The sequence below is a fragment of the Hippopotamus amphibius genome, chromosome X, assembly GCF_030028045.1.
Source record: "Hippopotamus amphibius kiboko isolate mHipAmp2 chromosome X, mHipAmp2.hap2, whole genome shotgun sequence".
Taxonomy (NCBI): domain Eukaryota; kingdom Metazoa; phylum Chordata; class Mammalia; order Artiodactyla; family Hippopotamidae; genus Hippopotamus; species Hippopotamus amphibius.
In genome coordinates this window covers 72,689,637-72,833,815 of record NC_080203.1, presented here as the reverse complement: position 1 = coordinate 72,833,815, position 144,179 = coordinate 72,689,637, and the positions used below count along the sequence as shown (strand labels likewise).

Sequence of the window (144,179 nt, the reverse complement as noted above, 5' to 3'; positions counted from 1 at the left end):
TCAACCAGAGTCTGGATCACAGTCAAAGGTTTACAGCAACCATGCAAAAACCTAATCAAGAAAAGCCATCTTCAAAACGTTAGGAAATTTTTGTGGTGTTTTACTCACCCTTGCCCCATGCCCTCTCTACTGAGGTAGTGGTGTTAGTTTTAAAGAGGAAGCAGCCTGGTTCTCAGTTCATTGCAGGTAGCAGAGCACACTTTATTTAAAAAATGTTGTGTACATCTTTTGTATCCTTTCCGGGGGATAGCTGAAGGACTGATGTAAGGTGCTTATTTCTGTTTCCCCTAACTTGGAGCTGAGTAGTGAAAAATGGCAGACACTGTTCCAAGGCAACTCCAGAACCACAGATGCCTGGGGCAATAGATTATGGGTAGAGACATACAATAGACTAAAGCCTGAAAGAGAAGTTGAAATTATACCATTTGGGAAATTAAGAAATACAAAAGCAGCTATACGTATGTAGGAATTTAGAAAGCAATATGTAAGGCACATGCTAAGAAAAGACCTTAGAAGACCTTAAGCTTTTGCTTGGGCTGACCTCTAGGCTGTGAGCAAGCCCAGCTAAGTCTTGAAGGAGTGCTTAAGCACAGAGCCAATCTGCAAAGGCTTGGTGAACACTTGGAATTAAAAAAAAAAATCTCCTTGGTGACGCAGTGGTTAAGAATCTGTCTGCCAATGCAGGGGACATGTGTTCAATCCCTGCTCTGGGAAGATCCCACATGCAGTGGAGCAACTAAGCTCTAGCACCACAACTACTGAGCCTCAGCTCTAGGACCCACAAGCCACAACTATTGTGTCCTCATGCTGCAACTACTGAAGCCAGCGCACCTAGAGGTGGTGATCCACAACAAGAGAAGCCACTGCAATGAGAAGCCTGCACACTGCAACTAAGAGTAGCCCCCGCTTACCACAACTAGAGAAAGCCCTCTCGCAGCAACAAAGACCCAACACAGCCAATAAATAAATAAATAATTTTTTAAAGTTACCAATTTGTAAAAAACAAAAACAAACAAAAAAAAACATTAGTTGAACATGAGCTACTGGAACAAAGACTTCAGTGGTCATATATGATTTGAATAGTCTTTGGGAAAATAGTATGAATGTCTTGAAACAGACAACTACAGCTTTAAACAGTAATATTGATAATAATTAAAACCCTAAGGAAGAGGGAGAATTTGACTTCTAAATGCCCAACTTTCAAGTAAAAAAAATCACAGAGTACACAGAGAAACAGGAAAACATGGCCTATTCAAAGGAACAAAATGAATTGACAGAAACCATCCCTGAAGAAACCCAGATATGACATACTAGACAGACTTTTTTTCCCAACTTTGTTGAGATATAACTGACATATAACACTGTAAAAGATTAAGGTGTACAGGTGATGATTTGATACTATATATTTTACAAAATGATTGCGATAAGGTTGGTTAACATCCATCTCCTCACATAAGTACAGTATTTTTTTTTTTTTGTGGTGAGCGTATTTAAGATCTTGTCTCTTCACAACTTTCAAGTATATAACACAGTATTGTTATAGTCATCACACTGAATATTAGATTCCCAAAACTTATTCATCTAAACTGAAAATTTGTAGTCTTTATTCGACATTTCTCCACTTTCCCCAATTTCCAGGCTCTAGCAACCATCATTCATTCTACTCTCTGTTTCTATGAGTTTTTACTTTTTTTAATTCCACATACAAGTGACAGCAAACAGTATTTGTCTTCCTCTCTGACTTACTTCACTTAGCATAATGCCCTCAAGGTCCATCCATGTTGTCACAAATGGTAGGATTTCCTTCCTTTTTTTGTAACTTAATGTTCCATTGTATATATACCAGGTTTTTAAAATCAATTCCATCTGTCTACAGACACAAATTATTTCCATGTCTTGGCTATTATGAATAAAGCTGTAATCAATGTGGGGGTGCAGATACTTCTTTGAAATACTGATTTCATTTCCTTCAGATATATACCCAAGAGTGGGATTGCTGTATCATATGGTAGTTCTATTTTTAATTTTTTGAGGAAACTTCACAGCTTTCCGTAGTGGTTCTTCCAATTTACATTCCCACCAATAGGGCACTAAGGTTCCCTTTTCTCCACATTTTCACCAATATTCATTATCTCTTGATTTTTTTTGTAATAACCATCTCAACAGATGTAGGTTGATGTCTCATTATGGCTTTGATTTGCGTTTTCCTAATGGTTAGTTATGTTAAGCATCATTTCATGTATCTTTTTTCAAGGGTATATCCCAGAATTCAAGGCAGCAGAAATGTGCCCACCTCTATTTTTTTTTAACACAATGGGTGAAAGAAGAGAGATTGATTAATTTTTGTGACACTCTGCTGCCACCTATAGAAAACTATTTTAAAACAACTAAGTTATTTCTGTGACCTAAAATCCACTGCAGAAGACATACCCCAAATAAATAAGAAGCAAAAAACTTGATATTCCTCTTGAAATTTTGGCTTGTCTATAGCTACAGAAATAAAATGGAAACAGAGAAGTGGGAAGTCTTAGACCTACTTCACCTATGCTCAATGATCAAATTAATACAGGGAGGGGATTGAAATGAATAGGAACAGATGCATTGAAGCATATGGAATATAGACCACTTCTTAGGCTGTAAAACAAACCACAATATTTTTAAAAGAATTGAAATTATACAGAGTAGATAGTCTGACGATAATGTAATAAAACTAGAAAACAACAGAGACAATAGCAAAATCTTTAAATACCTGGGAAATAGACAACACATTTACAAATAATCAATGAGCCAAATTGGAAATTTGAAAGGAAATAAAAATAAGTAGAACTGAATGAAAATATCAATGCAACATAACAGAATATGTGGAATGCAGCTAAAGCTGTGCTGAGAGGGAAATTTATAGCACTAAGTGCTTGCCTTAGAAAAGAAGAAAGGTCATAAATCCATAATCTACATTTCTACTTTAAGAAACTGGAAAAAGAAGAGCAAAATGAAAACAAAGCAAGCAGAAGGAAGGAAATAAAGAGTAAAAGTCAATAAAATTGAAAACAGAAAAATAATAGAGAAAATATATTTTTAAAAACTTGTTCTTAGAAATGATAATTAAAATTTATAAACCTCTAGTAAGATTGACAAAAATCGAGAAGACATAATTTGCCATTATAAGGCATAAAATAAGGAAAATCATTACAGATACTGTAACCATTAAACATAAAATAAAGATAATAGTACTGACTCTTCTGAATCCTCTCTTCAACTAGGCCTTGACCTTGGGACTTCTATATTCATCTTTGCATTGTCCAATTGTAGCAAGAATATGATTAGTCAGTTTAACAAAAATCCCCAATCTAGATATCTGATCACTCTCAATATCTAATTAAATTCTTCATCCCTCACCATCCCTCAGGTGATATCTGATCCCTCTAGGCTACCTTCAGCAAAAATCCTGTGAGGTCAGTTCAGCCAGAATCACTCCTTATCCCTGATATTTCCTTTTAGTAATTTTCCACGCATCAACCCCTCCACCCTGCTCCTTAGCTATAAATCTCCACTTTTCCTTGTTGTATTCAGAATTGAGTCCAGTTCTATACTGAGGTCTCTTTTCCATAATTGCAATAGTCCTGATTAAAATCTGCTTTTACTACTTTACTACTATTAACCTCTGGTTTTCTTGGACAGTATGGATAATTTTACACTCAAAATTCAACAATTTAGAAGAAATGGACTAATTCCTCAAAAACCACAAACTATCAAAACTCAATCAGGATGAGAGAAATAATTGGAATAGTTCAAAGAACTAAAGAAAAATTATGTGTAAAGAAATAAAGAAAAGTATGAGGACCATGTTTCACTAAGTGGAGACTACCAATCAATAGAGATAGAAATTATCAAAAAGAATCAAAAGTTAATTCTGCAATTTAAAAGTGTAGTAACAGGGAGGGAGGGAATATGGGGATATGTGTATAAAAACAGATGATTGAACCTGGTGTACCCCCCAAAAAATAATAAATAAATAAATAAATAAACAGAAATTAAAAAAAAAAAAGTGTAACTAAAATGAAAAAATTTAGTAGAGGAGCCCAACAGCAGATTTGAGCTCTGTAATATGGGTAAATCTTGAAACGCTTAATTAAGTGAAAGAAACCATACATAAAAGATCACACACATATTATATGACTCCATTTACATGAAATATCCAGTATTGACAAATCCACAGACACAAGAAAGCAGACTAGTGATTGTCAGGGGCTGGGGAACAGAGAATGGCCGCTAATGGGTACTAGAGTTTTCTTTTTGTGGTGATGAAAATGTCCTGAAATTAGACAGTGGTAATGGATACATGACCTTGTGAATGTACTAAAAACTACTGAATTAGGCTTAGTTAAATTGAAAATAGTATGAAAACGTAGTCATAGCATGGAATATTTTGTGGCTATTAAAAAGAGTAAGCACTCTCTCTTTGAGGAATTGCCAAGATTCCTCTAACTTGAAGGAATCACCAAGAGAGAAGAGCAAGATACAACTGGAGTTATATATAACAATGGTTACCTGGGATTTCTTGGAGACAGGAACAGCAGTAGCAAAACATTTTTAAAGTAACCTCTTGTCTCATAGAGCAAATGAGAAACTTTAAGTGTAGGAAAGGCCTGGTTTGCACAGGTTAGTTTAACAGCACATGCTCATATTGCTACTTTCCTAAAAAATGATCTTCACCCCCAGGTAATTATAAGGCATAATTGAGCATATTTAGAAGACGTGCAACTCTGCTGGTGTTCTTCCTGTGGCAGACCTGGGGAAATCCGCTATGTGACCCAGGGCTAGATACTTAAGCTTTCTTTGTCTCAGTTTTCTCACATGCAAAATGGGGATAACAGCAGTGCCTACTTATATAGTGTTGTTCAGTGGATTAAATACATTAATATGTGTAATGTGCTTAGAATTGTGCCTGGTACAAAAGTCCTAAATATATGTTGACACCTGTTACTATGATTATTATTACTATTATTATCATTATCATTACTTTAATCCAGGCTATTAAAACCTTCTTTTTACTCAATCGTCTTTCAAGTCTCTCCTTCCTTCAGTCCACTATCATACCTCATAGAGTCTGTGTAATGAGGATAGGATCATCCAAGGAAAAGAGAGCAGCACACTCCAGGGAACATCCTGGAACCCTAGGATAAAGCCCTCCTTAGTTACTCCTTTTTGTCTGATTGTCCATTTAACTGATGCCCTTTCCTTTCTATTTCCTACTTTGAAGTCTGTTTTATGGGGTATACAATGTGTGCTGGTAATAGGAGAAAGAAGGAGCTCTGACAGTGAAGCATTCATGGATCTAGCTCCAATTCAAGAAGCATATAGACTAATGAGAAGAAAGATAACACAAACTGTCTATAACATGAACTCTTGCAACAGAGAGGGAATTGGAGGCTTAGGAAAGCCCAAGAGAATTGTAGTCTGCAACCTTAAAACTTTCCCCCATGCTCCTAATCTCCTAGGCAATCATAACACCCACTCTCTGGGATATATTATGGGATTAGCTGATGGTTTCAAGGATAGAACTAGGGAAAGTGCCTATGTTGCATCCCTGACTCTTCCTGGGTAGTCTAGGTAAGCAGGTTTGCTCTCTGAATGTGTACCAGGACTAACATTTCCCCTGTTCCCTTAATCATCTTGGCTTTGCCTCTTAGCAATGCCTTAAGGGCAAGGGACACAGTATGACAGACAAGAAACCAGTTTCCTAGCCTCTAAAATATAAAAAATTTGTTTTCTACAGATTAATGAAATTCTCCAGGAGGGAAGTCCCTGTTCTTCATCCTGGTGAGTGTTGAGTAGTGCCTTTGTTAAAATGTTTATAATTTAATAAATAATAAAGTATCCTATTGCTGTTTAATTGTCTTTTTAAAAATTACATCTGAGGTTTAACATTTTCTCCCACTGTTTATTACCTATTTGGGATGTCTGTGTCCTTTATTCATTTTTCTACTGGGGTTTTATATTCTAAATAACTTTGTTAATACATCCTCCTCATCAAACTAATATGTTGTCATATTTGAGAACTTGAACATTTCACAAATGCAGAAGCAAGGGTAAGAATCACTCATGACCACTCACTATTATTATTTTGGTGGATGTTTAATGATTTTTTCCAATGTTCATTGTCTCTATTATTTACAGGTAGTGTAGATACTTATATGTATATGAATTCACACACATAATGAACACATAATGAAATGGTGATAATACTTTGTGGATTTCTGTGCAATGTTTTGAATTCATGAATACTTTTTCATGGTCATGAAAAATTCTTTAAGAATAATATTTCTAATGTTTGTCAAATAATACACCTAGTAAAGATCCATATACTATTATTTATTTACTCACTCTCCTATTACACTTTTAGCTCATTGCAATTCACTATTATTGAAAAATAGCAATGACTGTCTTTGTAAATAATTTGGAGGGATGTACTTTAATTTGTAAAATTAGCTATACAGTAAGAATATTAACTATTTATCATGTATAATGCAAATATTTTTTCAACTTTATCATTGTCTTTTAAAAATAAAATGTACTGAAAAGGTTATGTATTACATATATCAAAATAGAAAACAATTTCTACAGAGGAATGGATAAAGAAGATGTGGTACATATATACAATGGAATATTATTCAGCCATTAAAAAGAATGACATAGTGCCATTTATAGCAACATGGATGGACCTTAAGATTGTCATATTGAGTGAAATTAGTCAAACAGAGAAAGATCGTATGATATTGCTTACATGCAGAATCTAAAAAAAAATGATACAAATGAACTTATTTTCAAAATAGAAACAGACTCACAGACTTATGAGAGAATGAATTTATGGTTGCCAGGGGGAAGGGGGTGGAGGGATAGATTGGGAGTTTGGGATTGACATGTACACAATGCTGTATTTAAAATGGATAACCAACAAGGACCTACTGTATAGCACAGGGAACTCTGTTCAATGCTGTATTATGTAACAATCTAAATGGGGAAAGAATTTGAAAAAGAATAGATACATGTATATGTATAACCGAATCACTTTGCTGTACACTTGAAACTAACACAGCATTGTTAATCAACTATACTCTAATATAAAATAAAAATTTAAAAAACTCAGAAAAAATTTTAAAGCACATAGTGAAAAATGTACTTCCCAACTTAATCTCCCATCTACCTAGTTTCCACCCCCCATGCAGTTAATCACTGTTGTTTGTTTCTTCTGTAAGCTTCAAGTACGTGTATATTCAAGTAAGAAGATAACCTTCCACCCATTTTTCCATTATTTTTGCATGAAAGATAGTATAAAATATAAACTTTTCTGAACATTTAAAAATCACTTAATATATCTTGTTGTTTGCTTGCCAGTGTATAGAACACTTCCTCATTCTTTTTTATAACATCATTTTATGATTGTATCATATTTAGTGAGTGCTCTAATGACAGACATTTGGACTTTACTAATACAAACAATGCCGCAGTGAATAACCTGGCACATATGTTGTTTCAAACATGTATAAATACTGACATGTTTGAAGGATAAATTTCCAGAAAAGGAATTTCTGGGTTAAAGGCTTTATGAATTCATTATATGATAGACTTCCTAAATTGCCTTCAACAAGTGTACCAAATTATACTCCCACCAACAAAGCAAGACATTTTCCCATAGCCTCGCTAAAAGAGTATTTTCATCACATTCTTGAGGGTTTTTTTTTTTTTGTCACTACTATTGATAAAAGTATGTCTTCTATTTTTATTTATGGGTTTCCAGGTTAAAATGGCCTTTGATGAGTGGTCCTTGATGCTGGCTCTCCCAGCTTCTGACTAAAATAACCCAGAAGAGGGCAAAGGTTTGCAACAACCCGAAAAAGTGTGACTAACAAGGAATTCATTGCCAGAATGTTTAAAACATTGCCACAAAGCTCTAAAATGGGTCTGAGCAGTGACGTTCGGTGGTGGTCGCTGCCTCGGCAGTTGGTGTTCACAAGCGCTCGGCGGCCACTGACAGTGCCTTCCAGGAAAACCTAATTTCCGTTTTTACAATTAGGGGTCTTGGAGCGGGTCTAGCTCTGCTGTAGAACTTCACTGTGTGGAATGGCGAAATCCACACACTGGTGACCACTTGGAAGAGGTTGCATTCAATAAAACTCCTATCTTGAGCTTATGCAATGATTGGTAAAAAATTTGGCATTGTAAGAATTAGTAAATGATCGTAGAAATATATGTAAAGTATTCAATTTTCAACCATTTTTCAAATTACTGTTTTAAATTGTTTTGATGAGTTGTAATGCATTTGAGATACAATGTAGTCCTTGTACTGAAAGAATGAAAAAACGACTTTTTCAGCATTTGAGGTAAGTTCTTTAACGTTTCATTAAAAACATTTTTTACAACTAAAAAAAAATTAAGTAATATAGTTTCCAATTATTGAGTATTTACCACGCGTGGGAGAAAATGTATATGTGTGTATGCATTACCCCCCCAAGGATCTTCACAGTGATCCTATCAGTATGGTATTATGAGCCACATTTGGCAAATAAAGAAACTCTATCTCAGAGAGCTAAAGTGACTTATTTGCCTAAGGATATATAACAAGAGGCAGAGGTGAGGTTCAAACACCGGCTTGTAGGACTCCAAACTGGAACCGTTTTCAATACCCTACATGCTTTATCACTCTCTCACTCTTTGATTCTGGGTTCAGGAATGGAACAATTGAACCAATCAGAAAATCTGCCAACTCAAATTTCATGAGCACTTATTTATTTTTTTTCATAGTTGACTTACAATATTATGCTACTTTCAGGTGTACATCATAATGATCAGCATTTTTACAGATTGTACACCATTAAAAGTCATTACAAGATTATGGTTGCAATTGCTTGTGCTATACAATATATCCTTGTCACTTATCTACTTTTTACATTGCAGTTTGTATCTCTTAATCCCATACCCCAAATTTGCCCCCCTCCTTCCCTCTTTCCTTTGGTAACCACAAGTTTGTTTTCTATATCTGTGAGTCTCTTTCTGTTTTGCCTATATACATTTATTTGTATTATTTTTTAGCCTGAGTGCTGATTTCTGAAGTACTAGTACAAAGTGCTTTTTCTTCTTCTATTCCATACCAACTATATCTTCCTTTCTACATCCAAACAGAAATTAGAACCTGGGAACTCAAAACATGTGCGCAAGATGACAGGCTGGATAAAAGGAGATAATAGTTATGCAGCTGGCAGTGAGTGGGCTATTACATCTTGGCAAATGGAGAAAATCACCCAATATAATAATAATAGGTGACATTCATTTACAGTGGGTCAGGGAATTTGCTGTTTTCTAGGAATTAGGATATTTCAAAAGCTTGGCAGGGTAAATAATGTTATTATTCCATTATTGTAGATGAGGAAACAGAAGTGTGAAGAGGTTGAATTATTTCAGCATATCAGTTAAAAATTGATGGAAAGGGGACATTTTGTAAAACAAAACAAAAACAAAAAACAAACAACTCCCTCCAAAAAAACACTTTGCTCTGAGAGTGAGAAGATATCTCTGATGTTACTACCCATTTACTTTGTAATTTTGTGCAAGTAGATTCCCCTCGCCTTATTTCACTGTCGCAACCTGTAACTCATACCATTCTGTGACTTCTGAGACCCTGTCTGAGGTAATTGGGGGTATAATTCGAAATTTGGAGTCAGAGTCAAGCATGGATAAGACAGGAAGAACATAAAAAATTTGTTTACTCAAAACATTGACCTCGGCTACACCTCCATATTCGTTTACCCTGCATCGACGTTTCCCACTTTTTCTCTTGATCATGGCACTTACTTTCCTTCTTTCCACACTTGCAGATATGATTTAAGTTTCATAGAAATTAGAAAACTCAAAAAATGAAGGACAATGCGAAACGGTGCAACTTTTTGGACCACTGCCTAAGCTGTTTTGGGCTACTGCTATCTGTACAAGTTCAAGAGTTGGGGACAGCCATCCAGTAAATGCTAGAGGACAGGTCAGGGAAGAATTTCTCTGGTAAGATGCTAAGTTTACCGTGAAGGTTTCGTTTTCTTCCACTGGTGTCTAACTTCCCCAAGAATCAGTCACCTTGGATCGTGGGCCTGTCATCAGTCATGATTTTGGGGGATCAGAGGGGCTTCGGATGCTGAATACTAGGGAGTTGAGACTTTACCCTAAAAGCAGTGGTAAGCTACTGAAGGCCTTTAAGTAGACCAGCCTCATGATCAAAGTTCAGTTTTAAGAAGGTCACTGAAGCACCGTATGGAAGATAAATTTGAGGAAGGCAAAATTGGAGGCAAAGAGACTAACTTGGAGGCACTGGGTGATTAAAAACCTAAGCCGAGGCATGGACAGTTGAGATGGACACTGAGAATTAATAAGGGAAATAGAATCAATAGGGCCTTTTGACTGATTGGATATGGAGGATAAAGAAGAATTAGGATTCCAGTATGACTCCCAGGTTTCAGAATAGGTTTGGGGAGTAAATGTCATTGAGCTAGAAAACACAGGAGGAGGGATAATGAGTTTAATTAAGGATTTGAGTTTGAAGAGCCTATGGGACATTCAGATAGAGTTGACTAGTCAGAGGGAGATCTGATCAGAGATATAAATCTGATAGTTGATACTTCAGGTTTAATTGAGCTGTCCCAGTGAAACTATGAAGAACTATAAAGACACAAAGAGCAGCAGGCCAAGGACAGAATTACTTAGGGAGAAGAGAGGATAGCAAGAAAGGGGGAGAAAAAGGTTTAAAAAAAAAAGAGTTATCGGTGAGACATCAGCAAAGGACCAAGGGAGAGTCTCACAGAAGCCAACCATAAGAGAATTTCCAGGAAGAAGTGGTGAACAGTGTCCAATACCCTGGGTTGAGTACCCTCAGCCCAGAAATTTTGAGAGGTCCTTGGAAACCTTAGCAAGAGCAGTTTCAGTGGAGTGGTGAGGGCAGAAGTCAGAGGGCAGTGGGTTGAGAAGGGAGTGGGAGTTAAAGAAGAGATGACAATGACCATACAACGTTCTTCCAAAGAGTTGCAATTAGAAAGACACATGAGGTCCAGGGACTTTCTAAAATTGTGGTAAAGAACACAGAACATGGAAATATACCATCTTAACCATTTTTAAGTGTACAGTTCAATAGTGTTAAGTATATCCACATTGCTGTGCAACAGATCTCCAGAACTTTTTCATCTTGCAAAATTGCGACTCTGTACCCATTAAACAACAACTCCCCATTTTCCCCACTCCCTAGCCCCTGGCCACCACCATACCACTTTCTGTTTTTATGGCTTTGACTACTTTAGATACCTCATATAAGTGGAATCATGTAGTATTTGTCTTCTTGTGACTGGCTTATTTCACTTAGTATAATGTCCTCAAGGTTCATCCATGTTGTTACCATGTGACAGCATTTCCCTTCTTTTCAAGGCTGAATAATATTCCATCGTATGTATACAACACGTTTTGTTTATCCATTCATCTGTCAATGAACATGTGGGTTTCCCTCACCTTACGACTATTGCGAATAATGTCGCGGTGAACATGGGTGTCCGAATATCACTTCAAGATCCTGCTTTCAGTTCTTTTGAATTTATACCCAGAAGTGGCATTGCTGGATCATGTGGTAATTATATCCTTAATTTTTTGAGGAACTTCAGGGATTTTTTAAATTATGATGTTGGGTTTAGGGAGACTAAGTGTACTGGGGAGTTGGCCTTACACAAAAGACAGTCCTCGAGGGTGAACTAGGTGTATCTGCAGAGAAACGGAATGAAGAGAGGCAGCATAAGCAGGAAATTGAGGTGTTCCCACCAGATGCTTTTTGTTTTCTCTGTGAAGCACGAGAGGGCAGCTGAGAGCAAGAAGGAATGTGTTAAAGCCTTGTCTTGAGAAGAATGACTTGAGAAGTCCTGCATAGCCGCTCGGAGGAGAGGGAGAAGCAATGGGACAAGGAGATGGGTGGAAGTTTTCAGGGACCAGCTAAAACTAGAGGACATGATTCTGCAAGCATAGCACTCTGTATGTAACCCAGCAGTCTGAATGTAAGATGGGTCATCCACATGGATGCTAAATGTTAGTGAATGTGGAGGCCTGACCAGGAGGTCAATAGACAACAGGAAAATGGAGGGGTATCCCCGAGATGATGGCCAAATCAATGCATAACAAGTGCATGTGGATAGAATACCAAAAAAACACAACTAACCTTTTACCTGAGGAAGCACTTAGGTAATTTGCTTTCTCTAATATTTTGGGCAGATTCATCGCCTCTAAATTAAAAAAAAAAAAAATCTATTTAGATGTATAGTATGTGCATGGTTTGTTTGTTAGGACTTTTTTTTTAAATAAGGGAACTTCTCACTATTCAAGTACTCACAGCTTGAGATACTTGCAGAGACCGGGAATTGGGTCCTCACATGATTGGAAAAGCCAGCTGCCTCTGTACCCCCAAAGAGCAGGAGTTAAAACTGTCACCCAGAGCCTTTCCCACTGCCAGGCAAAGGAACCAGCCCAGGCAGAGGTATCAGAATAAGCACTGGCCTTTGTGCCCATACCTATAGTTTCAGATGGACTCAAAGTAGCTGGGTATTAAGAGAAAGAGGAGTGTGCCAGGAACAAAAGGTAATACATGAAGGGGGAGAGGTGGTGGACTTCAAGGACTATATCGAGGAAAGAAAGACTTTTTGGTGTGGGGTGAGAAAACTGGAGATGGAAGTCCACTAGGATGATTCCCTCTCTTTTCTGGAAGGGCGCCACTGAGTTGACCTTCAGCTTCCTTCTAAGACAGGTGATGCAGACATGCCAGGTGGAGCCGAAGGCATCACCAGTCCTAACTAAGGTGCTGAGGTGTCTGTAATGCCAGGGATAATAAGGGTGTGGAAAAGATGAAAGCTATAATTGCTGGAGCTAGGGTGTCATGGCGTAGAGGAAGGCATCTTACATGCAAGGAAGGCAGCTCACATTATTGGCTATAAGTTTGTCAGTGGCAAGGCAGCTGGGTGAGTGCTGCTATTTGCAGGTGGTGAAGACATGTAGTTACTCCTTAAAAATATGGATCACATGGTCTTGGTGGCTGTCAGACTATATGGGGAAGGCAAACCTGAAGGACCTTGAAAGTGGTCATTAAAACCTGGGAGGGAAAATAAGGCTACGGTCAGAAACCGTGTAAGTTAGTCTACTATGAATATATAAAATCTGGATAATAAGTGTTTGCTGTGACAGGTGTGGTTCATGATACATACAGGGGTTGACTCGTGTCACCTTATGAGGCTGTTTCATGTGAAAACAGGATATTAGAGATGACATCTCAAGTGATCATATCCACAGGGTGTGTTCTATGGTCAGGAGGGAGCGCAACAGTGACCTCAGGATGCCTTCCCAGATTTGAGCTTGTCCCAGAAACCTCAGCGTAACATAGCCTTGAAATACACAAAGCAAAAATTGAAAGAATTGCAAGCAGAAATAGACACATCCATTAAAAGAGTGGTACATTTTAACATGTCTCTCAGCAATTGACAGCTCAAACAGCCGACAGCTTAATAAGAGTTTAGAAGTTTTGAGCAACGTTTGAACAAACTTGACCTAATGGATAAATCCTGAACCCTGAAACCAACAATTATATAATACACGTTATGGTCAAGCATATCTGCAACATGTGTAATAAATATAATATCGGACAAAGTACATCTCAAAAAAATAACAGGGTCCAACTCATGCAGACAGTCTAGAAGCCACAATCGATAGGAAGTAGGGTGTCCTAGGACAATGAGTTCAGCGAGGTATTAAACATGAATTGAGTAGCAATATAGATCATCTTCAGGGGCATGGTTCTTATGAGCTCTTTGGCTATTGGACTACAGACAGGAAAGCAAACACGGTTGGCCTTGAAACTTGTGACCAAAATCTTGGATGAAAAAAACCAGAACTGTGGTCAGAAATCATGTGAGAGAGTATTCTGTGAAAGCAGAAAACCTGATTTACCAAATGTAACAGGGGACAGGTAAAAGAGATGGCCTGTGCCATCTTGCTGAAGCTGTTGCATATGAGAGTGGTGATCATATTTTAGGACTGTTTTGTGGTCAAGAGAAAGTACAACAGTCCCTTAGGATACCGTCCTGGCCAACCTGACACAGCTGTTACAGGAGGAGATACAATGCACTCCGTCCTTTTCAACATTGGGGGGGGGGGCGGCACTCACAAACCCCTGAATCCTGTTCTGTGTTAGGGTACATTGGCCAGCAGGGGTTCATATCATGACACTGACTCCACCAATACCTCGCCCTTATGGAAAGGTACAGCCATTCCCTAGTCTCTATAAGGCTCTCTAAGCTTTGTGTCATGTCCACAATCCCACCTCCTTCCCTTACCATCAAAAGTAGCTTAGGTGTTCCCAGGGGTGCTGACATAAGATAGTGCTGCCAGGCTGGCCACGGACTCCAGCTACTGCTCTTTCGTACCTGATGAACAGAGTTGCTTCTCAGGAATAAAAACTCAAGAAATGCCATTCAGTATCCATAACACCAGCTAGTGATAAAATTAGACCTTGAATTAAAGACTTAATTCCTCTATTTAGTGTTTTTGCCCACGGTCTCATTCTTTTCTTTCTTTCTTTTTTAAATATTAAATGGGAAGAAAAATAACTAAGTTGTAGAGTTATTCTGAGATTAATGATGTAGTGCGGAACATAACCTAACTTAGGAGAGCTGTTCAATTTAGGGAAGCTATGTTTTTGGTTTGTTTGTTTGTTTTTTTATCATTATTAAGTAGCCTTGTAAAGAAATGATGGGCTGATCCCTGCTGCCCCGTGCAGCACAACTGAAAGTCAGAAGCCCTGCGTGATTTCTGAATACCCTGCCAGGGGACCATGAGACAATTCAGGTTCCTCGTCCAGAAGAAAAGAAAGAAAGGAAGGACAGAAGGAAGGAAGAGAAGAAAGAGAGAGAGAGAGAGAAGAAAGAAAGAAAGAAAGAAAGAAAGAAAGAAAGAAAGAAAGAAAGAAAGAAAGAAAGAAAGAAAGAGAAAAAGAAAGAGAAAAAGAAAGAAAGAGAAAGAAAGAAAAAGAAAAAGAGAGAAAGAAAGAAAAAGAAAAAGTGAAAAGTTGAAAGCAGCAATGTCTTATCAAGAATGGAATCTGCTATATATGGGATGGACCCTATCAACAGAATTCACAGATAAAATCTGCTATCTCTAGGGGAACGGGCAGGCAAGGTTGGTTCTTCAACCTTATGCATAGTTAAGAAGCATGTAGGTCTAGAAGTAGCAACGCTTCTCCTGTGTAGCTTTTGGGGACTCAGAAATTCTAATACTTTGAGAAACAAGCAATGCAGTCCAGCGAGTCAGAGAAGAAGGTATCTATTTCTAAAAGAAAGGGCTTTCATATCTATGCCCTTTCCCTTTTCACTTCTGCTGTCCCTGGTGTGCCAAGGAATTGTGTTACATACAGTATGATAGGCAGACTGGACCCCCTAAAGCAGACCTGTGACTGAGAAGAGAGGGCTCCCATTATAGGGCTCGGTGTTATTTTGCCATCCTACTTAAGATGTATCTTTATCTGAGTGTAGAGACCCTGGGTTACTTTGCAAAGGATGTTTTGAGGTGTTACAAGAGCTTCCCTTTTTGGTATCCCACCTTCAATGCAGCACCATCTCTTTACCCTTAGTGGGATTTACATTCCACTAAATTTATATTTTATCTCCTCTTTGTGTTTCTCATTTCTTAGATGCAGTATATACCTCATGAAATTTTTCATTCAGTCTCCAATATTTTTGATAGCCTGCTCAGAGGTGTGCCCGTAAGTGGTTAAGCCCTAGGTATATGATAATGAATAATGCACGGGTAACCTTCTTACAAGCCACTCATCCTAGTGAGAGATATTGTTATGTTAAAACTGCTCATTTTTAACAAAAGACAGTAGTAACTGAAATGACAGGGCTTCCAAGGAATCTCTGTGACTGACATATATTAGAGGAGTTCCATGATTATTTGTTGGATGAATGCGTCGATGACAATACATCCAGGGTATTATGGGAAGACAGAGAAGGGTTCTAAGCTATCCTTGGTGCATGGTGGAATCTGCACAACTCCTGAAGTGAAACACCTCAGGCGAAGGTTGGAGGCTTCTGACGGATTAAGTTCCCAGGAAAATCCTGGGAATTTTGATTTAATATTGTTCACGAGTAAGGGTAGGGAAATAATCATTCTGTTAACTGCTGGGTCTGGATCATACGGGACTTAATCTGTCCCATACCAGTTGGGCTGTGTGTGTGGCGGGGTGGGCCGGGGCGGGGGTAGGGGGGGAGAGCACATGCATGCATGCCTGCCTGTGAGTACATGTTAAAGCGAGATGATGCCTCCCCAGACACACCAGGGGCAGTTCAAGTGATCTGAAATTGGGCCAGATTTAAAATCACCTCCTCCTTGGAAATTATCAACCTTACTCTTCTGTTGTCTGAGGGCCATGATGGTTTATGGTTAAAGTAGGTCATCTTTTATTTCACAGGCACCTGAGTGTTACTATCTGGGTGACCTTAGGCAAGTTTCTGAAGCTCACTGAGCCTTGGTTTCCTTACTTTAAAAGTGGAGGCTATAGCCACACTTGCCTCACCTAGTTGTTTTAATGATGGAATTATGTAATCAGTGAACATATGAGCTCTTAGCACAGGGCCTGGAACCTAGTGAATGCTCAGTAAATTCTAGATTATTCAGACTGCCATGGACTTTGCAGACATAGCTCAGACCGAGGCTCTGAGATTATTTTCTGCAGCGGTTCCTTTGTTCCACGTCTGCTAAGGCAGAGGGAGGCCTGGGACGAGTGAAGGGGAGAAGTAGGCACAAGTTAGCCCTGATACTTGTGGGTCCAGATGCCACTTCCTGGTGCTGTGGTGCGCTAAGGATGTTACATTGGTTGAGTATAGACCCCAGTCATACCTGTCTTGCTGCAGTGTGTCATAACTTTTCCTTCAGGGAAGCTCTGAAAGCTCCATTAAGCAATCACAATACCAGGGTGTTATAGCCAAGAGTTTGGGCTTTAGAGGCAGCAGCCCTGGGTGTCAAGAAGAAAAATGGACTGAGCCCGTGGCAGGTCTCTCTGTATAGTCACTGTTCTCTCCTTCCATTCTTTCCTTCCTTTGTCTTTATTTACTCTCTCGTCACACCCTGGTTGGGGCTGCTGAGTATGTTGATGCAGAACTCACCAGGAGTTCTCTAGCAGCCAGAGAAGAGGCAGGGATGAGACTGGTGATGAGCCTGTCCTGCTGACCTGGTACTTACCCTGTTCTGATGCAGCCACATCTACAGGAGATTTCAGGGTTCTGGACACAAGCATCACCAGCAGATTTCTCCAAGAGCGGCTCCTGTGGTGCTTGGTGACACAGGGGCACCCTTTGTTCTGACCACAGGCCCACGAGCTGCCCTGAGAGGGAGCTGTTTGGGATGTGATGAGCGACTTGCACTGCTTCATCACTCTTATGGAAACAGCTCTTTCAGTGTTTACTCTCAGCCCCTCATTGGATACGTATTTGGTCCCATGGGAGCTGGGCCAGGAGGCAAACCTGAGTAAGGGATAAAGTCCTCTCTTCAGAATCACCACTTGCTGTTAGTGGGCCAAGCTGGGTTTCCTAGCTCTTTCTTCCTTAGGATGCCATTGCCTAGTATCTTTTACAGTCCCTAAATCAAATAGTCCTCTGAACGGAAAGAAATGGTATCTTGCTGTGACCCAAATTTTTTTGCCTGACTAACTCTGAGGTTAAGCATCTTTTCCCGTGAACAGCGGGGCGTGCGGGAGGAGGCCACTTCTACAGGTCACCACACACACTCAGCAATGCCTGGAATGCAGCAAGGGACACACATTAATCTCATGGTACTAGGATACCTGCTACATTATCTTACTTCCCTAGAAAAGAGAATACCGGGAAGTAAATTAATTACTAAGCGTGATTATACATTGGTCGTGGAATTATGGGTGATTTTAAAAATTCATTCCGGTAACTTTCCCCTACTTTCAAAGTTTTCTTCGGTGAGGATGTCAAGTCCCTATGGCGGATTAAATGCAAAAACAAGATCTGGGCAGCTGGGCAGAGAAGACTGACTGAACTGGCTCAGGAAACATTGCCTGAGGCCATTCCCTGTGGTAGAAAGAAGTAAGAGAGAGAAACCTTTTGGGCCTTGACCCTGAACCGTCAGGTAATAATTTACGACCTTCAAACTATTTGTGCCCCCATTGGCTTCCCTGTGCACCTCCAAATCGATAAAATCCCTTACACAGATACCAGGGGCCCGGATTTCCAAGGATTCACTTGTTAGAATGTTTTGACCCGACCAGGGCGTTTTCCAAGTGGTTCTGGGGATTGGCCCTCTAGGCAGGATCCTCCTAGGTGGAGAAGGCTCAGAGATACCACAGTGCTGTTGAAGGTCTGGCCTCTCCTGTATTTCATACTCCACCTCCCCATCCTGGGTTAGCAGTGAAGGCTGTGGGAGCTAATCCAAGTAGGGAGGGGACAGTCATGCTGAATAGGCTGGAGGAGGGAGCCTTGGAAGTTCCATGGATTCACATGGATAGAGGAAACCATAGATGCCTGGATACAAGGATGATGATTGTTGTTATCTCGAAGGGCCCCAGTAAGTCAGCTCACAGCTTCTTTTTCTGGCAGGCAATGTGGATGTGCTAGGATAGAGGTAGTTGTCATCACCAGTCTAACAGTCTCAGTGGTGGCTGGTGACTGTATTTCTTCTCAGAGGGTGAGCTGTCGAACAAGAATTTAGCATTGACCAGACAGATACACCAGCCATGCTGTTGGTAGAAAGTGTAGCCGTATACATAATATTTGTGGGTATGATCGACAGATATGCTTTATTCAAATGTTGGCAGGCACAAGGGGTAAGCAGACTTAGAGAGACATCATCTCTTGCCATCAAAAGCTGGGTTAAAAAAGAATCTGTGGCTGTGGTCACGTATCAGGTGGCTCGATCACCCCGGAAACAGAAGACTTGATGAAAAGTATAAGCTGATTCCTGTTTGACTAGAGGCAGAGAGAGTGAAGTGCAGCGAGAGCGAGGAGACTGTGGGAGCGGAAGGCAGAGAGTTAACCAGGAATTAAATCCTGTAGAGTCTTTACAGGCTAAGAACTGGGCTCTTACTCTGCGTGAGATCAGAAGTCGTTGGAGGGCTTTGAGCTGAGGAATTACACAGCTTACAAAATACATCAACACAAAAGAAAGTCAGAGTTTAAAAAAATACATTGGATGATGAATTCAAGGCCAAATTAAAATGAGGAGGGAGGTCTAATCAGATGACTGATTTGAACACAAAGTGCATGCCATAAGGCTCTATACGTTGACTGTCACTTGGCCACAGATGTGGATCTAAGTTTTCTAGCTGCCCAGATGGAAAGAGGGAAAGCTGATCACTGGCAGGAGTCACAGTATCCCTGAGCTCAAACCTGACTAACTGTGCAGGAGGAGCAACCATGCTTTTCCCTGAGATGAGTTTCTCCCATGAGTCATCCTAGGAAGGTTACTGTGTAAAGAGCGAACTTCCTCTTCAACACTGTCCTAACACCAGACACAACAGGTACATTCATGGAGATAGTTTTTACAACACCCTCAGTGTGAGCACAGTTAAGCAAAAGTAGTTTGTTTCCTTAACCTCACCACCACCACCACCCAACTGTTTTTGAACAATGTTCATTTATTTATGGGTGTCTTCATGTGTTTTGTTTGTTTTGCTGCTTGGTGTGATATTTACTGCCTGCTTTTGTTCCTTAGGGTTTTTACCATTTGCCTGTCATGTGTGTTAGAGATATGTTTCTTTGTCTTGGGATTTTGTCGATGATGGTACAACCATGTGCGGGAAATTGAGAAAAACATAATTTTGTGGGGGACATTAACACCTCCCTCTCATTCTTCACTGGATCCAAAAAAAAAAAATCAAGTAAAGATGGAGGATGTTGGTAATGTATATTTATTCATTCAACAAACATTCGTTGGGCACCTACTACTAGCCAGTCACTATGGGGATAAATTAGTGAACAATCGGACACACATACTAACAACAACAACAACAACAAAAACCCGAGGGTTTGAAGAGCTTGCCTTCTAGTGGCGGAGACCAGCAAATAATAGTAATAAGGAAATAAATCACATAATGTGTTGAAAGAACAAAATGCATTCGAGAAAGAATAAAATAAGAGGGTAAATAGAAAGTGTGTGTGTGTGTGTGTGTGTGTGTGTGTGTGTGTGTGTGTGTGTGTTTGAAATAAGATGTTTAGAGGTAAGCCACATTGAAAGGTGACATTTAATCAAAGACATGAAAGAGATGAGGGAGGTAGCCACACAGGAAAGAATGTAGGGAAAGAATGTTCCAGGCTGCAAACACAGATGGCGCCAAAGCCCTTACTTTAGGAGCAGCAAGGATGTCACTGTAGCCAAAGGGGAATGAGAAAGGAGGAGAGCGAGGAGAGTACTAGGAGATAAGGTAAAAGAGGTAACTAGTGGCCACATTGTTAGCAATTGTAAGGACTCTTAATTTGCCCTGAATGGAATGAAAGCTGTTGGTTCTGAGCAGAGGTATTATATGATCTGATCGTATGTTTTAATAGCATTATTCCGGCTGCTGGATTGATTATCAGTGGGGTGGTTTGGTGGAGTGAGGGGAGGGTGAAGCAGGGAAAGAAGTCAGGAAACAATTCCAATAACCTAAGGGAAAAACTGATGGTGGCCTGGAACAGGATGGTGGCAGTGGAGGTGGTGAGAAGTGGTCAGATTCTGGATATATTCTGTAAAAAGAGCTCATAGGATTTCTGGTTGAAAATGAGGAGTGCATGAAAGAGCAGAGTGAAGGATCACTCTCAAGTCTATGGCATAAAAAACTGGGAGGACAAAGTTGCCATCACCTTGGGATGGGAAATACTGAAGGTGGAGAAGGTTTACAGGGGAAGATGAGGGAGTTCGATTTTGGACTTGTTAATTTAGGTTGACCCTTACGCAATTTCCTCAGTGAAAAATTGAGAATAGGTCATCAGCTACGAGTTGAGGATGGAAGAGGCAGTGCTGGGGTTTGAAGAGAGAAAATAGGTTGTGAAATAGAAGGGTGGGCAGGGATGGGGGCATGAGAGAAATGAGTAGTTTGAGGATTTGGACTAAAAATCTGGTGGAAAGATGTTTTAGTTGAAACAGAGACACTAGAAATTCCAAGATCTGACAACGTTCATTCCCTATGATCCAGGTACCTGAGTCCACAGGTGGGGGGGGGGCAGCCTTCCCTACCAGTTCCCCAATGGGTAGGAGATTATATCTAGGATCACATTACTACTGTTCAGTCTACCGTCTGCCTCAATGTGGTACGCCAGGCAGTCTTCCTTCATTCTACCCCCAGATAGAGATATTCTGCCTCCCTTTTACCTGAGTTCCATTTGCCAGGAAGGCTGGACATTCTACAACAGTTCTAAGCCTCCCCTGAGAGTTCCTAGCATCATACGGAGAATTACATAGATGCTTCTGTCTGTCTGCACTTCTGTGAGCTACAGCGGTGGTCAACCTGAGTTTCCTGTGGTCCCCCTCTTCCTTGAGCTCCATGCAGCACCATGCTTCCTAATCACCATTCCCATCAGCACTTCCCAAAGCAGAGTTCCATGTAGCCGCTGAACCTCAATGAGGATAATTTGAATACCCGGTAATTAGTGGGATGCATCCTGTTGGGGGTGACTACAAGAGCTATCTTTTGGGGGTACTGGTTGCCCCACATATTCCACAGAGGCCTTACAGTGCTGGAACCTACAAAATGAAAGTTTTAGAAACTCTTTGGCCAGGAGGGCTGGGGATTTAAGGAGCAGCATCTCACACTTCTGGACCATCTGGCCCCAAATAAGGATGTGCTGCAGGCATAATACCTCCTCTAGGTGTACATGTTACTCATTGCCTTCTCCATGAAGTTCAGGAAGATAAAAAGGGCCATGGAGGTGCCTGGGCACGCTCTCCATTCAACAAAGCCCCCTACCACCACCCCTACCCCAGTCAAAGGTCAGATATACAGTAATCTGTTTTCTCCTTATCCTCATTTGCCATAAATATAAGGAACACACCCCAAACATCTTACACAGCGAACAGATAGCTTCCTGGCTAAAAGTCCTATATGTCAAAGAAACCAGCAATGTGTGCTCTTTAATAGTAGTTTAGCCATTTAGCACATATGGTATTTTACAAATACAACTTTTTAGGCCACACACACACACACACACACACACACCCCACATTTGGAGAAGCACATTGACATTAACTGGTAGTTTGGTAATATGATCACCCAGGTAAGTCATCCAGAACAAAGCAACCTCCTCCAATATTTCAGAAAATTGTCTTAAGTTATTAAAGGTGATCAGATGCTGCTGCCCTTGGTCATTTAGTACATCTCATTCAGGCAAAGAATACTGTGAAATTGTCCCTTGGCTCTCCTTTCACTCAAGAAAGAGAGCTTCCAAGTTAAATCTGTCAAGACCCAGCATTTCCGGAAAGGTATTCAGGAGGAGGGAATGGAGTCTGACACTTGATTTCTCTCTTCATCACCATTGTGTTCAGGCAAGCATTTGAAAAAGATAAGCAGAGTCAGGGCAAATTAGAATTCCATAGTCTGTCAGCTCTCAGAAATCAGGACTTTAAAGGAGCTAAAACTGCATCTAATCAATAGCTCTGCTCACCTAAGGCACGTGAAAGTGCAGTACAGCATGGAGCCCTAGTACTCAAAGCATGGCCCACGGACCAGCCCACGAATCAAAGTCTGCATGTGATTTGTGAGCTCATTGAAGTTTGAAAAGTTCAACTCTAGTGATTGGTTAAGAGCTAGGGCATCGACTAGAGCAGTGGTTCTCCAACTTGAGTGTACATCAGAGTCACCTGGAAGGTGTTTTAAACCACAGGTGACTGGGCCCTGACGCCAGAGTTTCTGATTCAGTAGGTGAAGGGTAGGGCCTGAGGACTTGCATTCTGAGCAATTCCCAGGTAATGCTGATGCTATTGTTCTGGGGACAACACTTGCAGAAAAAAACTGGACTAGAGGCAAAGCCGGATGGAAACCATGGCTGTATTTGTTTAAGCTCAGGTAAGTCTCTTAAACTAAGCCTTCATTTCCTCCTATGTAAAGTGGACATAGAGTACCAGTGTTCCGTGTTACTGTGAAGATTAAATGAGGGGACATGGACAACGCCCTTGGCACGGGGCCCGCCATATGGTAAACTCGGAACAGATGTAGCCAATTGTTGTTGTTATTCAAAACATACCGTGGCAGACATTTTGTCCTCCTTTTCCCCTGTCTCTACAGAGAATTCTGTCCCCAAAATAATGCAGCTAAATTATATGCAGAGTATGGACAATCCTAAAGCTCAGTGCTCTGAACATAGAGGACAAATCCTGTCATGGCCTGTATTGGGAGAAAAGGCTGGTGCTGATCTTAGAAAGAGGTGAAGACCATAGTCACCTGCAACCTGCCATCCAATACAACATGGCAAAGTCTTGCCGCTACCCTGGCCTAGACTAGCTGGTGTCCTTGATATTCCCACTCAACACAAGTAGGTAGGTGCCCTCTAATAGGACATCAGGGACTCTTTTCGGTATCTATCTTGCACCACAGCAACCAGTCCCACCCTCTCCTTTCCCCTCCCCGCCACTGGGGCCATTCACTTTGCTTTGTCTGTTTACAGTTCTTTTGTCTCAGATTTTTCCCAGGTTGAGACCCTCCGGATATTAGTTTGAACAGTCAAACTGGATCTTATTGTGGCCATTCTTTCTGAAGGCCTATTTTTCCAACTTCGCTTCACTGTGCACCTCTCAGCTACAAAAGGAGAACCATAGCTAGTGATGGGTCTATAGCCTTTTAACTCCCCTTTTTCCTCCAGACCCAGGGTAACTGAGGGGATCCCACTGCTGTCTACCACAGAACATGCATGCATGCATTCATTCATTCTTTCACTCAGTTTGTGATGCTGTTGTCAACATGGTTTCACCTTCATACTGAACTTTAGGAGTCCTTAAAATATCAAAATTGTGGTTACTACGTAGGACCCACTGTGTACTATGGACCCATTCCAAACTCTTAGCCAGATTCAAAATTCCACTGGTGTTCCATTGATAGTACTGTTGCTGGAAGGGGGACCCCTCCCAGGGCCCAAGAGTGGGCTCTTGTCTAACACTCGGAAATGAACTGTCCGAGGAGACACACGTGCTGACAAAGCAAGAGACTTTATTGGGAAGGGGCGCCTGGGCAGAGAGCAGCAGGGTAAGGGAACCCAGGAGGACTGCTCTGCCATGTGGCTCGCAGTCTCGGGTTTTATGGTGATGGGATTAGTTTCTGGGTTGTCTCTGGCCAATCATTCTGACTCAGGGTGCTTTCTGGTGGCGCACACAACCGTTCAGCCAAGGTGGATTCCAGCGAGGAGGGTTCTGGGAGGTTGGTAGGACATGTGGACTGGTGTCCCTTCTCTCCTTTTGACCTTTGCCATATTCTTCTGGTTGGTGGTGGCTTGTTACTTCCGTGTTCCTTACCAGGATCTCCTGTCGTAAAATAACTCATGCAAATTGTTACTGTCTTTGCCTGGTCAGGGCGAGCTGTTTCAGTCAGTGTTTCCCCTAACAGTACTGCAGGTCTGTGACAAACTCCTCCATTACAGAAAAACAAAGCCCCATAGTGACCTAACCTGGAAAGATAAGATCCCAGGACCCATAGAGAAAGGAGACCAGAAGGGAAGGCAGGCCACAAAGAAGAAGGGAACCAGGCTTCCCCACCCTCTGTACTCTCTGGCCTTCAGTGGAAAGAGGCCTTTAAGCTAGGTGCTCGAGGCCCTAACCTAGCAGCTTTTGTCCACACTCTAGTCCCAGCACTTCCTGGTCCTGATCCTTTTAGCCCTTCTATCAGAATTTTCTATTCTGATGCTACTTTTGAGTCTAGCAGCTACTGCAGGGAATGAAGCAGCAAATGTATCTATGCTTTGCGTTAAGCTAAGCCAAGCCTCTGTATTAATAAGGCATGAAACAATGTAAAACCAGGAAGAAGCTTTTATCCTTATCAATGTCATCAAAGCCATACAGGGGCACTGCTAATGTCCTCACCTGTCATTTCTTTGAAAAAGCCAAATCTGACCACCCAGTGAAAAATGGGCCCACATCCACCACATTTCTCTCCATTATATCACCCCGTTTTATTTTCTCACTGTCACTTATCACTATCTGAAATTAACTCGGTAATTTATTTATGTTCTATCTCCACTCACTAGAAGGAATGGTCCCTGAGAACGAGGCTCTTGTGTTCTTCACTGTCTTGGGTCCCCAGGGTCTAAAACTGTGACTGGTACATAACTGGTGCTCAATGAACATTTGCTTTATGAATGACCGGATGTACGGCTGGCTGGGTGAATGATGCCCTTACAAGGGACTCCAGGGCTAGTTGGCTTTCTCTTTCCCTCACTCAAGCACCCAGGCTCCGACCCACAAAGTAAAGGAACAGCAGAAACTTACCACTAAATATCAACAGCGTGAAGGCCTAGACGACACAGCTGGCTTGGGAAGTCCGTACTGCGCCTATGCACATGTCCACGTGGGACTGAACGCGTCCATCTTCGCATTACTCCTCTACATGACTCTTAGAGTGGGTCCGAGGGCTAACGGCATCCCCCTCCTCGCCCTCAATCTTCCCAGTAATGTCCGCCACCACGGGGAACATAAGAAACTATCCACAAAATAAACTCCGGCCATGGGTGCGAAAGAGCGGACCGAATTCCGTAACCCTGGGACAAACGGCCACACCTCCCATCAGCCACTGACGCTGCGGCCCGGAAGGCCGCGCTGGAACTTCCTGATGCTGTTGCTATGGCTTCGGGGGCGGGTCTTCGGAAGATGGCTCTCCTGCTTCTCAATTGCAAATCCGCTTCCGTGGTGCCCCCACCAGCGGCTTTGTGGGCTCCCAGCTCTAGCTACAGTCGCTTTCCCATTCCCGTTTATTTTGCTCAGGTCCCTTAGTGGGTTATGCCGGGTCTAAGAGCAGAGACTGGGCGGCGGAGAGAACGTCCTCCCAGGCCTTCTTCGTCGCTCAGTGAAATTATGGCCGTTTGATGGCAGTATGACTCCATAAGCGCGCGCTACTTCGCTCTTCCCCCGCCCTTCGTGTTTGGAAAAAAGAAGTGCTCCTCAGAGTCAAAACAAAAATTCTTTCTCCACTGAGGCAGGACTGTTTTAGGGCGGCCTTGTTGCTCCCACTTCTTTCCTTAAATCTCTGTGCCAAGTTGATGGACAGAAGAGAAACAGTAAAATATTTTTAACGTGAGTTTCTTTGATTACTAGCCCGCTTGTAAACTTTCTCGCATGCGCCTTTTTTTTTTTTCTGTTTTTTCCAAAGCCATTGTGTTAAGTCTCCTGTAGGGCTTATTTTAACTTTCTTTTGTTGTCCATTAAATGAGTCTCAAGATGCTGAGTGTATAAATGTTGAAAACTCAGAAAATATCAATGAGAAGGTAAACATCACCACCACTCCACTACCCAGAAACGACCACTAGTATTTTTGTGTATTGTCTTTTATAACTGGTAGCATTTTTTTATGTAGTATTTTCCCATTCATTAACGGCTGTTCACAAACAACGTTTGAAAGAGTTTCATCTTATTCCGCATTATCAAGATCATACTGTACCGACCACTTTGTAACCTGATATTTTTTAAGTTTCCAAAAATGTATGCGATAAGCTTTCTCCTCTTTTCTCATTATTTCCTTAGGGGAAAATTCCTGAAAGTGTAACACAACTGTATTTCTTCTTCAGTGTTTGACAGAATTTACCATACCTTTGACAAGATTGAGTATTACTTGAATGTATTCTTGGAATCGTTCTAACCAGGGCCCTTACTTGATGATGATGATGATGATGATAATTTTTTTAAATTGTGGTGCGAATGAGCTATAACAAAGATACATGCACCCCAATATTCATAGCAGCATTATTTATAACTTCCAAGATCTGGGAGCAACCACATAGTATCCATCAACAGATGAATGGCTGAACAAGAAGTGGCAAAAATATACAATGGAATACTACTCAGCCATTAAAAGAAGGAAATTTTGCCATCTGCAACAACATGGATGGATTTGGAGGTTTTTATGCCAAGTGAAATAAATAAGAGTGAGAAACATAAATACTGTATGATATCACTTATATGCTAAATCTAAAAAGTTTAACAAACTAGTGAATGTAAGAGAAAAGAAGCAGACTCACAGATATAGGGAACAATCTGGATGTTACCAGTGGGAAAAGGGAAGTGGAGAGGGGTAATATAGGGACAGCGGATTAAGAGGTACAAACTATTATGCATAAAATAAGCTACAAATTTGTATGACACAAGGAATATAACCAATGTTTTTAAATAACTATAAATGGAGTATAACCTTACAAATTGTGAATCACTACATTGTACACCTGTAACATATAATATTGTATATCACCTATTAATAAAATCAGATTAGTTTCAGGTGCACAACATAATGATTAGTTATTTGTAGATACTGGGAAATGCTATCCCCAATAAATCTATTTATCATCCCTCACCTTACATAGATACAAGATAAATGAAAACTTTTAAGATCTAACTTCTTAGCGTCTTTCAAATATGCAATAAAATAGTATTAACAATAGTCACCATGCTGGACATTACTCTCCCATGACTCATTTAATTTTTAACTGGAAGTTTGTATCTCTCCACCACCTTCACCCTGACCAATTCTTAATACACATTCTAGTTAGAGAAACACTGTCCTAAGGGGCTTGCTTTCTCATTCAAAGCACTGTTATTCTGTAATCTTAGCAAAGAATTAAGATTTCTGGAAAAGAGGTTGTGTTATAATGAGAAGTTCAAAGCTTTATGCACAAGTGTATTCCTTTTATTGTTTAAAAAAATGGAGATATATAGGAAAATTGTAAATGCCAAACATGGTAAAATAGGTCAATACAGTGGTCTATGTCTGTGGACAGAATATCGCAGGATACTATGTGATCATGGGTCATTCTGACAAAGCCTCCCTCCTTCATCAAACTTGAGTCAGGCTCCTCAGCCTCTCCACTAGGCCTCCACCCTGGCCTGCTTTTAGTAAGAATCCTGCTAAGTCTAAGATTTTAGTGAGAGTTTCCCTGCTCTTGGTATCTGATCCAGTTCCTCAAACCCACCCTTGGTGTCTAAATCCTTAGTCCCTCTTAGAAAGAATCCTGTTAGGCCAGTTTAGCAAGAAACTTTCTACCCTCAATACCTCCTCTCAGTAATTTTCCACCAACTGACCCCTTCACTCTACTTGTTTGCTGTAAATCCCCAGCTGTCTTTGTCATATTCAGAGTTGAGCTCAGTCTCTCTTCCCTACTGTAATAGAGTTGACCTCTATTGCAAAAGTCTTGAATAAAATCTTCCTTACCTATTTAACTAGTGTCAAAACGTTTGGTCTTTAACACTATGAAGAAATCAACAACCCACCAAACTGGCATAGTGATTAGTTCATAGTGAAAACATCTGAGCTATGTAAGATTCAGAACTTCCCTTAACTGACTAGAACAGAGTTGGGGGACTTACCTGCCACACTGCTTCCCTCCCTGCAGTGTGGAGAGGACTCTTGTCAGAGAGGCATTGACCTGGGGAACCCCAAGATTCCGAAAATTTGTGTAAACAAGCCTCATAAGAAACTTCCATGCTTTTGATACAGAAAACATTGTTCAATGACACTTGCAAATAATTGCACAGGAAGGAACACTTCATTCAAAGGAGGACTGTGGCTATAGGTATAGGTCAACAAGAATTTTGCAATGGGCAAGAGAGATTGGGCACAACTCTAAATACATGGGAATTTATAACAAAAGAGCAGGGTGGGGGGTTACTGGTTAGAAAATTAGGAAGAGTAAACAACAAGGGTAATGGGAATTCCAGCTAAACCCACCTAACATGATTGTACCAAAGGCAGGACAGGATAGTTAGACATCACCAGGGGGAGAGGGGGGCAGATAACTGACCCAATGAGATATTGAGGGTGATCATGTATCAAGGGTTGGGGATTCAGGTTAAAATGGCTTAACAGGATACTTGCTAAATTGGGCAATGCAGAGATTAACATGAAAATCCTATAGAAAGGCCTAATTGACAAAAAGTTTAGGGGAGCCTGAGTGGAGTCAGGCCTATGAGAGAAACTATGTCTCTTTGAAGCACTAAATACTACCACTTAGTTAAGCCTGTATATTAACCTTTACCTCCAAGCTACTTTCTCTACAGTGCACATCCTGCTGCATAGCAAATTTTTTCTCCCTTGTTAATCTGTCTAAGGTACTTTAACTCATAGTAACTAAAACCATTTAAACTCCAATTTCTTGAGGAGAACTGTTTCCTTCCGATAATTACCCATGTTTATTTTCCTATATTTTTTAAATACACAGAATATTTGCTTTTAATACCTATGAAGGTTCTCCAACTTAAAAGACCCACTCACTACATTAATCTCTTACATGAATATGTATGAAGAATGATCTAGGGACCTTGGTTAGAACGATTCCAAGAATACATTCAAGTAATACTCAATCTTGTCAAAGGTATGGTAAATTCTGTCAAACACTGAAGAAGAAATACAGTTGTGTTACACTTTCAGGAATTTTCCCCTAAGGAAATAATGAGAAAAGAGGAGAAAGCTTATCGCATACATTTTTGGAAACTTAAAAAATATCAGGTTACAAAGTGGTCGGTACAGTATGATCTTGATAATGCGGAATAAGATGAAACTCTTTCAAACGTTGTTTGTGAACAGCCGTTAATGAATGGGAAAATACTACATAAAAAAATGCTACCAGTTATAAAAGACAATACACAAAAATACTAGTGGTCGTTTCTGGGTAGTGGAGTGGTGGTGATGTTTACCTTCTCATTGATATTTTCTGAGTTTTCAACATTTATACACTCAGCATCTTGAGACTCATTTAATGGACAACAAAAGAAAGTTAAAATAAGCCCTACAGGAGACTTAACACAATGGCTTTGGAAAAAACAGAAAAAAAAAAAAGGCGCATGCGAGAAAGTTTACAAGCGGGCTAGTAATCAAAGAAACTCACGTTAAAAATATTTTACTGTTTCTCTTCTGTCCATCAACTTGGCACAGAGATTTAAGGAAAGAAGTGGGAGCAACAAGGCCGCCCTAAAACAGTCCTGCCTCAGTGGAGAAAGAATTTTTGTTTTGACTCTGAGGAGCACTTCTTTTTTCCAAACACGAAGGGCGGGGGAAGAGCGAAGTAGCGCGCGCTTATGGAGTCATACTGCCATCAAACGGCCATAATTTCACTGAGCGACGAAGAAGGCCTGGGAGGACGTTCTCTCCGCCGCCCAGTCTCTGCTCTTAGACCCGGCATAACCCACTAAGGGACCTGAGCAAAATAAACGGGAATGGGAAAGCGACTGTAGCTAGAGCTGGGAGCCCACAAAGCCGCTGGTGGGGGCACCACGGAAGCGGATTTGCAATTGAGAAGCAGGAGAGCCATCTTCCGAAGACCCGCCCCCGAAGCCATAGCAACAGCATCAGGAAGTTCCAGCGCGGCCTTCCGGGCCGCAGCGTCAGTGGCTGATGGGAGGTGTGGCCGTTTGTCCCAGGGTTACGGAATTCGGTCCGCTCTTTCGCACCCATGGCCGGAGTTTATTTTGTGGATAGTTTCTTATGTTCCCCGTGGTGGCGGACATTACTGGGAAGATTGAGGGCGAGGAGGGGGATGCCGTTAGCCCTCGGACCCACTCTAAGAGTCATGTAGAGGAGTAATGCGAAGATGGACGCGTTCAGTCCCACGTGGACATGTGCATAGGCGCAGTACGGACTTCCCAAGCCAGCTGTGTCGTCTAGGCCTTCACGCTGTTGATATTTAGTGGTAAGTTTCTGCTGTTCCTTTACTTTGTGGGTCGGAGCCTGGGTGCTTGAGTGAGGGAAAGAGAAAGCCAACTAGCCCTGGAGTCCCTTGTAAGGGCATCATTCACCCAGCCAGCCGTACATCCGGTCATTCATAAAGCAAATGTTCATTGAGCACCAGTTATGTACCAGTCACAGTTTTAGACCCTGGGGACCCAAGACAGTGAAGAACACAAGAGCCTCGTTCTCAGGGACCATTCCTTCTAGTGAGTGGAGATAGAACATAAATAAATTACCGAGTTAATTTCAGATAGTGATAAGTGACAGTGAGAAAATAAAACGGGGTGATATAATGGAGAGAAATGTGGTGGATGTGGGCCCATTTTTCACTGGGTGGTCAGATTTGGCTTTTTCAAAGAAATGACAGGTGAGGACATTAGCAGTGCCCCTGTATGGCTTTGATGACATTGATAAGGATAAAAGCTTCTTCCTGGTTTTACATTGTTTCATGCCTTATTAATACAGAGGCTTGGCTTAGCTTAACGCAAAGCATAGATACATTTGCTGCTTCATTCCCTGCAGTAGCTGCTAGACTCAAAAGTAGCATCAGAATAGAAAATTCTGATAGAAGGGCTAAAAGGATCAGGACCAGGAAGTGCTGGGACTAGAGTGTGGACAAAAGCTGCTAGGTTAGGGCCTCGAGCACCTAGCTTAAAGGCCTCTTTCCACTGAAGGCCAGAGAGTACAGAGGGTGGGGAAGCCTGGTTCCCTTCTTCTTTGTGGCCTGCCTTCCCTTCTGGTCTCCTTTCTCTATGGGTCCTGGGATCTTATCTTTCCAGGTTAGGTCACTATGGGGCTTTGTTTTTCTGTAATGGAGGAGTTTGTCACAGACCTGCAGTACTGTTAGGGGAAACACTGACTGAAACAGCTCGCCCTGACCAGGCAAAGACAGTAACAATTTGCATGAGTTATTTTACGACAGGAGATCCTGGTAAGGAACACGGAAGTAACAAGCCACCACCAACCAGAAGAATATGGCAAAGGTCAAAAGGAGAGAAGGGACACCAGTCCACATGTCCTACCAACCTCCCAGAACCCTCCTCGCTGGAATCCACCTTGGCTGAACGGTTGTGTGCGCCACCAGAAAGCACCCTGAGTCAGAATGATTGGCCAGAGACAACCCAGAAACTAATCCCATCACCATAAAACCCGAGACTGCGAGCCACATGGCAGAGCAGTCCTCCTGGGTTCCCTTACCCTGCTGCTCTCTGCCCAGGCGCCCCTTCCCAATAAAGTCTCTTGCTTTGTCAGCACGTGTGTCTCCTCGGACAGTTCATTTCCGAGTGTTAGACAAGAGCCCACTCTTGGGCCCTGGGAGGGGTCCCCCTTCCAGCAACAGTACTATCAATGGAACACCAGTGGAATTTTGAATCTGGCTAAGAGTTTGGAATGGGTCCATAGTACACAGTGGGTCCTACGTAGTAACCACAATTTTGATATTTTAAGGACTCCTAAAGTTCAGTATGAAGGTGAAACCATGTTGACAACAGCATCACAAACTGAGTGAAAGAATGAATGAATGCATGCATGCATGTTCTGTGGTAGACAGCAGTGGGATCCCCTCAGTTACCCTGGGTCTGGAGGAAAAAGGGGAGTTAAAAGGCTATAGACCCATCACTAGCTATGGTTCTCCTTTTGTAGCTGAGAGGTGCACAGTGAAGCGAAGTTGGAAAAATAGGCCTTCAGAAAGAATGGCCACAATAAGATCCAGTTTGACTGTTCAAACTAATATCCGGAGGGTCTCAACCTGGGAAAAATCTGAGACAAAAGAACTGTAAACAGACAAAGCAAAGTGAATGGCCCCAGTGGCGGGGAGGGGAAAGGAGAGGGTGGGACTGGTTGCTGTGGTGCAAGATAGATACCGAAAAGAGTCCCTGATGTCCTATTAGAGGGCACCTACCTACTTGTGTTGAGTGGGAATATCAAGGACACCAGCTAGTCTAGGCCAGGGTAGCGGCAAGACTTTGCCATGTTGTATTGGATGGCAGGTTGCAGGTGACTATGGTCTTCACCTCTTTCTAAGATCAGCACCAGCCTTTTCTCCCAATACAGGCCATGACAGGATTTGTCCTCTATGTTCAGAGCACTGAGCTTTAGGATTGTCCATACTCTGCATATAATTTAGCTGCATTATTTTGGGGACAGAATTCTCTGTAGAGACAGGGGAAAAGGAGGACAAAATGTCTGCCACGGTATGTTTTGAATAACAACAACAATTGGCTACATCTGTTCCGAGTTTACCATATGGCGGGCCCCGTGCCAAGGGCGTTGTCCATGTCCCCTCATTTAATCTTCACAGTAACACGGAACACTGGTACTCTATGTCCACTTTACATAGGAGGAAATGAAGGCTTAGTTTAAGAGACTTACCTGAGCTTAAACAAATACAGCCATGGTTTCCATCCGGCTTTGCCTCTAGTCCAGTTTTTTTCTGCAAGTGTTGTCCCCAGAACAATAGCATCAGCATTACCTGGGAATTGCTCAGAATGCAAGTCCTCAGGCCCTACCCTTCACCTACTGAATCAGAAACTCTGGCGTCAGGGCCCAGTCACCTGTGGTTTAAAACACCTTCCAGGTGACTCTGATGTACACTCAAGTTGGAGAACCACTGCTCTAGTCGATGCCCTAGCTCTTAACCAATCACTAGAGTTGAACTTTTCAAACTTCAATGAGCTCACAAATCACATGCAGACTTTGATTCGTGGGCTGGTCCGTGGGCCATGCTTTGAGTACTAGGGCTCCATGCTGTACTGCACTTTCACGTGCCTTAGGTGAGCAGAGCTATTGATTAGATGCAGTTTTAGCTCCTTTAAAGTCCTGATTTCTGAGAGCTGACAGACTATGGAATTCTAATTTGCCCTGACTCTGCTTATCTTTTTCAAATGCTTGCCTGAACACAATGGTGATGAAGAGAGAAATCAAGTGTCAGACTCCATTCCCTCCTCCTGAATACCTTTCCGGAAATGCTGGGTCTTGACAGATTTAACTTGGAAGCTCTCTTTCTTGAGTGAAAGGAGAGCCAAGGGACAATTTCACAGTATTCTTTGCCTGAATGAGATGTACTAAATGACCAAGGGCAGCAGCATCTGATCACCTTTAATAACTTAAGACAATTTTCTGAAATATTGGAGGAGGTTGCTTTGTTCTGGATGACTTACCTGGGTGATCATATTACCAAACTACCAGTTAATGTCAATGTGCTTCTCCAAATGTGGGGTGTGTGTGTGTGTGTGTGTGTGTGTGGCCTAAAAAGTTGTATTTGTAAAATACCATATGTGCTAAATGGCTAAACTACTATTAAAGAGCACACATTGCTGGTTTCTTTGACATATAGGACTTTTAGCCAGGAAGCTATCTGTTCGCTGTGTAAGATGTTTGGGGTGTGTTCCTTATATTTATGGCAAATGAGGATAAGGAGAAAACAGATTACTGTATATCTGACCTTTGACTGGGGTAGGGGTGGTGGTAGGGGGCTTTGTTGAATGGAGAGCGTGCCCAGGCACCTCCATGGCCCTTTTTATCTTCCTGAACTTCATGGAGAAGGCAATGAGTAACATGTACACCTAGAGGAGGTATTATGCCTGCAGCACATCCTTATTTGGGGCCAGATGGTCCAGAAGTGTGAGATGCTGCTCCTTAAATCCCCAGCCCTCCTGGCCAAAGAGTTTCTAAAACTTTCATTTTGTAGGTTCCAGCACTGTAAGGCCTCTGTGGAATATGTGGGGCAACCAGTACCCCCAAAAGATAGCTCTTGTAGTCACCCCCAACAGGATGCATCCCACTAATTACCGGGTATTCAAATTATCCTCATTGAGGTTCAGCGGCTACATGGAACTCTGCTTTGGGAAGTGCTGATGGGAATGGTGATTAGGAAGCATGGTGCTGCATGGAGCTCAAGGAAGAGGGGGACCACAGGAAACTCAGGTTGACCACCGCTGTAGCTCACAGAAGTGCAGACAGACAGAAGCATCTATGTAATTCTCCGTATGATGCTAGGAACTCTCAGGGGAGGCTTAGAACTGTTGTAGAATGTCCAGCCTTCCTGGCAAATGGAACTCAGGTAAAAGGGAGGCAGAATATCTCTATCTGGGGGTAGAATGAAGGAAGACTGCCTGGCGTACCACATTGAGGCAGACGGTAGACTGAACAGTAGTAATGTGATCCTAGATATAATCTCCTACCCATTGGGGAACTGGTAGGGAAGGCTGCCCCCCCCCCACCTGTGGACTCAGGTACCTGGATCATAGGGAATGAACGTTGTCAGATCTTGGAATTTCTAGTGTCTCTGTTTCAACTAAAACATCTTTCCACCAGATTTTTAGTCCAAATCCTCAAACTACTCATTTCTCTCATGCCCCCATCCCTGCCCACCCTTCTATTTCACAACCTATTTTCTCTCTTCAAACCCCAGCACTGCCTCTTCCATCCTCAACTCGTAGCTGATGACCTATTCTCAATTTTTCACTGAGGAAATTGCGTAAGGGTCAACCTAAATTAACAAGTCCAAAATCGAACTCCCTCATCTTCCCCTGTAAACCTTCTCCACCTTCAGTATTTCCCATCCCAAGGTGATGGCAACTTTGTCCTCCCAGTTTTTTATGCCATAGACTTGAGAGTGATCCTTCACTCTGCTCTTTCATGCACTCCTCATTTTCAACCAGAAATCCTATGAGCTCTTTTTACAGAATATATCCAGAATCTGACCACTTCTCACCACCTCCACTGCCACCATCCTGTTCCAGGCCACCATCAGTTTTTCCCTTAGGTTATTGGAATTGTTTCCTGACTTCTTTCCCTGCTTCACCCTCCCCTCACTCCACCAAACCACCCCACTGATAATCAATCCAGCAGCCGGAATAATGCTATTAAAACATACGATCAGATCATATAATACCTCTGCTCAGAACCAACAGCTTTCATTCCATTCAGGGCAAATTAAGAGTCCTTACAATTGCTAACAATGTGGCCACTAGTTACCTCTTTTACCTTATCTCCTAGTACTCTCCTCGCTCTCCTCCTTTCTCATTCCCCTTTGGCTACAGTGACATCCTTGCTGCTCCTAAAGTAAGGGCTTTGGCGCCATCTGTGTTTGCAGCCTGGAACATTCTTTCCCTACATTCTTTCCTGTGTGGCTACCTCCCTCATCTCTTTCATGTCTTTGATTAAATGTCACCTTTCAATGTGGCTTACCTCTAAACATCTTATTTCAAACACACACACACACACACACACACACACACACACACACACACACACACTTTCTATTTACCCTCTTATTTTATTCTTTCTCGAATGCATTTTGTTCTTTCAACACATTATGTGATTTATTTCCTTATTACTATTATTTGCTGGTCTCCGCCACTAGAAGGCAAGCTCTTCAAACCCTCGGGTTTTTGTTGTTGTTGTTGTTGTTAGTATGTGTGTCCGATTGTTCACTAATTTATCCCCATAGTGACTGGCTAGTAGTAGGTGCCCAACGAATGTTTGTTGAATGAATAAATATACATTACCAACATCCTCCATCTTTACTTGATTTTTTTTTTTTGGATCCAGTGAAGAATGAGAGGGAGGTGTTAATGTCCCCCACAAAATTATGTTTTTCTCAATTTCCCGCACATGGTTGTACCATCATCGACAAAATCCCAAGACAAAGAAACATATCTCTAACACACATGACAGGCAAATGGTAAAAACCCTAAGGAACAAAAGCAGGCAGTAAATATCACACCAAGCAGCAAAACAAACAAAACACATGAAGACACCCATAAATAAATGAACATTGTTCAAAAACAGTTGGGTGGTGGTGGTGGTGAGGTTAAGGAAACAAACTACTTTTGCTTAACTGTGCTCACACTGAGGGTGTTGTAAAAACTATCTCCATGAATGTACCTGTTGTGTCTGGTGTTAGGACAGTGTTGAAGAGGAAGTTCGCTCTTTACACAGTAACCTTCCTAGGATGACTCATGGGAGAAACTCATCTCAGGGAAAAGCATGGTTGCTCCTCCTGCACAGTTAGTCAGGTTTGAGCTCAGGGATACTGTGACTCCTGCCAGTGATCAGCTTTCCCTCTTTCCATCTGGGCAGCTAGAAAACTTAGATCCACATCTGTGGCCAAGTGACAGTCAACGTATAGAGCCTTATGGCATGCACTTTGTGTTCAAATCAGTCATCTGATTAGACCTCCCTCCTCATTTTAATTTGGCCTTGAATTCATCATCCAATGTATTTTTTTAAACTCTGACTTTCTTTTGTGTTGATGTATTTTGTAAGCTGTGTAATTCCTCAGCTCAAAGCCCTCCAACGACTTCTGATCTCACGCAGAGTAAGAGCCCAGTTCTTAGCCTGTAAAGACTCTACAGGATTTAATTCCTGGTTAACTCTCTGCCTTCCGCTCCCACAGTCTCCTCGCTCTCGCTGCACTTCACTCTCTCTGCCTCTAGTCAAACAGGAATCAGCTTATACTTTTCATCAAGTCTTCTGTTTCCGGGGTGATCGAGCCACCTGATACGTGACCACAGCCACAGATTCTTTTTTAACCCAGCTTTTGATGGCAAGAGATGATGTCTCTCTAAGTCTGCTTACCCCTTGTGCCTGCCAACATTTGAATAAAGCATATCTGTCGATCATACCCACAAATATTATGTATACGGCTACACTTTCTACCAACAGCATGGCTGGTGTATCTGTCTGGTCAATGCTAAATTCTTGTTCGACAGCTCACCCTCTGAGAAGAAATACAGTCACCAGCCACCACTGAGACTGTTAGACTGGTGATGACAACTACCTCTATCCTAGCACATCCACATTGCCTGCCAGAAAAAGAAGCTGTGAGCTGACTTACTGGGGCCCTTCGAGATAACAACAATCATCATCCTTGTATCCAGGCATCTATGGTTTCCTCTATCCATGTGAATCCATGGAACTTCCAAGGCTCCCTCCTCCAGCCTATTCAGCATGACTGTCCCCTCCCTACTTGGATTAGCTCCCACAGCCTTCACTGCTAACCCAGGATGGGGAGGTGGAGTATGAAATACAGGAGAGGCCAGACCTTCAACAGCACTGTGGTATCTCTGAGCCTTCTCCACCTAGGAGGATCCTGCCTAGAGGGCCAATCCCCAGAACCACTTGGAAAACGCCCTGGTCGGGTCAAAACATTCTAACAAGTGAATCCTTGGAAATCCGGGCCCCTGGTATCTGTGTAAGGGATTTTATCGATTTGGAGGTGCACAGGGAAGCCAATGGGGGCACAAATAGTTTGAAGGTCGTAAATTATTACCTGACGGTTCAGGGTCAAGGCCCAAAAGGTTTCTCTCTCTTACTTCTTTCTACCACAGGGAATGGCCTCAGGCAATGTTTCCTGAGCCAGTTCAGTCAGTCTTCTCTGCCCAGCTGCCCAGATCTTGTTTTTGCATTTAATCCGCCATAGGGACTTGACATCCTCACCGAAGAAAACTTTGAAAGTAGGGGAAAGTTACCGGAATGAATTTTTAAAATCACCCATAATTCCACGACCAATGTATAATCACGCTTAGTAATTAATTTACTTCCCGGTATTCTCTTTTCTAGGGAAGTAAGATAATGTAGCAGGTATCCTAGTACCATGAGATTAATGTGTGTCCCTTGCTGCATTCCAGGCATTGCTGAGTGTGTGTGGTGACCTGTAGAAGTGGCCTCCTCCCGCACGCCCCGCTGTTCACGGGAAAAGATGCTTAACCTCAGAGTTAGTCAGGCAAAAAAATTTGGGTCACAGCAAGATACCATTTCTTTCCGTTCAGAGGACTATTTGATTTAGGGACTGTAAAAGATACTAGGCAATGGCATCCTAAGGAAGAAAGAGCTAGGAAACCCAGCTTGGCCCACTAACAGCAAGTGGTGATTCTGAAGAGAGGACTTTATCCCTTACTCAGGTTTGCCTCCTGGCCCAGCTCCCATGGGACCAAATACGTATCCAATGAGGGGCTGAGAGTAAACACTGAAAGAGCTGTTTCCATAAGAGTGATGAAGCAGTGCAAGTCGCTCATCACATCCCAAACAGCTCCCTCTCAGGGCAGCTCGTGGGCCTGTGGTCAGAACAAAGGGTGCCCCTGTGTCACCAAGCACCACAGGAGCCGCTCTTGGAGAAATCTGCTGGTGATGCTTGTGTCCAGAACCCTGAAATCTCCTGTAGATGTGGCTGCATCAGAACAGGGTAAGTACCAGGTCAGCAGGACAGGCTCATCACCAGTCTCATCCCTGCCTCTTCTCTGGCTGCTAGAGAACTCCTGGTGAGTTCTGCATCAACATACTCAGCAGCCCCAACCAGGGTGTGACGAGAGAGTAAATAAAGACAAAGGAAGGAAAGAATGGAAGGAGAGAACAGTGACTATACAGAGAGACCTGCCACGGGCTCAGTCCATTTTTCTTCTTGACACCCAGGGCTGCTGCCTCTAAAGCCCAAACTCTTGGCTATAACACCCTGGTATTGTGATTGCTTAATGGAGCTTTCAGAGCTTCCCTGAAGGAAAAGTTATGACACACTGCAGCAAGACAGGTATGACTGGGGTCTATACTCAACCAATGTAACATCCTTAGCGCACCACAGCACCAGGAAGTGGCATCTGGACCCACAAGTATCAGGGCTAACTTGTGCCTACTTCTCCCCTTCACTCGTCCCAGGCCTCCCTCTGCCTTAGCAGACGTGGAACAAAGGAACCGCTGCAGAAAATAATCTCAGAGCCTCGGTCTGAGCTATGTCTGCAAAGTCCATGGCAGTCTGAATAATCTAGAATTTACTGAGCATTCACTAGGTTCCAGGCCCTGTGCTAAGAGCTCATATGTTCACTGATTACATAATTCCATCATTAAAACAACTAGGTGAGGCAAGTGTGGCTATAGCCTCCACTTTTGAAGTAAGGAAACCAAGGCTCAGTGAGCTTCAGAAACTTGCCTAAGGTCACCCAGATAGTAACACTCAGGTGCCTGTGAAATAAAAGATGACCTACTTTAACCATAAACCATCATGGCCCTCAGACAACAGAAGAGTAAGGTTGATAATTTCCAAGGAGGAGGTGATTTTAAATCTGGCCCAATTTCAGATCACTTGAACTGCCCCTGGTGTGTCTGGGGAGGCATCATCTCGCTTTAACATGTACTCACAGGCAGGCATGCATGCATGTGCTCTCCCCCCCTACCCCCGCCCCGGCCCACCCCGCCACACACACAGCCCAACTGGTATGGGACAGATTAAGTCCCGTATGATCCAGACCCAGCAGTTAACAGAATGATTATTTCCCTACCCTTACTCGTGAACAATATTAAATCAAAATTCCCAGGATTTTCCTGGGAACTTAATCCGTCAGAAGCCTCCAACCTTCGCCTGAGGTGTTTCACTTCAGGAGTTGTGCAGATTCCACCATGCACCAAGGATAGCTTAGAACCCTTCTCTGTCTTCCCATAATACCCTGGATGTATTGTCATCGACGCATTCATCCAACAAATAATCATGGAACTCCTCTAATATATGTCAGTCACAGAGATTCCTTGGAAGCCCTGTCATTTCAGTTACTACTGTCTTTTGTTAAAAATGAGCAGTTTTAACATAACAATATCTCTCACTAGGATGAGTGGCTTGTAAGAAGGTTACCCGTGCATTATTCATTATCATATACCTAGGGCTTAACCACTTACGGGCACACCTCTGAGCAGGCTATCAAAAATATTGGAGACTGAATGAAAAATTTCATGAGGTATATACTGCATCTAAGAAATGAGAAACACAAAGAGGAGATAAAATATAAATTTAGTGGAATGTAAATCCCACTAAGGGTAAAGAGATGGTGCTGCATTGAAGGTGGGATACCAAAAAGGGAAGCTCTTGTAACACCTCAAAACATCCTTTGCAAAGTAACCCAGGGTCTCTACACTCAGATAAAGATACATCTTAAGTAGGATGGCAAAATAACACCGAGCCCTATAATGGGAGCCCTCTCTTCTCAGTCACAGGTCTGCTTTAGGGGGTCCAGTCTGCCTATCATACTGTATGTAACACAATTCCTTGGCACACCAGGGACAGCAGAAGTGAAAAGGGAAAGGGCATAGATATGAAAGCCCTTTCTTTTAGAAATAGATACCTTCTTCTCTGACTCGCTGGACTGCATTGCTTGTTTCTCAAAGTATTAGAATTTCTGAGTCCCCAAAAGCTACACAGGAGAAGCGTTGCTACTTCTAGACCTACATGCTTCTTAACTATGCATAAGGTTGAAGAACCAACCTTGCCTGCCCGTTCCCCTAGAGATAGCAGATTTTATCTGTGAATTCTGTTGATAGGGTCCATCCCATATATAGCAGATTCCATTCTTGATAAGACATTGCTGCTTTCAACTTTTCACTTTTTCTTTTTCTTTCTTTCTCTCTTTTTCTTTTTCTTTCTTTCTCTTTCTTTCTTTTTCTCTTTCTTTTTCTCTTTCTTTCTTTCTTTCTTTCTTTCTTTCTTTCTTTCTTTCTTTCTTTCTTTCTTTCTTCTCTCTCTCTCTCTCTTTCTTCTCTTCCTTCCTTCTGTCCTTCCTTTCTTTCTTTTCTTCTGGACGAGGAACCTGAATTGTCTCATGGTCCCCTGGCAGGGTATTCAGAAATCACGCAGGGCTTCTGACTTTCAGTTGTGCTGCACGGGGCAGCAGGGATCAGCCCATCATTTCTTTACAAGGCTACTTAATAATGATAAAAAAACAAACAAACAAACCAAAAACATAGCTTCCCTAAATTGAACAGCTCTCCTAAGTTAGGTTATGTTCCGCACTACATCATTAATCTCAGAATAACTCTACAACTTAGTTATTTTTCTTCCCATTTAATATTTAAAAAAGAAAGAAAGAAAAGAATGAGACCGTGGGCAAAAACACTAAATAGAGGAATTAAGTCTTTAATTCAAGGTCTAATTTTATCACTAGCTGGTGTTATGGATACTGAATGGCATTTCTTGAGTTTTTATTCCTGAGAAGCAACTCTGTTCATCAGGTACGAAAGAGCAGTAGCTGGAGTCCGTGGCCAGCCTGGCAGCACTATCTTATGTCAGCACCCCTGGGAACACCTAAGCTACTTTTGATGGTAAGGGAAGGAGGTGGGATTGTGGACATGACACAAAGCTTAGAGAGCCTTATAGAGACTAGGGAATGGCTGTACCTTTCCATAAGGGCGAGGTATTGGTGGAGTCAGTGTCATGATATGAACCCCTGCTGGCCAATGTACCCTAACACAGAACAGGATTCAGGGGTTTGTGAGTGCCGCCCCCCCCCCCCAATGTTGAAAAGGACGGAGTGCATTGTATCTCCTCCTGTAACAGCTGTGTCAGGTTGGCCAGGACGGTATCCTAAGGGACTGTTGTACTTTCTCTTGACCACAAAACAGTCCTAAAATATGATCACCACTCTCATATGCAACAGCTTCAGCAAGATGGCACAGGCCATCTCTTTTACCTGTCCCCTGTTACATTTGGTAAATCAGGTTTTCTGCTTTCACAGAATACTCTCTCACATGATTTCTGACCACAGTTCTGGTTTTTTTCATCCAAGATTTTGGTCACAAGTTTCAAGGCCAACCGTGTTTGCTTTCCTGTCTGTAGTCCAATAGCCAAAGAGCTCATAAGAACCATGCCCCTGAAGATGATCTATATTGCTACTCAATTCATGTTTAATACCTCGCTGAACTCATTGTCCTAGGACACCCTACTTCCTATCGATTGTGGCTTCTAGACTGTCTGCATGAGTTGGACCCTGTTATTTTTTTGAGATGTACTTTGTCCGATATTATATTTATTACACATGTTGCAGATATGCTTGACCATAACGTGTATTATATAATTGTTGGTTTCAGGGTTCAGGATTTATCCATTAGGTCAAGTTTGTTCAAACGTTGCTCAAAACTTCTAAACTCTTATTAAGCTGTCGGCTGTTTGAGCTGTCAATTGCTGAGAGACATGTTAAAATGTACCACTCTTTTAATGGATGTGTCTATTTCTGCTTGCAATTCTTTCAATTTTTGCTTTGTGTATTTCAAGGCTATGTTACGCTGAGGTTTCTGGGACAAGCTCAAATCTGGGAAGGCATCCTGAGGTCACTGTTGCGCTCCCTCCTGACCATAGAACACACCCTGTGGATATGATCACTTGAGATGTCATCTCTAATATCCTGTTTTCACATGAAACAGCCTCATAAGGTGACACGAGTCAACCCCTGTATGTATCATGAACCACACCTGTCACAGCAAACACTTATTATCCAGATTTTATATATTCATAGTAGACTAACTTACACGGTTTCTGACCGTAGCCTTATTTTCCCTCCCAGGTTTTAATGACCACTTTCAAGGTCCTTCAGGTTTGCCTTCCCCATATAGTCTGACAGCCACCAAGACCATGTGATCCATATTTTTAAGGAGTAACTACATGTCTTCACCACCTGCAAATAGCAGCACTCACCCAGCTGCCTTGCCACTGACAAACTTATAGCCAATAATGTGAGCTGCCTTCCTTGCATGTAAGATGCCTTCCTCTACGCCATGACACCCTAGCTCCAGCAATTATAGCTTTCATCTTTTCCACACCCTTATTATCCCTGGCATTACAGACACCTCAGCACCTTAGTTAGGACTGGTGATGCCTTCGGCTCCACCTGGCATGTCTGCATCACCTGTCTTAGAAGGAAGCTGAAGGTCAACTCAGTGGCGCCCTTCCAGAAAAGAGAGGGAATCATCCTAGTGGACTTCCATCTCCAGTTTTCTCACCCCACACCAAAAAGTCTTTCTTTCCTCGATATAGTCCTTGAAGTCCACCACCTCTCCCCCTTCATGTATTACCTTTTGTTCCTGGCACACTCCTCTTTCTCTTAATACCCAGCTACTTTGAGTCCATCTGAAACTATAGGTATGGGCACAAAGGCCAGTGCTTATTCTGATACCTCTGCCTGGGCTGGTTCCTTTGCCTGGCAGTGGGAAAGGCTCTGGGTGACAGTTTTAACTCCTGCTCTTTGGGGGTACAGAGGCAGCTGGCTTTTCCAATCATGTGAGGACCCAATTCCCGGTCTCTGCAAGTATCTCAAGCTGTGAGTACTTGAATAGTGAGAAGTTCCCTTATTTAAAAAAAAAGTCCTAACAAACAAACCATGCACATACTATACATCTAAATAGATTTTTTTTTTTTTTAATTTAGAGGCGATGAATCTGCCCAAAATATTAGAGAAAGCAAATTACCTAAGTGCTTCCTCAGGTAAAAGGTTAGTTGTGTTTTTTTGGTATTCTATCCACATGCACTTGTTATGCATTGATTTGGCCATCATCTCGGGGATACCCCTCCATTTTCCTGTTGTCTATTGACCTCCTGGTCAGGCCTCCACATTCACTAACATTTAGCATCCATGTGGATGACCCATCTTACATTCAGACTGCTGGGTTACATACAGAGTGCTATGCTTGCAGAATCATGTCCTCTAGTTTTAGCTGGTCCCTGAAAACTTCCACCCATCTCCTTGTCCCATTGCTTCTCCCTCTCCTCCGAGCGGCTATGCAGGACTTCTCAAGTCATTCTTCTCAAGACAAGGCTTTAACACATTCCTTCTTGCTCTCAGCTGCCCTCTCGTGCTTCACAGAGAAAACAAAAAGCATCTGGTGGGAACACCTCAATTTCCTGCTTATGCTGCCTCTCTTCATTCCGTTTCTCTGCAGATACACCTAGTTCACCCTCGAGGACTGTCTTTTGTGTAAGGCCAACTCCCCAGTACACTTAGTCTCCCTAAACCCAACATCATAATTTAAAAAATCCCTGAAGTTCCTCAAAAAATTAAGGATATAATTACCACATGATCCAGCAATGCCACTTCTGGGTATAAATTCAAAAGAACTGAAAGCAGGATCTTGAAGTGATATTCGGACACCCATGTTCACCGCGACATTATTCGCAATAGTCGTAAGGTGAGGGAAACCCACATGTTCATTGACAGATGAATGGATAAACAAAACGTGTTGTATACATACGATGGAATATTATTCAGCCTTGAAAAGAAGGGAAATGCTGTCACATGGTAACAACATGGATGAACCTTGAGGACATTATACTAAGTGAAATAAGCCAGTCACAAGAAGACAAATACTACATGATTCCACTTATATGAGGTATCTAAAGTAGTCAAAGCCATAAAAACAGAAAGTGGTATGGTGGTGGCCAGGGGCTAGGGAGTGGGGAAAATGGGGAGTTGTTGTTTAATGGGTACAGAGTCGCAATTTTGCAAGATGAAAAAGTTCTGGAGATCTGTTGCACAGCAATGTGGATATACTTAACACTATTGAACTGTACACTTAAAAATGGTTAAGATGGTATATTTCCATGTTCTGTGTTCTTTACCACAATTTTAGAAAGTCCCTGGACCTCATGTGTCTTTCTAATTGCAACTCTTTGGAAGAACGTTGTATGGTCATTGTCATCTCTTCTTTAACTCCCACTCCCTTCTCAACCCACTGCCCTCTGACTTCTGCCCTCACCACTCCACTGAAACTGCTCTTGCTAAGGTTTCCAAGGACCTCTCAAAATTTCTGGGCTGAGGGTACTCAACCCAGGGTATTGGACACTGTTCACCACTTCTTCCTGGAAATTCTCTTATGGTTGGCTTCTGTGAGACTCTCCCTTGGTCCTTTGCTGATGTCTCACCGATAACTCTTTTTTTTTTAAACCTTTTTCTCCCCCTTTCTTGCTATCCTCTCTTCTCCCTAAGTAATTCTGTCCTTGGCCTGCTGCTCTTTGTGTCTTTATAGTTCTTCATAGTTTCACTGGGACAGCTCAATTAAACCTGAAGTATCAACTATCAGATTTATATCTCTGATCAGATCTCCCTCTGACTAGTCAACTCTATCTGAATGTCCCATAGGCTCTTCAAACTCAAATCCTTAATTAAACTCATTATCCCTCCTCCTGTGTTTTCTAGCTCAATGACATTTACTCCCCAAACCTATTCTGAAACCTGGGAGTCATACTGGAATCCTAATTCTTCTTTATCCTCCATATCCAATCAGTCAAAAGGCCCTATTGATTCTATTTCCCTTATTAATTCTCAGTGTCCATCTCAACTGTCCATGCCTCGGCTTAGGTTTTTAATCACCCAGTGCCTCCAAGTTAGTCTCTTTGCCTCCAATTTTGCCTTCCTCAAATTTATCTTCCATACGGTGCTTCAGTGACCTTCTTAAAACTGAACTTTGATCATGAGGCTGGTCTACTTAAAGGCCTTCAGTAGCTTACCACTGCTTTTAGGGTAAAGTCTCAACTCTCTAGTATTCAGCATCCGAAGCCCCTCTGATCCCCCAAAATCATGACTGATGACAGGCCCACGATCCAAGGTGACTGATTCTTGGGGAAGTTAGACACCAGTGGAAGAAAACGAAACCTTCACGGTAAACTTAGCATCTTACCAGAGAAATTCTTCCCTGACCTGTCCTCTAGCATTTACTGGATGGCTGTCCCCGACTCTTGAACTTGTACAGATAGCAGTAGCCCAAAACAGCTTAGGCAGTGGTCCAAAAAGTTGCACCGTTTCGCATTGTCCTTCATTTTTTGTTTTCTAGTTTCAATTCTTCCTTGAGCCTCTTCCTTCTTCATTGCCTAGCAGCGTGCCTATTTTTAACTTAATCCCTGCTTGATGTATTTGGAAGTGCGTCCCGGCGCGAGTGTGTGTGTGTGTTTGTGTCTGTATGTGTCCCTGTGTGAATGCGCGTGCAAGCAGACGTGGAGCATGTAAGTTCGAATCTCTGCGGGCCACTCAGCACAATGGCAGTGTGAAAGTTCCATTATTTTAACTCAGTCTTTTCTCATGTTCATCACATATCGTTAACTACCTCCTAGCCCTGAAGCAGCCCAGACTATGCAACAAAGCCACACCTTTGAGTCTGCGCAGGGCGGATGAGGAGGGGCCAGGGAGTATGGCCTCCAGGCGAGGGAGGGTGCGCGCAGGCGCATCCGTAGCCGGATGAAAGCCACGCCTACCCTCCCTCTGTTTTCAACGAACTGGGAACTGCGGAACGAGCACGCAAAAGGTCATTTCCGGGGAAGTGCAGCCACGCTTTGTCGGCTGCAATATGGAGGCGAGCAGTGGAATTGATGAGCTGGTGAGATGCTGCTCGGGGGTCGGGTGAGTGGAGAAGCCGAGCTGGGTCGAACCTTCAGCTCTCCTTCCCCGTCTGATTTTCCTTTCCCAGGTTTCCGGGGAACTGGTGTCTGTGGCACACGCTCTTTCTCTCCCAGCCGAGTCTTATGGCAACGATGTGAGTATGACTCACCCACAGCTTCCACTCACCCAGCTATCCTGAGATGTTTGCAGGACCCGCCACCAGAGTGTAACCCCCTACCCAGATATCTTCTGTAGACTCTCTCCACGTCTGCCAGAAACTGCGCCTTTCAATTCTTTTGGTTTTGGTCCACAAACGCAGGACTAACGCCAATGGGGGTAGTTCCCAAATTGTGCTGCACTTTAGGATTACCTGGGAAGCTTTTAAATATCCCGATGTTCAGGTCGCAATCTATCCTAATTAAATCACAATATCAGGGGGTGAGGGGCGAGAGTCAGGAATCAGTATTTTTGAAGGTCCCACGGTGATTCTGTTGTGCAGTAAAGTTGCACTGGCTTATGGTGTATCTGGTTTAGATCCTTAAGGAGAAATCACATGATGTATTTGGAGTTATAAGGCATACGCACTTGAAAATAGTAATAAATTGATTAGTGGATCAGGGCATAATATCCAAAGGAGTTTAGGCAAAGAAGAAACCCCTGAGGACCCAGAGAGTAAAGGAGGACTTCACTGAGGAAGTGGATATGGAACTGGATCCCCGTTGTAGGTGGACAAAGGACATGGATTGGCAGTGAGGAAAAGGGCATGGTCTGAGGCATGGAGGTAAAAATGCAAATTTTTTTCTGGGGTTAGTGATGTAGATCCATCTAGTTGGAGTGGGAGATTCCAATGGAACAGGTGCTTGGTATGGCTTATTATAACCTAGCCTGCTTCATGGTATTGATTCATTTCTAAATGTTGTAGGATAGGGGATTGGCTCTCTGATAAACACAAATGATGATTATTATGATATGCTACACTCAAAAGTTAAGAGTAATTTCATTTCTGTTATCTTTGTCCTCTCAACAGCTCAGTGGTGTATGTGGGTATTTCAGTTTTACAATGATTTAACTAAGTTCTGAGAAGGTGATTTATCTATTGCTTTATGTAGTTTTCTACACTTTCACTAGCTGCTGAGAAAAGGCAGCCAGTGGCTCATTTTGTTTATTAGACTGTATAGGTAGCGTCTTTTGGTTGTCATAAGCACAAAAGAATTATTATATTGTCCAAACTTGTTAGTCCAGTTTTTACCCAATGACATTTAACACCAAGCTTGGTAACCCTCTTGAGCATTAACTAGACATCCACAGACTTCCTTAGTTTGTTCTCTGGTAGCAAGATTGGGTAATTTCTGACCTGACATTATTCACTCCTTTGCAGCCTGATATTGAGATGGCTTGGGCCATGAGAGCAATGCAGCATGCTGAAGTGTACTACAAAGTGAGTTGTCTGTCTTCACTATTAAGCAGAATTAAACATGTAATTTCAGTGTATGGTGCTCTGCTAATCACCATTCTCAGCAAGTTAAACAGTTGTGTTTGGAGATAATTTTTATTACTCTGAGATCTTATCTACAGAGAACAGGGGTGTAGAAGTGAATTTTGCTTTGACAGTGAGGGGTCCTGCTTCTCTGCCCAGTGTTCTGTTACTAACCAGCAACAGGATGCCTGGCCCATAGTAGGCACTAAGTAAATGTTTGTTGACTGAATGAATAATCCACCAAGGGTAATAGCCAAGCATTATTAGGGCCAAAGGGGTTTGAATTGGTGGAAGGGACTGTAGTATATTATGGCCCTTTAAAATTATGTCATGATTTCATCTGGGACCTAGGCTGTCTATATTTTCTAATGAACTCTTCTGCCCCGAGAACCATGAGGATTTTCTGGGGAAGAGGGGACAGAAGTGTAGTAAATTAGAGACTAGCATCTGTATGTTTTCTTATTGTCTGGCAGCTGATTTCATCAGTTGACCCACAGTTCCTGAAACTGACCAAAGTGGATGACCAAATCTACTCTGAGTTTCGGGAAAATTTTAAGAAACTCAGAATAGATGTATTGGACCCAGAAGAGCTCAAATCAGAATCAGCTAAAGAGGTAAGAATTCTCTCTTCTAAATATTGCCTAGCATCTGACCAACAATTATTGATTGTGAATACATTTTTATACGTTTAAACTTTTGGGGGGTTTGTTTTAAGGCAAATATGTAAAACACCAGAGCTTTTATGCAGTTGTAATCCAACTAATGTGTTATTAAATGAGTGTTTTTCTGGTTTATGGATGTTTCATGTTCATTGAATCTATTTTTTTTTTCTTCTTTGACTTGGACCTTTCATCCCTACCCACCTAGCTCTTTCAAAGGAGAAGGAATAAATTTATTTACGTGAGTAGTTTAGCTAGAAGGCTTATAGATAGAGGGTTGGCAAATAGAGTACAGAGAGGTGTTTGGATTCTCTGGATTTAAAATCATATTATCACAGGCTGTGGATAGTTGGAAAACTTATGTTTTGCATTGCTTACTTGATTACTTGATTATCTTATACTTTTACAGAGGACTAAAACTCTTATAGTTAGGAAATTTTTTTTTCCTTGAGAGTAGACTCTTGGCATATGAGGAACATAAACTTTTAACTCTAAGCAGGCTGTTACTGATCTTTGGAAAATTGCCTCTATTGAATGGACTTCTTTCTTAAAATTTAACTTTGTGACTTTGGGCCAAATTCCTGCCTTCTTTGTCTCATTTGTGCTTCAGCGGGGATGAATAACCATTTTGGGCTGAACTAGCCAAGAACTTAAAACAGAGAATATATTTAAGAAATTAAAATTTAATTCTTTAGTCAAGGATTTACGTATTTTATCAGATTAAAATATTGTTTATGTTGAGAAATACCAGCCTAAAGATACAAAAGGTAACACAGAAACTCTCTGCTAGTGAAACTAGCCATCAGCTCAATTCTCGTCTCATTCACTGTGGTTATTTTCCTTACTGGGGAAACAGAAGTCCCTCTCCTGGCCTGACTTCACCAGCCTCCTGCATTTTTTAACTAAGATACCTTTTTTGCCTTTATAGAAGTGGAGGCCATTCTGCTTGAAGTTTGATGGGATTGTAGAAGACTTCAACTATGGTACTTTGCTGCGACTGAATTGTTCTCAGGGCTACACTGAGGAAAACACCATCTTTGGTGAGTTTCTTGACTCTGGAATTGTTTCTGTATAAGGAGAGTGAGGGATCTGGTTTTGCTGATGAATCAATGACATGTATAGTTAGTTTGGGAATCATTTTATTTGTTATATCTTTAAAAATCATGTTACTGTACCTTGAATAACTGTGAGGTAAGATAGGTAAGTATTTTCAGCCTCATTTAGTATAGGATTAGAATTCCACATCTCTGAATCTTGTGACTGTACTTGAATGCTTTGCATGTTCAGCTTTGTGAAAGGATTTCCAATAGGTTTAGAGAAGTAACTGTGACTAGGACAGTAATCAATTCTATTCACCTTTCAGCACCCAGGATACAGTTTTTTGCCATTGAAGTTGCTCGGAACAGGGAAGGTTATAACAAAGCAATTTATACTAGTGCTCAGGACAAAGAGGAAGAGAAAGGAGTCAACAGTGGAAGAGACAAAGGAGCCAGCAGTGGAGGAGAAGAAGAGAAAGGAGCCAACAGAGAAGGAGAAAAAGAGAAAACCAAGAAAGCAGGAGAAAAGGAGAAAGAAGCCTGCAAAGAAATGAACAAAAGTGGGGAAGCAGCTGTGTAAGGTAGACAGGGACTAGCACTCTAGAAGCTGTGATTTAACTAAGACTACAAGTACCATGATGCTCCTTGCACAGGCCCCTATGGTCAAATGTATTTCCTTGTTCACTGGAAGGACATAGAGAAGGACATCTTTCTGGCTAATCATTAGGAGCTGCAGTGGTTGTTCTCTTATATGAACTGGCTTGAAGACTATTTGTGGGGTCTTAGTTGGCTGTTTCTTGCTTCTCATCACCAGTCAAGTAAGAAATTTTGTAAATAAATTTCTTTTGGTTCTTATGACTGTATATCTGTGACTGAATTTGAAAGGTGTTGAAAATTATTTGACACTTGATTTTTTTTAAGTATATAATCTCTTTGTCATGTCTTATATAAAATGATTTATGCCTGTTTCTTAATGCTTCTGTTTCCTGTAGTGAAGTTCTCTCAAACCTGTAAAGTTGCACATGGTTTTGTATTAGCAGTCCTTACATAAGAATTGACTCTTGCCATTTGAGTGACTACAGCTTTCTCATTTTATTTGTATATCTCTCAAAAGATTTGATAAATACTCTATGGGGATAACAGCAGCATCCTGAACCTGTCGTACTAGTGAACGCAGCCCAGTTCATATTAGAGGAGCAGGAAACTGGACCTGCTTCAGTACCTGCTTCTCTCATATCCTAGTTGTTACCTGAAATGTAGCAGAAATTAATAATTAAATATAAAGCCTAGTACAGTGGCTTTCCTTTTATAATGCTGTGGACAATAGCACACATTTATACATTAATACAAAATGAAAATATTTCTAAATGGGACTTTGTCAGACTCCAAAAATAGACCAATTGATTTTATATGGATGGGGGAGGCTCCTTCTCATCTAATGACTTTTAAGAGAGCATGTTTTCAGTTATCTTCACAAATGCATAGATCTGTGAATGTCCCCATAGACATACTGACTTTGCTAAAACTAGTTAGAGGAAGCTGCAATGTTTATAGTGCATACAGTAAATACTCTTAAAAGTCTAACCACAGCATGATCATGCAAGTCAGTATTTACCATAGCAGAAGAGGGGGAATGAGACTTTTTTCTCAGTGGACACAGGAGACAAATAAAAATTAAACTTAATTGATGAGTTGTCCCCTAGGCAAGAGCTGCACTAGAGATGCATACAGCCAGCAGCAACAATTGTGCACAGAGTTGGTTTCTCCATGAATTCTCTTTGGCCAGTTCTTAAAAATGTTTAAAACATCTGTTAAAGTTTTCATTTTTTATGTTTTTTAAAAGGTAGGAGAGTGTTAAATACATTATATTAGGCAGACTTTTTGAGATTAAGAACGTTTTACTGTATTAACTTTCTCTTTGATTGATTTTACAGAGAATACGAAACATACTGTTGATAATCAGACTGCTTTAAAACAAGAGTTCTGTCCAAGAACTAGGTTATAAAAACTGGGAAAAAGAAGGGGAATAAGAACACAGAACACTTTGCACTGACCATTTGATTTTGAGTTGATCAAAAGGGATAATATCCTGGGTGGGTCTGGCCTAATCAGGTGAGTCCCTAAAGGAGACAAGAAGCAGTAGCAGATGTTCTGTTGGCCTTGAAGAAGCAAACAGATATGTGAGGGAAGGGGGAGTATGTGGCAAAGAGCTGAGGGTGGCATTTGGGAGCTGAGAGTGCTCCCAGGCTGAGAGCCAGCAAGAAAATAGGGATTTTACTCCTGCAGTTCAAAGGAACTGAATTTTGTCAACAACTGGTGAGCTTGGGAGAGGAACTCAAGCCTCAGATGAGATTGTAGTCCTGGTTGATAGCATGATTTCAGCCCTGTGAGACTTTTAACTTAAGACTTTAAGTCATACTTGGACTCCTAACCCACAGGACTGTGAGATAATATAGGTATTGTGTTAAGCCACTAACTATGTGGCTGTTTGTTATAGAGCCATAGTAAACTACACAGACTTTGATAATGAAAGTGGACTGCTGCTGTAACGTACCTAAAGTGTGGGAATGGCTTTGGAATCAGGCAGTGGGTGGAGGCTGGAAGAATATTGAGGAGCGTGACAGAGAAAGCCTAAATTGCCTTGTACAGACTGTCAGTGGAAATATGGACTTTAAGGATGCTGCTGTTGAGAGATCAAAAGGAATTACTGTTGTTATTGGAAACTGGAAGAAGGGGGATCCTATTAATAGGTGGTAATATTGCAGTTAGCGGCCAGAAAGTTTGAGATTTGAGTCCTAGCTCTGAATTATTTGGATGATATGAAGCCAGGCTTGACATAGTGTGCAAATATTTGTGATTTATTCAGAATGTGGTACCTCTCCAGTTATTTATCTCCATGACATCTTTTGGAGGTAGGGAAAGAGCACAGACTAATTTTTGCATTTACAGAAGGGAAAACTGCAGCCGTTTAAAAAATTTAAGCCATTAAGTTTGTTACAGCAGCAATATGAAACTAATAAAGAAAGCATACTGAACACTGCTCCAAAAGTGGAGACATTCACTGCACTGTCATTATTTATTTTGAAATTATAGTTTAAACAAGGATATGTTGTACCAGATGATTGGAGACATGAACTGCACCCAAAGTGAGCTTCAATAATTCTAAATCGTTTTGAAGTTACTTTCCAAAGGAACTTCTGTAGCTGAGTCTGTGTGTGTCATGTGTCATGTGCCATTGGTATAACTGGGAATTCTCTAAATTTGCTTCTATGTACAATACAATGCTTATTAATGAATATGTGCTCATTTGGAATATATATATGTGTGTGTGTGTATATATGTGTGCGTGTGTGTGTGTGTGTATATAAACTCAACGGTAACTTCATGAATTGTTTAGACCTTGGACCAAGAAAATGTGTTTCTGGTGAAGTGTGTTTTATCACTGACATTGTTTAAAATTGCCAGAGCATGGTGATAATTAAAGCTGACCAGGTTTTTGTTGTTTTTATTACGGTTTTTAAATTTTCTACAGATAATGCAGCTTTTTTTTTTTTGGCTTGCACTCAGTGTAGATGATTCTCAGTACCCCACATAGGTACTCCACAGTTGCTTTCATATGTTGTTTATTCAGATAAATAGTTAATATCTTAACTGATTATTCAGAATTAAGGCCTGTATGTATGTTATGTTAATGGTCTTTTTTCTATGCCTACATTCTTATCCCTAGAAATATGGAAGCATTATGAATGTCAACATGTTGATCTCCTGAATTGCATGGCTGTCACATGATGACTATATAAATGACTGGCTAGCTTTAAGCTTTCCCTGCTCTACTCAGGGTTTCTCTGAAATCCTCAGTATAAATTTTACTTTCTTGAAGTCAGTATTTATGTTTTCATTTTATAAATTGAAAACCAGATTGAATTATAATTTGCCATCTGTCACATAAGTGATGGTGTTTTTGATTATGGATCTCATTGTTTTTCCAAAATCCAAATTCCCATTCTAGAATAAGCTTCTTGCTAGAATAGACAGATGATTTGGATAAGGAATTGAAGTATTCAACAATCAGAAAGCATTCTGTTGTGGAGTGATGCACTAAAATAGTTAAACTCCTCGAGACATTTTCAATTTCTCTTTGTCTTTTTCCTTCTAAGAGATTCCTTTTTACATATGCAACTGAGACATTTAAAAAGCATTATAGTATAATTACTATATCACTGTAATCTTTCTTCAATTTCAAAATTATATTTTAATTTCTTAACCTTCATTATGAACTGAATTTGGCTAACACATTTTCCTCAAGTGCTTGTAGTTTATTACTTTTTTTTCTCTCTGAGGCTTACTCTATCTTCCTGAAATCTTCCTGAAATAAGCATTTTTGGGTTAAATTGTTGGAAGCTCTAGTATGTATTATTGGTTGGTTTTTACATTGTAAAGAAAATAAAGGAAATTAAAAATTACAGGATAAGCCTTTGCAACTGGAAACTATCTCAGAAACCTAATTCAGAAATCTGATTTTTCTCTGAAAAAATAAAAATAAGACACTAAAGGATGTGCTTTACCCAGTTGAAAATCCTCTATGTATGTATAGATTGTTTATTAACTTCTTGTCCTTCCTGTTAGACTAAGAACACTGCACAAGACATCATTCCACAAGGTTTCCATTGTCCTAGATATATCCCTGCACAAGACACTTTCTTCTAGAAAACAGTTCTAAAGTAATCTCCATGCTTCTCCATGATTTAGGATTCTTATGGTGTCCTTTCTGTTTACACTAAACTCTACCTGGCCAATCTTACACAATTCTGAGACTTTTGGATTTTACTTAAAATCACAATAATTTAAAATTTTACATGTTCTTGACTTTTTAAAAAATTTTTAAATTATTTATTTATGGCTGTGTTAGGTGTTCATTGCTGCACGCAGGCTTTCGCTAGTTGTGGTGAGTGGGGGCTACTCTTTGTTGTGGTGCTCAGGCTTCTCATTGCAGTGGCTTCTCTTGTGGAACACTGGCTCTAGGCGCGCTGGCTTCAGTAGTTGTGGTACTTGGGCTCTAGAGCGCAGGCTCAATAGTTGTGGCACATGGGCTTAGTTGCTCCACAGCATGTGGGATCTTCCCGGACCAGGGCTTGAACCTGTGTCCCCTGCATTGGCAGGGGGGGTTCTTAACCACTGCACCACCAGGGAAGTCCTTGAATTTTTATTAAAGAAAATAAGACTTCTAAAAATTTTGTCAATCTTAAGGTCATTTTTCTCCCCCAGAGTCACTAAGGCTTACGTGCTGTCCTTTGGTTTAGGGACGATGAAGGAATTCTTCCTTCTGCTCCCTGCAATCCCCTGACATTGAAATAAGTGGATTGCCTCTTAATCCTGGATGAGATCATGAACTCTGACACTTGCTTTGGTAAGTTCAAATTCACCTATGGTACATTTATTTTAAATTATTTTTTTGTTATTAAAATTTTAAACATGCACAATAGTAGAAATAATAGTATAATGAACCCCTATATAGCTGTCATCTAGATTATAAAGTTACCAAGATTTTGTCACATTTGCTTCATTTATCCTCCTTTTTGCTTTACTGAAGGATTGGAAAACAAATCTCAAATATTATATCATTTCACCCCTATATATTTCAGTGTTCATTTCTAAAAGTGGACATTTTCTTATATAATCACAATGATAAATAATTATAAGATTTTCAACTTATATTCAATTATAGCAAAAATTTGTGAATACATATTCAAATGATAGGGATCCAGGAAACAATCCTTTAGTGTATGTTTAAGGAATAGTGATTAGTGTAGGTTGACTAAAGTGTAGGATATAAGTATTCACAAAGGAATTAGTAGAAAAGGTTAAAAATATGTATTTGATTCACGCAGTGGGCACTAATAATAAGCCCTAGATACTGAGCTAAATGTCTTACGTACATCTTATTCTTATCATATAGGCGTTATCAACCCTATTTTACAGAGGTTTTGAGTCCCAGGTTAAGGATTTTAGAGTTAGTAGTGGCTAGATACTGGAAGTTTATCTTAAGATACCATTTAACCCAATGGTATCTTAACACACCATGAATGTTAACAATCGAATGGGGAAGACAGAACTTAAATATATATAAGATGTTGATACAGTTTGCTAAGGAAATATATGGTAGAACTCTTAGTGTCTTTTTGTGATTAAAAAACAAACCTGTGCTCCAACTACATTGCCAGCGAAGGGGAAAGCCCATGAAGGACTGTTTCTTGATTTGCATTGGCCTGTCCTAGAACTGATACATATCTTCTATTCATATTCTGTTAAATAGAACTCAGTCCTCTGTCACTGAATTACAGAAGAGGGTGGGACATTTAGTTTAGCTCTGTGCCCAGGAAGATGAGAAAGAAAAAGTTTTATTGACCATCTAGCCAGTCTCTGTCACAGCAGGTAAATGGTTATTGTCTCCCTCACATATTTATTAATTTCAATTTATTCATCTCTCAAACTCTAGGAGATTCCCAACATATGACGCTGGTGCTCAGTGAATTCTTAATTATACAGTTAACTTCTTGAATCCATGTTCCTGGACACTGTGTCAATATGGTCTGAAGTAACAAGCTTCTCCTTTGGACTCATTATTTTAAGTGACTAAAATGCACCAGGTCGGAGTAAAATGTCACTCACTTTTGCGTTTTTCATCTAGACAATATAATCCGTGCATTATTTATTTTCAGTTAAAAAGAAATCCATCTGTTCTGGACACAGGGAGACTGTTCATTTCCTCATAATCTGCAATAGGTTTAGGACATTAAACCTGATAGGCTTAGATGAGCAAATCATAGAAGTGACAGGTTGGTTAGGAAGTGTTATATGGCACACAATAAACATTACAGATTCACACAGAATAGAGTTGGTCCTCAGCTCTGAAACTTAGTATTCTTAAATGTAATCTATTCTAAATTAGTGCAGTACAGTGTAAGAGAGTGTAACTTATTATGTATATGATAAAAGGAATCGTCTTCCTTTCTTGAAGGAAATGTTCTAGCAATGTCATTACCAACAAAGTTATAATTTATTCAAATAAGCTTGAAATATTTCATCTGATCCTAGAGTTCATTTTATCATTTATTCATTACATCATAATGAACACATTTCCATATTGTCTTTACCCATTACTTAAAGGGTAATCATCTTCTTCAAGATCTCTGCCTCCGGGACTTCCTAGGTGGCGCAGTGGGTAAGAATCTGCCTGTCAATGCAGGGGACACGAGTTCGATCCCTGCCCCAGGAAGATACCACATGCCGCGGAGCAACTAAACCTGTAAGCCACAACTATTGAGCCCATGTGCTGCAACTACTGAAGCCCACGCACCTAGAGCCTGTTCTGTGCAACAAGAGAGGCCACTGCAATGAGAAGCCCGCGCACCGCAACTAGAGAAAACCCGTGTGCAGCAACGAAGACCCAACACAGCCAATAAAATAAATAAATAAATTTATTTAAAAAAAAAAAAAGATCCCTGCCACCTTCATCAGTGATTCATACTCTCCTGCTCTCACCTTCAGTCTCAGGTCCTTTACACTTGATATTCCAAAGCTATTCCCACAGATATCCATATAATATTCATTTACTTCTCGAAGATCTCTACTCAAATATCACCATAATAAAGAGGTCTTTCCTGACCTCTTTATTGAAAATAACACCTCTCTTGGCACTCTCTATCCACCTTACCTAGCTGTTTTTTTTTTAAGTGAAAACTTCTATATTTAGAATTAGCCATCTGGACTTAGTTTAGATGATCCCAATTTTGTTGGCAACATCCAAAGCATCATAGTCAGGAGCCAGTCGAACATATGCCTTCTCTGCATCAGTCCTGATCAGGGTGTTCACCTTAGCCACGTCTATGTCATAGATCTTCACAGCCTGTTTAATTTGGTGCTTGTTGGCCTTGACATCCACAGTGAACACCAGTGTGGTGTTGTCTTCTATTTTCTTCATGGCTGACTCAGTGGTGAGGGGAAACCTGATGATGGCATAGTGGTCAAGCTTGTTTCTCCTAGGGGTGCTTTTCCGAGGATATTTTGGTTGCCTCCTGAACGGCAGTGTTTTGGGCCGTGGGAAGGTGGGTGACGTCCGGATCTTCTTTTTTTTGTGGCTGTGGACGCCTTTCAAAACTGCTTTCTTGGCCTTCAAAACCTTGGCTTTGGCTTTGGCTTTGGCTTTAGGAGGGGCAGGGGCTTCCTTCTTCGCCTTCGGCGCCATCTTCGTGAAAAGGCTGTATTTTTAATTATAACTCATCACTGTCCCCTTTACTCCCACCCTGGAGGATGGAACATTGTTTTGCTTGTTGTACACTTAGCACCTAGAACATATAGGAGGATCTTAATAAATATTTTTGAATAGATCAGTGAATGAAGTATGTAGTGTATATCAGGCATAATTCCAATACACTAGGATCACAGTTGAGACACTGAACGATCAGAATGAAGATCTAAAATGTTTCCAAAGTTGTTCTATCCATCCAGAGATATGTTAGAAAAGAAAAATAATGATCCAAATAATTTTGCATTTTGAAGGGTCTTTCTACACTGGGCAATAGGAGTTGAGAAGCCAACTCATGAACAAGATCTACTAGATAAATGCCTACTTTTCTATAGGAAATTGCAGTCATAACACTAGGTATATGAGATCACCTTTATAAAGTGAAATATGACTGTGATTGAGTCCATGTTTTTAAAAAAATGCCTACAGCACAGGAAGCATTTGACTTGTACATGTGCTGTCTCAAACCAATCATATTACTCTTCTCTCTTCCCTAACCTGTGGCTCCTTGTGTATTCACATTTTTGGGGGAGCCATAACTATTTTCCCCCATCATTTGGCTTAAAATCTTGGCAACATCTCTCCTTCCTCTCCTCCTTTTACTTCCTTCTCATTCATATGGCTTCCAAGTCATATCTGTAATGTTCTGTGGCTAAGGCCACTACATTAAGAAACTAACTCCAGGGGATACCGTTCACATTTTGGTGTTTGTTAATGGGAGTCATGCACTGCTTAAGCCAGCACAACCATGCACAGTGGTCTTGTATGTGGCTGGGACTGCTAGTTGCCCAGACAACACCATTCTCCCACATTTTTAATAAAAGAATTTCAAATTTTAGCTGAACAGATCAATGTTTGGATTTAAAGACTATATTTGCTCACCTCTCTTGCAGCTAGGTTTAGCCATATGACTAAGTTGTGGCAAATAGGATATAACCTGAACTTTGTTTTGTGGATCTTTTAGGAAAGTTGCTTAAAAGAAGCTAATTCATTCACTGGGGTCCCTTCTGCTTCTCTTCTACCCTCTGTCTTTTCTCCTTTTTATGGCCTCCAATAAGAACGTGATGACCAAAGCTTCAGCTTGAACTATATCTTAACAAAAAAATGATTTTGAGGATGTAAGCAGTCATTTATTCTGCCCACAGGGTCTTTTGTTCTCTACTTGTATCACCACCTGTTTTACCTCTGCCTTAGCCCAATCAGCATAAGATCATCAGGAGCAATGAGAGAGACTGCACATCAGGGGAATCATGGGGCATCTTTCCAAACAAAGGAAAAGATGGAAATATAGGATTTGTGGAAAACAAGGAGTTTAGGTGAAATATAAAATTAAATTTAAATAAAACTGAGATGGGGCCAAAATGGTGAAGTAGGAAGAAGAACTCAGCTCCTCCCATAGGCACACAAAGATTACAACTATTTACAGAGCAATTATTGGTGAGAAAAAACTGAAAGACTAGCAGAAAAGACCTTCTAAAACTAAAAATATAAAGAAGGAACTACAAAGAAACAGGTAGGAGGGGCAGAGATATGGTATAGTCGTGACACATACCGCTATGTGGGCACCCCGCAAACGGGAGGATAATTACATTGTAGAGGTCCTATTAAAGGAGTGAGTGATCTGAGCCCCACATAGGCTCTCCAGCCTGGGGGTCCTGCACCGAGAAGATAAGCTGCCAGAACATTTGTCTTTGAAGGCCAGTGGGGCCTACTTTTGTGAGATCAGGGGGCTGTGGAAAATAGAGACTCCACTCTTAAAGGGTGCACATGAAATCTCACATGCACTGAGACCTGGGGCAGAAGCAGCAATTTGATAGGAGACTGGATCAGACCCACTTGCTGACCTTGGAGAGCCTCTTGGAGAAGCAGGGGACAACTGGACTCACCCTGGGGACAGAGATGGTGGTGGCCATTTGGAGGAGCTCATTCTATCACGAGGACCCTGCTGCTGGCAAGTGCCATTTTGGAATCCTCTCTCTAGCTTATTAGTGCTGGTACCAGGTCCCGCCCATTAGCCTGCGGGCACCAGTACTGGAACACCTCAGGCCAAGCAACTAGGCAGAGACACAGCCCTTCCCACCAGCAGGGCTGCTGCCTTAGAACCGCTGAGCCCACAGATACCCCAGGACCCAGCCCTGTCCACCAGAGGGCCCAGGACCTGGTCCCACACACCAGTATGCCAGCACTAGCCCTGGGACCTCCCGAGACCCTGCATCCAGAGACCCAGGGTCCTGCCTCCACACACCAGTGCATCAGTGCTAGCCCTGGGAACTCACCAGCTGGCCGAGACACCAACCTCAGACCCTGAGACCCAGCTCTGCCTACCAGTGAGCTGGCACTAGTCCCAGGAACCCCCTGGGCCCCAGCCCTGCCAACACCAGCTTAAGGACCACTGGACCCTGCAACCAGAGACCCCAGTCCCTAGCTCTACCCACCAGTGGGCAGAAACCAGCCCTGGGATCCCCTGGGCCCCAGCTCCAGCCACCAGCAGTGGACACCAGCCCCAGGACCACCATAGCCCTGCAACCTCTAGTACCAAGACCCAGCCCATCCACCAGCAGGCTAGTACCAGCCCTGGGACCCCCAAGGCCCTGCAGCCAGAGTCCTGGGATCCAGCACCACTCACCAGCAGGTCAACACCTGCTTTGGGACACTGCAGATCCTGCAGTCAGCTGTGTCAGGAATGACACTAGATCCCAGACCCCCAAGTCCCACAACCATCCACTCCAGAACCTGGGTCCACCCATCAGTGGGCAAGCACTAGCCCCAGGATCCCCTGGGGCAATACAGCCAGCAGCCTTGTTACCCAGCCCCACCAACGAGTGACTGGAGGCCTCTGCATAAGTCAGGACTTGGCAACCAACTGGAACTAGGGCCATCCATGCCTTCCAGGGCACCCACAGTAGCTAGCCCACCATAACAGAAGGACCTATGCAGTCCACATAGAGGGGCACCCCTAGAACATATAGCTTTGGTGACCAGGGGATGTGCATGGCTGGGATGCATAGGACATCTCCTACAAAAGGCCACTTTTCCAAGGTTGGGAAACATAAACAACCTATCAGATATAGAAATAAAAACAGCAAATTAGGCAAAATAAGTCAACAGAGAAATATGGTTCATACAAAAGAATAAGATAAAACCCCCAAAGAGGAACTAAGTGAAGAAGAGATGGGTAATCTAGTCAATAGAGAGTTCAAGGTAATGATCATAATGGTGCTCAAAGAGCTCTGGAGAAGATTGGATGAACAGAGGGAGATGTTAGAAGTTTTAAACAAAGAAAATATAAAGAACCAAGCAGAACTAAAGAATACAATAACTGAAATGAAAAATACATTAGAAGGAATCAATGGTAGATTTAATGATACAGAGAAATGGATCAGCAAGCTGGAAGACAGAGTGGTGGAAATCACTGAAAAGGAAAAAGAATAAAAAGAAATGAGGACAGATTACAAGACTTCTGGGACATCAAGCGTACTAACATTCACATTATAAGGGTCTCAGAAGGAGAAGAGAGAAAAAGGGGCAGAGAATATATTTGAAGACATAATAGCTGGACACTTCCGTAACCTGGGAAAAGAAACGGACATCAAGGTCCAGGAAGCACAAAGAGTCCCAAACAGAAGGAGGACCACACCAAGACACATTGTAATTAAAATGGCAAAAATTAAAGAGAGAATATTAAAAGCAGCAAGGAAAAAGCAACAAGTTACATAAAAGGGAACTCCCATAAGGCTATCAGCTCACTTTTCAGCAGAAACTCTGCAGGCCAGAAGGGAGTGGCATGATATATTTAAAGTGATGAAAGGGAAAAACCTACAACCAAGAATACTCTACCCAGCACATCTCTCATTCAGATTTGATGGAGAGATCAAATATTTTACAGACAGGCAAAATCTAAAAGAGCTCAACACCACCAAAGCAGCTTTACGAGAAATGTTAAAGGGACTTCTCTAAGTAAAAAAGAAAAGGCCACAACTAGAAACATGAAAATTGCAAAAGGAAAAATCTCATTGGTAAAGGCAAGCATACAATAAGTGTAGTAAATCAGCCATGTATAAAGCTAGAAGGAAGGCTAAAGGACAAAAGTAGTGAAATCATCTTTATCCTAAATAAGTAGTTAAGGGATACACAAAACAAAAAGATGTAAAATATGTCAAAAACAATAAACATGGTAGGGGGTACTAAAAGTGCAGGATTGTTAAAATGTGTTTGAACTTAAGAGATCAGCAGGTTAAGATAATCACTAATATATATATATTTCTATGTACAATGTGGAGAATATAGTAAATAACTAAGTGATATCTTTGTATGGTGACATTGTAACTAAACTTAATGTGGTGATCATTTTGAAATGTATAGACATACCAAATCAGTATGTTGTATAGCAAGAACTAACATAGTGTTGTAGGTCAGTCATACTTCAAAAAAAAAAAAAAACAAACAAACAAACTCATAGAAAGAGATTGGATATGTTGTTACCAGAGGTAGGGGATGAGGGAGGAGGAATTAGATGAAGGCAGTCAAAACGTACAAAGTTTCAGTTATAAGATGAATAAGTACTAGGGATTTAATGTGCAACAGGATAAATATGATTAACACTGCTGTATGTTACATATGAAAGCTGTTAAGAGAGTAAATCCTAAGTGTTCTCATCACAAGGAAAAAATGTTTCTTTAATTTTGTATCTATGAGGTGATGGATGTTCACTACACTTGTGGAAATTATTTCATGATGTATGTAAGTCAAATTATTATACTATATACCTTAAACGTATATAGTGTTGTATGTTGATTGCATGTCCATAAAACTGGATAAAGGAAAAAAAATTAACAATGTTGTTTATTGCTCAGAGGTCCTGGACAAATGTCCACCCTTGGCCCTTAGGTTTTCTTGTTGGTTAAAATGGGAGTGTTACAAAACTAGTACAAGGGTTAAAGAGGGCTTGAAACTTGTAATCTTGTATTTTGGGCTTTATGCCTTGGAGGACTTCTTTATTTGTAGTGCTGGTTAATTCTGAGATAAAGTTTTAGGGGTCTATTTGAATTTTGATGGGAGGTGCATAGTGAATTTTGTCAACATCAGTTGGAGATTTTGTCTGTAAGGAAATTGGTAGCTGATTCCATACAGACATATGATCAGTTTCTAGAATCTGCTCTAGTACCATTACAGACAGAAAAAATAAAATGTCAAAAGGTTAGTTAATTCACCTAGTTAGTTACTTTGATAACTACTATCAAATTTTAGAATTATTTACCCTTTTTGGGAGAAAAAAATTCTGACACGATATTTCTCTAAGTCTTGGCCTAATAAAGTGGGTATGGGTGGAGGAATTAAGGAGAAAAAGAGTTTGTATCTGTCAAAGGGCCTAAAAAGGAAATAAGGTTAAGAGACAGGAACATCTTGAGGTTCATTAGAGATCCCCACTTATTTGAACTGTTTCAGTACTCCAAGGCAGGGACTGTTTTATAATAGTGGGGTTGAACACTGAGAGTGTGGCTTTGGTGTCAATTAGTACTGGAAGAAATTCATTCCCGATTTGGAGAATGGCTTCTGCAACCTGATTAAGAAAGAAGATTGGAAACAGTCCCTGTAGTTTCTCAGAGCCCCATCATTGAGAATTTGGAGGACATTGGAAAGGCTGGTTAGAGGGCTGAAAGTACCTAAACTGCTTACATTTGTAACAGTTTTCTCATTTCCTTGCTCCTTGCAATAATAGAAGAAACTAGGAGGGTTTTGGTTTTCTTTAGGAGCCTTTATTTGCTGGAGTTGAACATTAAGCATTTTAGCAGTTTTTCTTCGAGATGACTCATCTAGAGTGTGAGAGCTGGTTTGCCAGATTAACTAAATCTGGAGTGGACATAGTTTCGCATTCCATCCTGGTCTTTTTTTACTGGATGGGAAATGTTCCTGTTCAGCCCATCAACAAACATAGAGTTAAAAGCTACCCAGATAGAATCAATAACTTAAGGAAGACCAGAATTTTCTTTAAAAATCAATCTGGAGTCAATTGTAATAATTACGAACAGGGTCATCAGATTTTTTAAATTTATTTTATTTATATTTTTTTGGGGGTACATCAAGTTCAATCATCCGTTTTTATACATATATCCCCGTATTCCCTCCCTTCCTTGACTCCCCCCGCCTCGAGTTCCCCCCACCCTCCACGGCCCAGGCCTCTAAGGCATCTTCCATCCTCGAGTTGGACTCCCTTTGTTATACAATAACTTCCCACTGACTATCTATTTTACAGTTGGTAGTATATATATGTCTGTGCTACTCTCTCGCTTCTTCTCAGTTTCCCCTTCAACCCCCGCCCCCTCCCATACCTCGAGTTCTCCAGTCCATTCTCTGTATCTGCATCCTTGTTCTTGTCACTGAGTTCATCAGTACCATTTTTAGATTCTGTATATGTGAGTTAGCATACAATATTTGTCTTTCTCTTTCTGACTTACTTCACTCTGTATGACAGATTGTAGTTCTATCCACCTCATGACATATAGATCCATCTCATCCCTTTTTATAGCTGAGTAATATTCCATTGTGTATATATGCCACATCTTCTTTATCCATTCATTTGTTGATGGGCATTTAGGTTGCTTCCATGTCCTGGCTATTGTAAATAGTGCTGCAATAAACATTATGGTACACATTTCTTTTGGGATTATGGTTTTCTTTGGGTATATGCCCAGGAGTGGGATGACTGGATCATATGGTAGTTCTATTTGTAGTTTTTTAAGGAACCTCCAAATTGTTTTCCATAGTGGCTGTACCAACTTACAGTCCCACCAACAGTGCAGGAGAGTTCCCTTTTCTCCACACCCTCTCCAACATTTGTTGTTTCCAGACTTTGTGATGATGGCCATTCTGATTGGTGTGAGGTGATGCCTCATTGTGACTTTGACTTGCATGTCTCTGATGATGAGTGATGTTGAGCATCTTTTCATGTGTTTGTTGGCCATCTGTATGTCTTCTTTGGAGAAATGTCTATTGAGGTCTTCTGCCCACTTGTGGATTGGGTTATTTGCTTTTTCGGAATTCTGCTGCATGGGCTGCTTGTATATTTTGGAGGTTAATCCTTTGTCCATTGTTTCATAGGCAACTATTTTTTCCCATTCTGAGGGTTGCCTTTTAGTCTTGTTTATGGTTTCTTTCACTGTGCAAAAGCTTTTAAGTTTCATGAGATCCCATTTGTTTATTCTTGATTTTATTTCCCTGATTCTAGGAGGTGGGTCAAAAAGGATGTTGCTTTGATGTATGTCATAGAGTGTTCTGCCTATGTTTTCCTCTAGGAGTTTTATAGTGTCTGGCCTTACATGTAGGTCTTTAATCCATTTGGAGTTTATTTTTGTGTATGGTGTTAGGAAGTGTTCTAATTTCATTCTTTTACATGTTGCTGTCCAATTGTCCCAGCACCACTTATTGAAGAGGCTGTCTTTTTTCCATTGTATACTCGTGCCTCCTTTGTCAAAGATAAGGTGCGCATATGTGTTTGGGCTTACTTCTGAGTTCTCTATTCTATTCCATTGGTCTTCCTTTCTATTTTTGTGCCAGTACCATACTGTCTTGATCACTATGGCCTTGTAGTAGAGTTTGAAGTCAGGAAGCCTGATTCCACCAACTCCATTTTTCCTTCTCAAGATTGCTTTGGCTATTCAGGGTCTTTTGCGTTTCCATACAAATCGTAAGATTTCTTGCTCTAGTTCTGTGAAAAATGCCATTGGTAATTTGATGGGGATTGCATTGAATCTGTAAATTGCTTTGGGTAGTACAGACATTTTCACGATGTTGATTCTTCCAATCCAGGAACATGGTATGTCCCTCCATCTGTTTGTGTCGTCTTTGATTTCTTTCATCAATGTCTTAAAGTTTTCTGCATACAGATCTTTTGCCTCCTTAGGCAGGTTTATTCCTAGGTATTTTATTCTTTTCGTTGCAATGGTGAATGGGAGAGTTTCCTTCATTTCTCTTTCTGCTCTTCCGTTGTTAGTGTATAGGAAAGCAAGAGATTTCTGTGCATTAATTTTGTATCCTGCTACTTGACTAAACTCATCAATTAGTGCTAGCCGTTTTCTGATAGAGTCTTTAGGGTTTCTATATATAATATCATGTCATCTGCAAAGAGTGACAATTTTACTTCTTCTTTTCCAATTTGGATTCCTTTTATTTCATTTTCTCCTCTGATTGCTGTGGCTAAAACTTCCAAAACTATGTTGCATAATAATGGTGAGAGTGGACACCCTTGTCTTGTTCCTGTTCTTAGAGGGAATTCTTCCAGTTTTTCCCCATTGAGAACGATGTTGGCTTTTGGTTTCTCATATATGGCTTTTATTATGTTGAGGTAATTTCCTTCTATGCCCATTTTCTGGAGAGCTTTTATCATAAATGGATGTTGAACTTTGTCAAAAGCTTTTTCTGCATCTATTGAGATGATCATATGGTTTTTATCCTTCAGTTTGTTGATATGATGTATCACATTGATTGATTTGCATATATTGAAGAATCCTTGCATCCCAGGGATAAACCCCACTTGATCATGGTGTATGATTTTTTTAATGTGCTGTTGGATCCTGCTAGCTAGTATTTTGTTGAGGATTTTTGCACCTATATTCATCAGTGATATTGGTCTGTAGTCTTCTTTTTTTGTGACATCTTTGCCTGGTTTTGGTATCAGGGTGATGGTAGCCTCGTAGAATGAGTTTGGGAGTGTTCTGCCTTCTGCAATATTTTGGAAGAGTTTGAGAAGGATTGGTGTTAGCTCTTCTCGAAATGTTTACTAGAATTCACCCGTGAATCCATCTGCTCCTGGGCTTTTGTGTGTTGGGAGATTTTTAATCACAACCTCAATTTCTGTACTTGTGATTGGTCTGTTCATGGTTTCTATTTCTTCCTGGTTCAGTCTTGGAAGATTGTATGTTTCTAAGAATGTATCCATTTCTTCCAGGTTATCCAGTTGATTGGCATATAGTTGCTTGTAGTAGTCTCTCATGATGTTTTGTATTTCTGAGGTGTCCGTTGTTACTTCTCCTTTTTCATTTCTAATTCTGTTGATTTGCATCTTCTCCCTTTCTTTCTTGATGAGTCTGGCTAATGGTTTATCAATTTTTTAATCTTCTCAAAGAACCAGCTTTTAGTTTTATTAATTTTTGCTATGGTTTCCTTCCTTTCTTTTTCATTTATTTCTGCTCTGATCTTTATGATTTCTTTCCTTCTGCTCACTTTGGGGTTTCTTTGTTCTTTCTCTAGTTGTTTTAGGTGTAAGGTTAGGTTGTTTGGTTGATAATTTTCTTGTTTCTTAAGGTAGGACTGTATTGCTATAAACTTCCCTCTTAGAACTGCTTTTGCTGCGTCCCACAGGTTTTGGGTTGTTGTGTTTTCATTGTCATTTGTTTCTAGATATTTTTTGATTTCCTCTTTGATTTCTTTAGTGATTCCTTGGTTGTTTAAGAGTGAATTGTTTAGCCTCCATGTGTTTGTATTTTTTGCAGTTTTTTTCCTGTAATTGATATCTAGTCTCATGGCATTGTGGTCTGAAAAGATGCTTGATATGATTTCAATTTTCTTGAATTTGCCGAGTTTTGATTTGTGACCCGAGATGTGATCTATCCTGGAAAATGTTCCGTGTGCACTTGAGAAGAAAGTGTAGTCCGTCGTTTTTGGATGGAATGTCCTATAAATATCAATTAAGTTGAGATGGTCTAATATGTCATTTAAAGCTTGTGTGTCATTATTTATTTTCTGTTTGGAATATCTGTCCATTGATGTAAGTGGGGTTTTGAAGTCTCCCACTATTATTGTGTTCTTGTCGATGTCCCCTTTTATAGCTGTTAGCATTTGCCTTATGTATTGAGGTGCTCCTATATTGGGGGCATAGAGATTTACCATTGTGATATGTTCTTCTTGAATGGATCCCTTGATCATTATGTAGTGTCCTTCCTTGTTTCTTTTAATAGTCTTTGCTTTCAAGTCTAATTTGTCTTTTATGAGTATTGCTACTCCAGCTTTCTTTTGACTTCCATTTGCATGGAAAATCTTTTTCCATCCCTTTACTTTCAGTCTCTATGTATCCCTTGGTCTGAAGTGAATTTCTTGTAGGCAGCATATAGAAGGGTCTTGTTTTTGTATCCATTCAGCCAGTCTGTGTCTTTTGGTTGGAGCATTTAATCCATTTACATTTAAGGTGATTATTGACATGTGTGTTCCAATTACCATTTTCTTAATTGTTTTGGGTTTGTATTTGTAGGTGTTTTCCTTTTCTTGTGTGTCCTACTTAGAGAAGTTCCTTTAGCACTTGTTGTAAGGCTGGTTTGGTGGTGCTGAATTCTCTTAACTTTTGCTTGTCTGGAAAGCTTTTGATTTCTCCCTCAAATCTGAATGAGATTCTTGCTGGGTAGAGTATTCTTGGCTGTAGGTTTCTCTCTTTCAGGACTTTCAGTATATCCTGCCATTCCCTTCTGGCCTGCAGAGTTTCTGTAGAAAGGTCACCTGTTATCCTGATGGGTTTTCCCTTATATGTTGTTTGTTGCTTTTCTCTTGCTGCTTTTAATATCTTTTCTTTGTGTTTAATTGTCATTAGTTTGATTAATATGTGTCTTGGTGTATTTTTCCTTGGGATTATTCTGTATGGGACTCTCTGTGCTTCTTGAACGTGGTTAATTATTTCCTTTCCCATGTTGGGAAAGTTTTCCAGTATAACCTCTTCAAATATTTTCTCAGACCCTTTCTTGTTTTCTTCTTCTTCTGGGATGCCTATAATTCAAATGTTGGTACGCTTAATGTTATCACTGAGGTCTCTGAGACTGTCTTCTATTCTTTTTATTCTTTTTTCTTTTTCCTGCTCTGTGGCATTTATTTCCCCCATTCTATCTTCCAACTCACTTATTCGTTCTTCTGCCTCAGTCATTCTGCTGGTTATAGCATCTAGAGTATTTTTAATTTCAGTTATTTTGTTATCCATTGCTGTTTGTTTTTCTGAGTTCTTATGAACTGTTTCTTGTACTTTCTCTATTTTGTTGTCGAGATTTTGTATCATTTTTACTATCATTACTCTAAATTCTTTTTCAGGCATTTTTCCTCTTTCCTCCTCATTTGTTTGGTCTTGTGAGTTTTTTTCCTGCTCCTTTGCCTGCATGGTGTTTCTTTGTTTCCTCATGGTTGTCCAAACTTTTGGGGTTGCTTGTCCTGGCGATAGAGGTGTTTATAGAAGACTATCCAAGCCTCAGACTAATGTCCAAGTATTGGATTAAACAAATATTAAGTCTAGGAAACATATACATGTATAAGATACACAATTACTGAATCCATTGGGACATAAGGCTCTAGAAAGACCTGACAGAACCCCAGTGTGCTATCAGATATTCAAAAAGAAACCCAACAGAACTTGACAACTGAAACAGAACAAATCAGAGACAAAAGCAAAAGCAAACAAACAAGCAAATAACACCTTACACATACAAACATTAATCCAGGGAGATTTTGTAAGCTAGGATCAAATATAGAAAAGAGCCAGAGTACCACCAGAGAGAATGGAGATTCTCAGAATGTAATTAGACAACTGTACTAAGAACTAAGATAAAGACAAAAGCCTAATATTAAATACCACGGCAGTGCATCATCTGGAGAATAGAGCAAGGAGTCTGACCAGACCGATAGTGTTGCTTATAAATATGTTAAGATAAAATAAACTTAAAAAGGCTGGAAGAAAGGGGAACATAAGAGCGTAATGTGGTTGGAAATATGGAAATAAAAAGAAAGGAATAGAAATGTGTAAAAGATAGGGATGAAAGGAAAGTATGAGAGATACATTGTCCATACTACCAAAAACTTAGCTAGATATAGAAGTATATAAAAAGGCAAAAAAAAAAAAAAAGAATAAAAAATATCATTAAAAAATTATGTTATAAAACTTGTAGATCCCTTAGGGCTAAGATCGTATTTAATAATGAAAAAAAAAAAAAAAAGAGAGAGAGAGAAAAAGAAAAAAAAAATCCAGAACTGATCCCAGAATGGACCAGTTCAATAGGTATTGATACTACTATTTCTGTTTCCTTAGCGTCTCAGCTGTAAGTGTCTTTCTCCTCACCTTGGGTTTTTTTGCATTATTCTGTGACCAGCAGAGGTTCCTTTATTGTTTGTCTGTAAGCGTTGGTGTGTGGGGAGGGAGAGGGTATAATAGTGGCTCCTTCTCCTGGGAGTGAGTGAGCAGTGGTGCACTGTTGTTTCAGTTGGGCTTGGAGGTGCCTGTTGCAGAGGGACGCTGGTGGCTCAGGTGTAAACAGAAAGTCTTAGAGTTGAGTCTCTCTCGGGTTTTGTTGTTGTTGTTGTTGTTGTTTTTTCTCTGGGCAGCCTCCCTGCTGCAGGCGTTGCAAGGGGTTTTAATCGAGCCCCGCCCGAGTGCCTGAGGGTGCTTGTTATCCCTTAGCGCCTTAGGTGGCCCACAGGGCGTCTCTCCACTGCCTGTTGCAGAGGCGCAGAAAGAGAGAGAGAGGCTTTGCGAGCGGCTCCTCCCCCCCGCCCATGAGCCTGCAGCCTCCAGCCGCCATCATGGCCGGGCAGCTCTCAGGGACGGGCACTCCTCTCCGCGGTCCTCCTCCCTCCTGTCCTCTCAGACTGTCACCCTACCGGCAACAATGTTTCTCTCCCTGAACCAGCTCTCCGGTTCCCACGCTCCCGCTCCCAGACCCTCTGTTCAGCCGCGGATAGACGTCTCGGTCCGGGAACGCTGAGCTGTGCTGCGGACCCTCCGTATGTTTCTCACCTGCTTCCGTCTGCCACAGCTCCGCTGCTTCACCCTCTTTGAGCCTTCATAGATGCCTCCCTAATGGCTATGTCGGGCTCCCTGTGGTCCTTTCTGGTGTCCGAGGCCGTCTGCTGGTGATCACCTGGTTCTCTGTGGGAATTACTGCATCCTTCCGTGCATTCCCAATGCATCTGTGGAGAGGGATGCACTCCATGTCCCTCTACTTCGTCGCCATCTTTTTTCCCCCTGGGTCATCAGATTTTTGTGTGCAATCTTGAATTTTTTTTCCAATCAACAGGATTTGGAAAAGAACTTGGACCTTTTCAATGAAGTTGCCTAGTAACTGCTCAATCCCAATTATATAGTAAGTTAGTGGGTGGTCTTCCCATTGTAATTCTAGAGACATTTCAGGATTTTCCAAATTAGCAGTTTCTTTTCAATGCTGGGCTTAGCCTTTACTGACAAGCATATCATATGGCTAATATGAGTAAGAGAAATCAGGTTCATAAGTTTGAAGGAGCATATTAAATTTCTCTGCACATCTGTGAGGAACTTCAATTACTTTTGGGAAATCTTTGACTATGGCTCATAGTTCAACTTTAGTTCAGGAAGTTAACAAATTAAGGGTTTGGCTCCTGTATCCTTAGAAGTTTTAATTTTAATGGAACAGGTTCTCACATGTTCAAAGCAAAGGGGAATAGGGAGAGTTTCTGAGAAAAGGGGACATTTGGTGACACAACTAGTATGGGGAATTTGGGGATAAAGAAGAGGCATAGACAGCATAGAAAGGAAGGAAGAAAATGATGTCAGAGGCAGATTTTGACCATGAGGAGTCAAGGGAGAGAGACAAGATGGTGGCGGAGGGGAAGCCTGAGACACAGAAGCCAAGGAATAAGAGCCAGAGACTTTGAGAACCGTTTTATCTTTCTTTAGTTGCTTGTTTGCCTCAGTGGATCTTCAAATCTTATTTGGCAGAGGGGTAATCCATGATTATGCTATATCTTTCCATTTATGGAATTTTTATGATATTGCATTTAGATTTTTGATTAATAAAGTTTATTTTTTAGACCAGTTATAAGTTCACAGCAAAATTGTATGAAAGTATGGAGTTCATTTTTAGTCCTTGTCTTCACACATGTACAGCCCCCCAATTTTCAACATCTTGCACCATGGTGGTACATTTGTTGTAATCAATAAATCTACATTGATATGTTATTGTCACCCAAAGTCCATAGTGTACATTAAGGTTTATTTCTGGTGTTGTATATTCTATGGGATTTTTTTTAGAGGGGCGGGGGGCAAATTTATAATGACATGTGTCCATTACTGCCCTAAAAATCTTCTGTGTTCTGCCTATTCATCTCTCCCTTGTCCCTGACTGCTAACAACCACTGATATTTTTACCGTCTTCATAGTTTTGCCTTTCTTTCTCAGAATGTTATGAAGTTGGAATCATATGCACTGGAGCCTTTTCCAACTGGCTTCTTTCACTTAGTAATATGCATTTAAGTTTCCTCTGTGTCTTTTCATGGCTTCTTAGCTCATTTCTATTTGGTTTTAAATAACATTTCATTGTCTGGATGTACCAGAATTTATTTATCTATTCCTCTATGAAAGACATCTTGGTCACTTCCAAATTTGGGCAATTATGAATAAAACTGCTATAAACACCCATGTGCAGGTTTATGTGTGGACATAGGTTTTTGATTCATTTCTATAAACACCAAGGAGCATGATTGTTGGGTCATATGTTAAGAGTAAGTTTAGTTTTGTAAGAAAATGACAAATATTTTCTAAAAGGTTTGTGCCATTTTGCATTTCTACCAGCAATAAATGAGAGTTCTTGTTGCTCCCCATCCTTGCCAGCATTTTATGTCAGTGTTTTGAATTTCAGCTATTGTAATAGGTGTGTAGTGGTATCTTATTGCTGATTTAATTTGTAATTCCCTAATGAGATATGTTGAGCATCATTTCATATGGTTACTTGTCTTCTGTATATCTTCTTTAGTGAGGTACGTGTTCAAATGTTTGCCTATTTTTGGTCAAATTGTTATCTTATTGATAAGTTTTAAGAGTTCTTTGTATGTTTTAGATAATAGTCCTTTAACAGATGTGTTTTTGCAAATATTTTCTCCCAGTCTGTGGCTTGTCTTCTCAAGCTATTGCCAAGATTTTCTGGAGAAGTTTTAATTTAAATTAAGTCCAGCTAATCAATTATATTTTTCATGGACCATAACTTTGTTGTTTTTTTCTTGTATCAATGCCATCCTATATTTTCTTTTTTTTTCTTTAAGAACTTTTATGGAGATACAGTTGACATATAATAAACTGCATATATTTAAAGTATAAAATTTGATTTTTTTTCTTATTAGTAATGTATATATGGCAATCCCAAGCTCCCAATTCATTCCCCCCGGACCCCCTATACCCCACTTTCTCCACTTGGTGTCATGGACCATAACTATGATGTTGTATTTAAAAAGTTACTGCCCTGACAGAATATACCATCTTCACAAGTGCACACGGAATATTTTCCAGGATAGATCACATCTTGGGTCACAAATCAAACCTCAGCAAATTCAAGAAAATTGAAATCATATCAAGCATCTTCTCAGACCACAACGCCATGAGACTAGATATCAATTACAGGAAAAAAAACTGCAAAAAATACAAACACATGGAGGCTAAACAATTCACTCTTAAACAACCAAGGAATCACTAAAGAAATCAAAGAGGAAATCAAAAAATATCTAGAAACAAACGACAATGAAAACACAACAACCCAATACCTATGGGATGCAGCAAAAGCAGTTCTAAGAGGGAAGTTTATAGCAATACAGTCCTACCTTAAGAAACAAGAAAATTATCGAACAAACAACCTAACCTTACACCTAAAACAACTAGAGAAAGAAGAACAAAGAAACCCCAAAGTGAGCAGAAGGAAAGAAATCATAAAGATCAGAGCAGAAATAAATGAAAAAGAAAGGAAGGAAACCATAGCAAAAATTAATAAAACTAAAAGCTGGTTCTTTGAGAAGATTAAAAAATTGATAAACCATTAGCCAGACTCATCAAGAAAGAAAGGGAGAAGATGCAAATCAACAGAATTAGAAATGAAAAAGGAGAAGTAACAACGGACACCTCAGAAATACAAAACATCATGAGAGACTACTACAAGCAACTATATGCCAATCAACTGGATAACCTGGAAGAAATGGATACATTCTTAGAAACATACAATCTTCCAAGACTGAACCAGGAAGAAATAGAAACCATGAACAGACCAATCACAAGTACAGAAATTGAGGTTGTGATTAAAAATCTCCCAACACACAAAAGCCCAGGAGCAGATGGATTCACGGGTGAATTCTAGTAAACATTTCGAGAAGAGCTAACACCAATCCTTCTCAAACTCTTCCAAAATATTGCAGAAGGCAGAACACTCCCAAACTCATTCTACGAGGCTACCATCACCCTGATACCAAAACCAGGCAAAGATGTCACAAAAAAAGAAAAATACAGACCAATATCACTGATAAATATAGGTGCAAAAATCCTCAACAAAATACTAGCTAACAGGATCCAACAGCACATTAAAAAAATCATACACCATGATCAAGTGGGGTTTATCCCTGGGATGCAAGGATTCTTCAATATATGCAAATCAATCAATGTGATACATCATATCAACAAACTGAAGGATAAAAACCATATGATCATCTCAATAGATGCAGAAAAAGCTTTTGACAAAGTTCAACATCCATTTATGATAAAAGCTCTCCAGAAAATGGGCATAGAAGGAAATTACCTCAACATAATAAAAGCCATATATGAGAAACCAAAAGCCAACATCGTTCTCAATGGGGAAAAACTGGAAGAATTCCCTCTAAGAACAGGAACAAGACAAGGGTGTCCACTCTCACCATTATTATGCAACATAGTTTTGGAAGTTTTAGCCACAGCAATCAGAGAAGAAAATGAAATAAAAGGAATCCAAATTGGAAAAGAAGAAGTAAAATTGTCACTCTTTGCAGATGACATGATATTATATATAGAAACCCTAAAGACTCTATCAGAAAACGGCTAGCACTAATTGATGAGTTTAGTCAAGTAGCAGGATACAAAATTAATGCACAGAAATCTCTTGCTTTCCTATACACTAACAACGGAAGAGCAGAAAGAGAAATGAAGGAAACTCTCCCATTCACCATTGCAACGAAAAGAATAAAATACCTAGGAATAAACCTGCCTAAGGAGGCAAAAGATCTGTATGCAGAAAACTTTAAGACATTGATGAAAGAAATCAAAGACGACACAAACAGATGGAGGGACATACCATGTTCCTGGATTGGAAGAATCAACATCGTGAAAATGTCTGTACTACCCAAAGCAATTTACAGATTCAATGCAATCCCCATCAAATTACCAATGGCATTTTTCACAGAACTAGAGCAAGAAATCTTACGATTTGTATGGAAATGCAAAAGACCCCGAGTAGCCAAAGCAATCTTGAGAAGGAAAAATGGAGTTGGTGGAATCAGGCTTCCTGACTTCAAACTCTACTACAAGGCCATAGTGATCAAGACAGTATGGTACTGGCACAAAAATAGAAAGGAAGACCAATGGAATAGAATAGAGAACTCAGAAGTAAGCCCAAACACATATGGGCACCTTATCTTTGACAAAGGAGGCACGAGTATACAATGGAAAAAAGACAGCCTCTTCAATAAGTGGTGCTGGGACAATTGGACAGCAACATGAAAAAGAATGAAATTAGAACACTTCCTAACACCATACACAAAAATAAACTCCAAATGGATTAAAGACCTACATGTAAGGCCAGACACTATAAAACTCCTAGAGGAAAACATAGGCAGAACACTCTATGACATACATCAAAGCAACATCCTTTTTGACCCACCTCCTAGAATCAGGGAAATAAAATCAAGAATAAACAAATGGGACCTCATGAAACTTAAAAGCTTTTGCACAGCAAAAGAAACCATAAACAAGACTAAAAGGCAACCCTCAGAATGGGAAAAAATAATTGCCTATGAAACAACGGACAAAGGATTAACCTCCAAAATATACAAGCAGCTCATGCAGCTTCATACCAAAAAAGCAAATAACCCAATCCACAAATGGGCAGAAGACCTCAATAGACATTTCTCCAAAGAAGACATACAGATGGCCAACAAACACATGAAAAGATGCTCAACATCACTAATCATCAGAGACATGCAAGTCAAAGCCACAATGAGGTATCACCTCACACCGATCAGAATGGCCATCATCACAAAGTCTGGAAACAACAAATGTTGGAGAGGGTGTGGAGAAAAGGGAACTCTCCTGCACTGTTGGTGGGACTGTAAGTTGGTACAGCCACTATGGAAAACAATTTGGAGGTTCCTTAAAAAACTACAAATAGAACTACCATATGATCCAGTCATCCCACTCCTGGGCATATACCCAAAGAAAACCATAATCCCAAAAGAAACGTGTACCATAATGTTTATTGCAGCACTATTCACAATAGCCAGGACATGGAAGCAACCTAAATGCCCATCAACAAATGAATGGATACAGAAGATGTGGCATATATATACAATGGAATATTACTCAGCTATAAAAAGGGATGAGATGGATCTATATGTCATGAGGTGGATAGAACTACAATCTGTCATACAGAGTAAAGTAAGTCAGAAAGAGAAGGACAAATATTGTATGCTAACTCACATATACGGAATCTAAAAGTGGTACTGATGAACTCAGTGACAAGAACAAGGAAGCAGATACAGAGAATGGACTGGAGAACTCGAGGTATGGGAGGGGGCGGGGGTTGAAGGGGAAACTGAGAAGAAGCGAGAGAGTAGCACAGACATATATATACTACCAACTGTAAAATAGATAGTCAGTGGGAAGTTATTGTATAACAAAGGGAGTCCAACTCGAGGATGGAAGATGCCTTAGAGGAGTGGGGCAGGGAGGGTGGGGGGGACTCGAGGGGGGGGGAGTCAAGGAAGGGAGGGAATATGGGGATATGTGTATAAAAACAGTTGATTGAACCTGGTGTACCCCCCCCAAAAAAAAAATAAAAATAAAAAAAAAAAGAAAACCATAATCCCAAAAGAAACATGTACCATAATGTTTATTGCAGCACTATTTACAATAGCCAGGACATGGAAGCAACCTAAATGCCCATCAACAAATGAATGGATAAAGAAGATGTGGCATATATATATATACAATGGAATATTACTCAGCTCTAAAAAGGGATGAGATGGATCTATATGTCATGAGGTGGATAGACCTACAGTCTGTCATACAGAGTGAAGTAAGTCAGAAAGAGAAAGACAAATATTGTATGCTAACTCACATATACGGAATTTATAAATGGTACTGATGAACTCAGTGACAAGAACAAGGACGCAGGTACAGAGAATGGACTGGAGAACTCGAGGTATGGGAGGGGGCGGGGCTGAAGGGGAAACTGAGACTAAACGAGAGAGTAGCACAGATATATATATACTACCAACTGTAAAATAGATAGCCAGTGGGAAGTTGTTGTGTAAAAAAGGGAGTCCAACTCGAGGATGGAGGTTGCCTTAGAGGACTGGAACGGTAAGAGTGGGGCGGACTCGAAGGAGGGTGTGGGGGGAGTTGAGGGAGGGAGGGAATACGGGGATATGTGTATAAAAGCAGATGACTGAACTTGGTGTACCCCCCCAAAAAAAATAATAGAAAAAAATAAATTAAAAAAAAATAAAAAATAAAAAATAAATTAAAAAAAAGAAGAAAAAGTTATTTCCCTACCAAAGACCTCTAGGTGTTCTATATTACCCGCTAGAAATTCTATCAGTTTTTTCCTCATATATTTTGATGGACTATTGTTACACTCACAGACATTAAGGATTGCTATGTCTTGAAGAACTGGCAACTTTATCATCATGTACTGTCCCTCTTCATCCTTAATAACTAGTCTTGTTCTGAAATGAACTGTGTCTGAATTTAATATACTTACACATTTTTAAAGAACTTTTATTGAGATATAATTGACATACAATAAACTGCATATATTTAAAGTGTACAATTTGATTTTTTTCTTATTAGTAATGTATATATGGCAATTCCAATCTCCCAGTTCATCCCATCCCAACCCCCCACATTTTCCCCATTTGGTGTCCATATGTTTCTTCTCTACACCTGTGTCTCTATTTCTGCCTTGCAATCCAGTTGATTTGTACCATTTTTCTATATTCCACATATATGCATTACTATACAATATTTGTTTTTCTATTTCTGACTTATTTCACTCTGTATGACAGTCTCTAGGTCCATCGATGTCGCTACAAATGTCCTAGTTTTGTTCATTTTACGTCTGAGTAATATTCCATCGTATGTATGCACCACATCTTCTTTATCCATTCATCTGTTGATAGACATTCAGGTTGTTTCCATGACCTGGCTATTGTAAACAGTGCTGCAATGAACATTGGGGTGCAGGTGTCTTTTTTAATTATGGTTTTCTCTTGGTATATGCTCAGGAGTGGGATTGCTGGGTCATATGGTAATTCTAGTTTTAGTTTTTCAAGGAACCTCCATACTGTTTTTCATAGTGGCTGTACCAATTTACATTCCCGCCAACAGTGCAGGAAGGTTCCCTTTTCTTTGCACCCTCTCCAGCATTTATTGTTTCTAGATTTTTTGATGATGGCCATTCTGACCAGTGTGAGATCATGCCTCATTGTGGCTTTGACTTGCATTTCTCTAATGATTAGTGATGTTGAGCATCTTTTCATGTGTCTATTAATCATCTGCATGTCTTCTATGGAGAAATGTTTATTAAGCCCATTTTTGGATTGGGTTGTTTACTTTTTTGATATTGAGCTGCACGTGCTGTTTGTATATTTTGAGATTAATTCTTTGTCAGCTACTTCATTGGCAAATATTTTCTCCCTTTCTGAGGGCTGTCATCTTGTCTTCTTTATGGTTTCTTTGGCTGTGCAAAAGCTTTTGTTTCATTAGATGCCAATTGTTTGCATTTTATTTTATTTCAATTATTCTAGGAGATGGGTCACAAAGGATCTTGCTTTGATTTATATCATAGAGTGTTCTGCCTATGTTTTCCTCTAAGAGTTTTATAGTGTCTGGCCATATGTTTAGCTCTTTAAACTGTTGTTTTTAAGCTCCTTATTGGAGTATAACTGCTTTACACTGTTGTGCCAGTTTATGCTGTACAACAAAGTAAATCATGTGTATTTATACATATATATGCATAACCCCACCCTCCCACGACTCCTTCCTACCCTTCCTAACCCACCCCTCTAAGTCATCACCAATCATCAAGTTGATCTCCCTGTGTTATTCAGCAGCTTACCACTAGCTATCTGTTTTATATTTGGTAGTGTATATATGTCAAGGCTACTCTCTCACACTGCACCCCTGCTTCCCCTTCGCCCCCTACCCTTATTTACCTCTGGGCTCTATATCTGTGGGTTTATCTCAAGTCCATTCTCTACATCTGCACCTATATTCTCGCCTTGTCAGTAGGTTCATCAGTATCAATTTTTTAGATTCCATATATATGAGTTTGCATACAGTATTTGGTTTTCACTTTCTGCCTTACTTCACTCTGTATGACAGACTCTGTGTACAACCACCTCACTACAAATAACTCAATTTTATTCCTTTTTATGGCTGACTAATATTCCATTGTATATATGTGACACCTCTTCTTTATCCATTAATTTGTTGATGGGCATTTAGGTTGCTTCCATGCCTTGGTTATTGTAAATAGTGCTGCAATGAATATTGTGGTACATGTTTCTTTTTGGATTATGGTTTTCTCTGGGTATGTGCCCAGTAGTGGGATTTCTGGGTCTTATAATAGTTCTATTTTTAGTTTTTTAAGGAACATTCACACTGTTTTCCATAGTGGCTGTACCAATTTACATTCCCACCAACAGTGCAGGAGGGTTCCCTTTTCTCGGCACCATCTCCGGCATTTATTGTTTCTAGATTTTTTGATGATGGCCATTCTGACTGGTGTGAGATGATACCTCATTGTGGCTTTGACTTGCATTTTTCTAATGATTAGTGATATTGAGCATCTTTTTGTGTGTTTGCTAGCCATCTGAATATCTTCTTTGAGGAAATGTCTATTTAAGTCTTCTGACCATTTTTGGATTGGTTTGTTTACTTTTTTGGCATTGAGCTACATGAGCTGTTTGTATATTTTGGAGATTAATCCTTTGTCAGTTGTTTCATTGGCAAATATTTTCTCCCATTCTGAGGGCTGTCTTCTTGTCTTGTTTATGGTTTCTTTCACTGTGCAAAAGCTTTTAAGTTTCATTTGTTCCCATTTGTTTATTCTTAATTTTATTTCTATTATTCTAGGAGGTGAGTCACAAAGGATCTTGGTTTGATTTATGTCATAGAGTGTTCTGCCTATGTTTTCCCGTAAGAGTTTTATAGTGTCTGGACTTACATTTAGCTCTTTAAACAATTTTGAGTTTATTTTTGTGTCTGGTGTTAGAAGATATGCTAATTGCATCCTTTTACATATAGCTGTGCAGTTTTTCCAGCACTACTTATTGAGAAGGCTGTCTTTTCTCCATTGCATATTCGTGCCTCCTTTATCAAAGATAAGGTGCCTATGTGTGCGTGGGTTTATCTCTGGGCTCTATATTCTTTTCTTTAAGAACATTAATTGAGATACAATTAGCAGGCAATAAACTGCATATATTTAGAGTGTACAATTTGGTATCCCCATCTCCCAGTTCATTCCCTCACAACCCTCCCTGCTTTCCCCACTTGGTGTCCATATGTTTGCTTTCTACATCTGTGTCACAATTTCTGCCTTACATTTCCTCTTTCATAGTTGCTAGCATTTGCCTTCTGTCTGGAGGTGCTCCTATATTGGGTGCATATATATTTATAATTATCTCCTCTTCTTTGATTGATCCCTCAATCTTTATGTAATGTCCTTTCTTGTTTCTTGTAACATTTTTATTTTAAAGTCTACTTTATTGGATATGAGTATCGCTAGTCCAGCTTTCTTTTGGTTTTCATTTGCATGGAATATCTTTTTCCATCCCCTCACTTTCAGTCTGTGTGTGTACCTAGGTCTGAAGTGGGCCGCTTGTAGACAGCATATACATGGGTCTTGTTTTTGTATCCATTCAGCCAGTCTGTGTCTTTTGGTTGGTGCATTTAGTCCATTTACATTCAAGGTAATTATCAATATGGATGTTCCTATTACCATTTTCTTAATTGCTTTGTTTTTGTTTTTGTAGGTTCTTTTCTTCTCTTATGTTTCCTGCTTAGAGAAGTTCCTTTAGCATTTGTTGTAGGGCTGGTTTGGTGGTGCTGAATTCTCTTAGCTGTTGCTTGTCTGGAAAGCTTTTGATTTCCCTGTGGAATCTGAATGAGATCCTTGCTGGGTAGAGTATTCTTGTTTGTAGGTTCTTCCCTTTCATCCCTTTAAATATATCATGGCACCCCCTTCTGGCTTGCAGAGTTTCTGCTGAGAAGTCAGCTTTTCACCTTATGGGAGTTCCCTTGTATGTTATTTGTCATTTTTCCCTTGTTGCTTTTAATAACTTTTCTCTGTCTTTAATTTTTGGTCAGTTTGACTACTATATGTCTTGGTGTGTTTCTGCTTGGGTTTATCCTGCCTGGGACTCTCTGCACTTCCTGGACTTGGGTAGCTATTTCCTTTCCCATGTTAGGGAAGTTTTCAACTATAATCTCTTCCAGTATTTTCTCGGGTCCTTTCTCTCTCTCTTCTCCTTCTGGGACCCCTATAATGCGAATGTTGGTGCATTTAACATTGTCCCAGAGGTCTCTTAGGCTTTCTTCAGTTCTTTTCATTCTTTTTTCTTTTCCACATCAGTGATTATCACCATTCTGTCTTCCAGGTCACTTATTTGTCCTTCTGCCTCAGTTAATCTGCTGTTGGTTCCTTCTAGTGTATTTTTCATTTCAGTTATTGTGTTGCATATCTTTGTTTGTTTGCTCTTTTTTAAATTTTTTTCCATTTTATTTATTTATTTATTATTTTTTTTGGGGTACACCAAATTCAAACATCTGTTTTTATACACATATCCCCGTATTGCCTCCCTCCCTTGACTCCCCCCCACACTCCCTGTCCCAGTCCTCTAAGGCATCATCCATCCTCGAGTTGAAATCCTTTTGTTATACAGCAACTTCCCACTGGCTATCTATTTTACAGTTGGTAGTATATATATGTCTATGCTTAATTCTTCTATGTCTTTGGTAAACTTTTCGATCTTTGCATTCACTCTTTTTTCAAAGTCCGGGATCATCTTCACCATCATTATTCTGAATTCATTTTCCGTTAGGGTGTCTATCTCCTCTTCATTTAGTTGTTTTTCTGGTGTTTTATCCTGTCCATTCATCTGGTACAAAGTCCTCTGCTTTTTCATTTTCTCTATCTTTCTGTGGCTGTGGTTTTCAGTTCCACAAGACGAAATACTGCTGATACTGCTTGATACTGCTGTCTGCCCTCTTGTGTCTGGGCTCTATATTCTGTTCCACTGATCTATATTTCTGTTTTTGTGCTGGTACCATACTGTCATAATCTCTGTAGCCTTGTAGTATACTTTGAAGTCAGGGAGACTGATTCCTCCAACTCCATTTTTCCTTCTCAAGATTGCTTTGGCTGTTCGAGGTCTTTTGCATTTCCATACAAATCATAATGTTTCTTGTTCTAGTTATGTGAAAAATACCATTGGTAATTTGATAGAGATTGCATTGAATCTGTAGATTGTTTTGGGTAGTATAGTTATTTTCACAATGTTGATTATTCCAATCCAAGAACATGGTATATCCCTACATCTTTTTGTATCGTCTTTCATTTCTTTCATCAGTGTCTTATAGTTTTCTACATGCAGTTCTTTTGCCTCTTTAGGCAGGTTTATTCCTAGGTATTTTATTCTTTCCATTGCAATGGTAAATGGGATTGTTTCCTTAAATTTTCTTTCTCATATTTCATTGTTAGTGTATAGAAATGCAAGAGATTTCTGTGCATTTATTTTGTATCCTGCTACTTTACTAAATTCATTGATAAGCACTAGCAGTCTTCCAGTTAGCATCTTTAGGGTTTTCTATATATAATATCATGTCATCTGCAAAGAGTGACAATTTTACTTCTTTTTCAATTTGGATTCCTTTTATTTCATTTTCTTCTCTGATTGCTATGACTAACACTTCCAAAAGTATGTTGAATAATAGTGGTGAGAGTGGGCACCATTGTCTTGTTCCTTTTCTTAGAGGGAATGATTTCAGTTTTTCACCTTTTAGAATGATGTTGGCTGTTGGTTTGTCCTCTATAGCCTTATTATGTTGAGGTAACTTCCTTCTATGCCCACTTTCTGGAGAGTTTTTATCATAAATGTGTATTGAATTCTGTCAAAAGCTTTTTCTGCATCTATTGAGATTATCATATTGTTTTTATCCTTCAGTTTGTTAATATGATGTATCACATTGGTTGATTTATGCGTACTGAAGAATCCTTGTATTCCAGGGATAAACTCAACTTGGTGTTTGCTCTTCTCTAAATATTTGATAGAATTTGCCTGTGAAGCCATCTGGCCCTGGGCTTTTGTTTCTTGGGAGATTTTTAGTCACAGTTTCAATTTCAGTGCTTGTGATTGGTTTATTCATAGTTTCTATTTCTTCCTTGCTCAGTGTTGGAAGATTGTACTTTTCTAAGAATTTTTTCATTTCTTCAAGGTAGTCCACTTTATTTGCATATAATTGCTTTTAGTAGCGTCTCCTAATCTTTTATATTTCTGCAGTGTCAGTTGTTCTCCTTTTTCATTTCTGCTGATTTGCATCTTCTCCTTTCTTTCCCTGATGGATCTGGCTAATGATTTGTCAATTTTGTTTATCTTCTGACAGCTTTTCATTTTATTAATCTTTGCCATTGTTTCCTTCATTTCTTTTTTGTTTATTTCTGATCTGACCTGTATGATTTCTTTCCTTCTGCTGGTTTTGTTATTGTTGTTGTTGTTGTTCTTCTTCTTCTTTCTCTAATTGTTTTAGGTGTAAGGTTAGGTTATTTATTCTAGATTTTTCTTGTCTCTGAGTTAGGGTGGTATTGCTGTAAATTTCCCTCATAAAACTGATTTTACTCCATCCCATATTTTTTTGGTCATTGTGTTTTCATTGTCATTTGTTCCTAGGTATTTTTTGATTTCTTCTGTGATCTTTCAGTTGCTTAATAGTGTATTGTTTAGCCTCCATGTGATTGTATTTTTTACAGTTTTTTTTTTCCGGTAATTGATATGTTGTGGTCAGAAAAGATGGTTGATACAATCTCAATTTTCTCAAATTTACCATAGCTTAATTTTTGACCCAAGATGTGATCTACTGTGGAGAATGTTCTGTGTGCACTTGAGAAGAAAGTGTATTCTGTAGTTTTTGGATGGATTGTCCTATAAATATCAGGTAAGTCCATCTGGTCTAATGTGTCATTTAAAGCTTGTGTTTCCTTATTTTATTTTCTGTTTCTATGATCTGTCCATTGGTGTAAGTGTGGTGTTAAAGTCTCCTACTATTGTTGTGTTACTGTTACTTTCCCCTTTTGTGGTTGTTAGCATTTGCCTTATGTATTGAGTTGCCGTATGTTGGGTGCATATATATTTACAATTGTTCTATCTTCTTCTTGGATGGATCCCTTGATCATTATGTTCTTTCCTTTTGTTGTCTATTGTAACAGTCATTATTTTAAAGTGTAATTTGTCTGATATGAGTATTGTTACTCCAGCTTTCTTTTGACTCCCATTTGCATGGAATATCTTTTTCCATCCCATCACTTTCAGTCTGTACGTGTCCCTAGGTCTGAAGTGGGTCTCTTGTAGACAGTGTATATAAGTGCCTTTTTTTTTTTGAATCCATTCAGCCAGTTTGTGTCTTTTGGTTGGAGCTTTTAACCCATTTACATTTAAGGTAGTTATTGACATGTATGTTCCTATTACCATTTTCTTAATTGTTTTGGGTTCGTTTTTCTAGGTCTATTCCTCTTCTTGTGTTTCTTGCCTAGAGAAGTTCCTTTAGTAGGTTTGTTGTATAGTAGGTTTCGTGGTGATTAATTCTCTTCACTTTTGCTTGTCTGTAAAGCTTTTGATTTGTCCTTGAAATCTGAATGACATTCTTGCCAGGTAGAGTATTTTTGGCTGTAGGTTTTCCTCTTTCAAGACTTTAAGTATATCCTGCCACTCCCTTCTGACCTTCAGAGTTTCTGCAGAAAGATCAGCTGTTATCCTTATGCATTTTCCCTTATATGTTATTTGTTGGTTTTCTCTTGCTGCTTTTACTTTTTTTTCTTTATGGATAATTTTCATTAGTTTGATTAATATGTGCCTTGCTATATTTCTCCTTGGGTTTTTTCTGTATGGGACTCTTTTTGCTTCTTGGACTTGATTGACTATTTCCTTTCTCATGTTGGGGAGGTTTTCAACTATAATCTCTTCAAATATTTTCTCAGACCTTGACCTTTTCTTTTTTCTTCTTCTTCTAGGATGCCTATGATTCGAAATTTGATGCCCTTAATATTGTCCCTGTGGTCTCTGAGACTGTCTTCCATTCTTTTATTTTTTTCTTCTTTTTCCTGCTCTGTGGCAGTTATTTCCACCATTCTATCTTCCAGATCACTTACTCTTGCTTCTGCCTCAATCATTCTGCTGTTGATTCCATGTAGATTATTTTTAATTTCAATTATTGTGTTTTTGTTTGCTCTTTAGTTCTTCCATGTCTATTAAATGCTTCTTGTATTTTTTCTATGTTGTTTTCAAGATTTTGGATCATCTTTACTATCATTTCTCTGAATTCTTTTTCAGGCAATTTGCTTATTTCTTCATTTATTTGGTCATGTGGGTTTTTATCTTGTTCTTTTGCATCCAAGGTATTTCTTTCTTTTCTCATTTTGTCTAATTTACAGTATTTGTTGTCTCCTTTCCCTATACTGCCTAGTAGTAATTACTCTTGTTTCTGTTCTCTGCCCCCTGTGGTGGAGTTGGTCCAGTGTCTTGAGTAGGCTTCCTGATGGGAGGGTTTGGGGCCTGCTTTCTGGTGTGTGGGTCTGAGTCTTTACCCTCTGATTAGCAGGGCGATGTCAGGTGGTGTTTTTTAGGGTATCTGTGAGCTTAATATGGCTTTAAGTAGTTTGTGTGCTGATGCGTGGCTTTGTGTTCCTGTCTTTTGTATTTTGATATGAGGTATCCAGCACTGGCAGTTGCAGGCAGTCAGGTAAAGCTGGGTCTTAGATTCTGATAGAGGCCCCTATGAGAGTTCTCTGTGATTAATATTCCCTGTGGCTGAGCATTCTCTAGTGATCTAGCATCCTGGACTCAGTGCTCCCTCCCCAGAGCCTCAGGCGTGACTTCTGGTTGAGGAATCAGCTCCACAGGATTCTCATCCTGACAGTGAAGTGGATTAAAAAGACTCCAGGAGAAGGATCAAGATGGCAGAGTAGGAGGATGTGCGCTCACTCTCTCTTGCAAGAACACCGGAATTACAACTAACTGCTGAACAATCATCAACAGAAAGGCACTGGAACTCACCAAAAATAAAACACCCCATATCCAGAGACAAAGGAGAAGCCACATTGAGATGGTAGGTGGGGCACAATCACATTAAAATCAAATCCCAAAAATGCTGGGTGGGTGACTCACAACCTGCAGAACAGTTATACCACAGAAGTCCTGAGGGTTCTGAGTCCCACATCAGGCTTCCTAACCTGGGGGTCCAGCAATGGGAGGGGGAATCCCGAGAGAATCAGACTTTGAAAGCCAGCAGGATTTGATTGCAGGACCTCCACAGGACTGGGGGAAACAGAGACTCCACTCTTGGAGGGCACACAAAAAAGTGTGCTCACCAGGACCCAGGGGGAAGGAGCAGTGACCCCATAGGAGACTGAACCAGACCTACCTGCTGGTGTTGGAGGGTTGCCTGCAGAGGTGGGGGGCAGCTGTGTCTCACCAAGAAGACAGGGGCACTTGTGGCAGGGGGTTTGAGAAGTGCTCATTGGTGTGAGCCCTCCCAGAGTCCACCATTAGCCCCACCAAAGAGCCTGTAAGCTCCTGTGCTGGGTCACCTCAGGCCAAATGACCACCAGGGTGGGAACACAGCCCCACCCATTTGCAGACAAGCAGATTAAAGTGTCACTGAGCTCCAACCACCAGATCAGATTAAAGCTTTACTGAGCTCTGCCCACACAGCCAAACCCACCATCAGTCCCTCCCATCAGGACCCACCCACAAGCCTCCTAGACAGCTTCTTCCAGAAGAGGGCAGACAGCAGAATCAAGTAGTATCAGCAGTATTTCATCGTGTGGAACTGAAAATCACAGCCACAGAAAGACACAGAAAATGAAAAGGCAAAAGACTTTGTACCAGATGAAGGGACAAGATAAAACACCAGAAAAACAACCAAATGCAGAGGAGATAGGCACTCTTCTGGAAAAAGAATTCAGAATAATGATGGGGAAGATGATCCAGGACTTTGAAAAAAGACTGGATGCAAAGATGGAAAAGATGCAAGAAAAGTTTACCAAAGACCTAGAGGAATTAAAGAACAAACAAACAGAAATATGCAACACAATAACTGAAATGAAAACTACTCTAGAAGGAACCAACAGCAGATTAACTGAGGCAGAAGGACAAATAAGTGACCTGGAAGACAGAATGGTGATAATCACTGATGTGGAAAAGAAAAAAGAATGAAAAGAACTGAAGAAAGCCTAAGAGACCTCTGGGACAATGTTAAATGCACCAACATTCGCATTATAGGGGTCCCAGAAGGAGAAGAGAGAAAGGACCCAAGAAAATACTGGAAGAGATTATAGTTGAAAACTTCCCTAACACGGGAAAGGAAATAGCCACCCAAGTCCAGGAAGTGCAGAGAGTCCCAGGCAGGATAAACCCAAGCAGAAACACACCAAGACATATAGTAGTCAAACTGACCAAAAATTAAAGACAGAGAAAAGTTATTAAAAGCAACAAGGGAAAAATGACAAATAACATACAAGGGAACTCCCATAAGGTGAAAAGCTGACTTCTCAGCAGAAACTCTGCAAGCCAGAAGGGGGTGCCATGATATATTTAAAGGGATGAAAGGGAAGAACCTACAAACAAGAATACTCTACCCAGCAAGGATCTCATTCAGATTCCACAGGGAAATCAAAAGCTTTCCAGACAAGCAACAGCTAAGAGAATTCAGCACCACCAAACCAGCCCTACAACAAATGCTAAAGGAACTTCTCTAGGCAGGAAACACAAGAGAAGAAAAGAACCTACAGAAATAAAAACAAAGCAATTAAGAAAATGGTAATAGGGATATCCTTATTGATAATTACCTTGAATGTAAATGGACTAAATGCACCAACCAAAAGACACAGACTGGCTGAATAGATAGAAAAACAAACCCATATGTATGCTGGCTACAAGAGACCCCCTTCAGACTTAGGGACACACACAGACTGAAAGTGAGGGGATGGAAAAAGATATTCCATGCAAATGAAAATCAAAAGAAAGCTGGAGTAGTGATACTCATATCTGATAAAATAGACTTTAAAATAAAAATGCTACAAGAGACAAGAAAGGACTCTACATAAAGATTGAGGGATCAATAAAAGAAGAGGAGATAACCATTATAAATGTATATGCACCCAATATAGGAGCACCTCCAGACAGAAGGCAAATGCTAACAACTATGAAAGAGGAAATTGACAGGACCACAATCATAGTGGGGGATGTTAACACCCCACTTACACCAATGGGCAGAGCATCCACACAGAAAATTAATAAGGAACCTCAGGCTTTAAATGACACAATAAATCAGCTGGATTGAATAGATATCTATAACACATTACATCCAAAAACAGCAGATTACACATTCTTCTCAAGTGCACACGGAACATTCTCCAGGATAGATCACATTTTGAGTCATAAATCAAGCCTTGATAAATTCAAGGTAATTGAAATCATTTCAAGTATCTTTTCTGACCACAATGCTCTGAGATTAGAAATCAATTCCAGGAAAAAAAAAACTGTAAAAAACACAAACACATGGAGGCTAAACCATACACTACTAAATAACCAACAGATCACTGAAGAAATCAAAGAGGAAATGAGAAAATACCTAGAGACAGATGTCAATGAAAACAGAACAATCCAGAACCTATGGGATGCAGCAAAGGCAGTTCTAAGAGGGAAGTTTATAGCAATACACTCCTACCACAAGAAACATAAAAAATCCCAAATAAGCAATCTAACCTTACACCTGAAGAAACTAGAGAAAGAAGAGCAAATAAAACCCTAAGTTAGTAGGTGGAGAGAAATTATAAAGATCAGAGCAGAAATAAATCAAATTGAAACAAACAAAACAATAGCAAAAATCAATAAAACTAAAAGCTGGTTCTTTGAGAAGATCAATAAAATTGATAAACCCCTAGCAAGACTCATCAAGAAAAAGAGGGAGAGGACTCAAATCAATAAAATTAGAAATGAAACAGAAGTTACAACGGACACTGCAGAAATAAAAAGCACCTTAATAGATTACTACAAGCAACTATATGCCAATAAAATGGACAACCTGGATGAAATGGTCAGATTCCTAGAAAGGTATAACCTTCCATGACTGAGTGAGGAAGACATAGAAAATATGAACAGATCAATCATAAGTAATGAAACTGAAACTGTGATTAAAAATCTCCCAACAAACAAAAGTCCAGGACCAGATGGATTCACAGGTGAATTTTTTTTAATTTTAATATAATTGCATTCCACTCTTGTACCAGTTTTTGAGGTACACCAAGTTCAATCATCTGTATTTATACACATTTCCCCATACACAGGTGAATTTTATCAACCATTTAGGGAAGCACTAACACCCATCCTTCTCAAGGTCTTCCAAAACATTACAGAGGAAGGAATACTCCCAAACTCATTTTATGAAGCCACCATCACCCTGATACCAAAACCAGACAAAGATACCACAAAAAAAGAAAACTGCAGACCAATATCGCTGATCAATTTAGATGCAAAAATCCTCAACAAAATATTAGCCAACAAAATCCAGCAACACATTGAAAGGATCACACATCATGATCAAGTGGGATTTATCCCTGGAATGCAAGGATTCTTCAATATACGCAAATCAATCAATGTGATACAGCATATTAACAAACTGAAGGATAAAAACCACATGATCATCTCAATAGATGCAGAAAAAGCTTTTGACAAAATTCAACACCCATTTATGATTAAAAACTCTCCAGAAGGTGGGCATAGAGGGAACCTACCTCAACATAAAAAAGGCCATATATGACAAACCCACAGCAAACATCATTCTCAATGGTGAAAAACTGCAAGCATTCCCTCTAAGATCAGGAACAAGACAAGGATGTCCACCCTCACCACTACTTTTCAACATTGTTTTGGCAGTCCTTGCCACAGAAATCAGAGAAGAAAAAGAAATCAAAGGAATCCAAATTGGAAAAGAAGAAATAAAACTGTCACTGTTTGCAGATGACATGATACTCTACATAAAAAATCCTAAAGATGACAGCAGAAAACTACACGAGCTAGTCAATGAATTTGGTAAACTTGCAGGATACAAAATTAACACACAGAAATCTCTTGCATTTCTATACACCAACAATGAAAGATCAGAAAGAGAAATTAAGGAAACAATCCCATTCACCATTGCAACAAAAAGAATAAAATACCTAGGAATAAACCTAACCAAGCAGGTAAAAGACCTGTACTCAGAAAAGTATAAGACATTCATGAAAGAAATCAAGGATGACACAAAGAAATGGAGGGACTTACCATGTTCTTGGATTGGAAGAATCAACATTGTGAAAATGACTATCCTACCCAAAGAAATTTACAGATTTATCACAATCCCTATCAAATTATCAATGGTATTTTTCACAGAACTAGAACAAAAAATTTTACTATTTGTATGGAAACGCAAAAGACCCCGAATAACCAAAGCAATCTTGAGAAGGAAAGACGGAGTTGGTGGAATTAGGCTTCTTGACTTAAAGCTATACTACAAGGCTACAGTGATCAAGACATTATGGTTCTGGCACAAAAACAGAAATATAGATCGATGGAAAAGGACAGAAAGCCCAGAGATAAACTACAGTCAACTAATCTATGACAAAGGAGGCAAGGATATACAATGGAGAAAAGGCAGCCTCTTCAATAATTGGTGCTGGGAAAACTGGATAGCAATATGTAAAAGAATGAAATTAGAACACTCCCTAACACCATACACAAAAATAAACTCAAAATGGATTAAAGACCTAAATGTAAGGCCAGACACTGTAAAACTCCTAGAGGAAAACATAGGAAGAATACTCTTCGACGTAAATAACAGCAAGATTTTTTTTGACCCACCCCCTAGAATAATGGAAATAAAAACAAAAATAAATAAGTGGGACCTAATGAAACTTCAAAGCTTCTGCACAGCAAAGGAAACTATAAGCAAGATGAAAAGACAACCCTCAGAGTGGGAGAAAATATTTGCAAATGAATCAACACACAAAGGTTTAATCTGCAAAATATATAAACAGTTTATCCAGCTCAATATCAAAAAAACAAAGAACCCAATCAAAAAATGGGCAGAAGACCTAAATAGGCATTTCTCCAAAGAAGACATACGGATGGCCAAGATGCACATGAAAATCTGCTCAACATCACTAATTATTAGAGAAATGCAAATCAAAACAACAATGAGGTATCACCTCACACCAGTTAGAATGGGCATCATCAGAAAATCTACAAACAGTAAATGCTGGAGAGGGTGTGGAGAAAAGGGAACACTCTTGCACTGTTGGTGGGAATGTAAATTGATATAGCCACTATGAATAACAGTATGGAGGTTCCTTGAAAAACTAAAAATAGTGTTACCATATGACCCAGCAATCCCACTACTGGGCATATACCCAAAGAACACCATATTTCAAAAAGACACATGCACCCCAATGTTCATTGCATCACTATTTACAATAGCCAGGACATGGAAGCAACCTAAATGTCTGTCAACAGATGAATGGACAAAGAAGATGTGGTACATATACACAATGGAATATTTCTCAGCTGTAAAAAGCAATCAAACTGGGACATTTTTTGAAACATGGATGGACCTAGAGACTGTCATACAGAGTGAAGTGTGTCAGAAAGAAAAAAACAAATATTGTATATTAACACATATATGTGGACTGTAGAAAAATGGTACAAATCAACCGGTTTGCAAGGCAGAAATAGAGACACAGATGTACAGAGTAAACATCTGCGCACCAATTGGGGAAAGCGGAGAGGGTTGAGTGGGGGATGAATTCGGAGATTGGGATACCAAATTGTATACTCTAAATATATACAGTTTATTGTAAACAATAAACAATAAAAAATTTAAAAAAAAAGACTATCCAGTCTTCAGAGTAATGAAATATCTTGTCAAGTGTTGCACGGCTAGAATTCAAACCAAGTTTGGTGACTCCATAGATTATGTTCTTCATTAGAATGCTATACTCTCTCATGTCAGTACTAATGAGAAAGAGAAACCACTTTATTATAAAACAATAATTCAACAAATTCCAATGTGCATCTTCCTAATCAGGAACTAGGCTTCTCCTTATCTTTCTTTTTGGGTGTTTAGAAAAGAAAGTATCTTACAATATAACACTTCTGTCTCTCCTCGTCTTAGTAAATCCAGTTGACAAGATTTAGCACTGTGAAGAAGCTCAGAAAGTTTGAAATTCTGAAACTCTGAAGGATTATAACCAAAGTTTGCTCAAGGAGGTTAGTCTTTGCTACTCTCTGTTATGCATGCTGATGTGTCCTCTGCTTCTACAGTCAGCTGGAATGGGGTGTGCCAGTTCCTATGTCTAGAAGGTCTGTGTGCTTTATTTGAAGTCATTTGTGTGATTAGGCTAGTTCATCCCTTCATTTTAGGGAGAGATGCAAGTATCTTCTTCTTCCACCTCCCCTTTCTTCATCTTCCTCTTTTTCTTTTACTTTTTCCTACAGGTAGAGCCTTCTAGGTCTCCCAGCTATAGGAGTTGTTCAGAGGTGCAGAGGGGGAAAAGTATCAGATCTTCAACTCCTCACTCTTTCAAAGCCCCCCTGGTTGTTCTTATGAATGTTCTTTGAGCTTCTTCCTTTAGTCATTGTGTTAATGCAAGTTCATGTGCCTGATGCACAGTGAGGCCAAACAGCCTGAAACATCTGAGTTTGGAGCAGCAAAAGGTTTATTGCAAGGCCATGCAAGGAGATGGGGTGGCTCCTGCCCTCAAAAGCCCCAAACTCCTCAAATACATTTTGATCCCCTTCTCTCTCCCTCTCTTTTCCTTCTGGAACTCCTATTATGCATAAGTTGGTGAGTTTTATATTATCCCATCTACCTCATATGTTACTTTAATTTTTAAAAATATGTCCTTCTGTCTGCTGTTCTGATTGATTTCCGTTATCCTATTTTTCAGATAACTTATTTATTCTTCTGTGTCATTTAGTCAGCTATTCATTGGTTCTAGATTGCTTTTTTTTTGTTTTGTTTTTATTTTTATTTATTTATTTATTATTTTTTGGGGGGTACACCAAGTTCAATCATCTGTTTTTATACACATATCCCCATATTCTCTCCCTCCCTTGACTCCCCCCCACCCTCCCTCGAGTCCCCCCCACCCTCCCCGTCCCAGTCCTCTAAGGCATCGTCCATCCTCAAGTTGAACTCCCTTTGTTATACAACAACTTCCCACTGGCTATCTATTTTACAGTTGGTAGTATATATATATCTGTGCTACTCTCTTGCTTCGTCTCAGCTTCCCCTTCACCCCCCTCTAGATTGCTTTTTATCTTGGTGATTGAAATATCTATTTTTGATTGGTTTATCTTTATAGTTTCTAGTTCCTTGTTACAGTGATCTGTGTTTTTATCAATAATCTTTCTTTATTCAGTTAGCATTTTTATTATCACCTTTTTGAACTAGAGGTCTGGTAAACTGGTGAGCTCTGCTTCACTATTTGTTCTTTCAGGGGTTCTCTCTTGCTGTTTTAGTTGAGAGTTGTTCCTCTATCTTTTCATTTTACTTAACTTTCTCTCTGCCTTCCTGAATTTAGGAGAAATAGTTATCTGTTGTGGTCTCAAAGGGATATTTTTATGTGAGAACATCCCTGTGTAGACTGTGTGTCCAGTGTCTTTTGTGTGAGGGCTGATTTTGACATGGTTGCCAGCCACATCTTTCCTCAGCTTGTGCTGGCCACTATCACCTTTATAGGGGGTGTGGTTGGTGTTGTAGTATCTGTAGCCTGTGCTAGCCATGAGGTGGAGCTTCCTCTCTGCTCCATGGCTGTCACTGACCTGTTAGGGGCAGGGTCTACTTCTCAGTTGTTGGAGTAGAAGCCCTGAAGGTTGGGTTCAGTCAGGCTTGATTTCCCTTGAATGCATGCCCTGCTCCAAAGGAAGTGATTGCTGAAGCAAGTGAGGCCTATGCAGTCACAGAGGACTTAATGTGCTGCCTGAGTATGCATCCAAGATTCTACTCAGAAGCTGCACAAGGCTGTGTCCCTTTGTCTTGTGTGTCCCAGATCTAGTGCAAGGCTGTGGTATGGAGTAGGCTGTGGCTGGGGGTTGGGGCATTGTGGCTGCACTGCCACGACAGATCTGGGCTGTCTCTATTGCAGTCTTCTCCCAGGACCTGTCTGCCCCAGGTCCAGAGCTAAGCTGCAGTGTGGAGTGGGCAGATCCTGTGGCACTCTCACTGGGAGACAAACAGCTGTGTGCTCCTGTGTGAACTGACAGCTCCTGTCTCCCCCTCCTGCCCACCCAGATTACACCCTAGGTTCCCTGGGCTGTCTCTACATAGCCAGATTGAGTCCTTTTCCATGACCTATATGCCCAAGATCTAGCACTAAGCTGCAGTATGCTTCTGTGGTGCCACCCTGTGTGTGCACTGATACTGGTCACCACCACTGCCCCACCTAGACCACACTCCAGGCCCCATAGGCTGTCTCTGTAGCTAGACTGAGTCCTCTTCCAGAGCCTGTCTGCCTAATATCCAATGCTATGCTGTGGCACACTCCTGTGACTCTCCCTTGTGCATGTGCTGACAATGGCCTTCGCCCCCCAACCTGGGTCACAAGCCAGGCCCCCAGTCTGTCTCTATGTAGTTAGACCATGTCTTTTTCTAGGGCCTGGTTTGCCCAGATCTAGCATCAATCTGTGTTGTGGAGTTAGCAAGGCCAGGGTGTGTACACCATTTGGATTGGGGAGTGCAGTGAGATGGCAGCTGCCAGAGCAAGGCTCTCTCCCCCTGATTGTTGGCAACAGCACACACACATTCTTTATGAGTAGCATTTAGTCTTCTCCAGCCTTTCTATCTATCCTAGTGATACTCCCAGCACCCAAGGGGGCTTGTCTTCTCTATGCAGGACGCCAAGTCTGCGATGCCTAAATTGTGGGTCTACTTGCTTGCTACCCCATGTGAGGGTCCAATTGTGTGGACCTTCTCTTCCTTTCAGATATCCCCAGGGGTGCAGGCACTGACCTGATACATTTTCTCCTTCCTAACTGGTTATGTGGAGATCTTTCTTGCAGTTTTTTTTTTGTGTAGGAGTTCTTCTGCCAGTTTTCAGTAAGTTTTTTGTGAGAATTATTCCACATGTAAATATATTTTTGATGTGTTTGTGGGGGAAGTGAGCTCTATGTTCTCCTGCTCCAACATCTTGATCCCCTCCCATTGCCACTTTAATTCAACATATATTGAAAGTCCTAGCCAGAGCAATCAAAAAAATCAATCAATCAATCAATCAATCAAGCTTGGAAAGGAAGAAAATTTGTCACTTTTTGCAAGTGACATGACACTGTATATAGAAAATCCTAGACTCCACCCAAAACTATTAGAACTAATAAATGATTCAGTACTTTTTCACAATACAAAATTAATACACAGAAATCTGTTGTGTTTCTCTACACTAATAATGTACTATCAGAAAGGGAAATTAAGAAAACAATCCCATTTGCAATTTCATTAAGAGGAATAAAATACCTAGGAATGAATCTAACCAAGTAGGTAAAAGACTAGTATTTGAAAATCTATAAGATATTAATGAAAGAAATTAAAGATGATACTATCAGATGGAAAGATGTACCATTCTCATGGATTGGAATAATTGATATTGTTAAAATGACCATATTATCCAGGCAAGCTACAGATTCAATTCAATCCTTATCAAAATACCAATGGCATTTTTCACAGAACTAGAACAAATATTTCTAAAATTTGTATGGAAACACAAAATACCCTGAATAGCCAAAGCAATCCTGAGAAATAAAGACAAAGTCAAACTGTATTACAAAGCTATAATAATCAAAACTGCATGGTATTGGCAGAAAAACAGACTCATAGATCAATGGAAGAGAATGGAGAGCCAAGAAATAAACCCTTACTTACATGGACAGTTAATCTATGATTAAGGTGGCAAGAATATACAATGGGGAAACAACAGCCTCTTCAACAAGTGATGCTGGGAAAAATGGACAGCTACATGTAAAAGAATAAAACTGATCTACTTTGTCATACCATACAAAAAAATAAACCCAAAATGGATGAAAGACTTAAATGTAAGACCTGAAACCATAAAGCTCATAGAAGATAGCATAGACCATATGATCTTTGACATTGGTTAGTGATATGTTTTTGGATCAATCTCTCCAAGTCAGGGAAACAAAAGCAAAAATATCCAATGAGACTTCATCAAACTAAAAAAGCTTTTGCATAATGAAGGAAACTACCAAGAAAACAAAAAGGCAGCCCACTGAATGTGAGGAAATAATTTCAAACGATTTGTCTGATAAGGGCTTAATATCCAAAACATATAAGACAATCATACAACTCAATAGCAAAACAAATACACAAATAATCCTATTAATAATGATCAGTGGGTACTTCCCTGGTGGTGCAGTGGTTAAGAATCTGCCTGCCAATGCAGGGGACGTGGGTTTAATCCCTGGTCTGGCAAGATCCCACATGTGAAGGAGCAACTAAGCCCATGCACAACTACTGAGCTTGCGTGCTGCAACTACTGAAGCCCATGCACCTAGAGCCCATGCTTCACAACAAGAGAAGCCACCACAATAAGAAGCTCTCACACAACAATGAAGAGGAGCCCCTGCTTGCTGCAACTAGAGAGAAAGCCCATGGGCAGGAATGAAGGCCCAATGCAGCCAAAAATAATAACAATAAATGAAGTTCTATTTACAAAAAAAGAGCAGTGAATGTAAACAGATATTTTTCTAGAGAAGACATACAGATGATCAACAGGTACATGAAAAATTTCTCAGCATCACTAAACATTAGGGAAACACAAATCAAAACCACAAGGAGGTAACACCATACCTTTCGGAATGACTATCATCAAAAAGATAGCAAATAACAAGTTTTGGTGAAGCTGTGGAGAAAAGGGAACCCTTGTGCATTGTTGGTGGAATGCATATTGGTACAGCCAGTATAGAAAACAGTATGAAGTTTCCTTTAAAATTAAATATATAACTACCTTATGATCCAGCAATCCCATTTGTGCACATATATCCAAAAGAATTGCAGTCACTCTCTCAAGGAAATATCTGCACTCACGTTTATTGTAGCATTATTCATAATAGCCAAGATATGGAAATATATATCTTAAGGGCATTATTCTGAGTGAAATGATTCTGATAGAGAAAGACAAATACTGTATGTTCTCACTTACATGTGGAAGCTAAAACAGCCAAATTCAAAGAAATATAGAGTAGAATGATGAATTCCAAGGGCTGCTGTGTGGGAGAAATGGGTTATCATGCTCAAAGTTTACAAATGTCTAGCTATAACATGTAAGTTCTGGAGATCTAATGTATAACATGATGGCTATAATTAACAATACTGTATTATATACTTGAAAGCTCTTTAGAGAGTAAATCTATAAGTTTTCTCCACAAAAATAAATGGAAAATATGTGAGAGGCGGAAAGTGTTAACTAACTTTACTTTGTTAATTATTTCACAATATATATGTGTGTTACATCATATTGTACATCTTAAACTTACATATATGTCAATAATATCTTAATACAATTAAAACAATAATATCCCAATAATATTGCCTTATATAAATATTTCAATACAGTGAAGCCAGATTCTTGAGTATGAGGCAGCATAACATACAGTTTAAGAGCAATATGTCTGCCATGCTCCATAGGTTAGAATCTTTGCTGTTCCTTAATAGTCAGGTTAAACTGATCTTGTTACATAGCTCTCTATCCCTAAATTTTCTTTTACTGGGTATAATAACTAACAAATGAACAGGACTTTTACAAATATTAAATAATATTACAAGTACTCATAATTGGTTTTTTGCACACAATTGCTGTATGTTTGCTAAATAAATAAAAATATTTTTATGAAAACATTTGCTCAGAATTTCCATAAATCACTAAACTCTCATTATTCTTCCAATATACATTTGAAATGTTTAGTTTCATTCATGCTTTTTTTTGTTTGATTTCTTACAGTGTAACATGATCTTTATTCTATCATTTCAATTGAATACCATGCTGCCATAGACACAAAAATCTGCAACAAAATAGTAGCAATCTGAATCCAACAATACTTTAAAAGGATCATACACCATGATCAAGTGGGATTTATCCCAGGGATGCAAGATTTTTCAATATCTGCAAATCAATCAGTGTGATACACCACATCAACAAACTGAAGAATAAAAATCATATGATCATCTCAATAGATACAGAAAGAGCTTTTGACAAAATTCAACACCCATTTATGATAAAAACTTTCCAGGAAGTGGGCATAGAGGGAGCATACCTCAACATAATAAAGGCCATATGTGACAAACCTACAGATAACATCATACACAATGGTGAAAAGCTGAAAGCATTTCCTCTAAGATAAGGAACAAGACAAGGATGTCCACTCTTACCACTGTTATTCAACATAGTTTTGGAAGTCCTAGCCATGGCAATCACAGAAGAAAAAGAAATAAAAGGAATCCAAATTGGAAAGGAAGAAGTAAAACTGTCACTGTTTGCAGATGACATGATACTCTACATAGAAAATTCTAAATGCGCCACCAGAAAACTACTAGAGCTCATTAATGAATTCGGTAAATTTGCAGGATTTTGTTTGTATATGTTGCACTTCTATACACAAACAACAAAAGATCAGAAAGAGAAATTAAAGAAACAATCACATTTATCATCCTACCAAAAAGAATAAAATATCTAGGAATAAACCTACCTACCGGGACAAAAGAAACTATACTCCAAAAGCTATAAGACCCACATGAAAGAAATCGAAGATGACACAAACAGATGGAAATATATACCATGTTCTTGGATTGGAAGAATAAATATTATCAAAATGACTATACTACCCATGGCAATCTATGGATTCAATGCAATCCCTGTCAAATTACCAATGGCATTCTTCACAGGACTAAAACAAAAATCTTAAAATTTGTATGGAGACACAAAAACCCCAAATAGCCAAAGCAATCTTGAGATGGTAAAACGAAGCTGGAGGAATCAGGCTAATGAACTTCAGAGTATACTACAAAGCTATAGTCATCAAAAAGCATGGTATTGGCACAAAATCAGAAATATAAATCAATGGAACAGGATAGAAAGACCAGAAATAAAATCACACACCTATGGTCAATTAATCTATGACAAAGGAGGCAAGGATATACAATGGAGGAAAGAGTCTCAAAAAAATGGTGCTAGGTAAACTGAACAGCCATGTGTAAAAAATAAAATTAGAATATTCTTTAACACCGTACACAAAAATAAACTCAAAATGGATTAAAGACATAAACGTAAGACTGGATACTATAAAACTCTTAGAGGAAAACATAGGCTGAACACTCTTTGACATAAATTGCAGCAATATCTTTTTAGAGCTATCTCCTAGAGTAATAGAAATCAAAACAACAAGTAGAAAAATGGAATCTAATTAAACTCAAAATATTTTCTCCAGCAAAGGAAACCATAGACAAAACAAAAAAACAACCCACCAAATGGGAGAAAATATTTGCAAATGATGTGACTGACAAGGAATTAGTCTCCAAAATTTACAAACAGGTCATGCTGCTCAATATCAAACAAACAAACAAACAACCCAATCAAAAAATGGACAGAAGATCTAAATAGACATTTCTCCAAAGAAGACATACAGATGGCCAAGAGGCACATGAAAAGATGCTCAACAATGCTTATTATTAGAGAGATGCAAATCAAAACCACAATGAGATATCATCTCACACCAGTCAGAATGGCCATCATCAAAAAATCTAGAAACAATAAAACCTGGAGAGGTTGTGAGGAAAAGGGAACCCTCCTACACTGTTGATGAGAATGTAAATTGGTACAACCACTATGGAGAACAGTATGGAGGTTCCTTAAAAACTAAAAATAGAGCTATCATATCATCCATTAATCCCACTCTGACCATATATCCAGAGAAAACCAAAATTCGAAAGGATACATGCACCCCAATGTTCATTGCAGCACTATTTACAATAGCTATGACATGGAAGCCACATAAATGTCCATCAACAGAGGAATGGATAAAGATGTGGTTCATATATACAATGGAATATTAGCCATAAAAAAGAATGAAATAATGCCATTTGCAGCAATATGGATGGACCTAGAGGTTGTCATGTTGAATGAAGTAAGTCAGAGAAAGACAAATATCATATGATATCGCTTATATGTGCATAAATATTTACAATTGTTATATCTTCTTCTTTGATCAATCCCTCAGTCATTATGTAGTGTCCTCCTTTGTCTTTTGTAACAGTCTTTATTTTAAGGTCTATTTTGTCTGATATGAATATTGCTACTCTAGCTTTCTTTTGGTTTCCATTTGCATGGAATATCTTTTTCCATCCCCTCACTTTCAGTCTGTATGTGTCCCTAGGTCTAAGGTGGGTCTCTTGTAGACAACATATATACAGGTCTTGTTTTGTATCCATTCAGCTAGTCTGTCTTTTTTTAAAAAATTAAATTAATTTAATTTATTTATTGGCTGCATTGGGGCTTTGTTGCTGCACATGTGCTTTCTTTAGTTGTGGTGAGCGGGGGATACTCTTCATTGTGGTGCATGGGCTCCTCATTGCAGTGGCTTCTCTTGTTGCAGAGCATGGGCTCTAGGCATGCGGGCTTCAGTAGTTGTGGCACATGGGCTCAGTAGTTGTGGCTCATGGGCTCTACAGTGCAGGCTCAGTAGTTGTGGTGCATGGGCTTAGTTGCTCCACAGCATGTGGAATCTTCCTGGATCAGGGCTCAAACCCATGTCCCTTGCATTAGCAGGCAGATTCTTAACCACTGTGCCATCTAGGAAGTCATCAGCTAGTCTGTCTTTTGATTGGAGCATTTAATCCATTTACATTTAAGATAAATATAGATATGTATGTTCCTATTACCATTTTCTTAGTTGTTTTGGGTTTTTTCTTGTAGGTCTTGTGTTTCCCCCCTAGAGAATTTCCTTTAGGATTTGCTGTAAAGCTGGTCTGGTGGTAGTGAATTACCTTAGCTTTTGCTTGTCTGTAAAGCTTTTGATTTCTCCTTTGAATCTGAATGAGAGCCTTGCTGGGTAGAGTATTCTTGGTTGTAGGTTTTTCCCTTTCATCACTTTAAGTATATCATGCCACTCCCTTCTGGCCTGCAGAGTTTCTGCTGAGAAATTAGCTGATAACTTTATGGGAGTTCCCTTGTGTTTTTGTTTGTTTGTTTGTGTGTTTTGTTGTTGTTTTGGGGGTTTTTTGGTCACGCTGTGCATCTTGTGGGATCATAGTTCCCTGACTAGGGAACGAACCCACACCCTCGGCAGTGAAAGCACAGGGTCCTAACCACTGGATTGCCAGGGAATTCCCAGGAGTTCCCTGGTATATTATTTGTTGTTTTCCCCTTGTTACTTTTAATATTTTTTCTTTGTCTTTAATTTTTGTCAGTTTGATTACTATGTGTCTCAGTGTGTTCCTCCTTGGATTTATCTTGCCTTGTATTCTCTGCACTACCTGAGCTTGGGTGACTGTTTCCTTTCCCTTGTTACAGAAGTTTTCAGCTGTTATCTCGTCAAAGATTTTCTCAGATCCTTTCTCTCTTTCTTCTCCTTCTGGGACCCCTATAATGTGAGTATTGGTGCATTTAATGTTGTCCCAGAGGTCACTTAGACTGTCTTCATTTCTTTTCATTCTTTTTTCTTTATTCTGTTCTGCAGCAATAATTTCCACCATTCTGTCTTCCAGGTCACTTATCCATTCTTCTGCCTCACTTATTCTGCTATTGATTCTTTCTAGTGCATTTTTCATTTCAGTTATTATATTGTTCATCTCTGTTTGTCATTTAGTTCTTCTAGGTCTTTGTTAAACATTTCTTGCATTGCCTCGATCCTTGACTCTATTCTTTTTCCAAGATCTTGGATCATCTTTGCTATAATTATTCTGAATGCTCTTTCTGGTAGATTGCCTATCTCCACTTCACATAGTTGTCCTTCTTGGGTGTCATCTTGTTCCTTCATCTGGGACAAATTCCTCAGCTGTCTCATTTTGACCAAATTTTAGTGATTGCGGTTTCCATTCTGCAGGCTGCAGGATTGTAGGTCTTGCTTCTGCTATCTGCCCTCTTCCATTTCTTCTTATATATTTCTAGCTGATATTTTTCTTCAGCATTTAGATCTTTTTTCAGCATTTTTTATAAAGCACCTCTGCCAACGATGAATTTTTCACCTATTTTCTTGCCAAAGATATCTTTACCTTCATTTTTTTAAAACTCTTTATTGGAATATAATTGTTTTACACTCTTGTACCAGCTTATGAGGTACACCAAAGTGAATCAGCTGTATTTATACACATATCCCCATATCCCCTCCCTCCCATGACTCCCCCCCCACTCTCCCCATCCAGGCTCTCTAAGGCATTACCCATCATCGAGTTGATCTCCCTTTGTTATACAGCAAATTCCCACTAGCTATCTATTTTACGGTTGGTAGTATATATATGTCTATGCTACTCTCTCATTTCGTCCCAGCTTCCCCTTTGCCCCCCACCCCCAACCCCATGTCATTTTTTTGAAGGATATTTTTACAAAGTATGGAATTTTACTCTGACATGGTGTTTTTTTTCTTTATGCATTTAAAAACTGTTATTCATGTCCTCCAAATTTTAATTGAAATATGGTTGATATACAATATTATGTTAGCGTCAGGTATGCTACATAATGATTTCACATTTGCATACATTATGAAATGATCAGCACAATAAATTTAGTAACTATCTGTTTCCATACAAAGTTCTTACAATATATTTGACCATATTACTTATGCTGTATATTACATTCCCATGACATTTATTATATAACTGGAGACTTGTACCTCTTAAAACTGTTACCTGTTTCTCCCGCTTCCCTCCCTCCCTTCTGGCAACCACCTATTTGTTCTCTGTGTCTATATGTCTGTTTCTGCTTTGTTTTTGTTTTGTTTTGTTTTAAATGATATCGAGTTATTTGTCTTTCTCTGTCTGACATTGTATGTAGCATAATACTCTCTAGATCCATCCATGTTGTAACAAATAGTAAGATTTCATTTTTTATGGCAGTTTAATATTCCATTTTGTGTGTGTGTGTGTGTGTGTATCTCACATCTTCTTTATCCATTCATTTATCAATGGACATTTAGCTTGCTTCCATATCTTGGCTACAATAAATAATGTTGCAATGAACATTGGTGTGTGTATATCTTTTCAAATTATTTTTTTTTGTTTTCCTGGGTTAAATACCAAGAAGTGAAATTGCTAGATCATATGACAGTTCTATTTTTAATTTTTCAAGGAACCTCTCTAATATTTTCAACAGTGGGTATACATCTAAAATTTATTTTGGGGTTCTTGATTCTGTTCCATTGCTTTATGTGTCTATTTATATGCTTGCACAATGTTTTATATATATTACAATAGCTTTTAAATATAGTTATAAACCAGGAATTATGTTACCTCCAGCTTTGTTCTTGTTTTGACTATTTGGAATCTTTTGTTATTCTACACAAAATTTATGATATTTTTTTCTACTTCTGTGAAGAATGCCACTGTAATTTTGATACAGACTGCATGAAATCTATAGATGGCCTTGGAAGTATGAAAATTTCAACAATATTATTTCTTCTGTTCCATGAACACAGATATCTTTCCATTTGTTTGTGTGTCTTCAATTTCTGTAATCAAAATATTATAGTTTCAATGAACAGATATTTCGTCTCCTTGGTTAAATTTTTTCCTCAATGATTATTTTTGATGTATTGTGAATGTGATTGTTTATTTCTTTTTTGGATAGTTTACTGTCAGTGTATGGAAACACAACTTATTTTTTGTATGTTGATTTTGTATGCTGTAGCTTTACTGAATTTACTAGTTCCAGTAAATTTTTAGTGGAATCTTTAGGGCTTTCTATATGTAAGATTATATTATCTCAAAACTATAATATTTACTTTTTTATTTCCTATCTGGATGCCATTTATTTCTTTTTCTTGCCTGATTGCTTTGGCTTGGGCTTCCAGTACTATGCTGAACAAGAGTGGTGAAAGTGTGCATCCCTATCTTGTTCCTGATGTTAGAAAGAAAGCTTTCAACATTTTACTATTGAATATAATGTCAGTTATGTGTTTGCCATATATAGCCTTTATTGTGTTAAAGTATGTTTCTCCTATAACCAATATGTTGAGGTTTACTATCATGAAAGGATGTTGCATGTCAAGTGTTTTTTCTTCATCTATTGAGATGATCATATGACTTTTATTCTTCTTTCTATTAAAATGATATATCACATTTGTTTATTTGCATATGTTTAAGCATTCTTGCATCCCAGGAATAAATCCCATTTGGTTGCAGTGTGTAATTGTTTTAATGTTATGTTGAATTCGGCTTGCAAATAATTTGTTGAGAATTTTTCCATGTATATTTATCAGGGATATTGACTTCCTATTTTCTTTTCTTGTCATGTTCTTATCTGACTTTGGTATCAGGCTAATGATAGCTTTATAAAATTAAGTTGGGAGTGTTCCTTTCTCTTCAATATTTTTGGAAGAGTTTGAGAAGGATTGGTGTTAATTCTTTAAGTGTTTGGTAGAAATCATCCAGAAAACTATGATTTTTAGATTTCTCTTGTTGAGAAGTTTTGAATACACTTTGGGTCTTCTTACTCATTATTGGTCTGTTCAAATTTTATATTGATTCATGATTCAGTCTTGGTAGGTGGTATGTTTCTAGGAATCTATTCATTTCTTGTAGGTTGTCCAATTTGTTGACATATAATTAATCATGGTAGTCTCTTATGGTCCTATGCATTTCTTTGGAATCAGTTGTAATGTCTCTTCTTTCATTTCTAATTTTATTTATTTGAGTCTTTTCTCTTTTTGTCTATTGAAGAATTGTCAATTTTGTATATTGTTTTCAGAAACTGGTTCTTAGTATTTTGGTTTTATTTTTAACTTGAAATTTATTTTGTCTGATATGAGTATGGCTACATCTACTTTCTTTTGGCTGCCATTTACTTGGAGTATTATCTTCCATTCATTTACTTTGAGTCTATGATTGTCTTTATAGCTGAAGTTCTCTCCTGTAGGAAGCATATAGTTGGGTCTTGTTTTTTAATCCATCCAGCCACTCTGTGTCTTTTGATTGGTGAATTCAATCTATTTATATTTAGGATGATTATTCATAAATGAGGGCTGCCATTTTATCTTCTTTTATTTTAAAATTTATTTTGTTTATTTACTTATTTATTTTTTGGCTGCTTTGGGTCTTAGTTGCAGCCTGTGTGATCTTCATTAAGGCATGTGGGATCTTTCATTGTGACTCAAGCTTCTCTCTAGTTGCAGCCTAATTGCAGCAGTGTACGAGCTTCTTTCTAGTTGTGGCGTGCAGGTTTTCTCTCTGTAGTTGTGGTGTGCAGGCTCCAGGGAGCATGGTCTCTGTAGTTTGTGGCATGCAGGTTCTCTACTTGAGTAACACAAGCTCAGTAGTTTTGGCGTGTGGGCTTTGTTGCCCTATTGCATGTGGAATCTTAGTTCCCTGACCATGGATAGAACCTGCATCCTTTGCATTGGAAGGCAGATTCTTTGCCACTGGACCAGCAGGGAAGTCCCTATCTTCTGTTTTTTTTTTTTTTTTAATTGTTTTATATCTTCATTGTTTCTTCTTTTATTTGTTTCTCTGCCATTTTAATTTGGTGGTTTTCTATGATTTTCTCAGTTTCCTCTTTTTTTTTACATTTTGTGTCTTGGCTCTAAATTTAAGTTTTGTTTTTACCATGAGGTTTCTACAAAATGTCTCATAGATAAAAATAGTCCTTTTCTACTGATAGCATCTTACCTTCATTTGTCTCTTCAGGTTCCATCCTTTTTGTCTTCCTATTTTATGTTTTCTTTGTCTCAAATTAACCATTTTTATGTTGTGAGCTTGTTATCAAACTGAAGTATCTATAATTAATTTTCCTGATTTTTTCCCTTTAACCTTTATGCTACAATTAAGTGTTTAAAAACCTATTTTGTTATAGAGTTGCAATTTTCTGATCCTGTCAACTTACTCAAAGTTTTATATATTTTTGCTTTTTTGTTTCAAGTAGAAGAAATGCTTTGTTTCAACATTTCTTGTATGGCAAGTCCAGCGGTGACAAACTCTCTCATCTTTTATTTATCTAGGAAAGCCTTTATTTCTCCTTCATATTTGAAGTATAACTTTGCTAAATAGAGTATTCTAGGGTAAACGTTTTTATCTTTCAGTTTTGAGAATATCATTCCACACCCTTCTGGCCTGTAGGGTTTCTGCTGAGAAATCTACTGAGAGCCTAATTGGGGTTCTTTTGTAGGTTATCATCTTTTTTGCCCTGGCTGTCTTTAAAATTGTTTCATTGACTTTGGGCAATTTTAATATAATTTTTCTTGGAGAAAGTCTTTTTGTGTTGAGATAATCAGGCATTCTCTTTAACTTCATTGACTTGTATATTCAGTTTCTTCCCCAGGTTTCAGAAGTTCTCAACTGTTATTTTAAAAAATAAACTCTCTCCTCTCTTCTCACTCCCTTCTCCTTCTGGAAATCTCATTATTCTTATTTTACCCTTCCTAATGCAGTGAGATAATTCTCATAGAATTTATTTTTTTTAGATCTTAGTTCTCTCTCGTCTTCTACCTGTATCATTTCTAGATTTCTATCTTTGCAATTCTCTCCTCCATATGATCTGCTGTATTTCCAATGCTTTCTAATGCACTCTTTGTCTCATTTGTTGAGTTCTTCAGCTCCAGAATTTCTGATTGGTTCTTTTTTGGAGTTCCAGTCTCTTTGGTAAACTATTCCTTCTGCTTATTGATTTTATTTCTGAGCTCTTTGAACTGTGTTTCTCAGTTTCCTTGTAGCTTGTTGAATCTCTTCACAACACCTATTTTGAATTCTCTATCAGTTAGATTGCAATATTCTGTGACTTTAAGTTTCGTTTCTGAAGAATTGTCATTTTCTTTTCATAACACCATATTACCATGCTTTTTCATGGTGCTCAATGAATTGTTCCTCTGTTGATATCTTTGAAGCAGTAAACATCTCTCTTCTTTAAGTAAATGTTTTTACTTGATTGTAACAATTCAAGATTAGTAATTACAGGCCTTTCTTTTTATTTTTCAGTAGGTGGCAATATAGCACAAGTTTTCTGTTTCTCTTACCTGAGATGCCTCTGACTATTTTTGAGGATTGGTACTTTTCACCTTCCACTGCTTCTGCCAGAGGTGTCGTTTTGTGCCCTTGTTGTCACTATTTGTGCCTTCCAGGTCACTCATGCCTTGCTGCTGCCAATGTTTCTGCTGTCACTGGTGTCACTGCATAGGGATGGTGTGTATTTTTAATTTAAATTCTATATTTTATTTAACTGAATATATCCAAAATGTTATTATTTCAACATAAAATTAATATAAAATTTATTAAAATGATTCATTTTTTACAGATACAATTCAAATGCTGTAAACTTACCATTTTAATATATAAAATTTAGTAGTTTTTAGTATGTTCACAGAGTTGTGTAATCACCAATCCGATCTAATTCTAGAATATTTTCATCTTTCTAAGAAGAAACTACATACCCTTTAACAATTATTTCCCATTTTCCTTTTCCACCAGAAATTTCCTTTCAGAAATTGCTAATCTACTTTCTATGTACATAGATTTACTATTATAGACATTCATATGAATAGTCATTCAGCATAGTATATTTAAGATTCACCTATGTTGTAGCATATATCAGTACTTCATTCCCTTTTGTGGCTGAATAATTTATATTGTATGGATATATCATATTTTGCTTATCCATTTAGCTGTTGATGGACATTTAGTTTGTTTCCAATTTGGCAATTATGAATAATGCTGCTATGAACATTTGTGTGCAAGTTTTTTACCTGGAAATATGTTTTAAATTTTCTGGGATATACATAGGAGTGGAATGGCTGTGTGTGGTAAGCAGAATAATGGCCCTCTAAAGTTTTTAAGATACACGGCAAGAGAAAATTAAATTTGTAGATGGACTTAAGTTTTCCAATTGGATGACCTTAAAATAGGGGGATTATTCTGAATTATCTAAGTAGGCTCACATGTAATCACAAGGGTATATAAATGTGGAAGAAAGAGGCAGAATAGAAGATCCAGAGAAAAATATGCACCGTTAAAAGAAGGGTTAAAATAATGCTATGCTGCTGGTTTTCATGATGTAGGAAGGAAGGCACAAGCTAAGAAATACTGGATGCCTTTTGAAGCTGGAAAAGGAAAGAGAGTGATTATCTCCTATGGCCTCCCAAAGGAAAGGCAGCTCTGCCAATGCACTGATTTCAGTCCAGTGAGATCTGTATCTGATTTGTGAAATAGGGAACAGTGAGATAATATCTTCTTATTGTGCTAAAATGTATACAATACAAAATGTACCAATTTTAAACATTTTGAAGTGTACAATTCAGTGGTATTAAATACATTCACAAGGTTGTACAGCCATCACCAATATCTAGTTACAGAATTTTTGTTATGGCAAAAAGAAACTCTATATTCATTAACAGTCACTCCCCATTTACATCACCCAGTCTCTGGAAACTACTAACCTGCTTTTTGTCTTTATGAATTGCTAATTCAACATATTTTACATAAATACAAATATGTGGATTTCGTGTCTAGTTTCTTTCACTTAGCATAGTAGATTCAAAGTTTATACAAGTTGTACCGCGTACCAATACTTTATCCTTATTAATAGCTGAATAATATCCCATTGTATTGATATCTCACTTTGTGTCTCTCTGTTCAACAGTTGATGGACATTTGAGCTGTTTTCACCTTTTGGTTTTTGTGAATAGTGCTGCTATGAACATTCCTCTACAAGCTTTTTATTTGAGAACCTGTTTTCAGTTCTTTGGGGTATATACCTATGAGTAGATTTCCTGGGTTGTATAATAATTCAATGTTTAACTATGGTTGACCCTTAAACAATATGGGGGTTAGGGTTACCGACCCTACACAAAGTTGAAAATCCATATATAACTTATAGTTGGCCCTCCATATACACAGTTCCTCCGCATCTGTGGTTCCTTTGTATACATGATTCTGCATCTGCAGATTCAACCAACCACAGATCCTATAATAGTACTATAGTATTTACTATTGAAAAAAAATCCACATGTAAATGTATTTGTGCAGTTGAAACTCATACTGCTCAAGAATCAACTCTAATCAAAGAAAAGTGAAAGTACTTTCCTCGGTGGCCACACTATTTTATATGCCCATCAGCAGTGTATGAGACTCCCACACCTCACCAACACAAAATTTTCTTTTTTATTAATTATGGTCATCCTGATATCTGTGAAGTGGTATCTAATTGTGGCTTTGATTTGCATTTTCCTCATGACAACTAATATTGAATAGCTTTCCATATGTTCATTGGTCACTTGAATATCATATTTGGAGAAATATCTATTCAAGTCCTTTGTACAATTTTATATAAATTTTATAGGTTACCTTCCATTTACAGTTATTACAAAATATTGGCTATATTCCCCATTTTGTTCATGTCCTTGAGTATATCTTATATCCCATAGTTTGTACCTCCCACTCCTCCACCCCTTTTCCCCTCCCCCACTCCCCACTGGTAACCACTAGTTTATTCTCTATGTCTGTGAGTCTGCTTTTTTGTTATATTCATTAGTTTGTTGTATTTTTTTAAGATTCCACATATAACTGACATCATATAGTATTTGTCTCTCTCTCTGAATAATTTCACTTAGCATAAACTCCTCCAAGTCCATCCATATTGCTGCAAATAGCAAAATTTCATTCCTTTTTTATGACTGAGTAGTATTCCATTTTATACATACCACATCTTCTTTATCCATTGATCTGTTGATGGATACTTAGGTTGTTTCCATATCTTGGCAATTGTAAATAATGCTGCTATGAACATTGGGGTGCATGTACCTTTTTGAATTAGTGTGTTTGTTTTCTTTCGGATATATACCCAGGAGTGGAATTGCTGGGTGGTATGGTAGTTCTGTTTCTGGTTCTGTTTTTGAGAAACTTCCATAATTGATGCACCAATTTACATTCCCATCTACAGCGTAAGAGGGTTCCCTTTTCTCTGCATTCTTGCCAATATTCGTTAGGTGTGTTCTTTTTGATGATAGCCATTCTGACAGGTGTGAGGTGATTTCTTACTGTGGTTTTGATTTGCACTTCCCTGATTAGCAGTGTTGAGCATCTTTTCATATACCTGTTGGATTAAATAACTAAATGTAAGGCAGGATACTATAAAACTCCTTGAGGAAAACATAGACAGAAGACTCTTTGACATAATTGCAGCAATATTTTTTTGGATCCATCTCCTAAAGCAAAGGAAATAATAGCAAAAATAAATGAATGGGACCTAATTAAACTTAAAAGCTTTCACACAGCAAAGGAAACCATCCACAAAATGAAAAGACAATCTACTGAATGGGATAAAATATTTGCAAATTGTATGACCAATAAGGGATTAATATCCAACATATACAAACAGCTCATACAACTCAACATGAAAAAAAACCAACAACAAAAAACAAAAAAAAAAACCTGATTTTAAAATAGGCAGAAAAGCTTTGTACATTTTTAAACTAGATAATTTCTTTTTGTTGTTTTTGAGTTGTAAGAGTTTTTTTCTTTTAATTTTGATCACTATAATTCATACATTTTCAGTGAAAGACAAAGTTTCACAAATTGCTCTTTTTTTGTTACCTTGGGTAGCTAAAAGCAAACACCTGCTCTTAATTTCTAAGCAACTTTAATGGTGTGGCTTTCTAGTTAATTTTCTTATTTTCCCTTTCCATACTTACATACTTTATTACTATTGTATTTTAGAAAATGTAATCTCCTGTTTGAGCTAAAACTAAGGACTTAAAAAAACTTTTTACTTTATATTGGTGTATAGGTGATTAACAATGTTGTGTTAGTTTCAGGTGTACAGCAAAGTGATTCAGTTATACATATACATGTACCTATTCTTTTTCAAATTCTTTTCCCATTTAGATTGTTACATAATATTGAGCAGAGTTTCCTGTGCTATACACTAGGTCCTTGTTGGTTATTCATTTTATTTTTTAATTAATTTCATTGGAGTATAGTTGCTTTATAGTGTTGTGTTAGTTTCTACTGTACAGCAAAATGAATCAGCTATACATAAACATATATCCCCTCCTTTTTAGATTTCCTTCCCATTTAGGTCACCCCAGTGCATTTAGAGTTCCCTGTGCTTTACAGTATGTTCTCATTAGTTGTCTATTTTATGCATAGTATCAATAGTGTATATATTTTGATTCCAATCTCCCAATTCCTCCCACCACCCCCTTTCCCCCTTGGTATCCATACATTTGTTCTCTAAGTCTGTGTCTCTATTTCTGCTTTGCAAATAAGATCATCTATAAGTATTTTATGTAATATGGATACTAAACCTTTATCAGATACATGATTTACAAATATTTTCTCCCATTGTCTAGGTTGTCATTTAACTCTCTTGAGAATTACCTCTGGTACACAAAAGTGTTTATTTTCATGAAGTCCATTTATCTATTCTTGTCTATTGTTACTCATACTTTTAGTGCCATATCAAAGAAACCTTTGTCAAATACAATGTCATGAAGATATATCCCCATGTTTCTTCTAAGAGTTTTAACTTTTAATTCTTTTAAACCACTAAATTTTTTTTGTATGTGGATTGAAGTAAGGGTTCAACTATATTGGGTTGCATGTGGATATCCAGTTGTTCCAGGACCATTTTGAAGAGGCCATTCTTCATTGAATGGTCCTGACATCTTTGTTGAAAACCAATTGACAACAGATATTTATTTGTTGACTCAATTCTATTCCATTGATCTATATGGCTACCCTTATACTAGCATGACACTTTTTATTATTGTAACTTTGTAGTAAGTTTTTAATCACGATGTATGACTCCCCCCAAATTTCTGCTTCCTCTTTAAGATTGTTTTGGCTATTCATGGCCTATATAAATTTTAGAATTGGTTTCTTCCATGTTTGCAAAAGTGTTGGTATTTTCTAGCAACTGCACTGAATCTGTAGATCACGTTGGGAAGTATTATTATCTTAAAAATATTATCTTCCAATCCATGAATATGGAATGTCTTTCCACTTATTTAGGACTTCTAAAATTTCTTTCAGCAACATTTTGTATTTTCAGTGTTTATGTCTTATACTTCCTTAGTTAAACTTAGTCTTAAGCATGCTATTATTTTTAATGTTACTTTAAATAGAATTGTTTTACTAATTTCATTTTTGGGTTGTTGATTGCCGATACATGAAAATGCAACTGATTGTTTTTTGTGTTGATTTTGTATCTTGCAACTTTGCTGAACTTTTTATTAGCTTTACTAGACTCTTGTTTGGTAAATCTTTAGGATTTTTTATATATACAATCATGTTATCTGTGACTAGAGATAGTTTTACTTCTTCTTTTTAAAATTATATACCTTTTATTTCCTTTTCTTGCCAAATTGTTCTGTCTAGAACTTTAGTACAATGTTGAAGATGGGGTGAAAGTGAGCATCCTTTTCTTGATTCTGATCCTAAGGATAGGCTTTTAGTCTTTCACCATTGAGAATGATGTTACCTGTGGATTTTTCATAAAGCCCTTATAAGCTTAAGGAAGTTCATTTTTTTCATTTTTTTTAAGGAAGTTAATTTTTATTCCTACTTTTCTAAGTGCTTTTATTACCAAATGGTGTTGAATATCATCAGTTGCTTTTTCTGCATTATTTAATATGATCACATTTTTATGCTTTCATTCTATTACTGTAGTGTCAAACATAGACTGATTTTCATATGCTGAACTCTCCTTGCATTCTTGATAATCCTTGCTTTGAAATGGTTTATATTTCTTTTAATATGCTTCTGGATTTGATTGGCTAGTATTTTGTTGAGAACTTCATCTATATTCATAATGTATATAGTCTACAATTTTCTTTTATTGCAATGTCTTTTCCTGCATTTGTAATAAAAGTAATGATAGCCTCATAGAACAAGTTAGGATGTACTCCCTATTCTAGTCTTTTGGAAAAGTTTGAGAAGGATTGGTATTAATTATAATTTTAAAGTTTTGGTAAAATTTATCAGTGAAACCATAAAGTTCTGAGATTTTCCTTGTTAACTTTTTTATTACTTATGCAATTTATTCTCATATTGCCTAATAGGGATCCCAGAAGGATAAGAAAGAGAAAAGGTGATCAAAAATGTATTTGAAGAAACTTCCCCAACCTAAAGAAGGAAATAGGTATCCAAGTACAAGAAGCACAAAGGATCCCAAACAATATGAACCCAAACAGACTTACACTAAGACATATCATAATTAAAATGACAAATTTAAAGATAAAGAGAGGATTCTAAAGTAGTGAGAGAAAAACAAAGAGTCAGTTACAAGGGAACCCCTATAAGCCTATCAGCTGATTTCTCTACAGAAACTATGCAGGCCAGAAGAGAGTAGCAAGATATATTCAAAGTCCTGAAAGGGAAAAATCTACAATGAAGGATACTCTACCCAGCAAGATTATCATTTAGAACAGAAGGAAAGATAAAGAATTTCTCAGACAAGCAAAAACTAAAATAATTCAGCAATACTAAACCTACCATAAAAGAAATACTGAAACGTCTTCGCTAAAAGAAAAGAAAAGAAGCAAGAATCTATAGGAAAGGGAAAATCACAACAGGCAAAGCAAATATATAAAAAGATTGTAGATTATTTAATTAAGCCAGTACATAGATTTAAAAAAGCAATAAAAAAATTTTGTGAAAACAATTATAACTACAATGAACAGCAAAGGGATAAACATGAAGATGTAAAATACAACATCAAAATCACAAAATGTGGGAAAGGGAGTAAGAAAATGGAGATTTTTTTGGAATGTGTTTGAGCTTATATTACTACCAATCTAAAGCAAGTAGATAGAGTAATGGGTCAGCATACTTGAAAGCTAGGGTAACTACAAATCAAAAACATAAAATAGATTCACAAAAACCAAGAAGAAGAGGACCCAAGAAAAATTCAAAAGAAAACCATCAGCCCACAGAAGGAAAAACAAAAATAAAAAGAAAGGAGCAAAGAAGAAATGCAAAATCAATTGTAAAACAAGGTTGAAAATGGCAATAAATATTGGGTTGGCCAAAAAGTTCATTTGGTTTTTTCCATAAGATATTTCCACAAGATGTTACAGAAAAACCTGAACTTTATGGTCAACAATACATACCTATCAATAATTACCTTAAATATCAATAGAGTAAATTGACATTTACTCCAGATCAAAAACAGAATGGCATATTGAATAATAAAACAAGGACTTACAATATGCTGCCTACAAGAGACCCACTTTAGGGCAAAGGGCACTCACAGATTGTAAGTGAGGGGATGGAAAAAGATATCTTATGCAAATAGAAAGGAAAAGAAAGCAGAGGTAGCAATATTCGTGTCAGACAAAACAGATCTTAAAACAAAGGCCATAAAGATATAGAGAACAAGCATATGGACACCAAGGGGGTAAAGAGGGGATGGGGGTTGGGGTGGGATGAATTGGGAGATTGGGATTGCCATATATACATTAATATGTATAAAATAGATGACTAATAAGAAAAAAATCAAATTGTACACTTTAAATATATGCAGTTTATTGTATGTCAATTATATCTCAATAAAATTCTTTTTAAAAGGAAAAAAAGCCATAAAGAAGGATAAAGAAGATATTATATAATGATAAAAGGATCAATAAAAGAAGAGGATATTACACTCATTTACATATGTGCACCGAATATAGGAGCACCTAAATACATAAAACAAATACTAACAGACATAAAAGGAGAAACTGATGGATATATGATAATAGTAGGAGAGTTTTACATCCCACTGATATCAATGGACAGCTTTTTCAGACAGAAAATCAATAAGGCAACAGGGACCCTAAATGACACAATAGAACAGTTAGACTTAATTGATATTTTCAAGACATTACATCCAGAAAAAACCAGAATACACATTCTTCTCAAGTGCACGTGGTACATTCTCTAGCATAGACCAGGTATTAGGAATAAAACAAGCCTCGACAAATTTAAGAGGACAAAGTATTTCAAGCATCTTTTCTAACCACAATGACATACAACCAGAAATCAACCATAGAAAAAGAAATGAGAAAAATATGATGAAATGGATTAGCAATATCTTAGAGTTTTCAGTGTGGATATCTTGCTCAGTTTTATTTAGATGAGTCCTAGGTATTTTCTGTTACTTGATGTAAATTTAAATGATAATTTTCAATATAATTTTCCACTTGTTTGTTGGCTAGTATATGGAGGTAAAATTTTTTGGTTTATCAATTTTGTGTGCATTAACTTCACCAAATTCACTTACTAATTATAAACATTTATTGATCCATCTAGAATTTTAAAATAAGTAATAAAGTCATTCTGAAAGTTTAAAAAATTGATTACATGGAGACTAAAAAATATGCCACTGAGGGGCTTCCTAGGTGGCACAGTGGTTAAGAAGCCACCTGCCAATGCAGGGGACACGGGTTCGACCCCTGCTCCAGGAAGATCCCACCAAAAAAAAAAAAAAAAAGAAAAAAAAAGAAAAAAAATATGCCACTGAAAAACCAATAAGCCAATGATGAAATCAAAGAGAAAATTTAAACATACCTAGAGACAAATGACAATGAAAACAAAACCACACAAAATCTAAGAGATGCAGCAAAAGCAGTCCTAAAAGGGAAGTCCATAATGATACAGGCCTTCATCAAATAACAAGAAAAATCTCAAATAAACAACATAGCCTACCACCTAAAAGAAGTAGGCAAAGAGGAGCAAAAAAACCCTAAAGTCAGCAGAAGGAAGGAAATAATAAAGATCAGAGAGGGAATAAGTAAAATAGAGATTTTTTAAAAAGTAGAAAAAACCCAATAAAATCAAGAGCTGGTTTCTTGAAAGGAAAAGAAAATAGACAAACCTCTGGCCAGGCTCACCAAAAGGAAAGCAGAGAGGACCTAAATGAACTAAATAAGATATGAAAGAGGAGAAATTACAAGTGACACCACAAAAATACAATAAACCATAAGAGAATACTATGAACAATTATATGCCAGCAAAGTGGACAACCTAAAAGAAAGGGACAGCTTTCTAGAAACATACAGCCCACAAAAACTGAATCAAGAAGAAATAGAGAATTTGAGCAGACCAATCACTAGAATTGAAATAGAATTTGTAATAAAAAAAACTGTTTGCAAACAAAAGTTTAGAAATGGATGGACTCACTGGGAAATTCTACCAAACATACAAAGAACTTATCTCAGTCCTTCTCAAACTCTTCCAAAAGATTGAAGAGTAGTGATCCCTCCCAAAGTCATTCTATGAAGCCACCATCACCCTGATACCAAAACCAGACAAAGACACTATGAAAAAAGAAAATTACAGGTCAATATGTCTGATGAATATAGATGCAAAAGTTCTCAACAAAATATTAAGAAACCAAATCCAACAACACATTAAAAAGATCATACACCACGACCAAGTGGAATTCATCCCAAGTTCACAAGGATGGTTCAATATAAGCAAGTCAACAAAAGAAAAGATATCAACAAAAGAAAAGACAGAAAACACATGATCATCTCAATAGAAGTAGAAAAAGCATTTGATAAAATTCAACAACCGTTCATGATAAAAACTCTTACCAACCTGGGTATAGAGCGATCATATCTCAACATAATAAAAGCCATTTATGAAAACGGACAGTCAATATAATACTCAATGGTGAAAGCTGAAAGACTTCAAGGATGCCCACTTTCACCATTTCTTTTCAACATAGTATTTGAAGTCCTAGCCACAGCAATCAGACAAGAAAAAGAAATAAAAGGTATTCAAATTGGAAGGGAAGAGGTAAAATTGTCACTATATGCAGATGACATGATACTATATATAGAAAACCTTAAGGACTCCACACAAAAACAATTAGATCTAATAAATAAATTCAGCAAAGTAGCAGGAAACAGGATTAACACTCAGAAATCAGTTGCATTTATTTACACTAACAATAAAATAAGAGAAAGGGTGTGTAAAAAGAAATCTTTTAAAATCACACCAAAAATCCTAGGAAAAAACCTGACCAAGGAGGTGAAAGACTTATATGCTGAGAACTATAAAACATTAATAAAGGAAAGTAAAGAGGACTCAAAGAAATAGAAAGACATCCCATGATATTTGATTGGAATAATTAATGTTGTTAAGATGGCAATACTACCCAAAGCAATCTACAAGTTTAATGTGATCCCTAGCAAATTACACACAACGTTTTTCACGGAAATAGAACACATAATCCAAAAATTTATGTGGAATCATAAAAGACCCAAAATTGCCAAAGTAATCCTGAGGGACAAAAACAAAGCAGGAGGCATAACTCTCCTAGACTTTGAACAATACTACAAAGCTACAGTAATCAAAACAGTGTGGTATTGGTACAAAAACAGACGTATGGATCAATGGAACAGAATAGAGAGCCCAGAAATAAACCCACACACCTACACTCAATTAATCTTTGACACAGGAGGCAGGAATACAAAATGGGAAAAAGATAGGCTCTTCAGCAATTGATGCTGGGAAAGTTGGACAGCTACATGCAAATCAATGAAGTTAGAACACACCCTCACACTACGCACAAAAATAAACTCAAAATGGCTTAAAGATTTAAACATAAGACATGACACCATAGAACTCCTAGAAGAGAGTATAGACAAAACATTCTCTAACATAAATCATACTACTGTTTTCTTAGGTCAGTCTCCCAAGGCAATAGAAATAAAACAAAAATAAACAAATAAGAACTAATCAAACTTACAAGCTCTTGCACAGCAAAGGACACCATTAAAAAGAGAGAGAGAGAGAGAGAGAGAAGACAACCTATGGAATGGGAGAAAATATTTGCAAACAATGAGACTGAAGGGCTTAATCTCCAAAACATGTAAACAGCACATACAACTCAACAACAAAAACAACAACAAAAAACAAACAACACAATTGAAAAATGGGCAGAAGACCTTAATAGACATTTCTTCAAAGAAGACATACAGATGTCAGTAGGTACATGAAAATACATTCATCATCACTAATTATTAGTGAAATCCAAATCAGTACTACAATGGGTACCATCTTACACCAGTCAGAACAGCCATTATTAAAGTGTCTACGAATAACAAATGCTGGAGAGGGTGTGGAGAAAAGGGAACTCCCCTACACTGTTGGTGGGAATGTAAGTTGGTGCAGCCACTATTGAGAACAGTATGGAGGTTCCTCATAAAACTAAAAATAGAATTACCATATGATTCAGCAATCCACTCCTGGGCATATACCCAGACAAAACTATAATTCAAAAAGATACATGCAACCCTATATTCACAGCAGCACTATTCACAATAGCCAAAACATGGAAACAATCTAAATGTTCATCAACAGATGAACGGATAAAGAAGATGTGGTACACATATACAATGGAATACTACTCAGCCATAAAAAAGAACAAAATAATGCCATTTGCAGTATCACGCATGCACCTAGGGAATATCACACTAAGTGACAAATACCATATAATATCACTTATATGTGGAATCTAAAATACAGCACAAATGAACCTATCTACAAAACAGAAACAGACTCATAGAGAACACACTTCTGGCTGCCAAGTTGTGGGGGGTGGGGGGATGGAGAAGGATGGACTGGCAGTTTGGGGTTGGTAGATGCAAACAATTACATTTAGAGTGGATAAACAACAAGGTCCTACTGTAAGGCACAAGGAACTATATCCAATCTCATGGGATAAACCATAATGGAAAAGTATATACATGTATAACTGAGTCACTTTGCTGTGCAGCAGAGGTTGGCAGAACATTGTAAATCAACTATTCTTCAATTAAAAAAAATACAATTGCATCAAAAAATTAAATACCTAGGAATAAACCTGACAAAGGAGGTGAGAGAATTATACACTGAGAACTATGAAAAATTGATAGAGGAAATTGAAAGTGATTCAAAGAAATGGAAAGATGTCCCATGTTCTTGGATTGAAAGAATTAATTTTGTAAGAATGACCACACTACCCAAAGCAATCTACAGATTTAATACAATCCCTATCAAATTAATCATGACATTTTTCACAGAACTAGGATAACTAATCTTAAAATTTATGTGGAGCCACAAAAGACCCAGAATTGCCAAAGTAAACCTGAGGGAAAAGAACAAAGATAGAGGCATAACCCTCTCAGACTTCAGACACAACTGCAAAGAAATAGTATTCAAAACAGCATGATATTGGCACAAAACAGTCATACGGATCAATGGAACGCAATAGAGAGCCCAGAAATAAGCGCACACACCTATGATCAGTTAATCTTCAGCAAAGGAGGCAAGAATATACAATGGAGAAAAGGCAGTCTGTTCAGCAAGTGGTGTTGGGAAAACTGGACAGCTACATGTAAAAGAATGAAATTAGAACACTCCCTAATACCATACACAAAAATAAACTCAAAATGGATTAAAGGCCTAAATGTAAGGCTGGATATTATAAAACTCTTAGAGGAAAACATAGGTAGAACCCTCTTTGACATAAATTGCAAAAATATCTTTTTTGATCCATCTCCCAGTGTAATGGAAATAAAAATGAAAAGAAATGGGACCTAATTAAACTCAAAAGCTTTTGCACAGCAAAGGAAACCATAAACAAACAAAAAGGCAACCTACTGAATGGGAGAAAATATTTGCAAATGATTTGACTAACAAGGGATTAATTTCCAAAATAAAATCGCTCATATAGCTCAATATCAAAAAACAAAACAAAACAACAACAAAAAAAACAACTTAATAAAAAAATGAGCAGACAACCTAAACAGACATTTCTCCAAAGAAGATGTACAGATGCCCAACAGGTACATGAAAGATGCTTAAATAGCTAATTATTAGAGAAATGCAAATCAAAACTATAAGGAGGTTTCACCTCACACCAGTCAGAATGGTCATCGTTAAAAAGTCTACAAGTAATAAATGCTGGAGAGGGTGTGGAGAAAAGGCAACCTTCTTACCCTGTTGGTGGGAATATAAATTAGGATGACCACTATGGAGAAAAGTATGGTTTCCTCAAAAAATTAAAAATAGATTTACTATATGATCCAGTAATCCCATTCCTAGGCATATATCCAGAAAACACAAAAACTCTAATTCGAAAAGATGCATGTGCCCAAATGTTCATAGGAGAACTATTTACAATAGCCAAGACATGGAAGCAACTTGTGTCCATTGACAGATGAACAAAGTAGATGTGGTACATATATACAATGGAATATTAGCCATAGAAAGGAATGAAATAATGCTATTTTCAGCAATATGGATGGACCCAGAGACTATCATACTGAGTGAAGTAAGTCAGACAGAGAATGATAAATATCATATGATAGCACTTATAAATGGAATCTGAAAAATTGATACAAATGAACTTAGTTGCAAAACAGAAACAGACTCAAAGACATAGGAAACAAATATATGTTTACCGAAGGGGAAATGGGAGGTGGGATAAATTAGGAATTTGAAATTAGCAGATACACACCACTATATATAAAATATATAAATAACAGGGACCTACTGTATAGCATGGGGAACTATATTCAATATGTTATAATAACCTATAATGGAAAAGAATCTGAGAAAGATATATATATATAAGATATATATATATAATTAAATCACTTCCTTGTATACCTGAAACTAACACAACATTGTAAATCAACTGTACTTCAATAAAAATGTCAGACAAACTTAAGTAAATATATAAATAAGCAGAAACATCAATTAAATAAAGTTGATAGCCTGTGAAAGGAAGGAAGATCTCCTCTTCTTTCCTGGCAACAATTCAGCCAATGAAAAGCCATGGACTCTGTTTACTGTATCCCTCAAAACATCCTTTTCCCCTTCTATAAAAGAGTTCTCCTTTCCTTGCTCTGTGCAGACTTATACATGACTCACCATGGTTGCAAATCTCGAAGTATAACTCTTTGCTGATTCCAAATAAACACATTTTACCTGGAGAAATAACTGGCAGTCTGTTTATTTTAGGTCAAGAGTAATAAATTGTTCTTTCAAAAGCACTTGTCTCTGTGTCTGTCATCCTGCCATATCTGATGAAAACTAAATCCCAGTTGCTTTTTAAAACATTGGAGCAAAGTTATGGTCAAAATGGAAGGGAATCCATCCCTACAGAAGATCTTTCTGACATTCAAAATGATTCTGTCTAATAAGAATAATTTATTCATCAACTTTTCAGTCACATGTGAAGATAATAACTTACCTGGTAATTTCTCTAACCAGCTCACAATAGGTGACCCCCCCACCAGCAATGTCAATACCTGGGGGAAAGTTTGCTAATTCTATTTATGTGAGAATTCCCAAGTGATTGCAATTAAGTTGTAAAAATCATATTGCAAACACAAATCTTCAAACAAGTACTCAGCCTTTACACATTTCAGTCTCCATGGCTACAGTGGCAGAACCTGCATCCAATTGTTGTACTGATGATGTCATCTATGACAAAGTAACAGACATTGGAAGAGTCGTCCCTGTGAGTTCAGTATCTATTCAACACAGTGTGGAGGAAAGATGTTTTTAAGGAAACTGGGCTTATTTTCATTCCTTTCACCATTTGAAGTTAAAACTAAGTTTTATAATTCAGAGACGAGTGACTTATTTCTTGAAATCCAGATTCAGAATATTTCATCTTCAACTGTCTTTATACAAAAGGTTTCCTTAGAGCCATCTGAAATGTACACTGGAGCAGAATTAAATACTGTCAATCAGGCTGGAGAAGATGAATGTACTTTTGGAACAAGAACCTTTTTGCAGTCAATGGAAGGACGCCAGTATTTATACCACCTTCAGCTCAAGCAAGAATTTTCAGAGAAAGCTGCTACCATCAGAGGACTACAGGAAAGGGGCAAATTGGATATAGTGTGGAAAAGAAATCTAGGTGAAATGGCAATGCTACAGACAATTCAACTTGAAAGTGAGGTTCCAGGTTATGGAAACATGAGGCTGTCTTTGGAGACAATCCCAGATACTGTAATTCTAGAAGAGCCTTTTCATATTACCTGTAAGATAACAAACCACAGTGATAGGAAAATGAAATTGGTTTTGAAGATGTGTGATACAGATTCTATTCATTGGTGTGGCAATTCAGGAAGATGTCTTGGAAAGTTACCTCCAAGTTCAACTCTCAACTTTACCCTGACTTTACTGTCCCTACAACTGGGCCTACAAAGTGTCTCTGGCATACGAATAACAGACAAAGTATTAAAGAAAACATATGTCTGTGATGATGTTGCAAAAGTTTGTGTAATACCCTCCATGGTTAAAATGAGACGCTGAAGAAAACTTCCAGTGTTATGCTCTCCAGAGCATTTCACAGAAAAGCTTTCCACAGTTTAACAAAATGTTCAACTAATAGCAAATATGCAGTCAGATTATTTTCATTTACTTCATTTGAAACTGTGAATGTATTAAGAATTAAACATATGTTGATCTCAAAAAGTCAATTTTAACTTTCATCTTACATGAAGTAATTTCTAATTCTACATTTGTATATTTCCTAATATTTGTGACTTAATTAAGGTCATTGCAGGTTACCATTTAAATTTTCTTTTCAGAAAGAGGTCACCATTTAAAAATGATTATATCTACTTTCCAGAAATCCTTAATAACATTCAACAATTCCTTTTTCAGTAAAGCTGATATTGAGAGAACATAAAATTTTAGAAGTCGATTGATAATTTAATTAAAATTATTATTGTTTACTTGCTAAAATTTAAACTTACCCTGTTTTATTATTTTCCTCTTTTTAAAAAAAATTATTTATTTATTTATTTATTTATTTATTTTATTGGCTGTGTTGGGTCTTTTTTGCTGTGCGTGGGCTTTCTTTTTAGTTGTGGTGAGTGGGGGCTACTCTTTGTTGTGGTGTGCAGGCTCCTCATTGCCGTGGTTTCTCTTGTTGTGGAGCACAGGGTCTAGGCATGTGGGCTTCAGTAGTTGCAGCACATGGGCTCAATAGTTGTGGCTCATGGGCTTCATTGCTCCGTGTCATGTGGGATCTTCCTGGAGCAGGGATTGAACCCATGTCCTCTCATTGGCAGGCAGATTCTCAACCACTGCGCCACCTAGGAAGCCCCTATTATTTTCCCCTTTCATTTTCATTCAACAGAGAACTATCATTTGGCAATGCTTAATATAATACAGGATGATCCTCATTATTTAAACTTGTTGACATTTGCTACTTGGAAAAGACATAATCTTTTCTAACAGTATTCCAAATTATTGGGGCTACAGGAGTGTATTCATGTTACACACTGAACTGTCTCTTTCATTTACTTATCTTGGTAAATTTCTATGAACTGTGGTTTTGGTTTATTTCCATCAGTTATTCCTGCAAGGGCCCTTGCGATTATTACTTGGATTACTCACTTGGTTCTTAACCATTAACGTAATACATTCTTTCCCTTTTATCCCAAACCAAAAATAAGCCTTTAAAAATAGACTGAAAATGTGCCACTTCCTTTCTTAAGTAGATTTATTAGGTTCATAAATTTTGGTATGGGGTCTGGAACTCTAAACCAAAATGGACACTTAACCAGTGAGTGAAAGAGCAAGCACTTACTGCTACCTTTGTCTCCCACAAAAACTGATCTCCTAATCATTGTTGAGGCTGGTATGATGAAGGGATGTGTATTAGAATTTTTTAGTGCTATCTTTAAAAAAGTATTCTCCAATATTTTATTTACATACCAATTTTTCTTGAGAAAAATAAAACCATCTCAGACATTAATCATTGACTTTTGAGAATATAAGATCCGTATTTCAATAATGATATTTTCCTTGTCGCTACTCTTCCACATTGATTTTCTTTTAATGCTTAAGCACTAATTTCTTACTGTAGAAGCAATTCGTGAATATTTTATTCACAGAAATAACAATTTATAGACTCCCTCCATTTGCAACTTTAGGCCCAGGAGTGGTAGTGGATTTCCTGCTATTTTTAGATTTGGGTTACTGTCTTATCACCTTTTAGCTTTCTTGACTCTCTGGCCACATCTGTGTAAATAATTCCTTTACTAACTGTGACTCTACTCCCTCTTCTCTGTTGGAGACCTGGCTGATCAACTTAAGAAGACATACATAAACATACACATACACACACTACACACAAGTCCATATTCCATAAGCCCCTTAGACACACTTTGACATTGAAATTAATGGCATAAAGTGATGAAGGAACATGTTTTACTCATGGAGTACAAACATTTCTGGGATCCTTGAGTGAAAAGCGTTAAGAAATCAAAATCAAGTGATTAAGTAAAAGGCAGGATGAAAAGCAGGGGCTAGGTAACAGATCATGGATCTCATTTTATGTCATGTTAGTATGTTAGACTTAACTTTGTGAATGGTCATACTTAGGAGCAATCATCTTGTGGTTAAATATGCATTTCCATTTCTCCTCTCATCTGTGTTTGGATTATAGATATATGAGAGGAATGGAAATTGAACCAGTTTTGATACTTCTGCTTTCATTCAGGCAAAAAGCAGAGAGGTTTCACTTGGCCAGTGGTAGCATGAATGTAGTAGATACAGAGAGAGCAATGTTTACAGAATTAAATCAAGAGGCATCCAAGAATACAATTTTGGGAACAGCTGCAATACCTGGGGCTTGTCACTTATATATGTTATCTCCTTGATTACAAACTGTATTATTATTGAGTAAAGATGCAGGTAGCATAATTTTTCTTTTGTTACACTAGACAAGTGCTGCATTTAAATACTGGTCACTGATAACCATCTGACTGAATTTCCCCTTTGTTTCATTTTCTTGCTATGGTTTCTAGTGTGAGTGACTGAATAGAAAGCAGAGCTCTTGCCTGACCTGAAGAACATGGGAAGACAAGCACATAGCTAAAGTTGGGGAGTGGGTCATGGAAAACAATATCACATAAGAGTAAGAAAAGATATCACAGAGTGGGTCGGGCATTGAATTCTGAGATTTCCATTTGAATCCTGTTTCCACTTCATGAATACTCTTTGACTTGGACATGCTTAATTAACTCTTTTGACCTTTATTTCCTTACTGCTAAAATGATGGTAAAAAGAATGAGTTCTTATATTTATTGTGCCTTTATTACATATGTAGTCCTTTGTGTGGAAATTACAATCTTATTTCCACAACAATCCTATCAGATAGGTAGACTATACTATAAGTGATGTACTTTTTGTACTTCTAAAATGATAGTTAATTTCAACTGATTAGAAAGACCTTTGTCTAAATCTTCATGTAGAATCCCCTGAGACTCTTCCAATCAATCCCCCAGAATTTGGTTATCCTATTCCATCCATTTTATTCCTAGGTGAGGGGATGAGAATACATGCTAGAAGGTGTCATCACCCTATATGAGGTAGAGTTCATCTGAAACCTTTGCTGAATTCTTAAGCAGAGAGAGGAGAGGCAGGAAATGCCTGCCCTACTGACCTAGTGCTTACTTAGCCACAACTCAAAGATAATACAGGGCTGTGGATCTTAGTGTCACCAGTAGATTTCTATGGTAATTCCAAATGCTAAAGGAGTGGCTCTCACAGTGCTGGTGGCACAAAGGCATCCTTTGCCCTAACTACCAGCTTCACTTGAATCATCAGCCATGAGAGGAAGCCATTGGGCCATGGAAAGTGAGTGTGGGTCAGGATTTTTAGTCTCTGTTTATGGGAGACAGGGTTCTCCCAGACCTCAACTGTAGATACTCAATTGGTAAGAGTGCATGTGTTCACCATAGTTTAAGGCTGGATCTCTGAACATGTCCCGGCTCCCAGCTGTCCTCAATGTTTTCTCATTTATGCTTGATTCAGGTACAGGTTACTACCTGGGAAAGGCCCAGAAAATTCATCTTGCATTTGGGCTACCCACATGTCCAGGAAGCACAGAAATAAGGGTTTGTTCCAGGAGTCCTTGAAACCAGATCTCTTCCCACATAAAATAGGGCCTATGAGACTCAAGCCCAGTTTAAGTTCTGAATGCTCTGGCTTTAGCTTGCTTTGGTCATCCTCATCATAACACTTTCTTTCTTACTTTCCCCATTTAACAATATGCAGAAATCTCATAATGATTCCATCACAATGCATATGTTTGGGAAGCCATGTATTGTTCTTGGTCAATTTCCAGAAATAAAAATACATTATTATTGCTGGGAGGTAAAAAGTGATTTTCAAATATAAATATTGGAGAGAAGAAAAAGAGGGTTTGGTGTAAGGGAACCATTGGGTCCCTGAATTTTTCTGTTTTCAACTAATTCCAAAATTTAAATATGATTATATCAGCTTTTCAGAAGTCACTAATAGTGGTTGCCACTTATTGTGTGACTCAAACTGGCATCCAGAGGATATATATTTTTCTTAGAAGCATTTTGATATTTAATTAAAATAATATAATAAATTTGGTAATATTTTGGTTCTCTTGACAAAATAGAACTACCTAGAATTCTGTTTAAAACAATTGAGGCTAGTCCTCATTATTTAATCTTTTGACATAAGGTACCAGGACAGGATATTATCTTTTCTAATATTTTCAAATTATTGGGTCTACAGCATTGCACTTATGTGAAACATTAATCTGAAATTTTCAATTTTTGATTTTTGCAACATTCAATTAACTAAGGAACTGTTAAAATAGTTGACTTATTTCCATTGGTAATTATATTGATGGGGGAGGGGTAAAATTACTTATCTTTTAACCAAACATAGTTAAAAATGGCTAAAGCCTAATGTAATTTTTTGCCTCTTATGTAATTCCAAAAATTGAATTTTTGCCACTGAAAATATTTAGAAGTGGGCTCATAAGTCCTGAAGGATGAACCACTGTTTGCACTCACCACTGTATCTCACAAAACTTGAGCTACTTTCCACTGTTAAGGCTTGCATAACAAAGAATTTGCTAGAGTGCCTATATTTTGGTTTGCTATATTATTTTCATTCTTCCTATATTTTATTTACATAGCAGTTTTTCTTTAGGAAAATAAAACCATTTCCCACATTAATTATTGAGCTGAGAATTTAAACTCTTTACCTTTATTCTTTTTCTCTTTTTTTAAAATTAAAGTATAGTTCATTTACAATATTATATTAGTTTTAGGTGTACAACTTAGGGATTCAATAATTTTGTAGATTATATATATAATAGATATCAATATTTCATAGATTATACTACATTTAAAGTTATTAAAAAATAATGGCTATATTTCCCTGTGCTGTATAATATATATTTGTTGCTTATATATTTTATGCATAGTAGTTTGTATCTTTTTATTTTCAAATCTTTATTGGAGTATAATTGCTTTACACTGTTGTGCCAGTTTCTGGTGTACAACAAAGTGAATCAGCTTCATTTACACATATATCCCCATATTCCCTCCCTCTTGAGCCTCCCTCCCACCCTCCCTACACCAGCTCACTAGGTTATCAACAATCACTGAGTTGATCTCCCTGTGTTATGCAGCAGCTTCCCACTAGCTATCTATTTTACATTTGGTAGTGTATATATGTCAATGCTACTCTCTCACTTGGCTCCAGCTTTCCCTTCACCGGCCCCCCCACCCTGTGTCCTCAAGTCCATTCTCTACATCTGCATCTTAATTTTGGCCCTGCCACTGGGTTCATCAGCACAGTTTTTTAGATTGCATATATATGTGTTAGGATATGGTATTTGTTTTTCTCATTCTGACTTACTTCACTCTGTATGAAAGACTCTAGGTCCATCCACCTCACTACAAACAACTCGATTTCATTCGTTTTTATGGCTGATTAACATTCCATTGTATATATGTGCCACATCTTCTTTATCCATTCATCTGTTGTTGGACATTTAGGTTGCTTCCATGACCTGGCTATTGTAAATTGTGCCGCAATGAACATTGGGGTGCATATGTCTTTTTGAATTATGGTTTTCTCTGGGTATATGCCCAGTAGTGAGATTGCTGGATCATATGGTAATTCTACTTTTAGTTTTTCAAGGAACCTCTATACTGTTCTCCATAGTGATTGTATCAATGTACATTCCCACCAACAATGCCAGAGGCTTCCCTTTTCTCCACAGCCTCCAGCATTTATTGTTTGTAGATTTTCTGATGATGCCCATTCTAACCGGTGTGAGGTGTTACCTCATTGCAGTTTTGATTTGCTTCTCTCTAATAAATAGTGATGTTGAGCACAGCTTTTCATGTGCCTCTTGGCCATCTGTATGTCTTATTTGGAGAAATGCCTATTTAAGTCTCCTGCCCATTTTTTGATTGAGTTGTTTCTTTTTTGGCTATTGAGGTGCATGAACTATTTATATATTTTGGACATTAATCCTCTGTGTGTTGATGCATTTGCAAATATTTTCTCCCTTTCTGAGAGCTGTCTTTATGTCTTGTTTATAGTTTTCTTTGTTGTGCAGAAGCATTTAATTTTCATTAGGTCCCACTTATTTATTTTTGTTTTTATTTCCATTACTCTAGGAGGTGGGTCACAAAGGATCTTGCTGTGATTTATGTCAAAGAGTGTTCTTTCTATGTTTTCCTCTAGGAGTTTTATAGTGTCTGACCCCACATTTAGGTCTTTAATCCATATGGAATTTATTTTTGTGTGTGGTGTTAGGGAGTGTTCTAATTTCATTCTTTTACATGTAGCTGTCCAGTTTTCCCAGCACCACTTATTGAAGAGGCTGCCTTTTTTCCATTGTATATCCTTGCCTCCTTTGTCATAGATTAGTTGACCATAGTTTGTCTCTGGACTTTCTATCATGTTCCATTGATCTATATTTCTGTTTTTGTGCTGGTACCATACTGTCATAATCGGTGTAGCTTTGTAGTATAGTGTGAAGTCTGGGAGTCTGATTCCACCACCTCCATTTTATTTCCCTCAAGATTGCTTTGGATATTAGGGTTCTTTTGTGTCTCCATACAAATTTTAGGATTTTTTTTCTAGTTCTATAAAAAATGCTATTGGTAATTTGATATGGATTGCATTGAATCTGTAGATTGTTTTGGGTAGTATAGCCATTTTCACAGTGGTGATTCTTCCAGTCCAAGAACATGGTATATCTCTCCATCTGTTTGTGTCACCTTTGATTTCTTTCATCAGAGTCTTATAGTTTTCTGAGAACAGGTGTTTTACCTACTTATTTAGGTTTATCCCTAGGTATTTTTTTCTTTTTGTTGCAATGGTGAATGGGATTATTTCCTTAATTTCTCTTTCTGCTTTTTCATTGTTAGTGTATAGGGATGCAAGACAATTCTGTGTGTTAATTTTGTATACTACAATGTTACCAAATTCATTGCTTAGCTCAAGTGCTTTTCTGGTGCCACTTTTATGATTTTCCATGTATGGAATCATGTCATCTGCAAACAGTGACAGTTTTACTTCTTTTCCAATTTGTATTCCTTTTACTTCTTTTTCTTCTCTAATTGCTGTGGCTAATACTTCCAAAACTATGTTGATTAGTAGTGAAGAGAATGAACATCCTTGTCTTGTTCCTGATCTTAGAGGTAAAGCTTTCAGTTTTTCACCATTGAGAGTGATGCTTGCTGTGGGTTTTTCATATATGGCCTTTATTATGTTGAGGTAGGTTCCCTCTATGCCCACTTTCTGGAGAATTTTTATCATAAATGGGTGTTGAATTTTGTCAAAAGCTTTTCCTGCATCTATTAAGATGATCATGTGGTTTTTACTCTTCAATTTGTTAATATAGCATATCACATTGATTGATTTGCATATATTGAAGAATCCTTGTATCTCTGCGATAAATCCCACTTGGTTATGTTGTACAATCCTTTTAATGTGTTGTTGGATTCTGTTGGCTAGTATTTTTTTGAGAATTTTTGCATCTAAGTTCATCAGTTATGTTGGTCTGTAATTTTCTTTTTTTGTAGTGTCTTTGTCTGGTTTTGGTATCTCGGTGATGGTGGACTCATAGATTGAGTTTGGGAGTGTTCCTTCCTCTGCAATTTTTTGGAAGAGTTTGAGAAGGATGGGTGTTAGCTCTTCTTTGAATGTTTGATAGAAATCACCTGTGAATCCATCTGGTCCTGGACTTTTGTTTGTTGGGAGATTTTTAATCAGTTTCAATTTCATTAATTGTGATTGGTCTGTGATTATTTTCTATTTCTTCCTGATTCAGTCTTGGAAGTTTATAACCTAAGAGTTTATCCACTTCTTCAAGGTTGTCCATTTTATTGGCATATAGTTGCTTGTAGTAGTCTCTTGTGATGCTTTTTATTTCTACAGTGTCTGTTGTAACTTCTCCTGTTTCATGTCTAATTTTACTGATTTGAATCCTCTCCCTCTTTTTCTTGATGAGTCTTGCTAAAGGTTTATCAATTTTATTTATCTTCTCAAAGAACCAACTTTTAGTTTTGTTGATATTTGCTATTGTTTTCATTGTTTCTATTTCATTTATTTCTGCTCTGATCTTTATGATTTCTTTCCTTCTACTAACTTTGGGTTTTGTTTGTTCTTCTTTCTCTAGTTTTTTTAGATGTAAGGTTAGGTTGTTTATTTTGGAATTTTCTTGTTTCCTGAGGTAGGATTTTATTGCTATAAACTTCCCTCTTAGAACTGCTTTTGCTGCAATTGATATGTTTTGGATCATTGTGTTTTTGTTGTCATTTGTCTCTAGGTATTTTTTGATTTCCTCTTTAACTTCTTCAGTGACCTCTTGGTTATTTAACAGTGTATTGTTTAGCCTCCATATGTTTTTGATTTTTACAGGTTTTTTTTTCCTGTAATTGATTTCTAATCTCACAGGGCTGTGGTTGGAAAAGATGCTTGATATGACCTCAGTTTTCTTAAATTTACCAAGGCTTGTTTTGTGAACCAAAATGTGATCTATCCTGGAGAATATTCCATGTGCACTTGAAAGTGTAATCTGCTGTTTTTGGATGGAATGCCCTATAAATATCAATTAAATTTAGTTGGTCTATTGTGTCATTTAAAGCTTGTGTTTCCTTTTTAATTTTGTGTCTGGATGATCTATCCATTGGTTTAAGTGGGATGTTAAAGTCCCCCACTATTATTGTGTTACTGTTGATTCCTTCTCTTACTGTTGTTAGCATTTGCCTTATGTATTGAGGTGCTCCTATATTGGGTGCATATATATTTATGATTGTTATATCTTCTTCTTGGATTGATCCCTTGATCATTATGTAGTGTCCTATCTTGTCTACTTTTTTATTTATTTCTGATCTGGTTTATGATTTCTTTGCTTCTTCTAAATTCGGGTTTTTTTTTTTTTGTTGTTGTTTTTCTTCTTTCTCTAATTGCTTTAGCTGTAAGTTTAGTTTGTTTATTTGAGATTTTTCTTGTTTCTTGAGGTAGGGTTTATTGCTATGAACTTCCCTCTTAGAACAGCTTTTGCTGAATCCCATAGGTTTTCAGTCATCATGTTTTTATTGTCAATTTTCTTCTAGGTATTTTTTTATTTTCTCTCAGATTCCTTCAGTGATCTCTTGGTTATATAAAAGTGTGTTGTTTAGCCTCTGTGTATTTGTGTTTTCTACCATTTTTTCCCTGTAGTTGATATCTAGTCTCAGAGCACTGTGGTAAGAAAAGATGCTTGATACTATTTCAGTTTTCTTAAATTTATTGCAGCTCAATTTGTGACCCAAGATGTGATCTATCCTGGAGAATGTTCTGTGTGCACTTGAGAAGAAAGTGTATTCTGTTGTTTTTGTATGGAATGTCCTACAAATATCAATTAAGTCCAATTGTTCTGATGTGTCATTTAGAGCTTTTGTTTCTTTCTTTAATTTCTGTTTGGATGATATGTCCATTGGTGTAAGTGGAGTGTTAAAGCCCCCTGCTATGAAGGTGTTTCAAAAATTTTCCACACTCTGGTTATATTAAAACTTTTTATGGCTGCACATCTCGTCAGCAATTTCTGTTCAAGGCTCCTGCCTCCCCAGTCACTGCTGGGTAGGTGTGAACGTGTTAAATTAGTTTATTTGTAACAGCAGTGTGAGCAAAAATGGATGCCCAACTTGTGATTTGCACAAAAGAAGAGCAGTGTGCAGTGATTTGCTTTCTGTAGTCCGAGGCTATTCCTGTCCGCACACTTCCGCCCACACTGTCAACACTTTGCAAAAACTCATTTCAAGGTGTTAAAGGATCCTCCCTATAGTCCTTATCTTGCTCCATTGGACTTTCTCCTGTTTGGTCCCCTGAAAGCAGTCCTGTGAAGACAAAGATTCACTTCTGATGAATAAGTGATGACAGGGGTGCATTCTTGGCTCTCAGCTTAGCAGAAAACATTTTTTAATGAGGGAATATGAAAGCTTTCTGATAGATGGACAAAATGTATTGAAAAGCAAGGAGATTATTTTGAAAAATGATGTATTTGCCTTTTCTAAAAGTTAATTGCAATAAATCCTGCATGCAGAGTGTGGATAATTTTTGATTCAACCTCATATTATTGTGTTACAGTTCATTTCCCCTTTTATGTTTGTTAGCATTTGCCTTATGTAATGAGGTGCTCCTATGTTGGGTGCTTAAATATTTACAATTGTTATATCATCTTCCTGCATTGAGCGCTTTATCATTATGTTGTGTGTTTCCTTGTTTCTTGTAATAGTCTTTATTTTAAAGTCTATTTCATGTGATATGCATATTGCTACTTCATCTTTCTTTTGATTTCCATATGCATGGAATATCTGTTTCCATCCCCTCACTTTTAGTCTGTATGTGTCCCTAGTTCTGAACTGTGTCTCATATATGTGGGTCTTATTTATGTATCTATTCAGCCAGTCTGTGTTTTCTGGTTGGAGCATTTAATCCATTTACATTTAAGGTAATTATTGACATGTATGTTCCTATTACCATTTTCTTAATTGTTTTGGGTTTGTTTTTGTAGGTCTTTTTGTTCTCTTGTGTTTCCTGCCTAGAGAAGTTCCTTTAGCATTTATTGTAAAGCTACTTTGGTGGCTCTGAATTCTCTTAGTTTTTGCTTGTCTGTAAAGCTTTTGATTTCTCCATCAAACCTGAATGAAATCCTTGCTAGGTAGAGTAATTTTAGTTGTAGCTTTTTCCCTTTCATCACTTTGATTATATGCTGCCACTTCCCTCTGCCCTGCAGAGTTTCTGATGAAAGATCAGCTGTTAAATTATGGGGATTCCCTTGTGTGTTATTTATTGCTTTTCCCTTGTTGCTTTTAATATTTTTTCTTTGTATTTAATTTTTGATAGTTTGATTCATATGTGTCTCAGTGTGTTTCTCCTTAGGTTTATCTTATAGGGGATCCTCTGCACTTCCTGGACTTGATTGACTATTTCTTTTCCAGTGTTAGGGAAGTTTTCAACTGTAATCTCTTCAAATATTTTCTCAGACCCTTTCTTTTTCTCTTCTTCTGGAACCCCTATGATTAGAATATTGGTGTGTTTAATGTTGTCCCAGAGGTCTCTGAGACTGTCCTCAATTCTTTTCATTCTTTTTTTCTTTATTCTGCTCTGTGGTATTTATTTCCACCATTCTGTCTTCCAGGTTACTTATCTGTTCTTCTGTCTCAGTTATCCTGCTATTGATTCATTCTAGTGTATTTTTAATTTTAGTAAATGTGTTGTTCATCACTGTTACAAAGCTACAGTAATCAAAACAGTGTGGTACAGACATAAAGACTAATTGAATAGAATAAAGAGCCCAGAAATAATCCTTCACATATATTGTCAGATGATCTTTGTAAAGAGTACCAGTTATTGTGTTGTTCATCACTGTGTGTTTGCTCTTTATTTCTTCTAGCTCATCATTAATCATTTCTTGTATTTTCTCCATCTGTGCCTCTATATTATTTCTGAGATCTTGGATCATCTTTACTATCATTACTCTGAATACCTTTTCAGGTAGACTGCCTATCTCTTCTTCATTTGTTTGGTTTTGTGGGGTTTTACCTTGTTCCTTCATCTGCTGCATCTTTCTCTGTCTTCTCATTTTGTCTACTTTACTGTGTTTGGGGTCTCCTTTCTTCAGGATGCAGAGTTGTAATTCCTCCTACTTCTGTTGTGTGTCCCCAGTGGGGAGGTTGGTCCATTGGCTTGTGTAAGCTTCCTTGTTGGGAGGACTGGTGCCTGTGTTCTGGTGGTGGAGCTGGATCTTTTCCTTCTGATGGTCAGGGCCGCATCCAGGTTTGTGTGTTTGGGTGCCTGTGAGCTTAGTATGACTATAGGCAATCCATATGCAAATGGGTGTGGTTGTTTTCCTGTCTTGCTTGTTGTTTGGCATGAGGCATCCAGCACTGGAGCTTGCTGGCCATTTGATGGAGCTGGATCTTAGCTTTGAGATTGAGACCTCTGGGAGAGCTCTTGCTTATTACTATTCCATGGGATCAGGCATTATCAGGTGGTCCAACATCCTGGACTCAGCTCTCCCACCTCAGAAGCCCAGGTCCAACCCCTGGCCAGGGCACCAAAACCCTGCAAGCTGCACAGCATAGAAGCAAAGGAAGAAGAAATAAAGAAAAAAAAAGAGGAAAGAACAGACAAAGCTGCAAGACAAATGGTAAAAACAAAGCTAAACAGACAAAATCACACAAAGAGATGTACACACACACTCAAAAAAGAAAAGAAAATAGAATCAAATTAGAACAAAAGTGAAAAAATAAGAGAAATCAGAGAAAAGAGCTTTTGGGCTGCTCTCAGGCATCAGGTTCCCACTCAGGCAAGAGGGGGCAAAAACAGTGGCTGATTAAAGCTTACTTGCTCACTCAGGCCAGAGGGAGGGAGGGATAAGGCAGTCCAATTGAAATGTGTGGGGAGTGCCTGCAGCAGCAGAGGTCGACATGAGCCTGAGGTGTGCCATACATTCTCCCAGGGAAGTTGGTCTTGGAATGCGTGACCTTTGGCAGTGGTGGGCTGCCCGGGCTGCCAGGAGGGTGTGTACAGTGACCTGCCTTTCACACAGGACCCTTGGTGGAAGTGGTGGCAGCCTCTGGGATCTGACATAACAGCCACAGCTTGCAGTGGCATTCACATACGCATTGCCCTATCATCTGTGAGTGCGTGGAACATGAAGATCCTATGGCGGGCCACTTCTCAAGCACCCTGAAACAAAGGTCTTCTGCCTCTCCAGGCTTTTCCCCAGACTCCCTCCCAGCTAGCCATGGTGCACTAGCCTTCCCCCACCAGGCAGTCCTCACAGAGCCTACCCCAGTCCTCTCCCTGGGGTCTGATCTCCAATGCCCAAGCCTTGGCACCTAGCCCCCACCCACCCCAGTGGTCAAGCGGACAAGCATCTCAGGCTGGGAAGTGATGGTCAGCACCAATCTTCTGTGTGGGGATCTCTCCACTCTGCCCCCCACACACCTGTTGCTGCCCTCTCCTCTGGGTGCTCTGAACCTCCCACCATCCCCACAGGGAAGGGGCTTCCTAGTGTGTGGAAAATTTTCCCTGTTCCCAGCTCCCTCCCAGAGGGGCAGGTCTCCTCTAGATTCCTTTGTCTCTCTTTTTATTTTCCCATTTTTTCCTTTGCTCTACCCAGTTATGTGGGGATTTTCTTGCCTTTTTGGAAGTCCGAGGTCCCCTGCCAGCATGTGGTAGGTGTTCTGTAGGAGCTATTCCACATGTAGATGTATTATTGATATATTTGTGGGGAGGAAGGTGATCTCCACATCTTACTCCTCCACAGTAGTTTGTATCTCTTAATTCCCTACTGCTATCTTGTTGCTTCCTCTTTCCTTCTCCCCACACATAACCGCTAGTTTGCTCTCTGTAACTGTCAGTCTGTTTTTGTTTTGGTATATATATTTGTTTCTTTTATTTTTTAGATGCCACATATAAGTGATAACATACAGTATTTGTCTTTCTCTGCCTGGCATAATACCCTCTAGGTTCATCCATGTTGTTGCAAAGGGCAGAATTTCATTCTTATGATTGAGCAATATTCCATTGTACATATATATACACACTCACAAACAATGGAATTATAAATGGGCAAATGACGTCTACTCTGTTCATTTGCCCATTTATAAATTGTTTTTTTAAAATATTGAATTATATGAGCTGTTTATATATTTTGGATACCAACTCCTAATCAGTCATATCATTTGCAAATATTTTTTCCCATTCAGTAGGCTGACTTTTCCAATTCTCAATGGTTTTTATGCTGTGCAAAACCATTCAGGTTTAATTAGATCCCATTTGTTTATTTTTGCCTTTTTTTTTTTTTTTTTAGCTTTAAGAGACAGATCCAAAGAATGTTACTTTAGGACTGGAAAAAGATGGCAGAGGAGTATAACGTGGCAATCACCTTCCTCCACAAAAATACATAAAAAACACAGCCACTTGGGGATTGGCTCCTGGAGAACACCTCCTGAAAGCCGGCAGGAAATCTCAGACCACCAAAATGGCAAGAGAAATACCATGTAATTGGGCAGTGCAAAGGAAAGAAGGGCAAAAAGGGACAAAGAATTTTGAGGAGACTGGCCCCTCTGGGAGGGAGCTGTGAGGGGGGAAGTCTCCCACACATGGAGGAGCCCCCTCACTGGTGGGGAAGGACAGGGGGAGACTTGGAGACCCCAGAAGAGAGAGCAATGGCAGGTCTGCTGAAGGCAGAGCAAAGAAATCCCTGCACAGAGGAGTCAGACAGCACTCCCCAGCCAGAGAAACTAATCTGTTCACCCGCAGTGGCAGTGGGGGCTGGGTGCCAAGGCTTGGACTTCAGAGAACAGATCCCAGAGAGAGAGAGTGGCATCTGGCTGCATGAGAAAAGTCTGGGGGGCAAGTGCACCAGCAAGATAGGGAGTTTGGGGAAAAACCTGAGGCAGACGGACAGGAAGGGGACTTTTGTTTCACAGCGTTTGGGAGGAAAATCAATATCCATGAACCCACAGGTGGAGAAGTGGCACAACTCACGGCTGCTGAATCGGAAAGCCAGCTGCCCCACAACCACACCTTCCCTCCATGCCCCTGGGTCTCGCTGAACACCCACTCACCTGCCTGCAACCCCGCTGCCCTGCCCCCACTGCTGCACCGCCTGTCCGTGGCCTGCCCACCAATAGCCGCCAAGGGTCCTGTGTGTGAGGCAAGTTATTAGCCACACCCTTCCAGCAGCAGGGGAAGACCATCAACACCAAGGGGCCCGTGATCAGGACCAACTTCTCTGGGAGAACACACAGCACACCTCAGGCTCACACTGACCTCTGCTGCTGCAAACAATCCCACAGATTTCAGCTAGACTGCCATATCTCTCCTTACCTCCAACCTGAAGTTGCAAGTGAGCCCTAATCAACCTCTTTCATCCCCTCTTGCCTGGGCAGGGAACGACTCCTGAGAACAACCCACATGCAAAGTAGGGACCACAACCAAAACTGATCCCCAAGGTCTGTAGGACCAAAGAAGAGAAAGAGAAACAGCCACAGGAGGAGCAGATTTCATGCCCACAATAGGCTTGAAAGAGCATGCATCTGTGGATCATCTGATTAGACGAGTGTTTCTACAATAGAGGCTGTAGACATAGGGGACAACTGGGGACTGTGGAGACAAATATACACAGGAATAATACCAGATCACAGTCTGAGATCTCCACAGTCCTCTCCACATCAGGGGCAGAGCCATGCCTAGAAGTATTGGAGGACTTTTTGGTATGCTTATCTTGTTTCAGGTTTTAGGTATCTGTTAAACTTTTAATGTACATATGAGGATTTGCTTGTAATTGGTATGTGTACTCTCTTCTTTCTTTTCTTTGTTCTCTCATTTTCTCTTCTCATTTGTTTCTTTTCCTGCTCTTTTTCTGCAAGTGCAAGTGTGCACATCTCCTTGTGTGATTTTGACTTAGAGTTGCTTTTACCACCAATCTTGGGAATCTCTCTGCTCTTTCCCTTTCTTCCCTTTTTTCCTTTGCTCTCCTTCTATCTCCTTTTTCTCCATGCTGTGCATCTTTCAGGGTCTTGGTGCCCCAGCCAGGGGCCAAACCTGGACCTCTGAGACAGCAGAGCAGAGTCCAGGACATTGGACCACCAGCGAACTACTGATCCCATGGAATCTTAATCAGCAAGTTCTCCCCCAGAGTTCTCATTCTCAACAACAAGCTCCAAATCCAATCAAAGGTCAGCAATCTCCACTGATTGACAACACATGCCAAACAGAGCAGAGATAAAGTTTTACTAGGCAGAATAGGGAAAGGAGACAGCAAATGCTATACATTAGACAAAATGAGAAAACAAAGAAACATCTTGAAGGCAAAGGAGCATGATAAAAATCCACAAGACCAAATAAATGAAGAAGAAATTGGAAAAATGCCTGAAAAAGAATTCAGAGTAATGATAGGAAAGATGATCCAAAATCTCAAAAACAAAATAGAGAAAATACAAGAAACATTTAATAAGGACCTAGAAGAACTAAAGAGCAAACAAACAGTAATGAACACCACAATAACTGAAATGAAAAATACTGTAGATGGTATAAACAGCAGAATAACTGAGGCAGAAGAACGAGTAAGTGATTTGGAAGATAGGATGGGAGAAATAACTGCCACAGAGCAGGAAAGAGAAAAAAGAATAAAAAGAATGGAAGACAATCTCAGAGACCTAGGGGATAATATTAAGCTTACCAACATTCAAATCATAGGCATCCTAGGAGAAGAAGAAAAATAGAAAGAGACTGAGAAAATATTTGAGGAGATTATGGTGGAAAACTTCCCCCACATGGGAAAGAAAAGAGTAAACCAAGCCCAAGAAGTGCAGAGACTCCTATACAGAATATACCCAAGGAGAAACACACCAAGGCACATATGAATCAAACTTAGGAAAATAAACACAAAGAAGGGAAACCCCATAAGGATAACTGCTGATCTCTGCAGAAACTGTGCAAGCCAGAAGGGAATGGCAGGAGATAATTAAAGCCTTGAAAGAGAAAAACCTACAACCAAGAATACTCTACTCAGCAAGAATCTCACTCAGATTTGATGGAGAAGTCAAAAGCTTTCCAGACAAGCAAAAGTTAAGAGAATTCAGCACCACCAAACCAGCCTTACAATAATTGCTTAAGGAACTTTCCTAAGTAGGAAACACAAGAGAAGGAAATTACCTACAGAAACAAACCCAAAACAATTAAGAAAATGGTAATAGGAACATACATGTCAATAATTACATTAGAGAAGAAAGATGGCAGTGAAGTAGAAGGATGTGGAATGCATCCCTCTCAACAGATGCATCAGGAATACATCAAAAGATGCAATAATTCCTGCAGAGAACCAGCTGAACACCAGCAAATGACCTCAGACACCAGAAAGGATAGAAAAGATCCCAACATAACTGGGTAGGACAGAGGGGGAAAAAAAGGAGAAAGAGGAGGAGAAGAAAGGAAAGGGACGGGTCCCACACCCTGGGGTGGAGGGATCTGAAACAGAGGGGAGATTGCCGAATTTGGGCAAACATCCCTTATCTGATGGGGAAACCCCTTCTCCAACAGGGAATTTCCCTGGGTCAGAAGGGAGCATTTAGGACTGTTCAAAGAGGGTGAAGGGGTTGATCTGTGGCAGACTGGAAAGAGTGAGAACCACACAGAAGATTCACACCACAGCTCAGCATGTCCAGACTGAGACGTCGGTTCACAACTGAACAGGGGGTCTGGGAGCTGCAACGTGGGAACTGGAGAACTGGTTCAGGGTGAGAAACATTGTTGGCAGTGGGGAGAAGGACTGAGAGGACAGGAGGGAGGAAATCTGCAGTGCAGAATGCCTATTGAGGAAAGCTGGGGGGCTATGGCAGTGGCTCAATAATGCAGACTCACAAGCAGGGGTGAGGAGCCGTGGGTGTAGTCTCTCTCTTAGCACCTGCGACAGACAAAGGAAGGACCCCTCTAGGCCTGGCTAACACAGTCAGTGATAACGAAGGTCCCCAGGCAGGGCTGGCCTAGAGTGCCTGCAGCGGAGAGCCAAAAGGCCGCAGAGTGGCCCAGCTCTGGAGACATTCTGTTTACACCTGAACCACTGGTGTCCCTCTGCAACAGGTACCACCACTGCCAACTGAGCTGCAGTGACTCAGGCAGGGCACCACAAAGGAGTCATACACAGAGGGGAGGAGCCACAGTTGTAGTCGCTCTCTCGGCCTGAGCCACTGGTGTCCCTCTGCAACAGGCAACACCCAAGCTATCTGAGGTGCTGTGACCCAGGCAGGGCGCCACTGGTCACTCACTCCCAGGGGAAGGAGCCACTATTGTACCCTCTCTCTCCCCATGCACCGGTGCTTACACATGAACAATAAAGGAATGTCTGCTAGTCACAAAGTAATACAAATATCCCAAGGCAGGTAGAAGGACACTTACAGCTGAGACCCCAAGGAAGCAGAAATACTATTATTAATTCTATTGGTCTGGTCCATTTTGGGGTCAGTTCTCGCTTTTTTTAAAAATTATGATCTTAGTCCTAAGAGATCTACACATTTTATAACATATCTTTTTACTCTTTTATTCTATTTTTATTTTTAGCCTTTTTATATATTTCTATACCTAGCTAAGTTTTTTGTGGTGCTGACTGTATCTCCCCTACCTTCTTTTCACCTCTATCTTTTATACATCTATCTTTTTCTTTTTCTTTTCATATTTCCAGTCACACTGCACTCTTCTGTTGCCCTGTCTTCTATCCTTTTTTAGTTTCTTTTACCTTAATATAGTTATAATCAGTATTATCGCTTAGCTCTGTTTCCTTGTTTTATTCTCCAGATGACACACTGCTTTGGTTTTTATTATTAGGTTTGGTCTTTATCTTAGTTCTGATTATAATTGTCTGATTTTGTTTTAGGAATCTTCAGTCTGATCGTACTCTTGCTCTTTATTATATTTGATCCTTGCTTTAAAAATTTCCCTACATATGTGTTTGTGTGTATGTGTAGTTTTATTTTTAATTAATTACGATCTTAGTCCTAAGGGATCTACCTGTATTATAACATATTTTTTATTCTTTTATTCTATTTTTTCTTCTATTTTTGTTTTTACACTTTTTATACATTTCTATTTCCAGCTACGTTTTTTGTAGTACTAAATTTATCTCTCCTACCTTCTTTCCTTTTCTATCTTTTATGCATTTCTATTTTTTCCCTCTTTTCTTTTTCTTTTCATAATTCCAGTCAAACTACACTCTTCTGTTGCCCTTGTCTTCTATCCTTTTTTAGTTTATTTTATCTTAATATACTTATAAGCAATATTATTGGTCTGCTCTGTTTCCTTGCTTTATTATCCAGATGACACACTGCTTTGGTTTTTATTATTAGGTTTGGTCTTTATCTTAGTTCTAAGTATAATTGTCTGATTTTGTTCTGAGACTCTTCAGTCTCTCTGGTGGTACTCTTGCTCTTTATTATATTTGATCCAAGCTTTCAAAATCTCCCTGGATTTGTGTGTGTGTGTGTGTGTGTGTGTGTGTGTGTGTGTTTTATTTTATTTTTTTTGGTTTTGAATTTCTGTTGCTTTTCTCTTTCATTGTCTGATTGCATACTGGGGTTCTTCTGTCAGGTCTTTCTACTGCCTTATGTTCTTTTGGATTCAGTATTTGTGTGTCTTGTACATGTAGGTGTTTACTTGACTTAGTATTTGTTTGACTCAACACTCTGCCATTAGTCTGGGGCTTGGATAGTCTTCTTTAAACCCCTTTATTGGTGGGACAAGCAACCTCTGAAGTCTGGACTACTCCATCAGAAATTAGGTAGGAGGCTCTGGGGAGGTAGCACTGATTCCAGGATGCTAGACCACTAAGGAGTCCTCAGACACAGGGAAGATTAACTGCAGAGAACTCTCATGGAGCCCTGTATCAGAGTCTAAGACCTGGCTTCATCCAACTGCAACTGCCAGTGCTGGACACCTCACATCAAACTACAAATAAGAAAGGAACACAAACCCACCCATCAGCACACAGACTAACTAAAACCATATTAACCTCACAGATACCCTAAAGCACACCACCTGACATGGCCCTGCTCATGAGAGAGAAAAGACACAGAGCCATGCACTGGAAAGCAGACACCAGAACCCCCAACAGGAAGCCTACTCAAGGCACTGGACAGAGAAAAGATGGTAGCTAAGTAGATGGAGGTGGAGTGCAGCCCTCCCCACAGATGCATTGGGAATGCACAAAAAGATGCAATAATTCCCACAGAAAACCAACTGAACACCAACAGATGACCGTGGAGAAAAGAAAGGACCGCAAGGACCCTGACATAACTGGCAGGGAGGCATCTACGATGGCTCAAAGAGGGTGAAGCTACTGAGCTGCGGCAGACAGGAGGGACTGAGAAACACATGGGGGGTCCACACCATAGCTCAGTGTTCGTAGACTGAGACGTTGATTCACAGCTGAACAGAGGGTCCGGAAGTGGGAGCATGGGAACCAGAGAGCTGGTTCAGAGTGAGAAAAATTGTTGCCAGTAAGGTGATGGACCAAGAGGTCAAGAAGGAAGAGGGCTGCAACAAAGAGAGCCTACCCCTGAGAGCTGCCCGGCCATGAGGGCAGCTGGACGCTGCAGGCTCACGGGCAGGGGGGAGGAGTCTTGGGCATAGCCTCTCTCTCGCTCTTTTGGTGCCTGCAACAGGCAGTGGAGGGACCCCTGTGGGCCACTTAAGGCACTCGGGGATAACACATACCCTCAGGCCCTCGGGTGGGGCTAGCATAAAGCCCCGGAAAGCAGCCAAGAGCAGGTTTGGAACCCCGGCAGCAGGGAGGCTGCCAAGAAAAAAGAAAAACAAAAAACAAAAAAAACCTGTACAGAAGCCCAACTATGAGACTTTCTGTTTACACCTGAGCCACCGGTGTCCCTCTGCAACAGGCACCTCCAAGCCCGACTGAAACAACAGTGCACCACTGCTCAATCACTCCCAGAGGAAGGAGCCAACATTGTACCCTCTCCCTCCCCACACACCAATGCTTGCAGACAAACAATAAAGGAAGCTCTGCTGGTCACAGAATAATGCAAAAAAACCCAAGGCGAGTAGAAGGACACTTACAGCTGAGACTCTAAGGAAACAGAAATATTAGTATCAATTCTATTGAACTGCTCCATTCTGGGATCAGTTCTTCTTTTTTTTTTTCTTTGTTAATTACGATCTTAGTCCTAAGGGATCTACAAGTTTTATAGCATATTTTTTTCATTCTGTTTTTTATTCTATTTTTATTTTTTTGCCTTTTTATACACTTCTATTT

General features: G+C 39.0%; 3 protein-coding genes across 7 annotated transcripts; 2 read left to right on the top strand and 1 right to left on the bottom strand.

Annotated features, from left to right (window-relative positions):
* Positions 1 to 46,982: 46,982 nt before the first annotated feature.
* PBDC1 (polysaccharide biosynthesis domain containing 1) lies at positions 46,983 to 57,703 on the top strand. 5 transcript variants are annotated; one of them, XR_009050437.1, is made up of 8 exons: positions 46,983 to 47,077; positions 47,168 to 47,233; positions 48,458 to 48,517; positions 49,030 to 49,170; positions 50,144 to 50,255; positions 50,579 to 51,070; positions 55,553 to 55,659; positions 57,420 to 57,703. XR_009050437.1 is itself a non-coding variant. In XM_057719106.1 (6 exons), the coding sequence occupies exons 1-6, from the start codon at positions 47,048 to 47,050 to the stop codon at positions 50,830 to 50,832; spliced, it is 663 nt and encodes a 220-aa protein (XP_057575089.1). In that variant the 5' UTR covers positions 46,983 to 47,047; the 3' UTR covers positions 50,833 to 55,545. The 5 variants fall into 5 exon arrangements, 1 of the variants encoding a protein (XP_057575089.1); XR_009050436.1 differs by having other exon boundaries at positions 50,579 to 53,398; XR_009050439.1 differs by having other exon boundaries at positions 47,035 to 47,077; positions 47,168 to 47,860; positions 50,579 to 53,398.
* A 323-nt stretch (positions 57,704 to 58,026) lies between these two features.
* Positions 58,027 to 58,497, bottom strand: LOC130842316 (60S ribosomal protein L23a-like). The gene has a single exon (XM_057718955.1). It carries the CDS (start codon positions 58,495 to 58,497, stop codon positions 58,027 to 58,029), a length of 471 nt encoding a protein of 156 aa, XP_057574938.1.
* Positions 58,498 to 60,113: 1,616 nt separating this feature from the next.
* On the top strand, positions 60,114 to 123,367 carry LOC130841481 (trafficking protein particle complex subunit 13-like). The gene is given in 4 exon segments (XM_057717628.1): positions 60,114 to 60,169; positions 60,924 to 61,379; positions 122,411 to 122,574; positions 122,577 to 123,367. Coding segments are annotated over 4 exon segments (1,467 nt in total).
* Positions 123,368 to 144,179: the final 20,812 nt, after the last annotated feature.

What these genes read in the sequence shown, in the direction of transcription:
- LOC130842316 (XM_057718955.1), bottom strand. Translation starts at nt 58,497, where the DNA reads ATGGCGCCGAAGGCGAAGAAGGAAGCCCCTGCCCCTCCTAAAGCCAAA.
- PBDC1 (XM_057719106.1), top strand. Translation starts at nt 47,048, where the DNA reads ATGGAGGCGAGCAGTGGAATTGATGAGCTG. An exon ending in GCAGTGGAATTGATGAGCTG is followed by an intron (nt 47,078 to 47,167) that starts GTGAGATGCTGC and finishes TTCCTTTCCCAG; the next exon opens with GTTTCCGGGGAACTGGTGTC. An exon ending in ATGCTGAAGTGTACTACAAA is followed by an intron (nt 48,518 to 49,029) that starts GTGAGTTGTCTG and finishes ATTGTCTGGCAG; the next exon opens with CTGATTTCATCAGTTGACCC.